The 124892-nt window shown below is 39.7% G+C and overlaps 1 protein-coding gene across 1 annotated transcript; it reads right to left on the bottom strand.

Annotated features, from left to right (window-relative positions):
- Window positions 1-3435: 3435 nt before the first annotated feature.
- On the bottom strand, window positions 3436-121473 carry arhgap39 (Rho GTPase activating protein 39). Its single transcript, XM_084722436.1, has 11 exons — window positions 121357-121473; window positions 43384-43800; window positions 22317-23610; window positions 19291-19455; window positions 17151-17336; window positions 14071-14284; window positions 11379-11452; window positions 7888-8087; window positions 7099-7190; window positions 6772-6941; window positions 3436-5247 (listed from the first exon to the last, which is right to left on the bottom strand). The coding sequence occupies exons 1-11, from the start codon at window positions 121365-121367 to the stop codon at window positions 5053-5055; spliced, it is 3018 nt and encodes a 1005-aa protein (XP_084578562.1). The 5' UTR covers window positions 121368-121473; the 3' UTR covers window positions 3436-5052.
- Window positions 121474-124892: the final 3419 nt, after the last annotated feature.

Genomic DNA, 124892 nt, shown 5'->3' with positions numbered 1-124892 from the left:
CTCAACAAAATATATATGTCTAGTGTTTTAACATTTTAATGCAGAAATCTTACATATTATAGCTTCAATATTGAGCTATGACTAGTCAACTAATGGCTTGAACTAAGACAGCAAGTCAGCTATCTGGGGCAGCCCTATGGAGAACGTCATTAATGTTTACATCCTACACTGTCACAAATGCAAGTCTCTCATCCATGAATAGATGCATGGTGATACAGTTTGTTGGTGTAGTTTGGTAGAAAGAAAATAATTCTCACAACAAGGTTTGTGGTTTGTGGAGACATCGCTGTTGACTTTTTCAAATTTGAAAAATTACAGCGAATATCTCCAAAACTCTGCAACTGATGCATAAATAACACTACAGGTAAGAGGAAAAGATTGCATTTCCTTGAGGACTATAGTCTGGTGTAGGTGGGGAATGTAGTCACTTGCCGAAATCAGGAAACTTTTCATGTGAAGAAAATGTAGTATTGCCACACTGTCCAATTTGCTATTTAAAGAATATTTTTAATATATTACTGGTTTACTGGATTAATATCTTTGCAGCATGGATCAGTGATAGATAGTGATGGAGTTACTGTAGACTGATAGCTGACTTTTGCGAACCCTAATCTCAAAAATGCACAAAGTCATCTACAACTAGAAATGTCTGGTTTGCCTTTTCCTCCAGACAAGTCACTTCTTTATGGAGTATGAATCAGATCTACAGCTACAGATATCGGGGCTTAAAAACACTTTCTGATACTTGAATGGATGTTCGGAGATGAGTTTAAATTGCCACTTTTTGACCTCTATCAATGTGAGGAAAATTTACACTTTTAACAAGACTTTTAAAAAAGGAAATAAAATAAAACAACCACCCACCCTGTTACATTAACTTCCACAGCAAATTTCCACTGTTACATATGGTGCTTTGTCCTCTCTTGTTTCTCTATATACTTATTTTTACAGTCTGTACAGTGTCAATGTACATGTTCTCTATGTGGAGTGTGTATGTCAGAGTGAGTGAGCTGCACATCACACACACACAGCAACACTCAGCAGTCTGCACGAAGAAAAAAAACAAAACAAAGATGAACGGTGAGACTGAGTGTTATTTGGACCTTTAAGGTGGAAGTCATTGTGTTTCCAGGATGGTCCGTGTGTGTGTGTTTGTGAGTCTCCATGATTCACAATCATCCTTTCAGTTGTGTCACAAAAAACCCGAATGAATCATACTGGTACAGCGAGATTTACACAGTCATACATCAACACGTGTGTGCCCTACCATACTGAAAACTATACCCGATCGCACATCCACGCACTCATACACACACATACACGCATGTGCCGTAACAAAAACACACACACCGGAGCCTACAATACAATATCTCGAGAAGGCATTAAGGAAATCTCCTCAAATAAATATCAATAAATTAAATCATATAAAAAGAACGGGTTAAAAACAGAAGTTCTGTTAAATACAGCAAAAATCTCAAATGAACACAATAAACAACAGTACTGGCTCAGAGACAGAGACCGAATGATGCAAGAGACGGGTACATTTTGTAAACAATGACAGACAGACAGACAGACAGACAAGCACGCGGGTAGACACATTCACAAATCATTAGTGAGCAGAAAGGCCTGTTGGGGCTCAGTGGTGGGTGAGGTGGAGGGGGTGAGGGGATGGGGCTGGAGGGGGAGGTACTGAGGGAGAGCTGGCACTTCTCAAATCTCTCCCAGTAAGTACGAGCATGCTGTGCTGTGTTTGGACGTGACGGATGGGGCCTTGTTGGCAGTGCTGCTATCATCCAGACTACTGTATGTGTTGATGATGTGTTCAGGTGGCCTGCGGTCAACGGCTGACGTGACTGGACGGCACCAAACACTGAGGCAGGTGGACAGACAGGACCAGATTTCATTAAAGACTGCTGTAAAATGAGTTTGCGTGTTGCAGGCGATTATCTGTCACAGAGCCGAGGTGAGAGTCACTGGCTGATGTCCTTTGTTGGCACAGGTTCATTACCTTGAGAGGCAGCTGGACTTCAAGTTATCTGTTTGAGAAAACTGGTGCAGCCAGTCAGCATCCTAGGAGGGACTACTGGCAGCTACGGGTGTGGTTTTATGTGTGTCGACAGCGAGAAGAGACTTGTCTCAAACAAACAATGACAGCTCCTGAAGAGGTTAGTGTAGATACTGTGATAGCATCAGTTATATCAGAACTGGGGAGTATTTCTTCATTGCAAGAAGAGCAAAGGCTTTTCTCCATGGAAAAGATGTTTATGCTCTTTTCCTGACCAGCTTCGGCAAGTTTGATTTACTAACTGGTTCTGCTGGTAGTAACCCAACACACCAGAGGGTTCGTTACACAGAACTAAAGGATTCTTCAGCTGCCTGGCAGGGTTACTCTCAGACTACGTCTTGGTCTGATTGGTTGAAGTTAGCCCACATGAGATGTGATGGACAGATGGTTCATCCAGTCACCTGTCAAGCGCCTGCCCTTTTCCAAACAATCTCCAAGGACGACTTCCCAGATGGTTCTATGTAACAAACCATCTGGTGTGTCAGGCTAACAGGTTCAGCCAGTGAGCAGAAGCTAAACTGACATGACTGTCCACCACGAATCAAGCGATCAGAACATGGACACCAAAATCCACCTGTGCTTTATATTACTGACTGCAGGGTTTGTCTGCTACAGTCTGACTTGGTATGACCAGTAGCTTATGGTGGCTAACATCAGCTAATATTACCAAACTTAAGATTTCTCTGCAGATCAGGTGAGTCCTGGTCTGCAGAGAAATGCTATCAGTGTCCAAGGAGGACAGTGACAGGATGGTCATTTTTTCTTCTGTGTCAGGTTGTTGGAACTGAAGTGAGCTGAAGTGAACTGCTGGGGTGATTTGGACTAAGAGCTGGTGTTGTTTGTGGGGCTTAGTTAGTGTCAGGGTTAATGATGGATCCAGCACGTCACCGCGTCATGTTTCAAGTCCGCCAAAAAAAAAATTCTGAACACAGAAATCCTGAACAACAGTTTAACGGTCAAACTCCACAATTCAGCAGTACATAGTTCTGAGTCTTTTCAGTTTTCAGCAATTATGTTAACATGTGTAAGGTGTTTAGAAAAAAAACTTTTTTTTTCTTTACACAGACTTTGGATTGGTTTTGCAGTTTGGGTTTGTTTAAAGTCTTATTTTTAGTCAGTTTTGGCAGCAAAAGCTTGAAGAGTGTCCTCAGTCCCTATTGAGTGAAAGTAATCTAACAAGTTAATTTTCTCAGTAGTTAACACTGTAATGTAATGAATTACTTTTTAATGGCAGTAATCTTGTAATGTAACTAGATACTTATAAAGGCTCCCCAACACTCTTAACAAGGAAAATGGATACAAAGCTGTGTGACCTGGAAAATGTGCATACAATGTCTACTTTAAGGTCTTTTTTGAGCAAAATTAAATTAAACGAATTTTCATATGACTTTTTGATAGAACAACAGTCATCATACAGTCTGCCACAAAGCAGGATAAGTGACAACCTACTTTTATAATAAAATGTGTTCAGTATGTTGTGGAGCCATGAAGTTAAAACACAACTAGATGCGATTTAGTGTCCAAGTTCTGCTCTCTGTTTACTGGATTTGTGAGAATCCATCTTGCCACGCTTCAAGTTATTCGTTTGTGTCCGCACCAAAAGTGGTGCAGGAACTACTACCAAGTGTGGTTTTAGGTGTGACGACAGTGAGAAGTGTCCATGGAAGCAACTTGTCTCAAACAAAAAATGATAGCATCAGTTATATCAGAACTGGAGAGTATTTCTTCTTCATTGAAAGAAGAGCAAAAAATGGCTTTTCTCCATGGAAAGGATGTTTTCGCTCTTCTCCCGCCTGGCTTCAGCAAGAGTTTGATCTGACTGGTAGAAGTTAGCCCGTGTTAAGACGTGATAGACAGATGGTTCATGCGATCACCTGCCAGGTATTTTTTGAAAGTGCTTGCCCTTTTCCAAACACAGACTTCCCAAATGGTTCTGTGTAACAAACCCTCCGGTGTGTCAGGCTACCTCACTGTGGCCAAGTGGCCAAAAAAGCAATCGCCTGATCATCACTGTCTTCGTGAACAGCTCCACGTGTTTAAAGTCAGGCAGCTGGCAGGAAACATCCGACTGACCCAATGAAAACAGAGTGTTTGTCTGATGGTTTAGATCGCAGTGAGGGAGGATCACAGAGTAAACAGCCTCTATGTTGAGTCGTGGCAGTGTAAAACAATGTCGGACACAGCTTCACCTGTCCACCTGCCTTCGGCGGCAGAAATCTAGCACGATCGGTCTGATAAAGTACTAATGCAGTGGTGCAGTTAAGCTTGGTGAAGATCTGGTTCTGAACCCTACAGTATGTGTACATTGCGAAGCTGGTGTGTGTGTATGAATGTGTTTGTCATGTATATTTGAATTCAATTCTTGCTTTGAGTTCGATGGTATTGTACACTGCAGAGGGTGGAATCTTGGGGCTTAGTACTGTATGTAAGTGTGTGTGCTGATGTGTGTGTAGTGTGTGTGTGTGTGTGTATCTGTGTGTGTGTTAAGCAGGGGAAACCAAGAGAAAAAGTTCATATAAAGATTTAAAGTGAACCTCTGAGGTCCTGGAGCCTACCAGTGAAACTAACCAATGAGATGAGATCCCTGCTAATATCTTCAGACTGTATGTGTATACTGTGTTAATGTATGTGAAGGCACATACAGTACTGTTGTCATATGAAAACCTTGGAACTTGGTGTTTTTTTGTCATGTAAATGCCGGTTAAAGAACTACGTCTAGAGAATTATTAAAAACAGCTGGTTCAACTCAAAATGTTCAGTGGACTCAACTCAAAACAAGGCAGTTTGTTAGTTTCCAGAAAAGTAAACATGTTGGAGAGGCAAAATATTCACCCAGCAGCAACCGTGTGTGTGTATGATGTTCCTGTGCTGGGGGAGTGTGTAGGGGGGGGGCTGTCATGGAGGGGGTTAAAGGGAGCAGAGGGGAGGCTGGGGGTAGTGTATGGAAGTGTGTGTGTGTAGGTGTGTGTGTGTGAGTGGTGGGGGCGCTATAGGATTCCATCCATGAAGCTGGTGTCCAGCCGCTGGATGAGCACCCGGATGAAGGACATCTCCTTGCGGGTGTTCTCAAAGATCACCCTGGGGTCGTCGGACTGGCAGCGCAGACAGTTGGGAGCCATCACCATGGCCAGGTTGTTCACATCCATCTTGGTGATGGCCACATTGGCAGGCTGGGCGAATACCTGCACACAAAACACGTTTTTCCTTTCACTTTTGCAGTTTGGGTGCATTTAGCCTTTCAAAGCCTTAAACAGTTTCAATTAAACATATTTATGCATGAAGAGAGGTGTGTTTGTTTGACTGACAGGAGTCTAATCCTGTCATAGTCCCCCATAGTCACTGATGCCCGGTCGTCCCTCCTCAGCTCCAATGTCCTCCCTTTTTAAAGGTGGGATGAGTTGGAGAAGAGACAGTTGATCACACAACAGCCAAACAAATACACCACTCCTTTCAGAGTTCATTCAGAAGGTCTGCCCTTCAAATTCGTGAACGCACATTGCCAAGGAAACAAAAGTAACAACTGAGCAATATGGTGGAATCCAGTGCATCTGCAGCCCAAAGTTACCAGTAGCCTCAATCAGGGAAAGTAATATTTTATCATTGTGAAAATACAAGTGTGGAGACGACCTGGGTGGAGCTGAGGCACAGAGCTGACAGACAGCTGCTGAGAACCTGGGAACTCTGGGGGAGAGAGCCGGGTACAGACATGATGCTGACTCCTTTACTGTCAGGAGGGGAGCTCAGAGTTTATGTTACAAACTTTTGGGATTAAAAAACCAATTTATCTTCACTCCTGCTTGTCAACCTGTCTGCAGCGCCGACCTACAGAGGAGTTGCGGACCTGTTTGTGAGCAAGAGCAGAGCTCAGAGGTTGTTTGTTTTTTCACTTTTGGGACTAAAGAGCAGATTAATCTTCACTCTTGCCTCTCAGGCGACGGTGTTCGGCTGTCTACAGTAAGCTAGTAAAGCTATTAGTCTCTCTGTCCATGTTGACTGCTGACCGGAGGAGTGATGTGTTTTTGTGGATGTACAGAGAGGAGTGTCGGAAAGAAGAGAGACAGGAGAAACAAAACAGAAAGAACCGGTGAGTGCTGTCAGAGGCTCACACACAAACGAACACAAACACACACACACACACACACAGCTGATGCCTACTGACCAATGCTCGCTAGCTGTTCGCATGTTGCTTATTAGCTTATGGCTGCCTGTTTGGGGTGAATAATCACGCTCTTGTGAGTAACGAGGCAAATATTCGCTTCACTTTTTGGCCCAAGACATTCTGATTATATGACATTTACAGAGCCAGACTTGTGTAGAAATACTGGGGGGTTTTCAGCACACGCAAAGAACAGGGAGCTGGAGGACTGCAAGGATTATTAGCTGGATATTAGATGAATTTGAGAAAAAGTGTACTAGATTAGAACAGCAAACCCCACCTTTAATAAAAGTGTCAAAAATCATGACTTCATGTTGATATTGCAACCTCAATGTTAGTGTCACTAACAGAGGTCACAATATAAAATATTACAGTGTAATAGTAAATAATGATATCAGTGTAGGGCTGTGACTTTGCTTCAGGATTTAATTTGCTTTAGGAGGTGTAGGTTGTGGTTGTGGTAACTTTTGTGTGTGTGTGTGTGTGTGTGTGTGTGTGTGTGTGTGTGTGTGTGTGTGTGTGTGTGTGTGTGTGTGTGTGTGTGTGTTACCTGGAGGAAGCGGATGAGGTAGCAGAGCACCAGTTTGTTGATGTGTGGCAGGCCGAGCACCACGTTGACAGCTGCCTCTGGGTTGTCGTAGTGACTGATACACTCCTCATAGAACTCATGAGGGATCAGTGGCTCCTCCAGCTCCCTGTACCAGAGCTTCAGCAGAGACGCTGGGGACACACAGAGACAGAGACAGAGGGACAGGCCTCAGACCTCCACGACAGCACATTTAAAAACCATGTGAACATCTGCTCTGCTGCTGATGCGTGTGTGCACCATCAAGAGAGTTACTGTGAGGACTCAGTGAGGGAGAGTGTGTGTGTTCACCTGGGATGTGTGGGTCCTCCAGTCCTGTGGGGATTTTCCATTGGTCCACTTGCAGCTTGAGGGCATTGACCTCATCTATGTCCCCTGGTACCCTGCAGGACAGAGGACACTGGCTAGTTACACGTCCCCTTATCTTTACAATCTCACTCTAACAATCTCCTTATTTATTTATACCTTGGTGTCGACATAGTTGCTGTATATAAACCTAAAATCCTTCAATCTTTATGGTGAGCTGTGCTCAGATCACATTCTTGTTATAATGAGAAACGTAGTGAATTTGTTTTGCAATTCAAGTAACCGGTGTGTAGTCTGTTACTGTTTTAATTTGACTGTATTTTCACCATTGTGAGCTCTACCACCACCTGCACCTGTCAGCTATGGAAGCCCAAGCCAGAGAAAGAAAAAGAAAAATACCCTCATGATCAGTCATAATTATGAGGGAAAAAAGCTGAAATTGTCTCATAATTTGAACTTTTCATCTCATAACTGACTTATGATGGGGATATTTTTTCTTTCACTGGCAGAAGTGGGCTTCGTTAGAAAAAAGACCAAAATCTCAAATTGACCAGTGGATGAAAAACATGTTTTTGCCTGTAGTGCCTTGCCTCAAGGTTTCAACAGCAAAAGAAGTTTTAATGGTGCCTTTAAAAGTCAGGAAACATTCTTCTTTCTTCCCCTTCCAGCTCTGAACACTCACATCTTATTTCCAGTGAAAGAGCAGCGTTATCTCCACACTCTGCGGCGCTCCGTGTTCTGCTCTGTTCTGTCCTGTTCCTGTCTCTCACTCACCTGAAGATGCCCTCTGTCTGGTCTCCATTCAGACCCAGCACCTCTTCAGAAAGGCGAGTCTGCACCCAGGGCAGCTGGCTGTCTGGATACCTCTCCTTCTGCAGCGCCATCACCTCCTCCAGGGAGGAGCCGAACATGGAGGGGCTGAAGATGGCGTTCCTGGCGTGCTTGATCTCCTCCAGACAGGGCTTCTGCAGGCCCTGGACGGGGAGACACGTTTCCATTATTTCAGAGGACATCACTTTGACTTACATTTACTTCTTAGGGAATACCCATAAGCACTACCTGTCTATTCCTTACCCTTAATCTAACCTTACTGTAACCTTAATCCAAGTCTTAACCCTAAAATTTAATGATTTATGTCCCCAAAAGGAAGGCGATTCCCACAAGTGTGACTGTGGTAACAAACAGGAGTAATACTTGTCCACACACACAGGAGTTCATGTTAGTACAGCAGTGCAGGTGAAGGACAGCTGGAGGACTTGAAGAATATGGGTCAGACATCAGTAGGAGGAGACGACAGCTAAATATTCTGCTGTCAGTGTGTAAACCATGGGTCCATCCACAGGACACACACTCATGAGTGTGCTGTTAGAGTTTCGCAGGTTAACACCTGACAGACACTGTGGAGGCCTAAAAGTGACAAATGATCCATGTCAGCGGCCTGCAGAGACTCTGGCACTACATGCTACACAGGCTCTGAGCCAAGCTGCTGCCTGCCAACACACTCTCTCTCTCACACACACACACACACAAAATACACTCATATGTGATATCTAATGCCAAAAGCACAGGCATTAATGTGTTGCTTAAACAGCCTCCACTCTTCTGGTTTCAGGCTGTCTGCCACATTTAGGGACCTGGCTGCCACAAGAGCCACAGTGGTGAGCAGAGTAGTCTGGGGCGTGGGCCTGGGTGGAGCCCCTGCAGGGACGCATCTTGGTGGTAGCAAGAAATATTCAAACAAGAACTTTGAAGGCTGACATCAAGCAGGGTTTCATGTGAACGGCAGTTGAAGATGTGTCAGTCAGTCCACCGTTTGGATGGTTGTCATCCTGGGTGCATCAAAAGGGAGTCAAGAGCAGATGCCTGAATTTGGAGTGCTGGAGACAGGCGCCGCAAGTCGTCCACTGCAGCAACACTAATTCACATTCGCTCGCTCTGGGATGGGTTCATCCCAAGAGACCTGCCCGCACCCTGGAATGCATCACAGTTCCAGTGGCGTCCAGTGAGCTCTCACTAACCTGTGAAGGAAAAGGTGTGAATTCTGCACCAGGTCATACTCATATCAGCAGCAGGTCTCCAAGGTGAGCAGCCTCATAAGAGATAAGAGGAGTCTGCAAATTAGATCCATAACTTCAAAAATATAAGCTGGGTTGGTCTTAACTTGCACAAAAAGTAATGCAGCCAGTCAGCATCCTAGAGGGCCTACTGGCAGCTACAGGCATGTCAATGGAAGCAAATTGTCTCCAACAAACAATGGCAGCTCCTGAAGAGGTAAGCATAAATACTGTGACAGCATCACTTATATCAGAACTGGAGAGTATTTCTTCATTGAAACAAGAACAAAGAACAACACTGAAGGCTTTTCTCCTTAGAAAAGATGTTTTCACTCTTCTACCAGTTCTTTTTGGGTAAGAGTTTGGTTTACCAACTGGCTCCACTGGTAGTAACCTAACAAGCCAGGTGGTTCGTAACACAAACCGAAGGATTCTTGCATGAGCTTTTGAATCTAGCTGCCTTGGTAGGTAACTCTCCTATTACATAATATGGTTCGTTAACCTGATTGGTTATAGTTTGATGTGATAGACGGATGGTTCATCCAATCACCTGCCAAGTGATTTTTGAAAGTGCCTTCCCTTTTCGAAACTGTTTCTAAGGATGACTTCCCAGACGGTTCTGTGTAACAAACCATCTGGCGTGTAGGTTAGGGTTGGTCAGGCTGGAGTGCAAAGCATGGCTGAGAAATGCCCACACTGTGCCTTCCCCTCTCCATCACTACACAACAAGCATTAGTGAGGTCCAGCACTGACTGTGGGTGATGAGACCTGGCTTACTTTCCAGATCTTTCAAAGGTGCTGAATGGGGTTGAGATCAGAGCTCTGTGCAGGCCAGTCAACCTCTAACCACACTAATCTGGGAAAACCTTTTCTTCAAGGAGCTTCACACTGTCATGTTGAAACGGCAAAGAGCTAAACACAAACTGCTGACACAAAGTTGGAGGAACAAAGTTGTCTAAAATACCAGCAATGAGTAGCTCAGCAGCTCTGACACTATGATAAACTAGAGCAGATACCTGACCCATAGGTGTCACTCTGTCTGCAGCAGTGTTTGCAGAGGGATTTCATATCATGTATTTCATGTTCAGCCACTATGGCAATCCTTGCAAATGTCTCTGACAGGTCTGAAAGCAAAATGTTGAAGAGACAACTGGGATAAAATCTGGGTTTGATTATAAATAATACTTTCAGTTTATATATGTTGAATAACAATTATCATCCTCACTACACACAGGAGACTGAGGACAGTCACACTCCCAAAAACTATAGAATAATGGAAGGAAAAATCTGATGACATTATGTATTTCTCAAACCAAACCAACAATGGGTGTATCTACTAGCAAGTACTGTGTGTGTGTGTGTGTGTGTGTGTGTGTGTGTGTGTGTGTGTGTGTGTGTGTGTGTGCGTGTGTGTATCCACAGTCTGATTCATCTTCCTTTGTCCCATCTAACTCCATTAAAAAACTATTAAAAACACATTAGTGAGCCACATTGTTGCATTAGGTGACATCAGTGCTGCAACTACTTTAATTATCAATGAACTTACAGATTACTTTCATGATTAAATCGATTAATCGTTTAGTCTATAAAGTGTCCAAAACCCAAAGACTCTTCATTTACTACATTTAGGAAGCTGGAATAAGCATGTTTGACATTTTTGCTCAAAGTTTAAACGAAAAAATTCAACTGTTACAGACTCATTTTCTTTCAGTCTACTAATCCACAGATCATTGCAGCTCCAGCTGACATGTTCTTTCATTATCATTAACACACAGTAGTTTATTTTGAATCAGTCCTACATACTCTCTCCTGCTGCAGAACATTTTAACTTAGACACCAAATATGGGTTCATCTGCAGCTGAAAATAGTCCCCATCAAATGCATTACTTGCTCCTGGTTGAGTAACATTTGGTAAAAACTACAGCGAGCAGCTTACTGAGCCTTTTTTAAGATCTTTTTTTTTTTTGGAACGTTTTTTTAAAGTAGGAACCAATGCGCTTTGAGCTGAAAACCACAGACAGTGTAGGAAAGTCAGAAAGTACTCAGACACACAAATTCATTTTTGGTTCTGCTGTTTTCATAAGATTTGTTGACAGTGAGAAGATTCAGAAAAACACCTGTCTCATACTTTAAGGAAATTGACTTTTGTTGTTTGCTCTGAGCAGAAAGGACAAGATGAAGGCAGACAGACACTAAGCTGCTGCTGCTTACCTTCTTGGCTCCAGTCAGAGCAGCTTTTGTCAGTTTCCTGTAGCAGTATTTAGCATAGCTGCTGATGGCCACTCCTGCAACAACAGAGAACAGAGGGTATTTTTACATTAAAACGTTTATTTTTTTTTCACAGGTACATGCATTTATTCAAGTAAAAATACAGATTCTTGTGTAAAAAAACAAAGACTAGAAGTACTGATTCAACTTGTTTACTGCACTAAAAGTGAAAAAATACAGCCTCTGACTCAAAGTATTAAAGTAAAAAAATTGTCTTTTCTACTAACAGTTTCTGTGCAAAGTTTTCTAAACCTCACCTTTTCTCTGTGATCAAGATTCCCTCTCTGTCTGTTTCAGCTTGTTATATCTCTTATCGTGTTTTTGTCTTGTGTATCATTTTCATCTTTTTATGTTCTTTATGCTGTTTTTGTCTTGTTACACCTTTTATGTCATTTTCATCTTGTAATGTATTTCATGTTGTTTTTGTCTTTGTACCTAGTTACTTGCCACCTCTGATTTAGTCAGTTTTGTACATATTCTGGTTCAGTTTCATTCAGACATGAATGTGCATATACTGCACGATAGACAGGACTTTCACAGAAATTGTTACCTAATATTTTTACTTTATCTGTCTATATTTACAGGAGCTGGCCCAGGCAGCGGTCACTAAACCTCACATTAACCAGTTATTATCCAGCTCTCCTGGTTCACTACAGCTTATGTTTGTATTTAAAACAAGCGAAGAACAGGACGACAAACTGAACTGGTTTGATTTTTGATTCATTGTGTGTCAGCACTGGTCAGCAGATGAGAGGAATCTGCTATTCACTCTGTCCACCTGTAGGGGGAAGCAGAGCACCAGTACAGAGTCATCCCGCCTGTAGAAACAGGAAAAGCTTCAAACTGCACTGTAAGGTCATTTACTTAAGACTGTCCGTGCTGATGTCTTTCACTGTGTCTCCTGCTCGGGGACAATCATGGCGGGTTGTTATTTTGTAGCTGTCGTCTTCTTTTCTGGCCTTCGGGTTTGTCAATACGCAGCTTTCCACAGTCACTGATATTCTACATGGGATTTTGGTTTGCAGTTTATTGATTTCCTGTTTAAAATAAGAGTAGTAACCGCTCTGAAGATGTCTGTCAGATTGTATATCTGGATCAGTTTCCCTCTGATCTGATATTTCATCCTGGAGTTCCCCAAAGACTGACCTCAGTGCAGCTCAGATCAATATCCTCCCATTATATTAAGAAAAAAAAAACAACTCAACCATCTCTTACCTCTCTAAACATCTTTAACCTACCTGAGGGAGCAACTGAAATGCTATAAAATAAGTATTTCAGTAAGTATTCAGTTGTTCTAATGAACATGTATTTCAATCATTGGACAGAGTTTCATTGAAATTAATGAATTAATAATGTCAAGTATACCACCCAGCTGTATTCAAAGAGCAACCTTTGTTGTATGAGTGAGTCAGGTGGAGTTAATGAGACGTACAGTCCAGGGGTTGTGTTCAAGAAGCATTCACAAATCATATCTTATGTTTTCTATACAGCCAGCTTGATTACATTTGTTGGAAAATGTGTAATGAACAAGGAGCTCAGAAAGGTGACATGTTCATAAGCATAAGTATTCTAATGCATCCTCTGTGTTTTCTGCAAACATGAATACTTTTACCTTAGTAATTAAGTAAAAAGTAATATGTAAGTTACTAAAGTAAGAGCAAGGAATGTTAGTACTTTTACTTTAGTACTTTATGTAGGACTTTAAATGGAGGATGGAGGATTTTTTTACATTTTTGCTGAGTCACCAGCTAACACGGACACTCATTACACTGGAACACCAGTGGGTCTCGTTTCACTACGTGTTGTTTTTATTTCCCTCATAACTAACAACAGTGATGGATGTTAAAATGGCAGAATAATATGGATGCAGTGGGAGTTGGCCTTAAAGGGATAGTTCACCCAAAAATAAAACTTTAGTCATTATCTTCTCACTTTCATGTCGATTGAAGGTCAGGGTTTGGTTTAGTTAGTCCACAAAACACTGGTGGAGTTTCACGGGAAACCAGTGTTGCAGATTCTCCCAAACAATGGAAGTGAATGGTGACCAGTTTTCAAATGTAAAAATGACACACACAAAACAACAAACAAACAAACAAATAAAACCCATAAAATCCCTCCATACAGCATGTCTGGTGTAATCTTAGTCTCCTAAAGCCTGACATGCTGTTCACTTGTGCATTCAGACAATGTCCACATGCACGTGAACGTGGCTCCAAGCTTAAGATCTACAGTGAAGATTTGGGCTAAAAACATGATGTAAATGACGTCTTTCAAGTCAGCTTGGCACATCCAGGCTTTAGGAGACTTGGATTAAACCAGACAAGCAATATGGAGGCATTTTATGCTTTTTTTTAAACTTGTTTTTTGTTTGAAAATTGGTCAACACTCACTTGAAGTGTTTGAGAGACTCTGTCATGCTGTTTTCCTGTGAAACTCCAGCAGTTTTTTGTGGACAAAAAAAACACTAAATCCGACCTTCAATCAGTATAATAAGTAGACAATGACTGAATTTTCATTTTTGGGTGAACTATCCTTTTAAAATAAAGTTCATAGTTCAATCTGGGCCGACACAGGACACACTGATCCTGTGTAAGTGTCAGTTAATTAAGAGTGTGTGTGTGTGCTGCTCCCTCACCTTTGGTGTCGTTGAGGGGGTCCATGTGGCGGTAGATGTAGCCCTCCAGGTAGGTGTGGAAGCGGGGTGTCGGGGGGAAGAAGGCCAGACAGATGGCCATCAGCTCCCAGCCTCGCTCCAGGCTGTCGTAGCGGAAGTTCTCTGTGGTCTGACGACACAGCTGGATGTAGAGCTCATCACGCAGACCCTGGTTACTCCACCCTCGCACCACCACCTGACAGAGACACAGACAGAGAGACAGAGAGACAGATGAGTACAGGATAACCTGGCTGATTTCCACAAAGAGACATTGCTGCTGAGTTTTTCTTTTTTTTCTCTCTTTTCAGTACTTTGAGCACCACAGGAGTAGTACCATTTAGTCCCATTATATTGGAGAGAAGGCAGACATCTCTGCAGCTGATATCTCCAAAAACTCAGCAACTCACACCAAAACTATCTAAATGGATAAAAAGCACTGCAAGTGAGAGGAAAAATAAGTATTTTTGACTTTGGTGTGAACTATCCCTTTAAGGCATCTCCTCCATATCTGAAGACTTGGTTTAATTTCAGTAACTGTCCTGTTAGTTTCACTAAGAGCTGCTGCAGCCACCAGCTACTCAACCTTTCTGTTGGTTCTACACCCCTAGAGATAAAAGGTGCTAACTAGAACAATATAGGGTTCTTCAGCTTTTCCCATAGGAGGATCCATTTTGAATCCTGGTGGAACCCTTTATAAAGATTCCACCTGGAACCCTTTCAGGGGGTTCTACCTAAAAACCAAACATAAAGGGTTATACCTAGAACCATCTGTGAAAGGTTCAAACCAGAAGCCCCTGTGAGAAGTTCTAAAGGAGAACCCTTCTCTGGTGTAATGGTTCCACCCAGAACACTCTCTAGGGTTCTATCCTGAACCTTTCCACATTATAAGGGGGCTAACAAGAACCAACACAGGGGGTTCTACTGATAATCCGATTACATTCCAAGGGTTTCATCTAGAACCTACCCAGGAGATTCTACTAAGAACCAATTTATATTCCAAGGGTTTTCCCCTTGGACCCACCCCAGTGGTTCTACAGAGAACCCCCTATATATTTATAAGTATTTATAAGTATTTCATCTAGAACCCTTAATGGGGTTCTACCAAGAAACCTTTATATTCCACAAATTTTATCTTGGACCCGCCCCAGTGGCTCTACAGAGAACCCTCTATATAATCAAGTATTTCATCTAGAAACTTTAATGGGGGTTCTTCTGAGAAAGAACCCAGGGGGTTTTACATTCAAAAGGTTTCACCTAGAACCCACCTAGGGGGTTCTATTAAGAGCCATTTATATTTCAAGCATTTCATCTAAAACCCACCTAGGGGTTTTTCTTTTGAATCCTTATCCTTATTACCAGGGGTTTCATCTAGAACCCACCCAGGTGGATCTAAAAATGCCTTTTTTTATAATGGCCTATAACCCTCCTGTCTCCTGAGGGTTCTACAAAGAACTAAATTATATTCCAACAGTACAAAGAACTGATAGTTCCTGATACGTCTACATTTAAAAATACCATTTGGAACCTGGAGAAACATTTGAATATTTGAGGAGGATTTTAACACTCATTACTTCAACAATCCTTGAAGTTCTTAACGGCACCCTTGGGCCAGGTAAGAACCACTGACAAATCTTCTCTTTAAAAAATGGTTCTTCTGAAGCAAATGGTTCCAGGTGGAACCCCAGCCCTTCAGGAAGAACCATTTTGCAATCTTTATTTGTAAAAGTATAATACTGCTGCTGTGCACTACAGGAACAACACGTGGATCAATATTCATGCATGGTTTTGCATTTATGGATACTGTGGGAGTGTCGTGGGCAGGATGTGAGGCCTGTCTATGGGCGCACATCCTCACGTTGATAGTGATTTATAAAAAGACATGTCTGTGAAAGTGTGCGTACACACTGTTCAGAGATTTCTTGCTGTACACCATCTCAGTCTTTTGTGTGCATAAAATAGTTTGGTAGAGATCCTACGCATGGTTTTATAAACGAGGCCCCTGGTGTTTTAAAAGCTTCTCCTCAAAGTCACACTGTGAACAAGGACACACAGCTGCACAGTGTGACGCCTCCTGCACACTCCAGCAGGCCTGCAGAGAGGAGGAGAGCCCACTGATCCTGCATCAGTTTGTCTTCTGCACACGCTGCACAACACTGTACAGACTCCAGACAAGTTATCTCCCAGCGAAGGTGGAACCTTATTACCTGTTAAAATATGTAGTCAGTAACACAATCCAAGTATCACAGTATGGAAGCAATGTAACTTGATTACTCTCTGTTACTTTTGGATTACCTTGTTTAGCCTAATAAAGTGTTTTTAGTGCTGCAACTGACAATTTTGATTCAGTTAATTAGTTGTTTGGTCCCTGAAATGTCAGAAAATGGTGAAAACTGTTGATCCAAGTCCAAGATGACGTCCTCAAATGTCTTGTTTTGTCCACAATTCAAAGACATTCACTTTACTGTCAGAGAGGAGTAAAGAAACCAGAAAATATTCACATTTAAGAAGCTTTATCTGAGAATTTGGACTTATATTTCTTAAAAAATGACTCAAAATGACCAATCAAATATCAAAATAGATGCTGATTAATTTACTAATCAATTAATGATAGATAAACTATTGCAGCTCTAAGTGTTTTATGTTTGTTGTTAAGGTTATTAGTGTGTACAGCTGTTCCTTCCTTTGTTGTGTACAATTTATTGATTGATTATTGTAAAGAATTCCCACCCAGTGAAACAGTTTTTCACTAGAGGTCATGATAATGAATTTGCAGCTGTGTGTGCACTGTGCATTGTAGTATATTGTTCTTTAAAACTGTAATCCTACTAATAATCCCCATTTTTACTAAATGAATCTGTAATCTGATTACAGTTCTATCTGTGACCGTCATGGAATACAGTTATCTTTTTTTGTATCCATATTACATAATTCTGTTACTCCTGAAGCCTGGTAAATGTCCAGAAAACATATACTAGGGTGAGACGTGATAGTTAATGAGAATAGTGGCGTGAGTGAGTGTGAGGAAGGGAGGTTCAGGTTAGACCCTGAGCCAGGACACAGACCTCCAGAGCCACGCAGAGGGGTTCGGCCTTGGAGCGGCGGTCTCCCATGTAGGTCTGGATGAGCTTGAAGATTTCCACTGCTTCCCTCTTCACAGTGCGGTCCGAGGTCACAATCATGGGCTTCTTGATGGGCTCGCTGCTCCAGGCCAGCATGTTGGCGATGGACACCTTTCTCCTGAACAGACCCTGAGAGGGCAGAGAGACACAGAGAGGACGCACAGAGACGGTTAGAGGAGCAGCAGAGAAACAGGAGAAGACATTGGAGCTGACACTTTATCTCCCTCCTAGCATTGCTTGTATTTTCACATGCTAATAAAGGAAATCCAAACTGAAATCACTGTTAGTGTTACGTACATACACCACACTTGTGTTGAGAATTGCTTGTCGAGCCTTTGAGCTCTACTTGTGTATTATATTTTGAGTGTCTAAACCTGATTAGTGATCAGCTGATTGATATTAAGAAGGGTTTTCCACTAACAGTGTTACCACATGTGAAACATCAACAGCAGTGAGTGACACAGTGTTTAACAGACTGTTCTCCTGTCTGTTATTACAGAGGAACATTGATTAATACACAGTGTGTGACATATGAGCTGAAACTCAACAGAGACAGTGCTCAGATAAATAAGCAGGGCTTGGAGGGTTACTATGAAAATGTATTCAGATACAGTTAGTAATTAAATGTAGTCAGTAACACAATCCAAGTATCTCAATAATTTGATTACTTTCTGTTACTTTTGGATTACTTCAATATAAAATATGGTTGAATTGTTTAGCTTAATGCAGTGTTTTTATGGCTGCAACCAGTGTCGGAAATTAGCTCCAGCCAGCAACCAAATGCTGGTGAAATATGCAAGTGACTGGTAGATCTCAGACACAAGATAATGATTTAATATTGAGTGGTTGGTGAATTAGAACATTTTCCTGTCAGTGGCTGGTGGATCAGTATCGCATTCTACAAGCTTAATTTCCTACTCTGGCTGCAACTAATGATTACTTTCAGCATTGATTAATTGGTTGACTGTTTTCTTGATTAATCGATTAGTTGTTTGGTCCATAAAATGTTAGAAAATGGTGAAAAATGGTGATCAAAGCTCTAGATGACGTCCTCAAATGTCTTGTTTTGTCCACAATTCAAAGATATTCAGTTTACTGTCAGAGAAGAGTAAAGAAACCAGAAAATATTCACATTTAAGAAGCTGAAATCAGCGAATGTGGACTTTAATTAATTAAAAAATGACTCAAAATTATTAATTAATTAATCCTGTCACAATCTTGTCACTTGCGTCCCTGTGCTCCACATGTTTAAAGCTATTTTTCAAGTGACAAGATTGTGACAGGATTAATTAATCGATTAATAATTTTGAGTCTTATTGAAAATTTTCTAACGTCATCTTCTTAAATGTGAATATTTTTAAACATTTTTAAAGTCTTTGCTGTAATGATTACTTTCAATATCAAGATTAATCAATAACAATCAATTTTCTCCATTAATTAGTTCATTCATGTACCATAAAATAGTGAAAAATGTTGATCAGTGTCCAAGTTGATGTCCTCAAATATCATTTATTATCAGAGAGGAGTAAAGAAACCAGATAATATTCACATTTAAGAAGCTGAAATCAGAGAATTCTGAGTTTAATAAAAAAAAATGACTCAAAATGATTAATCGATCTTCAAAATAGATGTAATTAATTTATTAGTTGATTAAAAAGGTACATTGTTTTATGTTTGTTGTTAGGCTTATTAGTTTGTTGATTGATTTAAAGAGCAAAAATGCTGAAATTTCTTTCTTTATTCTAAAATTGTAATCCTGCTAATAATCCCCATTTAACTAAATGTATCTGTAATCTGATTACATCTTTTTTATCTGTAACTGTAATGGAATACAGTTACATTTTTTTGTATCCAGATTACGTGATCCTGTTACATGTAATCTCAAACCTGTAAATGACCACGTCTTTCACTGCAGCACACATGACTCTGAGCTATTTGAAGATCAACAACATTTTGGAGACTGTTTTAAAAATAGTAAAGACAGAAATATCAACAGAAGGGACAGAAAAAGAGACAGGTACACCGTGGCGTGTGTGACGTCATGCAGATGTATTCAAAGTGAGACACACATCTTCTGCGGTACCTGTGTGTGTTTGTTGAAGTGCTTGGACGCCCAGTTCTCGATGTCGGTCTCTGAGGAGGGCTTTCTCAGGGTGAATTCTGGGAAAATGCCACAGCTGGCGCTCGGCATCATATTCCTGGCATTTCGACTGGCCTCAAACTGGGCGCAGGCTCCGAGGTCCTCCGACTGACAGGTGAAGACACGGAGAGAGGAGGACAGACGGAGACAGAGAGAAGGAACAGGAGATGTCATTCATGTCTGTGCTGCTGCTGCGGCAGGACGTTTAGACGACCCGAGAGCTGAAAGTTTCTCTGGCACTCAGAGGAGGCTGACTGGGATTAATACTGACGTGTTACAGTAATACGTCAATATCCACAAGGTTATTTCAGCAACAAAGAGTCCTTTTATTCCTTGGTACCTCCACTGAAATAATCTAAAGTAAGAGCTGTGGACCAACAAAAACATTACGTAAGAAAGGTTTTTCAAAGACGGACATGAACATCTGAGCTGCATCCTCCTGCTTTACAGCAGCTGCAAGATAAATACTGCATGGAAGAAAGTAAACATGAAGTATTATGTTAACTGTGGATACAAGAGCCTGCATTGTGTTACATGTTGGTGAAAGTCTTTTTCTGCAACTTGAGCTAAACCAAAGTGCATAGGGTCACTAGGATAAAAATAGCAAAAGTGGTGGAATGTAATAAAGTACTGTACTTACATACAAATCTGAGGTACTTGTACTTTACTTGAGTATTTCCATTTTTATCTGTGTTAATTTTGTGAATGAAAGTTTTGACGATAAGTACTCATTGATGTCCTTCGTGAATAAATTGTGATGACCATGTAAAATATGAAAAATACTGATGGTCAAATTAATTGAAAACGACAAAATGTCTGTTCTTTCTTCCCTGACGAACAAAGACAAGACGAAACAGTTGGTCCTGTTTGGGCTGAAACCTCAGCAATCCCAAATCACTAACACAGTAAGACTAGCAAAGTGCCTCATCTTCACAAGTGGCCTTTTAGGTGAAAAGAAAAGAAAAGTAAAAGAAAGAGACAACCTGTCTGTGGACACTTTTCTCTCATATTCAAACTGAAAGTAACACTGAGTGCATCATTCCCAATTAAGATACATGCCTTGGATTAACAAATTGACAAATAACATTATTTACGTTATTGTGCTGCATTCACTTTTGATATCATTAAGATTGCAAGAAAGGTTCATTCACATTTTACACAAGTAGTAACTACTGGGGCTTTTCCACTGACACTTTTGGCCGCACAAAGTCAAACTGTGCAGCACCAATTTGCTGCATTTCCAATACCACTTTTATCATGTAGAGCTGTGCTGAGTCACGCCTGAGATGGACCTGCTCTGGAGTGGGGCCAAGGAGAGCCCGTCCTGCTTCCAGGTGGGCTGAGGTGACGTCTCTTTGACTGTGACCAACCTGTGACAAGTTTAGTTTCCCTCCAGTGTCGCTGCTCAGGTATCTGCTGTATTTTACTGACAAGTTTGCTTTCAGTCATGCAGGAGTTGTGTCAAGTTACCACTGATGAAAACTGAAAGTTTCCTGGTTTTGCAGCGTTTGAATAACAAAATAATGCAGGAATTTATTGTGAAGAATTTACAGGAAGTTCAGAATTTGTTTGCCACTTTACAGCCTCCTGACTCAAGCTAAGCGGCTCCTCTTCAGTCAAAAGACACACCTTTAAGCAAGTAGCTCTGTTGTAATGGAAATACAAATCCCTGCCATGCTGGGTTGACGCGCAGAGTCAAACCGAGTCAAACCAAGCCTGCACGTGTATGGAAAACGGGCAGATTTTGGTATCCTCACTCCTTCTCTGTTGCTCATAAAGCTCCCCTCTACATATTTCTTCTATCCCTGTTCATTTCATCCACTTTTTCCACTACTAATTCTTTATCTTTGTCTTCTTTCAAATTCGGATTCTGCTGAGCAGATCGCTCCCTTCACACTCTCAGCTTTAAACTCAAGTGTTGCACTGCCGACTTTCAAAAGGAGAAAGCAAGAGAATGTTGGGAGTAGACTTGGGAGGACAGAGAGAGAGGCATCAGCCTATTTTCCTCTTGGCTAAGTCTTCCCAGCCCTCTTATCTCCTCAGGGCCTCTGAGGGCTCAGATCAAGACACATGTCATACCAACCAGAGCTTATTTCATGTCTGCCTCTTTACCTCACACCTAAACAAGTCGAGCATTCTTCTATTTGTACATACAGTACATATACTGTAGGTTAGTTGTGCTTCAGGTGAACTTGTCACATCGCACATTTCTGGTGCACAGACATGCTGCAACTGATTTAATCAGTGCCAGGACTCAAAGTTTAACATGACTGCATCTTCTTCAACTCTGATGAAGTCCTCAGAGCCCAAACAATAAATTGGTCAACACGGAAAGATACAGACCACTGACAAAACAATCTCACCTCAAGGTCTATTTAATAGTTGTTCTGGAGCTCGATATCAAGCTGTATCATATGACCTTCAGTCAGTAGATAGATGTTCCAGTTTCTATTTCCACTGAGCACTTTAAGTCTGAACAGCTACATTTCCACCATAACTGGACTGTTGCATTGGTTGATGCAGCTCATGTGATATTTCCTAAGCTGAGACAGCTGATGAGCTAAGTAGCCAGATAGCTGAAATCATTTCATAATCAAGTGATGGGTATAAATATCCCGAAATGATAACTCCAGTTCATCAAAGCTTAGATCTTATTTCGGTTGTTTTAATCACCACAACAAAGTTGAGGCAGAAACATGAGCAGTCGGACAATTACCCCCATTTACACCTGGTATTGAAATGTGATCTGTATCTGGACACATTATTCAGATCATTGCCTGGACTGTGTTTACACCTCCCTAAGATCTGAACTCAGTTCCAGATGTGTCTGGCAGATCTGATCGCAAAGTGTTTACACCTTGCGTTAACACATGCATTTTTCCTGATAGAAATGACAATCCAAGCTGTAATCAACTGAAGTGATCCTTTCTCCCTAAACATGTATGCAGACTCCCAGCATGCATCAGTACCTGTGAGGGGTGGAGGTAAGGCTCCGGGGAGGCCAGGTTGGTCTGGACAGAGAGGCTCTTCTCCAGCAGGGCCTGGGGGAAGCCCAGCCGATCGAAGGTGTTACGTTTCCAGTGGTGTCCGTCGCTCTGAGCCAGCGCCTCGTCCTCACTGAACGCCCTCACTACTGGACCCGGTAATGGCAGAGGTACTGCCCCATCACTCTCATAGCCGTCTTTAGAGCCGCCACCTTGGGCCGCCCCCCCTCCCTGCCCCGAGTCCCAACTGCTCCTCTGTTTCATCACCTGCTGGGCCTCCCAAGCCAGCCTGGCCTGAGCCAGCATGGCCTCGGACGCTGTGCCTGCCAGCTCCCCCTCCATCCCCCCGCAGCGGGCCAGCTCCTGGGGGAGGGACGGCTTGCGACTCTTGCGTTTGCGGTTCCCACCGGGAGAGAAAGCCCCGGGACCACCGGTAGAGGACGAGGACAGGGAATGGGTCTGGCTGGACGTCCAGGATATGGAATCCTCATAAAGCAACCTCTGGCCTCCCTCTCCACCCTCCCCACTGTAGTCCAGCAGCAGGCGGGGGTCCCTGATCAGAGACTGGCTGTGCTGCAGAGTGTAGGACCCCCCATACGAGCCGCCGTAGCCCCCTGTGGTGCCGTAGCGCAGCAGACGGTCAGCAGTCTTGAAGCGAGGGCTGGAAGACGACTGCTCCACGTACACCAGTTGCTTGACATACTCCTTCCCTACAGGACTGTACTCCAGACTCTGTGTCTTCTCTGGACACTTCTGCCGGGTCAGAACCAGCTGGCCGTACGGCGACTGGCCCTGCTTAGGGGAGTGGTAGAGGGGGGCTGAGGACTTACGAGCAGGTGACTTGCCAGTGCCATAGAAGGAGGAGGAGTCAGAGAGGTGCATGTCAGTGGGAGGCTCCTCGTATATGGGCGGGGGCTGGTACTCCGATGGCGGCTCCTCGTACAGCGGGGGTTCGTAGGCATAGCGGGGCGAAGGGGGCTGGGAGTCTGCTGAGGAGCGGCGGTGAGTACCAGTGCCACCCAACTCAGCCCGCTTCAGGAAGGGAGACTGACGGCGGTCGGCATAAAGGACGGGGGAACCATCGGGTTCTGAAGGCGGGTTTCCTCCAGAGGAGCGGCGGGTTCGCGAGGTGGTGCCCCCTCCAGAGGGAGGGCCAGGAGTGGGGGGGTCACAGGGGGAGTAACCATTCCCCTGGTGGGCCAAGAAGCTGGGCTCTCTGTCTGTCACCTTGATCAGCATCCGCTCCTTTGTACCAGTGTTCCACCTGAAGGGAGAAGTCCTGAGAGGAGGGGAGAGAGGAGACGATAAGGAAGAGGAGGAGGAGGGACAGGAGAGAAGAGAGCAGATTTAATTAAGGGTCAGGGGGCAGAGTGATAAAGAGCTGTCTGTCACATTCACACTTCAGGGCCTGGTAATACTGTGAAGTAGCTGTTTTTATTACAGCTCCGGGTGCTCTTCATATTTCTTACATGTTCGTGGTCCACCTCACATCCTTGGCGCCAACTGTACTAATCTTCTACATGGCCTCAACTTCCTGCCAGAGCACCACACTGTTCTATTCAAGTTATGTTCAATGAATAGTAATCTGGCATTTAGACTGCATTTAAAAACGCAATGGTCCGCAAACATTTTTTCTTTTTTGTTCTGTTCTGTTCCGCCTCCTCCTTCCCTACTGTGCTGTGAGCACAGGTGTAGATACTGGGAGTTGGGAGCAGTTTAGAGTGGAAGTTGTGGTGGATGAATGGGTAATGTTTAGACTAGACTAGGTATTTTCAGTTTTCAGCCACAATTTGGTTAGGTTTAGGCAACAAAACTACATGGTTAGGTTTAGGATCAGATCGTGGCTTGCATTCAAATAAAAGAAAGGGTTGATGTACACTGATCAACTTTTTTTTTTTTCAACTTTCTGACATTTCATGGACCAAGAAGAAGTTTAAATTTCTGATTCAAGTCTGATTCAAGTCACAAAGAAAAATCAAATTACATTACTTAAATACTGTTATACTTGGATTACATTACTGACTGCATATTTTAACAGTTAATTAGTAACTGTACCAGAATACATTTTTACAGTAACCCTCCCACCCCTGCAGTTTGCGATCATGGTACTGACCAGCCGATGAGAGTCCACTTAAAGTAATAAAGCCATCAGTTTAAAGGCTTATCAGATTGTCATAACACTGCACAGTGATTCAAAAAGGGGTTTCTGAAACCTACAATCTTAGAACCACACAGACTTTACACAGTGATTGGTCAGGTGTGAATGGATGAATGAAAGTAGGCAGGATTCAAACTTCTCGCTCAAGGTTTTGTTTTTCATTGTTAAGCTACTTCTATCTAACCTGATACACCATATGGTTTGTTACACAGATGCCTCTGGAAAGTTGTCCTTAGAAAACTGTTTGGAAAAGGGCAGGCACTTTCACAAAACACTTTGCACATGATTGGATGAACCACCCATCTATCACGGCTAACATGGGCTAACTTCAACCAACTGCTCTTCTTTCAATTTTCTTCAATTCTCCCTGTCGTCATACCATGCTCGTAGCTGCCATCCTAGGATGCCGATTGGCTGCACCACTGTTGGTGTGGACACAAACAGATAACATGAAGCCTGGCAAGATAGATTGTCATGTGATCTCTCTCATCCAGCTGCCTTGCAAGTAATCACATATTTTCAAGCATGAAAATGATAAACTGTCAGTGATGATTGTTACAATCTGCTTTGAATCATTCTTAGTTCAACAGAAGTGAAAGTACTGCAGGAGTCTTTAGTGACAATAATCCACCACAGCTAATATCCAGCAGACAGCAGCCTCGGGCACCAACAGACCTTTATTCATCAGTTCACATTCACTCAGTCATTCCTCTCAGAGATTCTTCTTGTTTATCAGACAACAAGAAGGAGGAGGGATGAAGAACAAGAGGTGAACTGGGCGAGAGGGACCGAAGTGTGACATTGCAGCATGGGCCACCCTCTGTTTCCAAATACTTCCACACATTGATCCCCAGGGCCAGTGCTGCTCAATAGTGGCAGTGTGAGTGTGTGTGTGTACTGTGCATGTTAATATGTATGTGTGTGTGAGAGAGAGGAAAACAAAGAGAGCAGGATGAAGCATTACAGGGCTACACTGGCATCTATCACAACATGCTCTGGACTCTAACCCACTTTCTTTCTCCGTCCTCCTCTCTGCTCCACAGCTTCTCTTCTCCATCATGCGTCCGTCCATCCTCCCTTCTTTTTCCTCTTTCCGTCTCCTCGTCCTAACTGCGCGCAAAACGTCGTTCTTTGTCTCCTCATTCTTTAATTATTCACGATCACTTGACCTTCAAATCAATTTACACATTCCCTGCCTTTTCCCATCTGTCTCCATCTGTCTCCGTCACTGCAGCGTCACCCTGCAGATCCTTCATCTCGTTTCTCTTCGACTAGAAACTGATTTCTTTTGCTCGGTCAGCTGCCTCTGATGGAAACATCTCACCAGGCACCAACGAATCCCACTGCACATCACACTGTGGTCACAAGTGTGGAAGTGTTGACTGTGGCTGTATTTAACATCAGCAGAGAGTACAACCAGTCATTTATTCTCACATCTTTCACTTCTATCTATTCTATTTCAGTTCTAAAGAGGTGCTGTTAGCTGCTTTTATTCATTCCCACAGTAGGCAGTATAAGTGGAATGATTGCCATAAATTACACTTTAGAATGTAGCTCTGTTTACATAAAAGAAGCTGAGGATTTCTCAATGCTTCAAATGCTTTCACTCCTTTGAAAAACCTTCATTCCATGTCACATTACTGTCACACTGTCAGTGTCACAGTATCATGAACAGGCTTGGGGAGTACTGGATTACATGTAACAGGATTATGTAATCTGGATGCAAAAAAGGTAACTGTATTCCACTACAGATTACAGATACATTTAGTAAAAATGTAGATTATTAGTAGGATTACAATCTTAAAATAAAGAACAATATCCTACCTACTGTACATAGCTGCCAATTCATTATCAAGGCCTCTAGTGAAAAAATGCTTCACTGATTTTTGATTTTGATACGTATATGTTATTAATCAACTATTAAATTAATCTGCATCTGTTATAATAATTGATTAATTGTTTTGCGTCATTTTTTAATTAAAAAAAAATTCAACTTCTTTAATGTGAATATTTTCTGGGTTCTTTACTCCTCTCTGACAGTAAATTGAATATTTTTGATTTGTGGACAAAACAAGACAGTTGAGGACATCATCTTGGACTTCTTAGATCAACATTTTTCACCATTTTCTGACAATTCATAGACCAAACTAATTGACCAATTGAGAAAATAATTGATTGATTAATCTCTGATGGAAATAATTGTTAGTTGGGCCCTAAAATACTATATTAGGCAAAACAATGTCACCATATTTTATACTGGGGTAATTCAAAAGTATTGGAAAGTAATTAAGTTACATAACTTTAATTACAGAGTTTTGGAGATATCAGCCATAGAAATGTCCATCTTCTCTCCAGTATAAGTGGACTAAATAGCACTGTGTTCAAAGCACAAAAAATACATTTGAAAAGAAATCAACCCTATCGGAACTACTTTCTGAAAGTACTTTCTCAAAACAAGGCCTGTGGGTTATCTTTCGTAACCGAGTCATGATTTTTGGAAAGAGACACTGGTTTTGAATTTTCCAATGTATTTTTTGGTACTTTGAGCACCACAAGCTCAGTGCCATTTAGTTACATTATACTGAAGACAAGCTAGACATTTCTATCACTGATATCTCCAAAACTCTCAACTCTCTCGCAACTCACACTCACAACTCACTAACTCTAACTATCTACATGGATAACCAGCACTACAGGCCAGAGGGGAAATCTGTATTTTTTATTTGAGGTGAACTGTGAAAAAGAAAATCTTGTCTTTACCCAGACTTAGCAAGGCAGAGAAAGGTGGGGTTAAGTGACTGACTGTGTTTGAGGATGGATCGTGGTGTTTTTATTTGTTCTCAGAGACACTGGACTCATTCCTGTCATTCACCTTTATCTGACAGATTTGCTGATGCAGCAGCTTCAGCCTGTGGTGACGTCTCGGATAATTCACCAAATAAGATGCAGGAACGGTAGGTTGAGAAATTGATGCCACCGCCTTACTCTCATAATGTGGACAAATGCTTGATTGATCAAACAAAAGATTATTTCTGACAGCAGAATTTTGGAAGAAGCTGCACAAAGTTATTTCCCTGATGTCAGGCAGAATTGTCAACTTGTTGCATTCCATTTCTGTCTGCATCTGAGAAGATGGAGTGGCATCACAGGTCTGACCCCCGGCAACAAAGTTCTATCTTTAGTCACAGGCGGTGGTTCAGGGGGTTCACTGAACCCCCTGGTGGAACATTGATTCTGGTCTAATTATGTGGAACGGCAGCCTGTGGTGATGCAGGACACACATGTTGTGGGTCGACTTACTAGATAAAACTACGGGTTCAGGCGGGCAGTTCAAGTGACAAAGCAGCAGTCTGAATAAGTTAACTTATGGAAACGTTACATGTAGACCATCTCCCACCCTCTTCCCCTCATCTGACACTCCCTCTCCCTCTCTCTCTCTCTCAAACACACACACATCCTGCTACAGTGGTGTGCACAGAAGCTAGCACACTTAGTACACTCTCAACTCAGGTGATTGGCGCTCAGAATGCATCTAAAAAGGTTAAATCCATGAATTCACCAAACCATTTCCTGTTTCCTGGGAGACAGAAAACAGAAAACTGGGAAAACATATTTTTAATATTCAGAAAATAGACAAATATATTAAGAAAATATGTCAGCTTAGTTGACAGCACTGTGTGTGCAGGTCGAGCACACAATGCTTTAATTAACTGATTAACAAGCACAAAATGCCATGAATTCGAACACTTCTGCAACTTTTGGCTCCACCATCTGAATTAGACACAACACAGTGTACGACCAATTTTGTGCGGGAACACTTCAAAATGTACCAGACTGAGGTTCAATGAGCAGTTTGCTGCAACATTTCAAATCTCAGACAAAACTCCAAATAAAAGCCCAAAGCCTCAAAAACAATGGATTCTTATTTTATCTGTGGCAGAACGCGGCTCTCACTGAAGAAAGACGGCCAAATCTTCTGAAGACTCCATCTGAAGTCTCACACCAAGTGAGTGAGAGTTTTTTCAAACTTTTGCTTTTTAACTTTGAGTGATCGCTGACTTTTTTTAAGCAGACTATATCTAACACAGCGGCGCGCCACACACCATGCCAGCCATCTGCTGGAGTCACACAGCAGCAGCGTTTGAATGCAAACAGAATGTGTGATCTGTCTCAGCTCAATGTCATGACTTTAATAACACCAAATGACTCACTTTATATTTTCATCTTTGCAGCTGCAGTAAAAGTCAAGGTGCTGAGCAGTTCTTATTACAGTCATTATAATGTTTATTAATGTTACAATGATGTTCTTCTGCTTCAGATAACACTCTAAAGCAGTCAGGTCTGGAACCTTCATTTCTCATGTTTAGGTATGGTGCTGCCTGAAACATGACCAATGTGTTTTGACTGATAATTTCCCAGGATTCCTGGGAAAATTAGCATATTTTCCCTGAATAGGCAATGTCTCATTTTTGGGAAAAATATTAGTTGCTATTTGGGATTGTGAACCCCCAACCTTCAAACTGTGCCTGTGTCTTTGGTACTGGCCCCTAATCAAGACTTTATCAGTTTAGCCTCAACATCAAGTCCAACTTGGCTTGAGACAATTCAAGAAACAATCAACACACATATTTTTCCATACAGTACAGTATTATAGTTTGATCTAATCAAATACTACATTATAATACTATACATCTGATACTTCCACACACTTGTGCATGAAGCCAGACACTGAGAATGTTTGGCTTTCACATGGCATTATGAAAAGCATTACCTGAACTTGTAAAGTACAGTGCAGAACAGTGCAGGTGATATAACAGAATTTTGTGTTGCTATGGGGACCAGACCTAGGTGCACCAGCCCTGCTTTGTTGTGCATAGAAACATAAGGATTACCTACCTGCTCGGTTCTCTGAGGACTGTCTCTCTTCTTTCAATTGAATTTAATATAAGAATCTGTCATTTTGTAGCAATCAAAGAATAAGTGTTCAAACAACCTTTAAATTATTCTGAAAAAAAAAAACAACAGTAATTGACTTGTTTTCTTTACTTGCTCTGATTGAACTAGACAAGTTATACACAGTGCTACAACAAATGCAGCTCCAGAATAACTGAGTTTGCTTTTCAGCCAGTTTGCGAGATCAAAAACAAATACAATGAAATATGGATGGACTGAAGACGCAGAGGGAGAAAAAACCCAAAGCTAAACAATCTCCCAACCCCTGTGGTTTGTTGTAACTCACATAACACATTGAATCTCACTGCGGTCACGACATAAGGAAGACAAGATAGCATTATCTGATATCCTGTAAGTCACTTGTGGTCGTCCTCATGTGTCCGTCTCTGCCTCAGGGAATTGTGGACACACGTCAAACTACATTCAAGATTCAAGACACATGCAGAGAAGTGAACAGATGTGTAGGATCATGAATATGTCCATATACAGGAGCCTAATGCAAAATACATCATGCATTGTGATCACCTCATTGGGCTTCCAATTGTTTTAAGGCTGCAACTAACAATTATTTTCCTTGTTGATTAATCTGACAATCCTTTTCTCAATTAATCAATTAATTAATCCTGTCACAGTCTAGTCAGTTGAAAAATAGGACCTATTTTTCAGTTCTTTCCTGAAATGATCATTTTCATCATCGATTGATCTGTTGAGTATCTTCTTGATTTATTTATTATTTGTTTGGTCCATAAAATGTCAAAGATATTCAGTTTACTGTCAGAGAGGAGTAAGAAACCAGAAAGTATTCACATTTAAGAAGCTGAAATCAGAGAAATTCTGATTTGTTTTCTTAAAAACGACCTCAACAACTGATTATCAAAATATTTGGTGAGTTGTGTTGCTGATCATTTTATTGTTTTACAAGCACAAATATGGTTTTTATGCATATATTTTCTGGGCTTTTTAGGATAGCTAAAGTGAGGAGCTACCAGGCCACCATATAAATATATGTGTTTTTTTTTTTTTTGACAAATCTCTGTCTTGGTTTTCATGACGAGCAAAAATACAATACATGCAATAAACATCAGATCAGAATTTACTTCCAAAAGAAAAAAAGAAAGAGAGAAAATGACATTCAATAATATATACCATAAAGATTATCTCAAGGCTGACATGTTTTTGACAAACACTCATCTGGAGCAGGTAACAGGTGCTTTCTGGCTGTATTCAACTACGATTCCCATCTGCCTCTGTCATCACTCATTTTAAAAGTGAATATAACCAATCATTTTTGTTTTCTTTGTCTGATGATGTTGTGATGGTAAAATATTAATTTGATTTGCAGCTGAGCAGCTTGGCAGTGACTGCCTGTCAACTGTATTTATGAATCGTAATCAAATTTCATACTCGTCTGACAACAGAAAAATATGGAAATGAGAATAACTAGGCTATATTGTGTATTTGGTAGAATTTAAACAAGGATGGTGATCAGAGAGGGCAGGAGAATCAACAGAGCATCTTCCTCCTTCACTTTTCTCCTCTCCCTCTTGCTAACAAACAAGAAAAATTAGTTTTGCTGTGTATATGTTAAGACAATTTCTGAAACAAATGAGATGCATGCTTAAAAATTAAGTTTGAAGGACCAGTGTGGAGGATTAAAGCATGGAGGAGAACCTACGGTGGCCATGAAAGGCCATATCTAGAGCCAGTGTTTGATTTGTCCATGCTGAGCTACTGTAGAAACATAGCGGTGCAACACAGAGGTCTCACTGCAGAGCCACTCCCTCCTTTGTTATTATGAGCTCATTCTAAGGTCATGAAAACAACAATTTTTATTTTCAAGTGATTACACAGTAATAAAAACATGCTTTCTGCCATATTCTGCCAACAGATCCCCCTAAATCTCACACCTTTCAGCATGTAATCCAAGTGGTTAGCATTAGGCTTGGCTTTGTTTTCAGGCTTTATAAAAATCCAGCCTGTGACAAAAGACTTTGGCCAATCACAAGTCAGTAAGTTGAGTTGATTGTTGAGTCTCATTCCCAAACGACAGGATTTGCCGACCTGGGAGTGAGACTCAATGATGGACTACCTTTTCCCAGAATCACGTACTGCACCTTTAAGTCAATTGCCAATAAATACAAGCCTTTATTTGTATTCACCAGTGAATTTCATGCTTCGGAGATGTAAGCTGTTCAGACAAAAATAGACCCAGCATGCAAAGATGGCAGAGCAGGGATAATCCACAGTCCTTGTTCTGTTCTGTGCATTCTAAAGCCCAGCTGAAGCTAAAAGCAGGCTTCAGCAGTCAGAAATACAGAGTGGCTGTCTTCCAGTTAGGCCCTTTTGTATGTAAAACACCATATGTCCATGTCAAAATTCAAATAGTGTTTGCAGACTTGCTAATAATAATCATAACAAAATTGTGAGGAGAAGAATGATGGCTCATAGGGCAGCTCTGGCCTGGATGATGTTGTACCAAGACAACACTGCATGTCGCAGCTAAGCTTTTGTAAATGAAGGTGGTCTGATTTCAAACTTGAAAGCACTGGTAGACACAGTGTGAAGGCTGTGGAGGGTAAAATGAAGGCTGTGCCACTGGACTGTGAGCCGTCACAATCAGCCTTCAAGGTCAGATAAACTGCTGCGGAAACTCACACTGATTTACTGACTTCGATTATGGATGAATGTAGGCAGGGCTGGAAGGGTTACTTTATAAATGTATTCTAATACAGTTACTAATTAACTGTTAAAAATATAGTCAGAAAATAAATCCAAGTATCACAATATTAAATTAATGTAAGTATTACTTTTCGTTACTTTTGGATTATGTCTGAACGTAGCAGTTGTTCTGTGTAGCTAAAGTTGGTGGTTAATCTGTGTAGTTATCATTAGAGGTTGGTTTGTGTAGCTAAAGTTGTGGTTGGCATGGCTAGGTAAAGCTTTTGTTTGGTGTGTGCAGCTATTGATTGGTCTGTGTAGCTAACATTAGCAGTTCGTCTGCATGGATAAAGTAAATGTTTGGTCTGTGTAGCTAATGTTATCCTTTGTCTGTTCATCTTAAGCTAACATTTGGTGTGTGTAGCTATTGTTAGTGGCTGGCCTGTGTGGTTAACATTAGCAGTTTGTATTACTAATGCTAGCGGTTGCTTTGTGTAGTTGATGTTAACATTTGTTCTGTGTAGGTAATGCTGTGTAGCTAACATCAGTGTCTGTTATGTGTATCTGACATAAGCAGTAAGTCTGTATAACTAAAGTTAGCAGTTTTTCTGTGTAGCTAACAATAGCAGTTGGTCTGTGTAGAAGAAGTTAGCGGTTGGTCTGTGTAGATAAAGTTAGCGGTTGGTCTGTGTAGAAGAAGTTAGCGGTTGGTCTGTGTAGCTAATGTTGGCAGTTGGATTTTCCTGTAAATGTTTTTTTTAGTTAGATGTTGAGACAAGATAATGGTGAAATTTCCACCTACTGAAATGTAAATGTATAATGAATTGGCAGTTGTCTTAATAACTAGCTATGGCGTCACTGACACCAGAGTGGTGTTGAGACTCATGTGTGTGCACACCACACACATATCATTCACTGAAATGTATTTTGAATTTCTAATCATACTAATAATCCCCATTTTTACTAAATGTGATTGAGATCTGATTACATCTTATATTTGTAACTAATGACGATTATAGTTTACAATTACAATTTTGTCTCCTAATTACATACACCAGCTACATGTAATCTGTTACTCCCTGAGCCTGAATGTAGGGTCCACAAATGGCTGGCAAATGGCTTATTTCATGCTGCAGTATATATAATTTCAATGACCGTAATGGTCATTTCTATTAAGCTAGACCACATCAGCTGGAAAACAGAATTAAAACATTGAAAATACTTACTGGCATTATATAATGTTCTGATACTAGTGCTACTCCTACAATGTCACTGCCCTTCTTTTACCATGTCATAGTCTGTAGCTTGCCAGAGAATATGAAAAGGGTTTGTACATGTGGTGAAGACCACTGCTAATTTGTGTGTGTGTGTGTGTGTGTGTGTGTGTGTGTGTGTGTGTGTGTGTGTGTGTGTGTGTGTGTGAATGAGAGAGTTGGTAGACATATTCGCATTTAACTAGATCCAATAAAGGATGTGTTGCGAGAGCAGATCTCTGAGCCATCTGGACTGACAGTCTGCAGCTGTGCCACCAGGCCTCTCTTTCTCTTTCTCTCTCTCTCTCTCTCTCTCTCACACACACACACACACACACACACACACACACACACACACACACACACACACACACACACACACACACACACACACACACACACACATGGACACACACACACAGGAAGGATCAAAGATTTGAAGACAAAAGTAGCTTCAAGGCCAGTTCCTTCAGTTTCTTGGCCCGTCCATGAATAATTCTCTTTCCCAGTCAGGAGACACAGAGGAGGCAGGTACAGGCTTGCTGCAGGAGGGGGAGGTGACAAAGCCAATTTGTAATTTTTGTGCATTTGGACCCGGAACTGGATGTACGTTTTAGCCTCATTCAGTGGATTAAAGATTTACTAACCTGGTGGTAATTACACTGCCAGGAGGGGCTGAAGTCTCACCCTGACAGTCTAATTACCAGAGAGATGTTCAACTGACAGAAGCTTCAAATGTTTCAGGGATGGAACAATTTTAGTGAAGGATGGTTTCGAGTATGTGACGCTACTAGCTTTTCATATGGCTGGGATGTCAGCAAAAGCTGACAACAGCAGTGTTGTGCATGAATGTGCTATAAGAGCTGCATTCATTGAATGTGCTTAGATTTTTTTGTGAACGGTGAACTGGACGAATCAGTTTGAAATTAATGACATTCATCCTGAGAAACATAACGTCACATCATCAGCTGATTGAAAAAAAAGTGCAATCGCAGCACGGAGAGAGATAATATAAAATAACCAACCAACTTCAACCAATCAGATCAACACACCATATGACGTAGTAGGAGAGTTACGAGTAGGGCTGCACGATATTGGAAAAAACTGACATTGTGATTTTTTTTAACCCTGCGATATGTATTGCGACATGAAAAAATACAGTATTTTTTTTTTTCGGATCGTATCACGGTTTTGAGTCACAGATTGGATCATTTTTTGGATCAGCAAAAAAGAAATAAGTGGTGGGATTAGGGTTAAATTATTTTAAAAATGCAATTGTCTTTGATCTTTGTCTGTCTGCAATTATCACCATAGTTATGTAATGTAATAATAATGATAATAGTAATGATAATGGTAATATATTAAAAACTTCAAACTTATACAGTGCTGCACTATACATATATTAGATCATTATACACTGTACAGTATAATACACAACTACGCTCTGTAGTCTGGCTCAATGTCCCGCCTACAGCACAGCGCATCTGATTGGTTAGATGTCATGATCAATCAATCAGCAGACACACTGTGTCACAGACGGGGTGAGACAGAGCTGCACCGGTGAGCAGAGAGGAGCTGTGTAGAAGTTAAGACAGCTGATATCACCAAAGTTTCAATGAACATCACAGTTTTATGATCTGTTTCTTTGGTGATCGCATAGTTACATCAGTGAAAAAGCTGTGAAAGCTGATGTGACGGCTTTTAAATCAGTCGCTCTTCACAGAGATGTGCTGCACACAGCAGCATCTGTCCTGTCTGTTCACTGCAACTCTGCATTGAGATGTCAGGTATTATAACTTATACAAAAGTAACAGTGACAGTAAAACTATAATACTCACATGTGGTCCGATTCAGATCTGGCTTTGCATTCGTTGTACTGAGCTGTGTGGTGCCGACGTAAATGGTCAAACAAATTAGTTGTGTTACCTCTCGTTGTGGCAACAGGTGCAAGGCACTGTCGACACAGAACACGTGTTTGGTCAATTTCATCCTTCTTGTAGCCAAAATAATTCCAGATAACTGACGTTGCTTTTCTTTTTGGCACCAAGTCTTCGTTTTTGGCGATTTTCTCTTGTTCGTCGCTCATTTTTCAATGTTGTTACCAGCGACTCACTCCATATGCAGGGGTATGGTCTGCTTTTGCAAACTGATTAAGAACAATTGTGATTGGTGGATCGCTACGCGCAGTGTGTGTCTGGTACCCTTGAAATTAGATCAGAACACGTTTGCCTCCTACATCGCAGGACCTGCGATGTGACTATTGCGCATACGTACATTGTGATGACGATGCTCAAACGATATATCGTGCAGCTCTAGTTACGAGGCAGCTGGATTCACAAGATCATGCAAGAATCCATCAGGTCTGTGTAACAAACCATCTGACATTTCAGGTTACTACCAGCGGAGCCAGTTGGTAAATCAAACTCTTGCTGAAGCCAGTCAGGAGAAGGGTGAAAATTTCCATGGAGAAAAGCCTTCAGTGTCATTCTTTGCTCTTTTTTCAATGAAGAAATACTCTCCAGTTCTGATAGAACTGATGCTATCACACTATGCTAACCTCTTTAAATTTTGACACCAAATATAATTTTATCAGTTTCTTTGATAATGTAATAATCTAATAATCCGTATTGGTACTGGCCTGGAAAATTAATCAGTTGATCCCTAGTTTTTAGTCTGACACTGGAGAAGAAAGTGTCAGGAAAAGGTTCTCTGGAAAGCTCCAGGTTGAGGCTGTCTATGAAGGTCAGCTTATATCCTTTAATGAATACAACACTCAGTGCAAATTAAGTCATATAATTAGGCTGTGTAAAAAACAGAAACAGCACCACTTAAACCAACATGAGGGAATCTGTGTGGACTTTGAACCGCACATCAACACACTCGTACAAACCTGCTTCTTTCAGCTCTGCACTACTGCAAAACTAAAATCCATGCTTTCCACGGATGACCTAGAACTATTCATCCACACCCTCTTCTCCTCACGTCTTGATTGCTGTAACGCTCAATTAGCTCTGTCCAGCCTACAACCTGTACAAAATTCTGCAGCCAGGCTGCTTACCACAACCAACCACAAGAAACATATCACACTGATCCTCGCTTCCCTCCACTGGCTTCCTGTTAAGTGTAGAATAGATTCTAAGATCCTACTCATCACTTACAAAGCCCTCCATAGCCTCATCCTGACATACATCTCTGATCTTCTGCTGCCCTACTCCACCTCTAGACAGCTCAGACCAACTGACCAGAGTCTCTTGTGCTTACCCTGCACTCTCCACAAATCTAAAGGAGATTGTGTTTTGGAATGTTGTTTTAAGAGGTGCTACATAAATTGAATTTTACTTACTCTCTCTACCACAGATCCCTGGGCAGCCAGCGATTTGAACACAGTCAGGTGAGCCATTGTGTGCCTGTATCTACTCTGTGTGTGTGCAGCTCTTCACAGTGTGTATTCATTATATAGCATGTTTCTGTGCTGATTGCCAAGTCAATTTTCTGTCTATATTTAGCACAGATGATGGAGGGCCTCTGATTTGGGACACTGCATGAGACAGAAGGACAAACATACAGACTGCAGATAACTGAGACACTTTTCATTTATTCTTTTTTTTCCATCCTGATCTCTGTTCTCCTCTCCATCCTCTCCCTCTTTCTCTCCGTGAGCCCCTCCATCACCCCCTCTTTTTAATAGGATCCTTGGTGTGTGTGAGGAAGTGGAGTTGTGTAGAGGTCAATGGCTCCCATCTGTCGGAGGAAGCTGTGTGGTCTATGACAAACTGCCCGTCCTGCTCTCCTTAACAGCACTCACTGCCTCCAGAGACCATCTCCAGCCTGACACTGAGCCTCCGCACTGAACAAACTGCTCACTGCTAAATGCACGACTAAATGCTGATGGTCAACCAGTACGACCAGCAGAGGAGTATCACGCCATTCAATTGTACTTTGAATATTTTTTATGAACAGATCACATATGAGTTAAAGGGGGTGGAGGTTCAGATATGCTGCTCTGGGCTGCCAATGGACACCTCATTATCATTAGGCAGTATTTTTATACTGGATTGTTATGATAACATAACTTCCTATGAATAATAACAAACCCTGTAAAGCCTGATACATCAAATAATTGCCTGAAAATTCTATTTTTAATTGAAGTGTCTGACAAAATCAATATCATATTTCATGCGCCAAGAAAATTCATTGATCACAACCTTTCCATTTCACATTGGGGTCAGCAGAAACAGCTTGGTCAATGTTAACTGAATTGGTCAATATAACATACAATTATGATTGGCCCAGAAATTGTTTTAGTGAAAATCAATTAAAAAGACAATTATTAGCAAGTGCTCAAGTGCTCTTAACTGTTTGCAACATACAAGTTATTATAATGAGGCAGGTTGCATATGTAAAAAATGCATTTATTCCACTCTAAATTTATCTTAAGTTTTTCAGTCTTAAAACAGTTTGACTGTATTTGTGATTGTGATGGAATAGTGCTGACTGGATCATGAAATAGCAAAGATTTCCTGTGAGTCACTACATGAAGGCAGCCATGATGGATTTTGCACTCAGACGCAGGCTGCTGCCTGCAGTGCGCTGGTCATCCACCAGAGGGCAGCAGGCATGTTTCAGATTGATACAACAGGTTTCTCAGGAAAGCACTGATCAAATTGATGTTGTAGAGGTCTCAGAAACTCACAAATCAAATATGATGCAAATGGCGTTACCGGGCGAAGCAAGTCCCCGCCTTCAGCTTCTGTGTGAGCAGGTGGGGGAGCAACTGCAACCATTCAAGCTGTGCTGGCTCAGTGTAATTGGTTTTCAATAGGACATCACGGCACAGCAAAAGGAGTTGATGATGTTTTGAAGATGTGATGCTTCGCACAAATACACCACAGTAAGAGTGTGTCACCTGCAGCTCTTCATCTAACAGCTCACTGCGGCTGTTTCTCTTTCCTCTCTGCAATCAAACCTATAAATAGCACCTAAAGTCCACATCTTGTAGTGTAGAGCCATTTCTATGAAAGACAAGTATCGCCAAACAAGCCTTGCTGACGTTCTTTCCTCCAGCTCCTTCATAATAAAAGCCTGCTGCTGGTTTAACTGATGGAAAGCTTTAATTTGAGACGACAGCAGGAAATGTTGGGTTTGCACCAGCAGTAACTTCACACTAGGGTTGGCCGATGTCCTCCAAATGTTGAGTCTAAAAGGGTCTTTGTCTCGACACCACATTCGAAACTTAGTTGTGTTTAATAAGAAACTAAGAAACACAACATGGAGATGTAGTGCAGTGACCGGCTTCTTTTTGTTTTCTCTCCCATATGTCAAAAACAGAACAACAGCTACAAGAACTCTGAGGGGACAAACTACCTCAAATACAGGAGGCTTTTAAATCATGATGTTACAGTGGTAGAGGGATCAGTGATTGATGACTGTTGTCGATCAGCCAAACCCTACTTAACACAGCTCTGACACAGCTAAAAGCAATCAGCAAAGAGTAAGAAATCACATAAAGCATAAAGAAAAGCATTAAAGAGTAAATTACTCATTAACGCTTCATTAATCATCAAGTCATCCCCGATTCATTCCTCACTTCTTCCTTAGTAACTACTCACATTTTTGTGAACTGTATCGTAATGTGTTGCTTTAATATCTTAACAAATTGGCTAAACTGCCCTTAAATTTAGTTTGGATATTCATAATCCCCACAGGGTTCCATTACCTCCACCAATGTTTCTTTTCATTAAATTTGGTGGAAGGGTGTTTCATCAGCCAAGGAAGAACCAATTATCCTAAAGAGCCCACCTGGGATCAGCTGAGAACAGAGAAGAGCCACGTGTAAATCTGTACTCTTGGTTTACAAATCTGTACCCATGGCTTTGAAATTCAATTGAAATTCAATACTTTTTGCGACTGTGTGTTCATGGAGCTCTCATGATTGAAGTGTTTTTTTTCAAAGTGCTTGCCCTTTCCCAAGCAGTTTCTTTCTATTTCATATAACACAGGATAACTTCAACCAATCAAATCAATGCTTCCACAGACACTTCTTTAAAACCGCGCCCCTTGCTGCCAGGTGTCCCTCCTAGGACGCTGACTGGCTGCACCACTGAGAGATGCAGACTTCACTCCAAAAAAAGTGTAACTTGCTGAATTCTGAACTGATTTTCATGACAGCTGGTCTGTAATAAACATGATAAATTTAGCATAACAGTGGTTACAGCTATTCAGTAACTTAGGGTGATCTAATCAGCTCTGTGCCAAAACATGAACCTCCTGAGAAGACACTAATTCCACAGGGACATACAGGCGCCGACCTTTGAATAACATCAGTTGTTATTGTTTTCCACCAATGTTTGTAATGGAAAATCTTTAATTTTGTCCAGGTGATGGAGCCATATCCGACACTCTCGGACTGCTGACCTGAGTTGACAACCTCTAAGGGTCAGTTATGGCTTGATTTCTTGAATTGTCACAGGTGGTTAAGAAAAAACTGGTTAAAATTGTTTGACATCCTGTGCATGTGAAGATGTGCATAACAGATGGCATCACCACTCCCTGTTGTGGTAGGATATAAAACTCTGGGGAAACTGTGCTTCTCGTCTCACTGCTGTGGAGACCTCTGATCTCTGTATGCTTTTAGACCATTTGCAAATGTCTAAACTTACAGACAAGACAACCTTGCTTATGACTCTTATTTAACTAAATTAACACCATAGTTTATAAAGTCAGAAGAACCCAGGATGCGCAGTTACAATACTATTCTACTGTTCTGCACATCTTACATAAAACTGAGACTATACAAAACTTTAATTTAAGTTTTTAAATTTTGAATCTCTGCACACATTTACATAAGAAAACTTATACTATACAAAAAACTGCTGGTTGCATCTGGCATCACTGCAGTAGGTGCTTCACCAGGTGTTGCCTGATGGAGATCTGCACTCTGGGAAACCTCTTCCTGTTGTTAATAAAATGGCAGTATCTGTCTACATGTTCTTCTCCTTGCTTGCAGACAAAGTGTGTAATTGTCTCTAAGAGCAGTGATTTGCTGTTCCTCTGAGTGCACACTGTGTGAATAACTGGCTAGAACACAGCTAGGGCACCCTCACTCTGTGTGCACTGTGTGTGTGTGTGTGTGTGTGTGTGTGTGTGTGTGTGTGTGTGTGTGTGTGTGTGTGTGTGTGTGTGTGTGTGTGCGTGCGCATGTGCGTCCTCTTGCTGAAGTAAAAAAGACATTTACAGGACACTGTGACCCCAGTCAGGCATATCCACCAATCACTGCAGACTGCAGCAGATTACAGCAAACCAACAACCACGACTGGTTAGACAGAGGGGGGGTGATAGGGCGAGAGAGAGAGAGAGAGAGTGCAAATAGAGGTGAGAGGCTCTGAAGGTGAGAGGATAGAAATTAATGGACAGTGACAGAAAGCGAAAGGAGGGGATAGGCTGATAAGACAGAAAGAGATGGAGAGGGGAGGACCTGACACGAGGACGGGGGAGACACGCTGTCTGATTCTGACCTTTACCAGCAGAACCACAGGTGGCATGGAAATTTGGGTTACATAAAGTGGGTTTATACCCATCCATTTATGTCATCGGAGCAAATCATCATGTGAGAAAATGTGAATGACCTTATTTGTCCCCTTCACTCTCACTCTTGTTCCTCCTCCTCCTGAGTGTCTAATGACACAATGTTGTTCTAAGGCAGAACCCTGTTCTGTTTAGTGCCTGTTTTGCCCCTCACCCCCTCTCTCCAGGCAGCACAGGTTGCTGTTTTGTTTTAACCATCACACAAGGCATAGTAGGTCACCCATACTTAAGGAACCAGAGGAGTTGTAATTTTCATGGGCTAAATACTGTAGAGAGAGATAGATGCATTTAAATTGGCATTAAAGACAAGTCCAAGTCCATTTAGTGTTAGGTTGTTATTTTTACCAGTTCATATCACAGAGGCTTAAATGCTCATAACAATTAAGAGTTTAATTAGTCATTTTTTGTCTCAAGTATCGGTAATGACTAATTACTTCAGGCTTCTAATTGGCAGCTCTGCAAGCAGTAACTTCTCAACCTGCAGGGGCTGAAATCAGAGATAAATTAAAGGGAATGTTCAGATTTTTTGAAGCGGGTTTGTTTGAGGTACTTAGTGGGGTGATTATTTTCATAGTTGATTAACAGGTCTTTTCTTGATTAATTGATTAAAAGTTCACATATAAAGTGTCAGAAAATGGTGAAAAACTGCATAAACTGCATTTGAAGTGAACAGTCACCAAACACTTGTACACTCAAACAAAGTTCCCCCTTGCTGTCGAAGTCTGTGGATTTTGCTCGGGCTTGTTTTACTTCGATGATCCGTCATTTTGGACTCTGTACTCTGTGTTTTGACGCAGTCTGGAGGCAGGATGATGGTAAAGCGTCCACAGGCTCTTTTTGTTGTTGCTCCATCACATTCAGACATAGTCTTTTGGTAAGGCTGATCAGGCAGAGTTCGTTTGCCATTCATCGTCCTCCACGAAACAGTCCCTCACGTAAACAAAAAGAGTAACCATGGAGATGACAGCACAGACTGACATCAAACAAAGGAGACAGCGGCGCACACTCTCAACCAAAAACACTGGTTTCCCTGTCTACACAACAACACTGAAAACAGAGTTTTTAAATTTCTTCACCTTGGCAGACATTTTCAAAAAGCTTAGTTTTTAGTGACCTAAAATGATGTTTGTGTGTGGACGACAGGCCCAAACATGTAGAAGAAGCTACATTTTTTTTAAATAGCCATGATTCTGTGGACAGGGTCAACATCAGTTGAAGTGTACACTAAAGTTTGAATATTTTCACAGCTTTACCTTGCTGTCAAACAGCCTTTACTGATGGGAAAGCAATGTTATATAAGCCAAACATTGTTCTCTGCAAAGCAACCAGTGTCCTTTAGCAAAAACAGTAATTTCACCTCACAGTCTAGTTGCTTTGCAGAGTGATATTTGACTCATGTAATGGTGGTTTTTCTGTCAGAAAAGGCTGTCTGACAGCAAGGTAAAGTGATGAAAATATTCTAAATATAGTGTACATTTTACAGCTGCACCTAACAATTATTTTTAAAATACTAAATATGTTGATTATTTTTTTGATTAACTTCGACTAACTTTTTTCTTTTTGTTCAATTAAATATAACAATTAATTTACCTAAAATACATATTAAAAACTTGATGATCACTGGCAGTGTATCTTAAGTGACTTCTACTAACACATATTCCACGTGTTGATGATCCTCATATATCATATACGTTTGGATGCTGACAGAACGTAAAGAGGACGATGCTGCAGCTGCAGGAGGAGGACAGGTTGCTCGCTGCTTCACTTCCAGCACTTGTGTGGAGCAGTTTGTCCTGCTGTGATAAGCCATGTCCAGTTTGTGGAGCTAAAGAGCCAAACTGTTGTCTCACTCCCACACTTTAGATGATCGCTGCAAGGCTCACTCTCTGCAGCTGGGTGAATTCATCCTCTGACCGGGCACAGCAGTTCATAACGATGCATCGACACACAACATGCAAATATTTTAAATATCTATCTATCTATCTATCTATCTATCTATCTATCTATCTATCTATATATACATATATATATATATATACATATATATATATATACATATATATATATATATATATATATATATATATATATATATATATATATATATATATATATGTATATGTATATATACATATATATACATACATATATATATATATATAATAATACATTTTCGTAACTAATGATGTCAATTTCATCAACAAATCGCCCCAGCCCTAGTATACTTAAACTGATATTGATTTTTTTAGGCGTCTAAAATCTGTTTTGCTGCTGACCTCGTCCACAGCTCTACATTTCTTAGCTTCCTACTCTGGTACTCCTGCTGCTTCTGCTTCTGAAGGAACATTTGATGGTGTAATAAAGTGACAGTGTTGCTTGTATGTGTGTGTGTTTGTCTGTCAGTGTAACTCCAAACTATTTATCTGTGACTCATCATCAGTCTCACCTGTCTGCCTCGTCTCTGTTGCCCTGTTTCTCTGATAGCTCCTGGTCAAGGGAGGAGGACGTGCTTCCCTCTCGGCTGACCCCGCTGTTACGTCCCGGGCTGTTGTCAGCCGACGCCCTCCCTCCTCCTCCTCCTCCAGGACGGGGGGTGGTGGCGTCGGTGTGCTGCTTCAGAGTCTGCAGCTTGGCCAGAGGGATGATGTCGCAGCCCTGGGGCCGGTGCCACACTGTGCGCTGGGTGGAGGCGTTGTAGTAGTAGAAGCGGGAGGTGTTGGGATCAAACAGCTCCCACCACTGGTTGTCCCCGGTCCGCTTGATGCACACACCCTGTGGAGGGTCCCACACGCACTCGCCGGTCAGCAGGTTGGCGTACATACGCTCCCGCGTGCGCGGCTCGATGATCTCCACCCACTCCAACCTGCAGGGGGAGAGGTCAGAATGACACCTTTAGGAAATTGACCATGAAATAAAGACTGTGAACTGTGACTGCTGGAGCTCCACCTCTGTGTGCACCAACACCTGACACCTCACTGCCTTCTCAAACTGACCAATCAGCTGCAAACAAGTGGAATGATAAGCTGAAAAAGAAGCAGGAGCAATGTTGACTGACATTTCAGCAACATGCCTTCTTCAGAGCTTCAGCGGAATTAATTATTAATAAATTAATTAATAAATTAACTGACATCTGGGTTAATGATCAATTAATTGTACTGAGTCATATTTTTTTACTAAAAAAAGTAAAAATTAATGGATTTATTAACAATTATTGACGGTCAATGATGGTCATTGACAGTTATTAACAGCTAATAATATCATTGTCATTTATTAAAAGCTATTAACATCAATGACAGTCACTGATGGCTATTAACATCATTGACAGTTACTAACAGTTATTAACATCACTGACAATCACTGACATTCATTGACACTTATTAACAATTAGTAATATTCTTGACAGTCATTAGCTGTCATAGTGTTATTATGGTTATCCCTATCCAAATAAGGGCAAAAGCCCAACAAAATAATATTAAAAAAATAAAGAAGAAGAAGAAAAGAGAGGCACATCTTATTTAATGCTTCTCCCTCAGGAATCTTATAAAAATAAAAATACTCTCAAAATACATATGAATCATGTGTTAAGTGTTTCAGAGCCAATACAACCCAGACTGTACTTTATCTGCAGTCAGCTTTCACATGATTATAATCATCATCATTTTTAAACAGTGAACCAGCTCCAGTGCTTACAGCATTAACGCCATACAGGAAATGCCCATAGTATTAAGTTTTTTCCTAATTTAAAATAAAATGAGACAGTGCTAATAGACAATTATGTGACCTCTTAACTATGGCCAGATTGTGGATGTATCATTTCACATAACTATTTTCAATTATTGCGCAAGTTTTTCAGCTTGAGACCAGGACCAGGACCCAAACTTACAAAAATCCATCATGAATTGTCATAACATCTACATTTATTTTCATTCTAAAAGCAGATCACAGCAGTAATCAGATTTGTTCAGTGTAATGTTCCTCACTGCCTCATAATGAACTCGTACTGTCCACCGAAACACTTAGGGGGCTTTTAATTTGAAACAGATGCAGGAAGCATTGGGTTTATGTTAACAGTGTAATTCAGTAACTTCAACAGGGCAAATTGAAGTGGATCAAAACAAAGCTGTGGAGTGAAGGTTCATGTTTCCTGTCATGCCCGGAAGGACTAGTTCCAAAATGCAAATGCTACTTCTTGTTAGCATTTGCACCAAGTTCTGAACATGCCAGCAGCCTAATTGTCATTTTTGTGCTGGTTTAAAGTGAGGTGGCTGTTACATTTCCTGACCCCAGCTGGGTTTTGCTGATTTTTTTTTGTTTGAACTCTTGTCCTCTGTGTCGAGGAAATACGGTATGCTTTTTACTCTGCCAACTGGCAGCTCAGTAAAAACGGGTCCTCGACCCATTTAAGGTTCCAACACTAAGTTTGGGAAATGCTACTTTATGTTGTGTGGAATTTGAAGGACCCAGGAGGGATCCAAAGGCATGAGTAACACTTGACAAGTCTGTGATGGTGACAGTTTCCAGGAAACGTCCCAAACACAATTCTGCAGAAAATAACATGTAGCTGTGGAGTTAAATGACCAGCTGATGAACAAGATAGCTATCATTTCTTTTCCATTTTATATGTTTCATAAGCTGTGTGATCAGCCCCTCCAGGATTTTGCAGGCTCTTGCTGTGATTGTCGCAGCCTAAAATGACTGATTTCACAGAAGCTTTTCTGAGAAATTGTGATGCATGTCGCAATGTTGTTAGGCATTTTTTTTGCAATGAAATTGCAGGAGTAAGTGAAGATTGCAAAACAAGCAGTTTTTTGTATAATTCATCAAAAACTCTAAACAGTAAGTATAAAATTATAAAATATAAAAGTAAACAACGATGACAAGCCTTTTGTTCTTTTCAGCACCTGTGACAAAATAATGAATGAATGAATGACTTTTTTGGAACCAAAAATGAAAACAACGTAGTAGAAAACAAACAGGCCAAAAGTAACAGTGTTCGAAAAGTAGTAGGTGGAAGTAAAACCTATACATCCCTACCTCTTCCTTATTTTTCTGCTTTTAACTCATATATTATAAAAATAAATACATAAATAAACAGAAGTGGTAAATAATAAACCCCTGAGTCAATTCACTGAGATGTACGTGTATATCGTTTGCACAGGGGACAGCTATGATTGGTAGAACTCGCAGGAAGCTACAATGGTTGGTTGAACTTGCAGAAAAGTTGCGGTGATTGTGATCACAACATTGCTACTTCTTGAAGAGTCTGTGTAATTCTGTGAGAAAATCTGTAATATGTTGCTGTGGAAAGAAAGCTTTGATTAAGGAGGAAAAAACACATTTGGTATTGCAATTTTTTTTTTTTTAATAATGATCAATCAATTAATTGATCATTAATGATACAAGCAATTGATTAAGGAAAGTGTCGACAATTTGCAACCCTAGAACAAACATATTCTGTTCAAGTAATTGAAGCAACAGAGGATAAAACTGCACAGCAGCTTGTTAATGGAATACAACATTACAAACCTGCAGAGGGAGTACACACAGCTACCACATATTATGAATAATAAGATGGAAACCCACTCACATGGCAGTCTGCTGCTGCACATGCCTGCACACTCTCTCTCTCTCACACACACACTGTCATATGTCTTTGGCTCTGATGCAGCTGTTTATATTCCAGAAGGAGGAAGGGAGGCTTTAATATGACTCACACACACCTACACAGCAAAACATAGACACATTGATTTGCCAAAACACATACACGCACACACACAACCACACACGTAGTTGATAAATTAACATTTTAACAGTATGTTGAAACCACAGCGTGTATGTTTGCTGGCTGTGCTTTAAGCCTTTGGAGCAGTGGTTGGTGGGTAAGAGGTCAATCAATAACTGTGGAGCAGCACAGAGTGGGTGGATACCTGCATGTCAGTTTAACAGAGTTTAATAGAGGAGGAGGCTGCAGCAGCAGTGCAGGATGAAGTGATGCTGACAGAGATTTCAGCAGCAATCATTTGGCAGAATTTTGGACAAATGTCCTAGAAGCAGCACACACTCAGATGATAAACAGGTTTGTTCTCAAAAAGTCCCCAAACCAGCAAAAAAATGTATCCTACTAATGAGTATAGGTGTCCAAAACCTGATATGTCTCATCCGTCTGTCCAGTGTTGTCCAAACACTACTGGTGAGCCACACTGTTGCACTACATGTTCCTTCATTATCATGAACACACACTGTTCCCACATACACCGTCCTTCCACCCCAAATACTCAGTAGGGCACCAAATGCACATTAAACCGCCACTGAAAGTAGTCCCAAACAAATGCAATGTTTCCTCCTTTTTCCTGATTAATTTTGCTAAAACTCTACGAACTAATAACTAATAGGGGTGGAGGAAATTTCCGATTCCGATGCACTGCGATTCGGACGTGGACGTGGACGAATCTGAATCGATTCACAAACGTCCAAATTTCGATTATTTAAATCTGTTAATTAAAGTAATACAGAAGGTTCTAAATAACGCGGAACTAAGAAGCGCGGTACACGTCACCTCTGGGAGACTTTGGGATGTGCACCTGGAGCAGACACGCCAACGCACGCACAGAAGAAAACAAACATGGCTGACCGCCAGCCACCTCGCTGTGAGATCTGAACAGCTCCTTCTAATTTAAAAGCAGACATGTGGAAACACTTCAGGTTCTACAACGTCGACGGTAGAAGCGAACTGGACAAGAGCCACGTTATATGTAAGCTGTGTCGTGCTAAAATAAAATACTTTGGCAACACAACAAACACGAGAAGCCATGTAACTCAATTCCACCCGACGGAGGAGTCGGGGAGACGGCAGGCTGTTGTTGCTGCGGCTAATATATATATATATATATATATAATATATATATTTAATGTATAATATATATATGTAGATATATATACATATATATATATATATATATATATATATATATATATATATATATATATATATATATATATATATATATATATATACATATATATATATATATATATGTATATATATAAAATGGAAATTGTTTGTTTCTTGTTTCTTATTACAAATGCACTGTTTTTAAAAATTGCAAGTGATGAATGCTTATTCAGTGAGACAAAAAGAAATGTGTGTTGTGCATCAATATACATAAATTAAAGATGCATCAATAATCGTTTTATAATTGAATCGTAGCCCCTGAATCGTAATTGAATCTGCAGGTGCCCAAAGATTCCCACCCCTAGTAACTAATGATTTTAGTTTTTTTCTTTTTAAATGAAACATTATACCTTTGAACTCTTAATATTTACATCATTAGCAAGAACCATGGGGTGGAGCTTCAGTCAGTGACTTCAGAAAGTATTGAGAGATGAACTAACATATTGTTGGTTTTGCTCTTTTCATGGGATTTATTTACCTCACGAGGCAGCTGGATTCGCAAGAATCCTTCTGTACATGTTTCAAGTTATCTATTTGTGTCCACACCAAAAGTGGTGCGGCCAATCAGTTTCCTAGGAGGGACTACTGGCAGTTACGGGTTACGACAGTGAGAATCATCCATGGAAGTGATAACCTGCAGAAATTCTCATCTCATCTACCAACCATATGGGTCGTTGATCTGATTGGTTGACGTTAGCCCATGTTAGACATGACAGACAGATGGTTCATCCAATCACCTGCCAAGTGTTTTTCGAAATTGCCTGCCCTTTTCCAAACAGTTTCTAAGCCGACTTCCAAGACGGTTCTGTGTAACAAACCATCTGGCGTGTCAGGTTAGGGATTTATTTCCAATAGGAAAAATATAAACTAAAGCCAGCCTCATGCTTTAATTCAGTGCTTTCACATGCTGGTGCAAAGTTAAGCTGCAACAACACTGCATTCAGTTGCTTCATTATCAGACAGATGAAGACAACTATTTTGCCATACATACATACAAATCCATTCTCTTCTTGACATTCACAAGTGTGTTTTGTACTTTGTGTGGGCTGCAGCAGAGCTCAGTTCTACCTTGACCTTTGACCTATACAGAACCATACACAACAAGCTGCTATGAGGTCATCAACATGCAGACAATGACAACAAAAATGGTCTGGTTTCAGACCTACACAGACCTGGGGGCTGGACTTTGACTAAAGCTTAGATGTAACAGATAGTCAGACTTCGGATAAAGATCGTCATAAATTCGTCAGTTGCATCAAAGATGTAAAATAAATAAAAAAATATGGTACAAGATGCAAAGAAATGAGTGCTCTCTATATGACGATTTTAGCAAACCACAAATTATGAGCCATGTTTTCCTCTTTTTTGTTGCTGGATGCTACTGATCAGTTGGTGGCACTGATTGTTACCATGGTAACATGGGTCTTATACCTGAGTCAGCCTGAGGGTAAGATGTCTAATTTTAGTTAGTCAGTCTTTATTTTTGTGAAATGGTCTTAAGTGCAATAGATATATATATTATATATCTGTGAGCAAAATTAAGACTAATCTGAAACTACAGACTAGTCTAAAATGTCTTTGTGAAACCAGTGTTAAGCTCACTGAGAGCCATGTCTTTGGATGGAGGAAAAAAAAAATTGTAGGCTGGAATGTAGAATGTAGAATGAGGTCATTGTCTTAAAACATAGCTAGCGACTTAGAGTAGTTAGAGAAAAACTGCCACAATGATGAAGTGTGGATGAGGTGGGTGCAGCTGTACAGGTTGTGCCCCTGCTCAACTGCCACACTGAGTCTGTTCAGATGAAGGAGAGGGCTGCGGTTTTTCAAGCAGAGCTGAACTCAGTGTGAACCGCACGCAGCCGTACTCCAGATACGAACGCAATCCGAGCTCTAATCTGAGAGATCGGCTTCTCAGAGATCCACTCGCACCGACAACCCATCCACTGTGAGCGCACACGACCCCCCAGCTGCTGAGCTGCTTATGTCAGAGACTGAGGTGTGTCTGAAGTCTGATGATCCACTCACACCTGAGCAGATCTGACAGCTTAGCTTAACGGCTCCATCCCCTCCTCTTCCTCTGGATGAAGGAGACCCGGCATCGACCACGGGCCTGACAGCTGATCTATCACACAGCGACTCTGTGCAACCACTGCCAGACAAATCCTTTCCAATACCCATAATGCACCTGCTCCTACAAGACTATCAATCAACTAAATACACAAGTCAGTACATTAGATGCTAAATTGCAGCTGATCTCTGTATAAGTTTATTTTAATACTTTCTTTCTGCAGTAGAATCAACTGGAACTACTTTTTTAATAGAACTACATGAAACTGCTGTGTGTGGATTATCTTGAGTAACTGGGTAACTGGGTCATGATTTTTGGAAAGAGACACTGCTTTTTAATTTTTCAAATGGTTTTTTGGTGCTTTGAGCACCACAAGCTGATTGCCATTTACACTCTTAAAAATAAGGGTTCCGAGAGGGTTCTTCTTGAAGGGCTGAGGTTCTACCCAGAGCCTTTTGTTTCAGAAGAACCCATTTTTAAAGAAAGGGATGTCAAGGGTCCTTTGTAAGACCATGGTCTCCATTAAGAACTCTTTTTATTCAAAGTTCTTCAAGGACTGTTGAAATCCTTGAAGAACTCCACAGTTCAAGGGTTCTTTGTACCATGATATAAAAGGGTTATCAGTAGAATACACTGAGCGGGTTCTAGCTAAAACCCTTGAAATCTGAAAGGGTTCACTGTAGAACTCCCTGGGTGGGTTCTAGATGATATCCTTGGAATGTAAAGGGGTTCTTGGTAAAACCCTCATGGTGGGTTCTTGATAAAACCCTTACAAAACCCTTAAAAGGTGGAATGGTTCTGAATATAACCCCCAGAGAGGGTTCTGAATGGAACCATTACATCATAGAAATAGTCTCTGTAGAACATTTCATAGGGGTTCATGGTGGAACCTTTCACAGAGGGTTCTAGGAATAATGCTGGTTTCTAGGTAGAAGTCTCTGAAAAGGTTCTACCAGGAACCAAAAAGGGTTCTCCTATGGGGACAAGCTGAAGACCCCTTTATGGTTCTAGTAGACACTTTTATTTCTAAGAGTGTAGTCTCATTATATTGGAGAGAGGGTAGACATCTCCAAAACCTTGTAACTCACACCAAAACTGTGTGGATGGATGAACAGCACTACATGCCAGAGGAAAAATATATATTTTTGATTTTGGGGTGAACTGTCCCTCTCAAGGATCATTATAGTTAATTTAAAGATTCTTTACATAAATTAAATTTGGGGCTAAACTTATGACAGTCATTTTTGTTATGGTTTTGTTGTCAGTTTCCGTGTGATTCCACACTTTTCTATCAGCCTGTAGAGTTTAGTGAATCAGCTCTTCACTTGGTGAGCATTGGGGCAGCCTCGGTTACTGCTAGCTACTGTGTGTGTGAGAGAGAAAGAGGAGAGAAAGAAATGGTACATCAGCTGTCAGGGTGAATGCTTGTCAAATGGAGCAGAACAGGCCAGTTAAATAGAGAGATCCAGAGCGGAGATAGTAGGATTAATTGGCCATAATTGGTTGATGTGTTGGTGTTCCAAATGACCCAGTTTAGCTGGCGACCCTCCTCCCTGAGCCAGCACAGACAGCCTCTGTACCACTGTTAGCATACACTCTGAAAGCTCCTCATGTGGCACTGGGATGATGACCGTGTGACCTCAGTGGTCATGTGATGCCTACTGTGGGGTTGAGATCTTTGCTGTCATCACAACAAAATTTATTTGTAGGGTCAATTTCATGTTGTTCCATTGTGCAATGAGATCAGAGCTGTGACACACGACAAGTCAGTCAACACAGGCTCCGACTGGTTAATAAGTCAGGAACACAGCCTCCAATTGGTTAACAAGTCAGGAACACAGCCTCTGATTGGTTAACAACTCAGGAACACAACCTCTGATTGGTGGGTAGGGCTGCACAATTAATCACAATAAAATTGCAATATGGCTAAAGGCAATATCAAAATTACAAAACCAGAACCAAACCTTAATTTTTTGAACAAGGAAAAATCTGAGAGAAAACAGCATCATAATGACGTACTGAAGTGCTGCAGAGATGTCCTGGTTAAAAATCTTGTTATCCAGATGAAAGAAAACATGTTTGTTTGGTTCAGACCTCAATAAATACCACATCATCACCATTTTAATAGGTTTCTGTTTCAGTAAACATGACAACTGTAATGCAAACTCATCACTAATCATTTTGCATATCATGGAATCTAATGTGCAGGACAAGACATCTGCCTCACGACATTCATTAATTTAAATGTTTTTTGACACATATTCTGCCTTTAAAAATTCTGAAAATTGCAGGAAGCCATATTGCAATTTCAATAAAATTGATTAATTGTGCAGCCCTACTCCAAAAACTTCTCTATAGCCTCTATAGAGTAAAAAGTACTTCTATTACTTTACATAGCACTACTCTGCTTTATCAACACTCAACTAAATGAATGCACAAACAGGACACAAAATCCTGTGTAAGACCTAGCAGGTTTAGCCCTTTCACTGAGATGAAACAGAGCTCTTGCAAACACCACACACCACCACTGCAAACTGTACCTCTGCCAAACTCTAATCTGATCTGATCTTGGAGCCTCCTGCTGTTTGAACATCTGCAGTGTGGTGCTCAGTGATGGTCTGAGGTTCCTCTAATAGAGTGTCCAGCCCGGGCACACACACGCTAACGTATTCTATGTGGATACTCAGCGCTGTGTGTGCTCACAGCCTCAGCCCTGATGACCCCTGTGAGAATCAAATCTCCAGCTGAACACTTTTCACAGCTAGTTGGTTCAGAGCGGTCAGATCAATCCCACAGAGAACACTTCCAAACCAAATCTGAAGCACTTTATCTAACCCAACGGCATTATGGGTTAATTATACAGTGAATTATGGGTTAATTAAGGGTAAAAGGGTACTAATTCTACCCATGAACAAAGTGCTTTCCCCATGCCCAATGTTAAAATGGCAAGAGAAGATGTTAAATCTAATTCAGGTTGCTTCGATTTAATTGAACTCAACTGGTACTCGTAAGAAGAAGAGACGTTAGAGATTAGCCTACAATAAGTTGGCCCCGCTGTGAGACGTCCAGTGCAATAAAGCAACATCCAGCACAGAGAAGAGAAGGCCTGACCCTGGCAGCGCTGATCGCTCCTCTACCCTTCTCTTAAAAAGGTCAGCCTGCACAGTTTGCAGGTCTTCTGCCAGGACATTTCTCACACCAACATCACTGCAACACCGTTGCTGGGAGACTGCTGAGCAGCCTGACAACACTTTTATAAGGTATGAATAGGATGAGGGTATTGGACAAGGACAGAAAGACGGATGAGGAGTGGAGGTGACTGGGAACAGAGGGATGCTCGGCTAAATTCTCAAATTATTTACCTCAACTACTGAGAAAACCTTTTATTTGAGTCAGGCCTTTATTTTGAAATTCTTGCTTTATAAGTTCATCTTATCTTATTTTATTGAGAATTTACCATCTGACATTTATTTGAGACCTGACCATCTAAATACATATTTTTTTATTAAGGCTAATTCATTCCATTCATTTTCATTTATTCATTCACATTTCAATTTTTTCATGTATTCCAAGAAAGGCTGATCGAAGTGAACAGCTGCCAGTTTAAACAAATAGTGTGATCACCTGACAACAGTAATATGTGACTTCAGGTGTTGCAGGATTTTGTGGGCTTTTGTTGGGATTGTTGCTGCCTAAAATGCCTGAGTTCATGGCAGCTTTTCTAATGAAATTGTACAGCATGTTGTGTTGTTTTTAGGCGTTTTTTTGTAATGAAATCATGACAGCGAGTAAAAATTGCAAAAAAAAAAAGTGTTTGTTTTTTTTCTTGTTTGTATAATTCCTTAAAATTCTAAAAAAAAAGTCTGTTATGAGTGTTCGCAGTAATCCTGCACAGAGCTTTGACACATGTCAATAACAGTGAGAAAAAAGTGTTTTTTTCCAGTACATGTGACAAAATATAATAAAAATAAATAAATGAATTAATAAAATATGGAGTCAGTTAATTGAGATGTACATGTGTGACACTGGCGCGCTCTGATGACTGGTCAAATTTTCTGCAAAGTTGTGGTGATTGGACAAAACAGCGAGGTCACACAAAATTCAGAGATTGGTTAAATTTGACGGAATTGTTGCAATCACAACATCGCAGCTTCCTGGAGGGACTGATATCCTCTGCTCCTCTCCTGTTCCTTCACACTACATCCTCACACCCACACCCACACACACACACACACACACACACACACACACACCCACCCACACACACACACACACACACACACACACACACCTGTGTTCCCTGCAGCTCAGTGGGGGTTTGCACAAAGCAGCCTTTGATAGTGCGGATATGAATCAGTTTAGCAGGATACACCAGCTGTTAGCATGATTAAATCCACAATGAACACACAGCAACACACACATTCACATCATGCAGCACACCTGCATGTATACACACACACACACACACACACACACACACACACACACACACACACACACACACAAAAATTATCATTCCAACATGATCACTGACATGCTTCTACACACTCAGTGTCACACTTAAACTACTTTCTTTGGCATGTAGCCAGTGAAATCTATTTTTAGCACAGGCACTCACTGTCTAATTTTAGCACACGTCAGTCTGTTTTAGCAGACACCCTCCTAATATCAATGAAACACAGGTAGGAGGTGCAGTAATGTTCAACTGATAAAGATTTTAGGTAGATTTTAAAGACTCATGTAAATAAATACATGTGATGCAGGCTTTTATTCCAGATTAGAGCTAATCTCACAGTAACATGCCTCCATGAACCAGTCAAGGTTCAGTTTACCTCCATGTCTGTCCAGACTCATATGTCTGTAGTGAAGAATCTGAAGGAATTTAATATGGAACTGACCACTATATTGACCTGTAACTATAAAGGAATTTAATAAAAGGTATCAAGTGTATTTTTAGATTTACTCCAGTGAATGCTGTCTTCACCTAGAGACTATTTTTACAGAGGACAGAGGACTGATAGAGGGCTGAACATTATGCCATTGTGAAGTTGACCTTTAGGACCCTATCTAGATACAGCATAGAGCGAATGGTGCAGTCGATGTAAGCGGCTTTGACATCTCACATCGGCGCAGTTATCATTTTCAAGATAGCAAATGTGACTGTCTGTGCGCCCATGGGTGGGAGGTCTAAAATCGAAGGTGTGGCCAAGCGCATTTGGTATCTTGTGCATGACTCATTGTAGTTGAAACCACTTGCACCACAGACCTGCTAAAACTTGGTCCAAGTGTAAAGTCTGCAATAGCTCCATCTGCACAAGATAACAAATGGCGCATCTGGCCAAGGCGCACACGCACACACACACACACAATCTCCACAATCACAAAACACCTTCACTTATGGATTAGTAAGAGCGCGAATTAGTCAAGTGTTCTTTGAACATATTTATCAACATATCTATCAGCATTAAAGTGTAAATATTGAAATAAACAGTGTGTGAGTCTAAAATTATTCTTATTAATAATGAATAAGGATTATTATTATGGTTACAGAGCCCAGTAGACCTTGAAGATGTTCCTGGGACAGGATCAGAGCTGTCAGATCATCTTTTACAGATCAGTCACATGAGAGCTGGAGCAGCTGTAGTGTTTGTGTCTGTGTGTTTATTGGGATCCTGGAAAACAAGGATTGAACAATTATGATCTATAACATACAAAATGAACAACACGTTATATCTGAGCATGTGACCAGCCCGACCAGGGAGAAAAAAAGGGGCCTGTGTTCTTCTGTCAGAGCCTGATGCTGATTGGATATGCCCGCTGGACAACTCGTGCATAAGGAGATCTGTCGCCTCGGTTGAAAATCTTTTTTCTTTGTTGCCTCCTGGCAATTCCACCATCATGCTGCCAACACTTGCTCCCCAGAGGCACTTGCTTCTTAAAGGTGATGAGAGCTGACTTTCTGTTTGGTTTACTGCATGTCATGCCAAAAACACGCCCATAAATCAATCAAGGCACTTGTTCACAGCTGATATGTGAAATGTATCCCACCACAGCCGTGGATGGATTATGTTTTTGGGTTGTAAATCTGTCCATCCCATTCTTGTGAATGCCACATCTCAAGAATGCCCAGATGAAAGGTCTGCAAATGCCCACTTGGATTCAAAGAGAGATTTTGTGCCAATAATCATCAATTAACTTCCATCAGATTTTGCAGGTAAAGTTTAACTAACATGACCTTTCAATCATGCTGACCTCTTTAATGTGTCACTCACTGTAGAGAGGAATGGTGAAAAAGATCATTTAAATTAAAGATAATACATAATGAAAGATAATACTAAATTAACTGTTTTCTCTCATGTTATTAACTGTATTATTCTTGATGCTGTTTATGTGAAATTCATGCCAATAAAGCCTGTTGAACTGAATTAATTTACTGTGTTTAAATTACTGGAGTCTTCTCTCTTCCAATTTCATTTGGACTTAAGTAAAAAATGTCAGCCGTTGCAGTATATGCCAGAGAAGACAGGTTAGAAAAATAAAATTGTGATCGTTTAAACAGCCTGTGCCATCTTATATAGCTGCCTGTGTAGGATTATGCTCTGCTCTTCATTCTGCACACTAATTGCACAAACTATTTGCTCTTGTGCATTTGGTCTGAAACTGATAAGAAAAAGTGGCTGCGTGGTGGGATGTACCATTCAAACAGCGGGGAGGATCCACACCAACACACTGTTGGAGCTGTCAGGACAACTGCACCACCTAATTCCATGTTTTCATGTTCGCTTCTGTTCAGAAATCCAAAAGTAGTAACAGCCTTTTGTCTTTGTCACACTAATAATTAACACCTTTTATCACAATACACACGACTAAATTACCTCCCGCTAAGTGAGGCCCATATGAGAAAATATCTTTCTCGCTTTGCTGCGACAGCTGCTGCACCACTTCAGCATTCTGTCTCGGGTGAAATGTTCACAGCTTGGTAAGACACGGTGTGAACGCGCCGCCTTTAAGAGACTGTCTCAATGGAGGGAGGGTGATTTTCTCCTCAACATCCAGGATGTACTTGAAGTTTTAAAAGAAACTGAGCCTCATTCACCAACTGATATGAAGAGGGCATTTATTCTTAAATCCCACTTACACACCTTTCACAAAGATTCTGGCATTCACCAATGTTTTCTTATGTGGGATTTGTTCTTAAATAAAAAGAGAATCTAAGAACTCTCAAGAGCACACTTGCATACATTTTAGTGCCAACGTACTTTTGCAGAATAATTGGCTGTTGTGTTTTCTTCTACTTCAGTTATGCAATATTATAGGATTTAAATTACAAAAATATTTTATAATTTCTAATACTTTTAATATTAATTTTCTATATTTTACAAAGCACTATTATCTTTTAAAATTAATAATAAACTTGACTTTACAGTGTGATTATTTAGAGCTTTACAAGTAATCTTAAGAAAGAAATGCATCAGTTAAAAAAATCAGATTTCAGTGCATAACTGAGGGATTCATCTGTAACTAAATGATAAAAATAGAACCACTGTAGTGACCCTTGTGGGATTTTAAATTATGCAGTTTGAATTATGAATACAAATTAAGAAGTTAGGTAACACTTCTTAACAACATGGACATGAAAAAGAGAACACTCATTAAATACAGCTTTTAAGTAAAATGTACGTCAGATTGTATGAATTCGTTTGGGAATTTTTGACCTTGCCCTGCAGTCTCATGGCTTTATTATATGGACACTTGTGGGGCATTTCTCTATGCTAATTAGGAACAAGTGGCACTCAACATTAACACAACGTTAACATAAGAAAACAGATACAAACTATTCTGCAGTTTAAGAGTACCTTCATGAATCTGACTTAGATGTTTCTCAAAAACAAATTTAAGAAAAAACTCAATATATTGCTGAATGAGGCTCAGTGAACACAAACCTCTTCTGTGTTTGGTCCTTGTTTTTCTCTCAGATTTTCCAACACATCAAACTAGTAACACAACAAAGTGTGAAAGCCTTATAGATTCAATGGTCAGTTCTCCTATTTCAGAAAAAATAAGAGAAGTCAACTCCAGATGCACCAAATGTTCTTAATCACCCGCATGAACTGATTGTTATTAGCATCAATAACACCCCCTAAACACTATGTGAGGGCAGGTGTTGTGCTGTGTGCACTGGGCCACATTCGATCTGAAAATGTGCACCACTTTGCTAAGGTTCACAGATTGAAAACGGTGCTCAACTGTGTTCAACAAGCTTTGAGATACGTTATCTTTTGTTTGGTGGTTGTTCCACAGGTGTTATCCAATCAGCAGCAGCTTGTATGTAAACACCACTGTATTAAAAAAGTGTTGTGGTGGTGTGCATTCATACACAACAATAAAAAAAGGCATTGGCGAATCCTATAAATTAATGCCCAGTGTCCTGTTTTGCCTCCTCTAGGTTAGTAATAACACATCTTAGACAACTTAGACTTAAAATAAAGCTCGCTGTTTGCTGAGGTGATGGTCACAGTTTGGTTAAGTTTAGCAAAATGTAAAGGTTTTGACTAAAATTACATCTTCCTTAAAGAGTAACTTCGGTATTTTTCAGCCTGGACTCTATTTTACCATGTTATTGTGGCTAATGAGGAAACTGGTCCAGTATTGATGGAGAGTGCTGCAGCTGGCAGCAGCATGAGAGGCTGCAAATCAGTCCTCATGTTCAACTGCACACCCTCAAAGTCCATCCAATAAAAGTGCTTGTTTTACCACTGACAGGCTCAGATTCTTACATGTACATCTGTGTGCTCCACATGTTTGGACTTTTTTTTTCCAAGCCTTTCCTGTAACTATTTTTTTCATTATTGATTAATCTGTGGATTATTTTCTTGATTAGCTGATTGGTTGTTTGATCCATAAAATGTCAGAAAATAGTGAAAAATGTTTCCCAAAGATGACGTCCTCAAATGTCTTGATTTGTCGCCAACTCAAAGGTATTTACTTTACTGTCAGAGAGGAGTAAGGTTACCAGAAAGTATTCACATTCTTCACCCATTCTTAAAAAAATGGCACGAAACAATCAATTGATCATCTGATTTCAACAGCTGATTAATTTAATAGTTGAGCAATAATTGTTTAATCATGTTTGTGCACATTTATAGAACTGCAATATTAGTCTGACTGGTTTAGCTGCAGACAAGCTGCAGTCTCGTTGGTCGAGTACACACACACACACACACACACATGCAGGTCTGGCAGAGATAAAATTGCAATCCTCATGTTGTCTTCTCCTATATAATAAAACTGTTTCAACTTTATTATCATCATCTCAAGGGAAATTTGATGCTGGCAGTAAACAAAAATATAGAGTTAACACAAAAGAAGTGAGCCCTGTATGTCGGTGTGATCCTTAATGATATGACTCCATATTAGATGACCTGTCTCTTTAAACAGCACACCGCCTGTTGTGCAGTGCCGCTCAACTGACGAGGCTCACCTCGCTGTTCCGCACTCACGCAGACAAGGCTCACCTCTAATTTAGATTCCACACAAAGAACAGCCCTACTGCAGAAGAAGAAATGAATAACCATTTATTATGCAAATGAAAAGGAATAATCAGCGGGGGAACACTTCTACCTTGTTCAGGGGGTAGAAGATAAGCAACACTAGGCCCTCTAAGGAAGTAACACACTCACTCACACACACACACACACACACACATTATCCTGCATGTGTGAGTGTGTACATGCATGTGTGGCTTATTAATATTCCTTCCTGTGGCCATCATGTGAGGGAATAGAGATAAGAACAAAGGATGGCTGAGCCGCATTCCACTCTGTTTATAGAAGCCCTCTCTCCTCAGAGACAGGCTGTTTGTAATTTAGCCATTTAGCTCGCTCCATCTGAGAGAAGGTGGAGTTCAGTCAACATGTGCTGAACCTGAGAGCTTCCAGTTAAACGCCACGCTCTACCTCAGCAGACTTCTGTCTGATCCTGTTAGCGATGATCCTGGCAGACAGTGGACTCTGCACATGACGGATGAGAGTGGATCTGCCTCCTGGCAAACCCATATCACTCATATCACATGTCAGAGTCGAGTCTGCAGGAACAGTCAGGAGCCGCCTGAGGTGGTCTGAGGACCCTGAGAGGTGGATTTCTTATTGGTTGCTTGTGATATTGCATAGCTCTCCATCAGCATAATGTGTGAACTGGCCAAAAGGTAATAGATAAGACAAACTTACATTCACACCACTGGACAAGTTATGGGGCTTTTCCACTGGCACTCTTCATGCGCAGAGCTGTGCCAAATCGCACCCAAAATGGAGCTACTGGGGCCAAAGTGAGCCCAACTCGCCTCCAAGTGGGCTGCAGTGGCGTTTCACCAAACGCAGCCAACTCCTGATTGCCTTCCTTCCTCTTCCTCAAACAAGCCTGTATTGCAAGACTCTACTCGTGTGTGCAGGAGAGCAGAAAGAAAGACATTTCTGAAAGTGTCTGTGTCTGCGTTTAGCTCTCAGTTCTTTAGAAGCTAATCTCTGTGGATTGAAGTTAAGTTTCTCTCCTGTGTCGCTGTTCAGGTTGCTGCTGTATTTTACTGTCTTGTTCATTTTCAGTCACACAAGAGTCTTGTCAAGTTACCACTGATGAAAACCAAAAGTTTCCTGGTTTTGCTGCTTCATAAGAAAAGCTTTTGAATAATACAATAACACAGGCCTTTTATTGTGAAGAAATTATAGGCAGTTCAGTCTTTATTCGCCATTTGAAAGCTGCTCGACTCAAGCCAAGTTTCTCGGCACACCTTCAAGTGAGTAGCCCTGTTGTAATGGAAATGCAAACACCTGCTGTGTTGGACTAACATGTTGCTGCAAACAAAACCAGCACGTGTGTATAGAAAAGTGGCATTACAGTCAAAACGTCACTTCAAGATGCATGCTTTTGGACTGTGGGGGGGAAATTGGACAACCTGAAGAAACCCCACCCACAGGAAGAACATACAAACTCCTCAATGAAACACTCCCAACGAGATTCAGACCCATGACCCTCCTGCTGCGAGCCATGGTGTCACCTGCCTGCAGTCCAAACTAAGAACTGAAAAACACCAGACTAGGGCTGTGACCACGGCATTACCGCAATACCACAGTCACGTGATCCCTGCCGTGCAGTTGAGCTCATTACCATCATCACTACGCATTTTAGAGTCAGTCTCATGTTGAGATCATCAATCTATTAATACATCTATGGATCAGCACTGTCACACACAAGTCACAAACACAGCCTCTAATTGGCCGACAAACTCAGCCCAGGGCATCTTGGGATTGCCTATGGCTAACAACATGCATGTTAACAACACCAATAACATTTGTGGAGCATCATTTTGAGAATGTTTCTCATTATTTTGAGATAGATAGTTAATATTTTGAAATGCTAATTCATTATTTTAAGATTCCAAGATATTATTTGGACAAAGGTTCTCATTATAATGACCTAAAGGATTTTTTTTTCCCTATCATATTGTCAGAAATGTGATGAGTGTATAACGTGGATCTATCTGTGTGTTTCTCTCTGTTAACAGGCTCCAGCCTGCTGTGTGGTTCAGACACCCTACTGATCCACCACAGAATTATAGAGAAACATGAGGCTTTGTGATCAAAGTAAGTTTTATACCACATCGACACTTCTGTCCGTAGTCACACTCTCTCTCTGTGCTGAGATCACACTTTGTTTTAATCACCTGACAATTTGAGTGCCATCATCGCTCTCAAGAGTGAACAACATTCACATTCATTAATCCACCAAGACTGCGCACATGAGCTGCGTGTTCAGTGAATGCTGCTCTTTTAGTGTGTTCGTGCACAACACTGCAAATCGATGTATGTTTTAGCATAATGAGGGTGGCACTGTGTATATATGGGTATGGGTGTGTGTGTGTGTGTGTGTGTGTGTGTGTGTGTTCTCATTCCATTTAATGAACTTGTGATAAAACCAAATGGCATCTAAAATGTCCATTTGTTGATTTGACGGCCCGCCTGTTAACTTTAATTGCATGTTTTCCCTGTTGTACTGCAAATAATGGAGCTCGTCTCCTGTCAGACAGTTCTCCACATGCGGGTGGCACACCTCTGTTTAAGAGCCTTCATGCATGTGTAATTAGCAGTGACAGACCCTATATGGATTAAATTTCCCCCTCAGTATAATCAATAAAGTTGCCTTCCAACTCAGCATCTTTTAACCTCCTTTATACTTTGACAAACTGGACTGCAGTTCCATCACAGCACTGACACTGCTCCTTTCAACTTCCTAAATATCTTCATCGACTTGGCTGCTTTAAATTTTAATGTTATTGCAGGACTGAGAGCTGCATTCTAACAGCAACAATTTACCAACAAAATCAACAAACTGTCATCTTAAAAATATAATATAGAATAGAGTATTAATGTCCAACCCTAATTTAGAAAAAACATTAACTGTATATAGAAATGGACGACATGACAGCGCCCCAAAAGTGAAGACAGAACATCTGGATCCTCACTGCTGGCTGGCTGTAGTATAGGTCATAAACCCCACCCGCTTTGTGTTAGAAAATAAGGATATGGGCTTAACCTAATAGTACACAATCAAATAAATAAAATAAATTTTCCACAAAGCTGTTTTTTGTCATTTTAGGTGGTGCTTATCACACTGATGTTTGTTCAAGTGTTCAGTTTTCTGATCAGTTTGGTTTTAATTGGTTATTTGATGCTGTAAAAGGGGGTTTCATGTCATGATTGACATTTAAGTTTGGGTGGGATCTCGAAACAGCATCTCCCCGATCACTACGGTGCAGATTCTGGCTCTAAATTATTTAAAGTCACCAGTACAACATGGTAGTGCTTGTACCCGGGATATTTTGGCCACATTTTTGTACAGTGAGACGAAGTACAGACACAGCAGCCATCTTTATTTACAGTTGGATAAAGATAAAAAATAAACCTGTCCAAGCATCAAGATCAGAGTAATATATCAGCCTTCTAAATATTTAACAAAATTTGGAGGAAGCCTGGGCTTAGGCAGCAGAAACTGTCCACAAACCAGGGGTGTTTGTAGACTTTTTTGATTTTGGGGCACTGACTTCTGCTGGGGTGGCATGAAGTACATGACATTAATGTACCATTTCTCTTACCGATCTTAATTAAAAATATTACGGTATGTTAGTTTTTTACATTCCTGTGTTTCAAACTTTTGTTTAAAAGATCACTAATCCTACCAATCACAACACCACAGAGTAAAATCATAAAAATATAATATGAATCTTTAATGCTTTATTTTTAAGTCTGCAGAAAGAAAATGTACCTCTATTGTACGTCTTTCCACAGTCTTTCAGACTGCTTAATTCATCCTCTACAATCTATCATGAATAATACTTTTATTTTTATTATTTATTAGTTAAGTAAATTGACCTTAAGTTTAAAAAAGTAGACCACATACAGTAGAAAACAATACTCATCAAACCAAGGTCCCACCTCTCAATGAGAATACTGGAGTGGCCAATCAGATCTCAGGGATGGTGATTAATAATTAATCCTGTCACAATCTTGTCAGTTGAAAAATAGGTCCATTAAATGGTGAAAAATGATGATCAGTGTTTCCCAAAGTCCAAGATGACGTCCTCAAATAGCTTGTTTTGTCCACAACTCAAAAATATTCAGTTTACTGTCAGAGAGGAGTAAAGAAAACAGAAAATATTCACATTTAAGAAGCTGGAATCAGAGAATTTTGACTTTAATTTGAAAAAAATATTCAAAACGATTAACTGAGTATCAAAATGTTGATTAATTTTACAGTAGATGAACAGCAATAACAAGTGTGCAGAGCAGTGTTCACAAACACCAACTGCTGTTTTCAAGCTGCTCATATCAAATGTTTGTTAACAGACATGTGTAACTGTTACTGTAACACAGTATTGAGACTTACAGTAAATCTGTCTCCCTGATAAGATTTCCTTAACTTTATCAGATTATCTGTTGAGTCTGCTGGAGGCTCCAGTTCCTCATCTCACCCACTGCCAGGACACATAACACCAGCAAACACTGTGGTCTTACACATACTGACACCTCAGGTAGAGACAGCACAGATATCACAGACTCGACAACAAAACTCTTCACATTCAAAGTGACTACAGACCTGATCATCCAACCAGCTCTGAGCACAGGTGGTCGTAACATATTTGCACTAAGACACATAAACCTTCACATCAGTGTTGTCAAAAATAGCAATATGTCAATAAATATCAATACAGAATATTTGAAATGCGTTCTTTTTCACAGCACTGGTATCAGGTGCACTTTCTCACATCTATGCACTGACACACACATCTGAAGTGTCTACATAGTCCTGTCTGCTCTCATATGTAATGGGATTATGTAATCTGCAGATAAAAAAAGACATATTCATTTTACAGCTTCATTTTGTAAAATGTAGATTATTAGTAGGATTACAATTTTAAAATAAAGAACAATATCCTACCATGCACAGTTCACACACAGCTTTCAATTCATTATCATGACCTCTAGTGAAAAAATGTATCACTGGGTGGAGATTTCAACATTTTTTGTCTTTAAATCAATCAATCAATTAATAACTTGTGAACAACAAAGGAAGAAACAGCAGGACAAACTAATAAACCTAACAACAAACATAAAAAACTTAGAGCTGTAATGATTAATCAATAATTGCTCATTTTGAGCCTTTTTTTTTAAATATAAAAATTCTCTGATTTCTGCTTCTTAAATGTGAATATTTTGTTTGTTTTTTACTCCTCTCTGACAGTAAACTGAATATTTTTGAGTTGTGGACAAAACACATCATTCTGAGATCTGACCAACATTTTTCACCATTTTCTGACATTTCATGGACCAAACTAATCAATTAATTGAGAAAATAATCGATGAAGTGATGATAAAAACAATCATTAGTTGCAGCCCTGAAAACACTACATTAGTCTAAACAATTTCACCATATTTTATACTGAGGTAATCCAAAAGTAATGGAAAATAATCAAGTTACATTACTTTAATATTGCAACACTCAGATTATGTTATTGACTACATTTTTAAACAGGTAATTAGTAACTGTATCAGATTACATTTTGAAAGTAACCCTCCCAACCTTTGTTTTATCTATCTTTAAATAAAACATAAAATAAATAATAATAAATAAAACAATAAAACAAGACATTTTATGGCCTCAATGTTGAGTCATTTTTTTCCTGGTGGTATCAAAAAAATCTATATTTTTCAAGTTATCATATCAAAATGACAAATTCCAGTACCGTGACATTACTTCACACATTCTAACTGATTCAACAATGAGTTGTTACACTAAATAGTCATTTCTGTTTAATTTTACGTTAATTTAATGCCTTGCAATCAAATCTCATTAGTTTTATTGTCATGATTAAATACAGTAACTGCCTGCTGGTGTAAAAGCAGATTAGCACTGAAATCCCCACAGCCCACAGCTTACAGGATGTGATTTCATGGAAATAAGTTGAGGGGGGTGTTTACAGGTGTGACAACAGACGGACAGACAGACAAGCAGAAAAAGCATGCACGCTGCACTCACTTTTTTTTTTCATGTTTCTCTAACTGCAAGTGTCACCCAGTTTAACTTTGTTGACCCAGTGCTCCTAATTTTCCTCTTCATGAAGAAAAAGCAGTTTACTGTATACAACATGTAGGAAAAACAAGCTCAGTCATCTGTACGTACTCAGAATGAGCTCCACAAACATGTCCGGTCAGTATTAAAGTGAAAGTGCTACTCTGTCTCCTGGGGCCTCTGCAGTGTTCAGTTTGGGCTCCTCTATGTCTCTTGGCCACGGGCCCAGCTCATTATGGGCCTGGAGAGTCTCTAACACACTGACAGCAGCCAACATTACCCATCCCATGAGCAGAGGGAGGCCTATCACAAATCTAGCAGTGTGTCCTGGGACTGGGGAGGGATTTTGTTAATAATTCTACTCTTAATATTTCTTATTAGTCCAGGAGTTAATCAATACTGCTTATTAGAGCTGCCACTAACAATTATTTTCATTGTTGCTTATAAAATGTAGCCTAAGATGCCCACACCCCAGAAGTTGACTGTCATTAAGTGGCAATGAAACCACTAAATATTCAGATTTAAGAAGCAGGAGTTTAATTTTTTTTTTTTGTCTTAAAAAATGACTTGGATTAATCAATTATCCAAACAGTTAAAGATTAATTTAATGATTGATTAATAATTGATTACTCAATTAACTGTTGCAGCTCTACTGCTCATCATTCCTTTTGATAACTGTGCAAGAAAAGGACAAGATTGGGTGGAAACCTAGTTTATGGCTGGACCGTGGATTAACATGTATGCCAAACGCCAAATTACATCAAGCATGTGAGTGGGAGTGTAGAAGTATAGAAAATATAGGAGGGACCCCGTCCAATATGTCCCTTGGATGAGAGAGAACTGGACTCCATTTTCATTAGGAGTGGGAGGAAGATTTATGTATATTTATGAAGAGTTATAGATTGTCAGATTAGAACATTATGTGTGAATTATTTTTTTTAGTTAAAAAAAAAAATAAATCTATATCATGATCATTTAAAAGGACAGTTCACCCCCAAATCAAAGATATGTATTTTCCCCCTGTCGTGTATTGCTGTTTATCCATTCAGAGTGTTTCGGTGTTGGTGTTGGGTTTTGGAGATATCCCCAGAGAGAGTCTGACTTCTCTCCAGTAGAATGGGACTAAATGGCACTTGACTTGTGATGCTCAAAGTGCCAAAACAATACATTTGAAACATTCAAAACTGATATCTCTTTAGCCCAGTTATGAGCAGTTTCATGGAGGAACTTATTTCTCTCTAGTAGTAGTTCATGTAGAACTACTGCAGAAAGAAAGTAGTTCCTACAGGAAACTGCTCACAATAAGGTCTGTGGATTATCTTCTTCAGACCTTGGATTTAAATGTTTCAAATGTATTGTTTTGGGACAAAAAGACAAAATCCATTCATTTTTACCTGAGTTGCACACAACCACGGTAAAAAAAAAAAAAAAACACTGAAGCACTCTGTTGTCTGGTGAAATGTATTCGTCAAGCAAAAGCAAACAAACAGACCTACACATATCGACTCTACATCTTCATCGTGGTCCAACAAACACATAATCGGTCTGAATTAAATGCAAAATCATGCAAAATGACATTCTAATGCATAACTCATAGGGGGTGCAATATTAATGCTGTAGGACATACATGTCCGAAAGATGGAGCAAATGTCAGTAAATTAACAAAGTGAAAATATAGCGAGTTCTGAAAGAAACCCAATAAATACCAATGAATGAATAACATTCAACAATTTGAAAAAAATACATAAAAAACAACTGAGCTTTGGAAGCACCTGAAAAATATGTATTTTTGATTTTGTGGTGATTAATGACTGAAAACTTTTCAAGGTCCCTTTGGCAGAGTCCCACAGAGCCCTGGGGTTCCTCAGACACCTATGTGAGAAACATTGCCTTCAAAAGAGTACTTTATTTCTTCAGAGGGTGTGGGTCCTCTTCCACATAGTCAGCCATATTTCTATGGGAGCTCAGAGCAGACAAACACTGGAGCTGACAACACATAGTTTGGAGCCACGCTTGGAAGGGAGAGAGTGAGACAAGGTGTTTGCAATCTGCAAGATCATCACTTGATGCTACTAAAATCCAACATATTTTGGCCTGATCTTTGACATATCTGCGTGGTTCCTTCATACACTGCTCTGGTTCTCTGCATGTTCCTGCAGTCTTCTTGTTGTGCCACAGAGGTTTGTCTTTTTTGCCCTTCTCCTCTTTCCCTCCATCGTTCTTTTCTGCTCCGCTAAGCAGCATTCAGCAGTCCAAGACTGTGTGATTTTAATCAAGATTAAATAGTGTAATCTGCGTGAGAGGATGTGTGTGTCACACAGTGAAGAAGAGAGAGGAGAAAAGGCTTATAGAAGTGTACAGGGAGATAGGATTAACCTGAACACCTGTCCCCTGCTGCTACTTTTGATACCCAATCACATCATATGTTAATAAAGGAACCACACTCAGTCGGGGTGTCGACTGATTGCTAAGCTGCCTCCATCTTCGCTGGAAAGCAGGTGTTGATTTTTCTGCTGCTATAATCAATGTTTTTATATAACAATGAATCAAACAAATCAAAATGTAATGTATGCCACAGCGATGCACACAGACCATGAGGGAAACTTTCTACACATCACACTGTCTCTATTAGCAATGAACCAATCTGACATCTCTGTCCTGACATAAAGTAGGCGATGCAAATCTAGTCTCCCTGACTCATTGATCCTTTGTGTGACTGAGGTTTGTGACAGAATCTATGGCTCCGACCCTAACTCTGAAATATCAGCAGCCTGACTGTGCTGTGTGCTGATGAATCCATGGAGCTGTCCGTGGTGCTGAAGGAACACACGCATTTGTGCAGTAACTGCACCTTTTTCTCTCAGTCCCGCCCTTCAGTCAGTTTCATTTTGAATTCATCATATTCTTTAAAACAGTGTTTCTCAAACTCTGCAGAACACCTCAGAAAATATTTAGAACTCCAAGTACCACTATCAAAATGCAATAGTGCAGGCCTTTCCTGTCTGGCAATTTGGAGCCTGCAGGTGCTGTGGACATCTACTGGCTCCAGTTTGGAGCCACAATTCCAATATTCAGTCTCTGCATTTTTAAATAATAGTTTTTGTGTCTTTATGTCTTAGATTTTATGGGAAGATATGACAGGAAAAGGGGAGACAGCGAGAAAGACTGACATGTAGGAAAGAGCGGTGGGTGGGAGTCGCACAACACAGCCGCTGCAGAGGACTCAGTACATGTGTCAAACACTCTACCAACTGAGCTACCAGGCCACCAGCCTCTACATTTACCTCTACTTATAATCTTACCAGTTTAACTCAGTAATCAAGACATGCACCTGCTACGTGCATGATTGTGACTATGTAACAGGTTGATATCGAAACAAAAATACAGGAAAGACAAAACTTATTTTAAATTACATTTTAATGATTTAATATTTTATGGGTTTTTTGGTTGTTTTTTTTTCCTGGGGGGGGGGGGGGACTGCATGTACTTTGACTATTATGATATTTTAATTTCTCTCCAGGGATTAATAAAGTTATCTGTCTCTCTATCTATCCATCAACCTACCCACCTACCAATCTGTTCATCTTTAAGTTGGGATGACCTGAAAATATAAATGTCATAAATGTTCACAAAAAAATTAGGCTGATCGTCTAGTAGTATTCAAGATTAGCAGCAGACAGCTAAAGGTCTGTTGATGATGCATACACACACACACACACAAGCGATCACATGATCCCTGCCACGTTACAGTTTCGATTTAATTCAATTCAGGGGTATGCAATCAATAACAGATAATATCATATGTCCATTAAACACAATCACTTACATTTATATCAACTCACAAAAAGCAACTAAATTATGATTCAACAATTTCATGACTGCTCCTCCAGACACGTAAAACACAGACACACCATGGGAATTTCAAAATGAAGGCGTATCTTGACAATACAGATGAATATTTGTTTTTTACTTTGCATCTTTATTAATGGATTTTTGAACACTGGATCAATATATATTGATATATTGATTCAATATATATTGATCCAGTCTGATGTATAGTCACACCCCTAATTTTTACCATACCTTAAGTGCAGACACATTTAACTTAGTGCTGTGGGATTACTTGTGTTGTGTACAAACAACTCTGAGCTGCTGTCAGAAACCACCCGCTGTCCTCTGTGTGCCCACATGACAGCTGAGAGCAAAGCTATCATCCAGCATAATTATACGTTTCTGTAGCTCTTCATCCAACCACTTCACCTGTGTGGCTCTGTCTTTTTTCCCTTTTTCTCACAAACCAAACGTGACCTGCTAAACTCTTGTCACACAGTTTCTCTGTAGTGTTTTGTTAAACTCCACTTGTTATTAATAGGATGTTCCAGCATTCATGTCCTCTGAGCTCCTCACCTTTGTCCAGCTTTGTTAAACATTTAATAAAATCAACTTTTTATATGTTCAAATGGCTTCCTGACTAAAAGTAACATTGGTAACATTAGCACAAAGCAAATGGCACTTTCAACACTGCCAGTTTCACAATAAAAGCCTTCACATTAAAATGCTTTTTTCTAATGCACATGCAGGAAGTGATCAGCAGGAAATGAATGGAGCAGAGGAGAAAATAATGAGGATTTACTGTGGATTAAGTGACTTTAACTTGTGGAAGCCCAGATGAACTCAGGGCTCTATAAGATGATGCACACTCTAAAAGACGCACTGTACCCGCAGGTCAATTAGAAGACAGCAGCTCTCCCAAGGCTGCGCACAGCGATGATGGACACAGCCATACAGGAGAGGAGCTGGGTGTGAAGTAGCTACAGCAGTGTGGCTCTAACATGTAGCTCCACTCACAGTCATACTGCCGGCCTCTACAACACCAGCAGCCACAATCGATGCTTTACACGGCAGACGGCTGACCGAGCATCTGCTGCCCTATCACATGTCCCCCGCTCCCGTTTCCCTCAGCCTCTCCCCATTCACCAGGATCTCAGTCAAGTTTGTTCCCCGTCCCCTTGTCAACACATACACACACGCACACAGGGTGAGAGGGGGTGCAGGGTGAATAGGCAGTCCCATTCTGCAGAGTGAGCAGGAGACCTCCATGTCCTCTGACCCACAGAGGCTCCTCCCTCACTACCTCCTCTGTCACACTTTAACAGGGTTGGGAGGGTTACTTTAAAAATGTATTCTGACCTGTTGTTCAAATGTAGTCAGTAACCTAATCCAAGTATCACAATATTAAAGTAATGTAACTTGATTGCTTTATAGAAAATCTATCTTAAGTGATTTCTACTAACAGAAGCATGTTCTACGTGTTGATAATCTTCATATATCGTTGATCAGTTTTTCCCAACGTCCAAGATGACGTCCTCAAATGTCTTGTTTTGTATTCAATCCAGAAATATTCAGTTTACTGTCAGAGAGGAGTAAAGAAACCAGAAAATATTCACATTTAAGAAGCTGGAATCAGAGAATTTATTTTTAATTTCTTCTTAAAAAATGACTCAAAACAATTCATTGATTATCAAAACAGATGCAGATTAATTTAATAGTCAATCAAAAATAGATGAATCATTGCAGCTCTAAGTGTTTTGTTTGTTGTTAGGTTCCTTCCTTCAAAAAATGTTGAAATTTCCATCCAGTGAAGCATTTTTTCACTAATGAATTGTCAGCTTTGTGTGCACTGTGCATGGTAGAATATCAATCTTTATTTTAAAACTGTAATCCTACTAATAATCCCCATTTTTACTAAACATATTTGTAATCTGATTACATCTTTCTATCCCTAACTGTAATGGAATACAATTACCTTTTTTTGTATCCACGTAATGTAATCCCATTACATGTAATCTGTTAGTCGCCAAAGCCTGCACTTGTGTGTGAATGAAACACTTCTCACGGTGTGCGTTTGTGAAAACAAAGGATCATTCACTTCATCACCTCCTCCTCTCACTATTAGCAGGTTGTGTGATGTGTTACTTGAAGCAACTCAGATGTGTTCTTTAGAGGATGTAGTTCACACATATACAGTAAAGTCTAACATAACAGTTGCAGGCTATCAGTGTGAATTTGCACTATAAACAACCATCACTGTGTGTTTTATAGCAAACATACAGGAAGCAATTAAAGGAATACTTCAACACTTTGGAAATATGCTTGTTGTATACTTGCTGAGAGTGATATATCTCATGTCTGTGTTAAATTCAGAGCTGGAGTCAGCATGTGGTCATCTTGTCACAAAACTGGAATTTCTCATTCTGATATAATATATTTAAATACCTCGATATTTGATACCATTTTCGATACCACCAGAAAAAAACTGGGGCTCAGCACTGAGGGCAGAAAATTTTAGAAATGTATCTATAGACAGGTTAAAATTTGACAACAAATAACCACATGAGATGAGTGTGACGAGAAGAAGACAGCACTGTGGGTAAGTACAAGGAAGCAGGACTATGTGTGTGTGTGTGTCAACTCACTGTCAAAGTGAAAAGACAGCCAGAAAGAGCACCTGGTACCAGAGTATCCATTGGAGTTGCAATGACTGATCAATTACTTATCGATTATAAACTGACTATTAAATCAATTGCTAACTATTTTGATGGTTAATTAACTGGTTTAAGCCTTTTTTTTTAAAAGGAAAAATGTTAAATGGAAGAACATGTTCAGTAAACTTAGTAGTTTTGAGTTGTGGACAAAACAAGACATTTGAGGACATCATCTTGGACTTTGGGAAACACTGATCAACATTTTTCAGCATTTTTTTTTTTATATTTTATAGGCCTACTAAAGAAAATGTTGGACAGATTAATCCATAATGAAAATAATCATTACAGGAAAGACTTGAAAATAGTTTTCTTTACCAACTGACAAGATTGTGATGGGATTAATTCAACAATTAATAGATAAAATAATTGACAGATTAATTGACAATGAAAATATTCATAGTTGTACATATTATACTCCTACTGCAGGAGATCTGGATTACACCAGACGAGCAGTATGGAGGCATTTTATGTCTTTTTTTCCTGTCATTTTTCTGTTGATTCAGCAACGCTGTTTTCCTGTGGACTAAAAAACTAAACATGACCTTCAATCAGCATGAAGGTGAGGAGATAATGAAAGAAAAGCAATGAACTCTCTCATTTTACAATCTGGAACCATCAAATGTTTAGCAATATCACTTAAAAAATGACTCAAACAAGTAATCCCTTATAGTTGCTGATTCTCGGGTTGGGCTGATGCCTGACAGTCATCGTCCACTGAGCCAACTACCGCTGTGATTTAAAAACTAGAGAGATTTTTAATTTAAAAGGTAGATTTTCCATTTGCTGTGTAATATCTTGTAACAAACATGCAATAAAAGCTTTGTGAGTAAAAACCCAAAAAGAGTAATTTATTAATGAATGTAGCACCTTCTAAATAATGAACAAGGAGTGTCAGCCAGAGAGTACAAAAATGAAGGGTGTTTATTATTCTAATATCATTATTCTATTCTTTATCATCACAGCTCCTTGTCATCTTATTAAAGGAAAAACAGCTTATTTAATTACACTATTTGCTGCCCAGTGAAGCGTGCTTTAATTTAGGTGTAAAATTATTTTTCAATCTTTTTGGGGGGGGGCTTTATTGCTAAAACACCAGAAATAAAACAATGATATCATTGTCCATCAGGGCATCTGAGAAGTCGTGCTTCGAAACTGTTTGGAAAAGGGCAGGCACTTTCAAAAAACAATTAACCTGTGTTCATCCAATCACCTGCCGACTTCAACCAATCAGATCAGTGGTCCCATGGACATTTCTTGCTGTCGTCACACTAAAACCATGCCCGCAGTTGCCGATAGTCCATCCTAGGATGCTGATTGGTTGCACCACTTTTGGTGCAGACACATACGGATAACTTGAAGTCTGGTAAGGTGGATTTTCTCGTGATTTTGCGAATCCAGCTGCCGCACAAGGTGACATTGTCATGTGCCAGTCAGAGACATCACCCAACCCTTGCCGATTCATTTTCTTTCGATCAACTAATCGATGATTTGGGTCACAATTTGATAAAGTAGTCAAAGTTGATCAGTGTCTGTTACTGGCAATCATTCCTGGGAACCATGAACAAGCAAAAACCAGTCAGCCAGAGAAAGCTGTCCATGAGGCACTGGGACAAAACAAACTGGCACTCTGTTTTCTCTTCTCTTCTACATCTTAATCACCTTCTGCCAACGTTCCCCTCTCTGCAGTCCCTCCGTCCTGCTCAACCCACCTGTCCACACTCCAGCTCATCAGCAGCCAGGAGCTCTCAGCACCGTCCTGCTGCCTGCTGTCCTGCGTCTCTCAGGGACAATTTTAGGTATTTTAGTCTTGGCAGCAGAGAGGCTGAAGGCAGATCAACATGATGGGCTCTGTTGTGGGATCAGACAACACACCAGGACAGGAGCCTCTACTACTATTGACCTACATCAGCTCCACTGTCTGCTGCGCGCTACAGTGACTGAGCTTCCACTGGCTTACCGCAGAACCACCTTCTGTTCTGTCTGCAGCATCAAACACAGACAAAGTACCAGCTTTTCACAATTATGATTGGCAAGAATTTTCACACACATGCCGACGAGTGTTGCCAGATTGAGTGGTTTTCCTGTAAATTGATTTTATGGTCCTTCTCTGTACATACAAAGCCTTTAATGGGTGAGGACCAAGCTACATTTCCAGCTCCATTGTTCAATACCTGCCTTCAAGAACACTGCAAACCTCTGCAGCTGATTTACTGGAGGTTCCTACAAACACTCAAGAGAAACTTGTGGTTATCCCCCAAAGCTCTGGAGCACACTACTTATAGATATCAAAGAAGTCAGCCCGCTAAATACTTTTAAAAGAAAGCTAAAAACTTATCTCTTCACTTTAGCCTTTAACTCGCCCTGACTTAAATGCTTTGCATTTTGCTTCACACTTGCGCACTGTTTGTAAAATATTGTATTTTCCTTAATTTTATGAATTCCATACATTCTATTTTTAGCTTTAGCTTTATTTTTTGTTAATATTATCTCACTGGATTGTATTTTCCATCTTATGTTATGCATTCTATTTGTATCCTTATTTTTTTTATTATTTTACTTTTACTAGTATTATGAAGTAGGGATGGATCATGATTTTTGAATATTCATTAAATTATAAAAAAAAAATATGGAATAGTTAATGTGACTATCGTTTTGTCTTTTAAAATCTATTTTCCCTTGTTTGCTTCCCTTATTTTACTGGTGCCTGGAAATATCGTGATACTTCCAGATCTCCTGTTATTACAGGTTCAGGTAGTATCACCATCTGCAGACACTGATGTATCTTATTTCAGGGTGACAGGCTGTTTGCTGAACATTTACTGCCTCCCAACTAATTGACACCATGTCAGAGAAGCAGCACAAATTGCTACATCAGCCTCCAGCCTCAGAGGACAGAAGAGATGAGTGGACAAAAAGTTTATTTTGATGACAACGTGTGGATTATACTTTGTCTGACTGCTTTCTTAATGAGCGCCTGGCAGTAACAGTTCAAGCTCCATGATGTTTAAAGATGCATTCTGTGTATTTTAATCTCACCTTGTCTTATTTTTACATGTAGGTTTTATTATGTTCATTCTATCTTTTCATGTGAAGCACTTGGTGCATGTAACTTTTATTGTAAAGAATTTTGGGCTGCATTTCTTAAATAAAAAGTGCTATGCAGCATTTATTATCATTATTGTCATTATTATTATACTAGTAGTAGTAGTAGTAGTAGTAGTAGTAGTAGTAGTGGGCTGTTATAGGTTGCATTGTGCTGGTTAAAACAGGCTTGGGCAGGTGGACAGAATTTAGGCAGGTTTACCCTCTTATGCATGTGTGTCAGGGCTTGTTGCAGTTGAATAATCGGATAAAAACTTGCGCCGTCCCTTTAATTTTTTCTTTATTTTTAAGGCAGAAATGAAAAAAAAGTTTCATAGTTGTGTTGTAGCCTCCCGTTTTCTTTCTAGCCCATGTGTGAATACTAACATTGTTTTTTTTTATTATTGTGTCATATTGAAAAATTGTTATGAACCACAAACGCATTGCTACTTGTTATACACTGATCTGTATTGTTTATCAAAAATATTTGGTCATTTTTTGGGTGGATTTTGATCATTTTGAGCTGGAAAACACCAAACCAATCTGGCAACATTGGATCCAACATCTTCAGTCATGACTGCAGCCTGATAATATGTAATCTCATACTAATAGTGAGACAGTTCTACTTGATAATATAGTTCATAATAGTGATATTACTGTGATTATATTACCATGCTAACTTAAGCAGCAGCAAGCGCTGTCTCTGCTTAGTTTGTGGTTAATATGGTGACTTTTTTCTACGAGCAGAGTGAAGTATAAAACAAGTCAGTTTCTGCCCCCCTGTGTTACTTCACTACACTACTGTGTGTTCACAAGGTTCATTATTAGAAGGTAGGTCTGCTCAATTTGTGTGTTTTCTTAACGTTCATTCCCTCTGTTCCCTGCAGGGTTTGACTGACAATCAACTAAATAAACTCCTCTCTAAAGCCAGTGTTCTACTGTCAGGTCATATCTTTTAGTTCCACCATCAATAAGACTCTTTTCTAATTTACTTTCATCATCTTGTCTTTACATTTTGTTGTTCTTGTATTGTTACATTGTTCTGAAGTCATCACTTTAGGTGTGAGACTCTGCATTACAAAAAGACACCATCCTCTAATCATTTCCTCATTTTGTGGTCAATTTTCAGCTCCAGTTGTTTCAGACATAAATCAATCAGGTGGATTCTAACTTGGAAACTTTCTGCTTAACTTGTATTAAAATGTTAATACTTTGCCTCGACTAAAACTAGACTGAAATGTTCAAGTTTGTCAACTGATTTAGCCGACTGAAATTACTATAATTAGCATGCAGGCTTGGGGAGTAACAGGATTACGTGATCTGGAAACAAAATATAGGTAACTGTATTCCATTAGAGTTACAGAAAAAATGAGGATTATTAGTAGAAACACAATTTTTAAATAAAGAAATTTTAATTTAAATCAATCAATAAATATCATGTAACAAAGGACAGCTGGACAAACTAATAAATCTAACAATAAACATAAAAGACTTATAGTTGCAACGATTGATCTACAATTACATTTATCTGAATTAAATTAATGTAAAAAAAAAATTCCAAATTCTCTGATTCCAGCTTCTTAAATGTGAATATTTTCTGGTTTCTTTACTCCTCTCTGAAAGTAAACTGAATATTCTTGAGTTGTGGACAAAAGATCAACAGTTTTCACCATTTTCTGACATTTTATGGATCAAACAACATATTGATTGATGGAGAAAATGATCGACAGATTGATCTATGATGAAAATAATCAAATCTTGAAAATTAGGTCCAAACATGGATCACTTCACGTTTTCAAAGGACAAGATTGTGACAGGAATAATCAACCAAATAATTGTTTTTAGTGTTTTTTTTATTATTATTATTATTATTAATTTTTATGGAAAAACAGTCAAAATTCTCTGATTTCAGCTTCTTAAATGTGAACATTTTCTGGTTTCTTTACTCCTCTCTGACAGCAAACTGAATATCTTTGAGTTGTGGACAAAACAAGACATTTGAGGACATCGTCGTGAAGTCTGATCAACATTTTCTGACCAAACAACTAATCGAATAATCGAGAAAACTGATTAATCGATGATGAAAATAATCATTAGCTGCAGCCCTAAAAACACTGTATTTGGCTCAACAGTTTCACCATATTTTATACTGAAAATTAACAGAAAGTAATCAAGTTACATTACTTTAATATTGTGATACTTGGATTACTGTACTAACTATATTTTTAACAGGTAATTAGTACTGTATTGGAACACATTTTTAGACTAACCCTCTGCAGGCAGTAAATAAGACTTCTGATCTCAGAAATAATATCTAAAAATAGTTGTAAATTAGCACCAGTGTGTCTGCTGTCTGTGCATTCATGCTGCCACCTTGATATTTTTCTGCCTCCCCTCTGTGTGAGTGTAATGTACGTGTGCGCTGCCCCCGGGTCTCAACAGATACACGCAGATGTTGGGTGCTGCTCGGTGATCAAGGCGAGACGAGAAACCAGCCTCCCGGGCTCAGTCAGACAGTCGGAGCATCTTACTGGCATCAACCACCATATGGAGACAGGAAGTAGATGAGATTTTGCTGCAGTGCACATACACACATGCATGCACACACACACACCTCAAACCCACCATCAGTATGCTTAATAGAGCTGCAGTGAATCAGGTGGGGAAGGAGGCAACAGGGATGAGGAGGGAGGGCTGTGAGTGATGAAGAGGACAGAGGAGAAGGATTGAGGGTGAGATGATTGAGCAGAGAGATGGTGGTGGAGACACAAGGTGAAGGGAGGGCAGGGGGTGGTGGAGGGGGTGGGGGCCAAGGGAGGCAACTGGTGTTTGCAGATGAATGAGGCAGCCGGCAGGATAATGGACAGAGAGGCAGGAGTGAAATGAAAGACAATGGTGAGGAAGGGCGTTCATTCACTGGCCGCAGGCATCTGCAGCCATGTGTGCAATTTGCATTTGTTTAGATGTGAGAGTGTGTGTGGATGTGTGTGGATTTATTTTCTGCCAGATCTGCTCCTGAGGAATCTTAGATAACAGCCTAACATGTCCCTTAAACATGGAGGCACATTTCTACTAGTCAAAGAAAAAATATAGCCATGGTAAATCAGAATTATGAGATTAAAAAAAAGTCACAAGTACGGGATAAAATGTCAAAATTATGATGTAATTATGACATTATCTCCTAATTTCAACTTTTTATGTTGTGATTATTTTTTCTCTTAATTTCAACTTCATATCATAATTGTGACTTCTTAATCTCATAATTTCTACACTTTATCTTATAATTATGACTTCTTATCTCATAACTTTTTATCCCATGACTTTTTTCTCTTAATTTTGACTTCATATCATAATTGTGATTTTTTAAATCTCATAATTTTGACTTTTTATCCCATAATTTTGGTGTTTCTATCCAATCATTATGGCTTTTTTGTCATAGCTTCGACTTTTCATCTCATAATTTCAACTTTTTATCTCATAATTATGACTTTTTAGCTCAATTTCAACTTTCTATCTAATAATTGAGTTTTTATCTCAATTATGTCTTTATTTCATAATTATGACTTCTTAGCTCATAAATTCGACTTTTTGTCTCATAATTATGACTTACCATGGGTTTTTTTTTCTGTCACTGGCTGAAATGTGCTTCCATACTTAAACATCAGGAACTGAGAGACAAAAATACTGCTTTCAGCTTTGAACACTGATGCAATGGAGACATCTGACCAGCAGTGGGTAATAAGACTGCATGTTGCTTCACAAAGGAGAAACTTCACAGTGTCTGAGTAAGTTTGTAAGGAAAACAAGTCAAGATTCTCTGATTCAAGCTTCTTAAATGGGAATATTTTCTGGTTTCCTTCTTGTTCCCGAGGACATCAACTTGGGCTTTGGGAGACACTTTTCACCACCGTCTGACAACTAATTAATTAAATAAGAAAATGAGTGACAGATTGATCGATAATGAAAATAATGGTAACAGGACAGACTTAAAGGACAGACAGACTTAAAATAGGTCCAAACATGGAGCACACAGATGTACGTATGCCTTTTATTCTCAAACCAATTAACTGATTTTCAAAATAGTTGGTAATTAATTTAATAATCGATTAGTTGTTGCTGCTCTAATCCTCCTACATGTTAATTCTGTGAAGTAGGCATGTTAATAGAGACCAAATTAACAAGGAGAAGCTTTTTGATGGAATTCAGCAGATGGAGCTTTAAAGAGGAAGGGGTCCAGACCTCTTCCACCCTCCTCAGGGGTTTTTATTCCCTCTTGGCTGAACACCAGTAGGACTCAGGCCTCTCCTTTCACTCAGTCCTTTGTTTCGCTTTATCTGCTCTCAATTGGCTTAATCGGTGTCCCTGTGAGGGCCAGTGGAGCTGATGCTGGAGGGTTACACCACAGTGGGAACAGAGGAGAGGACAGGACTCGGGTTTAAAAGGACACGGTCCACAGTGGGAAATGGAGGACATTTATGTAGGATCTGTTTTAGCCACTAGAAAGTTTTCAATGAGACCCCTCCCCCTCCATCTGCTCTGTCCTGACACCGCACACCAGAAATTCCTTGTTGTCACCACGCCACAAACACAAGAATCTCCTCGGTGAATTCCTTGAATTCCTCCTTCAATCCCAGCTGACATCCTGAGCCAGTTTTAGACCTCACATATATACAAAGAGAAGAAATTATAACCTGTCTACTCATTTCCATTAGTATAAGCTAGGGTTGTGCCATATCATACCGTTTATTGTAGCACTTGTATAAAGTACGAGGGGCATTCAAAAAGTTCTAAGACAAATGACATAAATTCAAACTGAGTCATAATAGTGTAACAAAATGACCTTGAATCATACCACTGATGACTTATAAACAAATTTGACAAGTTACAGCATTCTAACTTTGTTATTCAATGTTCCAGGTTACACATTACAAAACCAACTTTTTTGACCGTCCAAAATGAGCCAATTTGAAGTTCGAGCAAACATCAAATTTCTAACAAAACTTCAATGGAAACCTACAGAAATCATTGAAGCTTTGCAAAATGTTTATGGAGACTCTTCACCTTCTAGAGCCGTATTTCCAAAGTTGAAAGAACATTTGAAAGGAACAAGATTTCAGTCCATACTTGAAGCGAAGAGGGAGGTTGTGACCTGGTTGACTAGACAAGCTCCAGAATTCTATCAAGAAGGAATTTCTCGGTGGAAACATCGCTTGCAGAAGTGTATTGAGTTAGGTGGATCTTATGTTGAAAAATAATTTTGTATCTTTCATAAATAAAGTTTTTTTTCAATTTGTCTCAGAACTTTTTGAATTACCCTCGTAAATAATGTAATGTAAAAAAGTGTCATAATATTAAATGAACAACACAGGGTTACTACAACTTTTCCAAAGTCAAATTCAAGCACTTTTCAAGCATTTCCTAAGTGCATTTTCAAGCTTTTCCAGCACCGTACAGCTGTGGTATATGACATACACTTTATGCATGTGCTCAAAATGGTGAGGCCCTATTTTACTTCTTCATTGCATTAAATCCAGTGTTACTGTTCTATAAACAACTAAGAGTTTGTTTCATGACAGAATTCTACAGGGTGGAGACAAATTAAAGGAAAACACCACAAAGTTTCATGTTCAAAATGTTTCACCTGTTTGTAAGGACACTTGGCGTCCTCTACAACCTGGCTGAACCAATATAAAAAAAAAAATCACTTCAACAATGAGAAGACAAATAACTTCAATTTCACATTTGTTTTCATAGGTGTTTGCTTGTTTTCAAGCTAGCACTCTTTGAAACAGCAACCCCTCGACATGCTGCCTGTGTCTGTTGCCTTATTTTTGTGCAAAGGTGAAGGCATTTATGCTCTTTCTGATTTATTTTATGCTTTTATCAAGAAAGGGAACCATTCAATTAGAGAGCGATTTATTATTTAAAGTAATGTAACAGCAATTTCAAGGAGTTTCAAGCACTTTATCCAAAATCCAAGCACTTTTCAAACCTTGAAAACAACACAGAAAAATTCAAGTGTTTTCAAGGATTTCCAGCCCCTGTTAGAACCCTGACAATATTGCCACATCTGATTCACATGAGGTGACGATGATCATCACACTGTATGATCACTTTGTGTTAAGTCTAATTAATAGAATACATCACAACGTTGGAGGAAAAGAAGTTGTCTTCTTTAAAGTCTGGAAAAAGTGGAGTCAAATGGCTCAATCAGCTCTTGGTCAGTTTTGTCAGATTATGTTCACTGAAGTTGCAGTGCTTCCAGCTGTTTAGTACAGCTGTATTTACTTCACAATGCTGGAGATTATCTTTGTCTTACCATGGTCATATGACCATATGATATGATATGATCTCTACAAGTTTCAGAAAGTTTCTGTAGAAATATGGTTTATCTCTATATAAAATGTTTGGTAATGCGTTAATTAGAGTTGCAACAATTAGTTGATTCATTTCTTACCAAACTGGAAGAAAATTAAACACACAACCATTTTTCTTTTTTCTTTTTTTTTTTTTTCAAGTTCCAGGTTCTCAAATGTGAATATATTCTCAAATGTGAAATGTAAATATATTTTAAATTTAAGGTCTTCGGGTTTTGTTTGTCAGAAAAACAAAACCTAAATATCTGATTATCCTGCTTTGAATTTGGGAAGTTGTAATGGTCTTTTTTTTACTATGTTGTGTCTATTATTAATCAATCATTAAATTAATCACCAACTACTTGAATAATTGATTAATCGTTTTGAGTCTGATTTCAGCTTCTTAAATCTGAACATTTTCTGGTTTCTTCACTCTGATAGTAAAATGAATATTTCTGGGTTGTGGACAAAACAAAACATTTAAGGACGTCATCTCATCTTTTTTCACCATTTTCTGACATTTTAGGGACAAAACAACTAATTAATTTATCAAGAATATAATCAACAGGTTAATTGATAGTGAAAAGATTTTTTTACAATAAAGATAGATATGTTTGAACCTATTTTTCAACTGACAAGATTGTGACAGGATTAAATAATCAATTAATCAAGAAAATTCCCAATAGATAATTAAAACAATCATTAGTCACAGTCCTATATTAAATTAGTTGTCAACTATTTTGATAATGGTTCAATTAGTTTGAGTCTATTTTTTTTTTTTAGGAAAAAAACTCAAAATTTCTCTGATTTCAGATTCTTAAATGTGATTGTTTTCTGTGTTTTTATTCTTCTATGACAGTAAACTGAATATCTTGTGGATTGGGTGTAAAACAACACTTTCGAGGACGTCATCTCTGGTTTTTTGTTAAAAACCGATCAACATTTGTCAGCATTTTCTGACATTTTATGGACAACCAACCGATCAGTTAATTGAGAAAGTGATGGACAGGTGAATCGACTATGAAAGTAATTGTTATTTGAAGCCCTAAAACAGTTTATCAGTTAATTAATTAGTAAAGAAAAAAAACCAAAAGATTCATTGATAATGAAACTGTAAATTAAGATGTTCATTAATGTTTCCATCTTGAAATAAGAGGGAGTGAAAGGGTGGGCTCTGCCTCAGTGTTAATCAACTATTAATGGAATCTGTTAGCACCACAGTATTTGCTTGGAGCACGGTGTAACTGACTCGCAAGTCAGCAGTACTGCCACACTGCTGACAGTGACACCAACATGGCTATGATTAGCAGTTTGAGTGAGACGTTTTCAATATTACATGAAGAAAAAAAAAATCCTGCCACATCCTCAGCAGCTCCACTTCAAACACTGCTGAAACGTGCATTGGAGTACACACGGAAAGTGTGACAAGCATACGGGCACGTGTAGGAGTGTGCACGTACAGCGCCACACCCACATTTGCAGTGCAGCCTGTCAGCACTCCCTCCACAGCACCCCGGGGCTCCGAAGGTGTGATTCCCTTCCTTTTAGACCACCTGCTCCCTCACTCAACCAGCTGGTCAGCTGGAGGAAGTAGTGTGGCTGCAGCTAAAGGCACAGCACGCTGTTTGTCTCTTCAGAACAAGTATTGAGCGAAAATAGTTTATCTTCTATGATTTGTTCTGTGATGAGTCTCATTAACAACATTAACAATTCAAAACCATACTTTTTGAAAAAAAGGGATGGGAAGTAACTAAATACAAATACTTCATTAGTGTACTTTAGTAGATTTTTCAGGTGTCTGTACTTTACTTATTACTTTTTACTTCAACTCCCTACATTTGAACACAAATATATATATTATATATATACTTTCTATTCCTTACATTTTAAAATCAGGCTTGATACTTTAGTTTGAATGCAAAACAAAAAAATGCAAAAACACGCAACAAGATAAAAATGACATCACACAAAAACGAATAAAAGACGTAACAAGAAAACAATGTGAAAGGTGTAACAAAATGAAAACGACGTAACAAGACAAAAACAGAATAAAGAAATAAAAGTGCCCTGTTTAACATTAAATTAAATGCAACATAAAAGCTAATGTGCTAATTTACAGTTTAAGAGCAGAGATTTTTTTTTAATCAAATCAAATATTAGTTCAAAGCTTTTATTTTCAGCTGTTGTTCTCATTTGCAGTTCACGGATGAATTTATGAAATGTGTAGATAAAAACAATGGCTTTAGTACGGTGACAAAATATTTCCACCTTCTATTTTTCACTTTATAGAACCTCCCTAGTCTGATCCATTGGACCTGACAAATTTACCACATCTCGTAAGTACCGTGCATTATTACTTTTTAACTTCCATAATAATCAGATGTGTCCTGGCATCACGATTTTCCTGGTCGTGAACTCACTTTCTAAAGTAACCAGCCATATCTGCAGAGCTGAACACATTATAGTGACGTGACGCAACATGCATTCATTTCATTTCTTTTCATTTACTTCATTCTATTTGAGAAATTGGATGTGCTTACGTTAGGACTTTTAGGACAATTTGCAGTATTAGAGGTAATGATCATTTTTACATCATTGTTCTTATTTTGATTGAAACGTGTTAAAATGACCACGGTGGAATTGATTTTTTGCAGTAAGTCTGTAGAATCTGATTTTTAGGGCAGGACATCTCTGTCTCACGACATTCACTAAATTAAAAGTTTACTGACACAGATTTTGCCTTTAACAAATATTGCAACTCCTGTGGTTTGAAAATTGCAGAAATCCATATTGTGATTTGAATAAAATTTCCAAATAATTATGCAGCCCTATCATAGGTGCAAAAGAAACCATATCTAATAGTTTGAACAGCCACGAAGAAGAGACTCTTCCTGGTTGGTAGTTTTAGCAGTGTCTTCCAACACTGTGCAGATTTCCATACAACGGTAACAACAAAACACTGGACAGACATTAACAGCAAAAACTTTCAAACTGGCTCGACTTCTGCTGTGACACACTGTGATGCAGCCGGCGAGGCTGGTAATAATTCTACTGCTTACCAGGCGATTGTTGTGATGAAAGATAAAACATTTGTCACTGTGACAACTTTCCAATCCCTCTCAAAATCCTGTCTACTGTGCACTACTTTGTTGTGTGATAAAAACTGCAATTTTTTAAACACACACAGTAATGTAATCAGAGCCTGCAGAGAGGACTGCTCGCACTCGTGCTGGCTAATCTCACACATCGTTGTGATCCCTTTAGAGTCAATAAGGACCATTTCTCACAAAACAACATTGTGTCTGGTGATGTCCACTATAATAGCAGTTGGAAATTGGAAATGTCAAAGCAGAGGACACGTCTCTTTAGCAGTGCTGCAGATTGGAGTCTCTACTGAGAAATGTGACAGGACACAGCATCTGTGTTACAGTTACACACACACACACACACACACACACACACACACACACACACACACACACACACACACACACACAGACTGAAGACATCTGCTATTAGGCTGCAGATTGCAGCGCCACAGAGACAGGGAGGCATGGGAACAGAGAGAGAATGCCAAAACGTGGAGGAGGGCACATGTTAGGATGTAAAACATGATCAGACAGTATGACGTAACGTCATAGCACCTTATCATCATATTGGTGAGGCTGCACTAACCACCACACCCCGCTGCCCCCCCCCCCCCCACACACACACACAGAGGCTAATAAACTCTGTGGATCTAATGAAACATTCATGGATGCTCTGTCCAGTTTCAAGCTGCCTCATGTTAAATGCATGGCCTGCTCTTTCACTTTCCACACGCACACACGCACACCCAGCCACTTATCTTAATATTAGCAATCATGGCTGATGTCTTATGTAAGTCAGCAGTGACTTATCAATGACCTGCCTGATTGTTGGGGGGTGGAATTAGCAGCTTGATTGACCATCATCATCCCCACCTGATTCTCTAATCCTCCTAAAATAAAGCTCCACTACCTGCTGCCTCCAAATCTCTAAACACACTCATCGGATCAGTGTTTCAAAACACGATGTTCTGCCCTGGTTGTCCAAAGTAGTCCCATTTAGTTCATTTTTACATATCAGCACCCATGTTCATCAAATCAAAAAAAATAAGCATTTTATCAATACTTAGTTGGAAGACAGACACTACAATCATAAACTCAAAGTGTCGGCAGGAGATTCCAGAAGAGAATTTGAAAAAACTCTTAATATTGTGTTATTGTTACTTACAGGAAACAAAGTCCACCCATCAATCCATCCATTGTCCGTAAACCGCTTATCCTTGACAAGTTGCGGGGGCTGGAGCCTATCCCAGGTGACACTGGGCAAGAGAAAGGGTTCACCCTGGACAAGTTGTCAGTTCACCTCAGGGCTGACACTAGAGACAAATAAACACTCACACCTACGGGCAATTTAAAGTCACCAATTAACCTATGTCTTTGGACTGTGGGAGGAAGCCAGAGAACCCGGTGAGAACCCACATGGACACAAGGAGAACATCCAAACTCCACACAGAAAGGTCCTGCCTCTTCCTGTTTTGTCAACTGGTGAACTAGCAACACATTTGCTACCAAACTGTTGACTAACAGGGACAAAATTGGACTCATGACAGTGAGAAATGCCTGCATTATTAAATTATTTAGGCCTAAAACCTGCTGTCTTCATATGTGAGGTCCTCTGAAGTCTCCATGATGAATGATATCCTGGCAGAAATTGGACTGTATGACCATTAATCGAACAACGTTTCCCTACGTTCCTTAAAAAACAATTTCTGGACTGAGTTTTGCCTTTGTGAACGCAAACCAGGCCTGCTGGGAAATTAAAACAATGTCTCATCCTTGCATTAGTTTGATTCGGGAACCGGGCCTTAAGGTGTGAACCCGCCCTAAGAGACCATAAAAAACACTTCAGAGAGGCAGAAAATGTCAACCTCACTATGATTTATTTTCAGCGTTTCATTTTGCAGAGAAGGGTCCTTCAGCCTGGGGAACAACAGTCCTGTGTGTTTTCTGTTAAATGACTTTCTCTTAATACTAAATTCATTTCCCCTGTTTGTTTGGCTCGCTAGATGCACTGCATTTTATTCAAAGTTATTAAACTGTTCCTGTTCATAGACGTTTGGAGTCAATAAACAAAGCATGATGAGCAATTTGGAACCCAACGCTGCTCTGACAGTATTCTGATGTGAAGAATATGAATATGAATTGCTCAGTCAGCTCTAACAGTCACTGGTGTGACACAAGGCCAGCAGCTGTCCTCTGAGCCACAGCCAGGCTGGAGGCTGACACCGGCAGCTTGGAGACATCTTGTATCTGTCTATGTGTTGCATGCTAGCACATGCTCGCCTTTCTGTCTGCTCAGAAGTCAAGTGAACTCTTCCCTCTCTTCTTCATCATATTATCTTGCTAAGTATTCCCCGAGGCTGCCAGCTGTGAAAATCCAATGAATTAAAACAAGCACAGTGGCTTTAGTCCCAGGAGGACAGACACCATGAGGACTGACGTCTCTGGGGTTCCGTGTTACTGTGAGGCAGTAATTACTTCAGGTCACACATGACAACATCATTATGTGGCCCACCACCTTCAGTGTCCTCCTGAGAGGACACACAGAAGAGACACAGTAAAGCCTAACTGGAAACACCTAAATCTGGTGGCCAGTGGTGGCGGACAAGTGCATATTTGGTGGCCCAAACGTAAACTTGAGTAGAAGAAAAATACAGAAAAGGCAACTTAACATATTCTTCCTTAACTGTGACACTTATGTTGTCCATTTTTCCCATGAATTCTTCCCATTTTTCCTGAAGGTATTGTCTCCAATGAAAAACAAGCAATGCACCACACTATTACTTAAGGCTATAATATGTGACATTTCTGCATTAAAATGTCTAAAAATGCTAGAAATAGCAATATGTCATATATTTTGTTGAGTTGTGTATTTACATTATTCTAAATGTTTCCAACAATGTTTGAACACAGAAATCCACAATTTGTTCAAGCTAATGGTGCATTGCTAGCTACTTGCTATAACTTCCACGAAAACCCAGGATACAGTGGATACATCAGAGAGTGAGGAAGGAAGTCAGCAAACCCGATGAACGGTAACATGAAGTCATGCCACTGAGTCATGTCAGATAGATTTCCATGGGCTATGGTGGTGGTTTAAAAAGTGAAGATAACAACTCCCACATTCCATGCTGCTTCACAACATCATTAAGCTACCTGTTATTACTGTTTTGCTTATTCATAGTCCGCCTACATAGCCAGTAACGATAACTGCAATACTGAAGTCCTGTGATGCCACAGGGTCATCACCACAATATTTTTTTTGAAGGGTCATGCTGAGATCAGCACATCAATCCACTAGTACTCCTATGGATCAGCACTGTTACACTAATTGGTCGACACACTCAACCTACGGGTGGCGAACAACAACAACAGCTGTTTTCAATATGGAAAAATGGATAAATAACCACAGATGACATTGGGTGTTGGATTTATCCTGGGTGACCACATCTAAAGTTTGCATTAGTTTAAAGTTAGCCTTTCCTGCTGACCTTACTTTGGGGCTAACCCCACCACTATTCCAGCAGTTGGAATACAACAGATGAAAGTTTTCTTGGTGTTGAGAAGCTGCAGCATTTATTAACTGACACACAGTGAGCTGTACATTTACTGCCACACTGACTTACTTACTGTTACTTACTGTTAAAATTAAGTTTGCTCTGCTATGAGCAGCAGCCTCACTTTCCTGCTGTTCCCTATCACTCACTGGCACACCGCACACACTTACATAATGCCCTATTCCTTAAAGGAGCTATGCTATGCTAATGAGAGTATGCTTCAATAAAGTCCAATAAAACATAATTATTACAGCAAAGTTTCTGGTAAACCACCATGCCACAGTAATATAGTGTCTTGCTTCTGCAGTAAGAAAAAATCCATACTGTCCTAGCCTAGTTAGTGCTTATACAGCCGCTTGTTATCAGGTCATCAAAGTTCTGCATTTGAGTCATATGTCACATCTGAGCCAGTTCCATTCACTGATGAAGACTATGAGATGCAGTTGAAAGCTACTGATCCTAAAGGTCAAGAATGAAGGTATATGCTCACACAACACCCTGGTGTTCAGCTGGACATAGTAACATGAGCACCTGTGGAATATGATGCAATCCAAAGGTAGACACATGATTGTAAATCAGCCTGATCACCAGACTGAACTGCTGCTTCATTCTCACCTCATTTATCAGTCTGACATCATGTTCGCGTTAACCAATTTCTGCTTGGAAGGGATGGATGGTATATTGCCACTAACTAATCAGAAGTGACATATTCATCACATCTGTGTCATTTTCAGTCGGCACAGAGGCTGTGGTAGCAGTTGCTAGGAGCAGTTAGCATCAAACTCGTTCATGTCCTTCATAAAGACGTCTCGACTATTGCCAGCTGTGTGGATCTCATCCAGGCTCATTAGGGCTGTGTGATATGACCAGTACATATAGCACATTTTTCTTTCAATGAATGAAAGGCCTATTTCCCATTACATTTTACATTTATAGTCTTTGCAGGTGTAAGCTTCGATAGCAGCCATTATCTCCTTCCATCTTTTGTGATTCTTTGCCATATGGTGTGCCATGGGGAAAAGCCTCCTGCGACGTCTAAGTCTGGGGTTTGTTTTGAGCGCTCAACTGTTTTTCTGGCTCTCATCTGAAGACTCTCTGCATACTGTTTGACAAGATTTTTGCGTGGGTGGTAAAAAAAAAAATGGTAGTGGTGTTTGAGACTGTGGGTACTGGGGTGCAGCATAATTTAGCAGCATTTTTTTTTGTTGTTGTTTGTATCAGACTGTTAATACCCAAACCACATCCATGGCACAGAAGAAGCCCTTCTCTTAGGTATGAGCTGCTGGCTGGTCAGTGCTTCTCCTGTTCAGAGCTGAACATTTCTCTGTGTGCTCCACATGCTTGGACCAGTTACCTGTTTTCATTTTATAAGAAAAAAATGTCCAAATTCTCTGATTCTAGCTTCTTAGATGTGAATATTTTCTAGTTCAATTTCTCCTTTCTGACAGTAAACTGAATATTTTTGAGTTGTGGACAAAACAAGACATTTGAGGACGTCATCTTGGACTTCGGGAAACACTGATCAACATTTATCACAATTTTAAGGCTCAAACAATAATCGGTTAGGGGAGAAGATGATATAAGAATAATTCATAGAGGAATAACAAACTGTAGGGAGTTGAAAAATAGGTCCAAACATGTTTGGAGCACAAGTTCAAGTGACAAGATTGTAATCAAGCAAAGCAGCCCTCGTATGAAACTATAATAGGCCTTTCTCATGTTCTGCAGCAGTTCTCCACCTCCCTCCACCTGATGGAGGATCAGATAAGGTTTCTTTGTATTGAGCACTTGCAGCGCCACTATTTTGTCTCGTTTCATCAGATCACCACCCCCACCCATACTGTTATGTAGTGCTCTGTGTGTGTTCGTGCACCAGTGGTGGTGGAGTCTCTGTGGAGCTTCCATGATCTGGTAGGCTGATCTGGACCTCTCAACACCCACACACTAAAAATAGATGCAGCAGCAGCAGCAGTGGCAGGAGCAGCAGTGTGTTCACATACTGAAGATAGACAGCAGCTTTGGGAAACAGCTTTTACCCCGTAGCATTACAAGTTGTGCATTGTGCTCGCTTGACCCAGTCCAGACCCGTCCATCATGATCTGCTGATGTCCAAACAAAAACACCCCTTTGCTTAGTTCATTATTTACCTTCCGAGGCAGCTGTATTTGCAAGATCATGAGATCAGGTCAGAATGCATCTTGCCAGGCTTCAAGTTTGTGTCCACACCAATAGTGGTGCAGCCAATCAGGCGTGGTTTTAGGTGTGATGACAGTAAGAAGTGTCCATGGAAGTGACTCTTCTTGAGCAAACAATGGCAGCTCCTGAAGAGGTTTGCGTAGATACTGTGATAGCATCAGTTATTTTGTTAGTTTGATCTGGTTGTTTGAGGTTAGCCCATGTTAGATGTGATAGACAGATGGTTCATCCAATCACCTGTTAAGTGTTTTCTGAAAGTGCCTGCCCTTTTCCAAACAGTTTCTAAGAACCACTTCCCAGGTGGCTCTGTGTAACAAACCATCTGGTATGTCAGGTTAGGTTCTTACAGCTATTTAAAATAAATCTGGCATATTACTATAACGGTGTCCTTAAATACTATAAGTTAAATGTTTAACACAGTTTTCTGCATAAACTATACAGGTGTACACAGCAGACTTCAACCCATGTAGGCTGTGCTCCATAAATTCAATTTTTATTTACATGCTAAAAATTGCTTTGCTTTAGCATTTACAAAGCTAAAAAAAATTACAAGTAATGATCTGTGGATAATTTGATTCTTAAAAGTGAAAGTAACTGCATGTAGCTTGTGGGACACCAGGCCTCTATAGAATAATGACAATAAAGCTAGATGTAAATACATACAGTCTAACATTTAAGTAATAATTGGACTGCTGTGGTAAAATGCTATTGTGATTAGGGCTAATATGATGGGCTGTTAAGATGACACTTTAATTATGCACACACAACAGAGTATATCTGCCATGTGTATGAAACGGATATCAAAGTGTTAACAATGAATGCTTAGTGTTGTACCTGTACAACTTCTGCTCTTGTGCAATTGCATCCCTTTTAGACACTTTGTAATTCAGTCTTTAAATGCTGTGTCTTCTTGGAGACATGGTAAAATTAATCCATGATAAATACAACCACCGATATCTTCTGTAGTTATTGATACATTTTTCCATGTTGAAAACAGCTGTTGTGGTTAGCATGTTGTTAATCGCCCATGGGCAATCCCAAGATGCCTTAGGTTGAGTCAGTCAACCAGTCAGAGGCTGTGTTCCTGACTTGTGTGTGACGGCGCTAACCCTTAGATGTATTAATGGATCGATGCACTGACCTCAACATGCGCTCAACCCTTCAAAATAAAATTTGCAGTGATGACGGTAATGAGCTCAACCTCATGGTAGGCATCATGTGACTGTGGTATGGCAGTAATGTGGTTATCATCACAGCCCTAAAGATTGGGTAGAATAATGTATTCCAGTCCAAGATGACGTCCTCAAATGTCTTGTTTTGTCCACAACTCAAAGATATTCAGTTTACTGTCAGAGAGGAGTAAAGAAACCAGGAAATATTCACATTTAAGAAGCTGAATTCAGAGAATTTGGACTTTTTATTCTTAAAAAAATTACCAAAAACTGATTAACTGATTATCAAAATGGTTGACAATTTACTTAATAAACATTTAACGAATAATTTTTGCAGTTCTACATTTAACTACAGAGAGACTTGATGTTCCCTGTAACTAGGTGAAAAAAACATGCATATAGCGGTATCAGCCTTTAGGCCAAAATTAGCTGGAAAATACTGGCATATCAGATATCAGTAAAACTTCAATGTTGTACATCCCTGAAATAAATTCAATTTCTCTCATGCTTTAGTCTTTGTCTGTCTCACACCAAGTAAGGTTTAAAGTTCGCAAACTTGCAAACCCATCTCAGCTAGTCTGTAATAAATGACCTGTTCCAGTATTTATTACGTACAAGACACGCATCCTATTTACAACATTGGTATAAAATTGTACTGATTTGAATTGCACTCTGTAGGTGAACCAAAGTAACAAATAAAACCAAATCCTGCATTATAGGGCTTTAAATAATATTATCTGATATAGCAGTCTGACATAATTACCATTCCATACAAATCTTTGATACAGTGTCTGCAATGGAAACCAAAAAAATCTCCAGCTCAGAACTTGTCACAACCATTCTTCAGCCATCCGCCTATGTATTCGTACAGACACACACACAGAAGAGTGTGTGAACAAGCAACAGAGAAAAAAAACAAGACTCTTGACTGTGTTTGTCTGCTCTGTGATTTGTATGTGTTTGACGCTGTGTGTGTGTGTGTGTGTGTCTGTAGGTGTGATGCAGTAGTTTATGCTGGAGGTTCTTCAATACAAAAGCGTGGGGAGATGGTCTCCTAGCAACCATGGCCTTCGCAATTCCATGACCCTTGGATGCTGCACATGTGTGGTGTCTGGAAACTGAATACCTGCCACAGAAGGTATTAACTCAAACTGTCAGTCACACACGCACAGACACACACAGGCATTTGTCATGCATGAATGAACATGTGAAATTAGCCTAATATCTGCACTGTTACAATCACAGTGTGTAAACACAGGTTCCAAGCTAAGACTGCATTCTGAGCCAGTGGTGAACAAAACACTGTTTTACTTCACTGCATTAACCAAGAAACAACAACGCTGGAACCAATCAAATCCAATATCAGTATTGGGCTCCTGGTGTAATTCACACATTGGATATTGGACTGATCCACATTCTAATCCAGATTCCACAGTCTGTTTTACATAATAATGTAAATTTTAAGCCCATAGCCAAAATCTTGCAGCACAAAATAATTAATTAGTAATTAAACAGTTTTACATACAGACATATAGTTGTCCCTATATTTTTGGGCAACTCAACATGTCTTTAAGATAGATATGAAAATCCATTTCTGCCAGTGAAAGAAAAAAAAATCCCCATGGTAAATCATGATTATGAGAAAAAACGTTAATATTATAAATAAAACATAACTACAAGATAAAAAAAAGTCATAATTATGAGATAAAAAGTCAACATTATGAGGTTGACTTTTTAATCTCTTAAGTAGGCCTGGGCAATATAGCTGAAAAACATGATAGTGATAGTCGATATCAATAATTATTGATTGTGTAAGTTGTGACTGATATGTTGTGTACTCCAAAGGGTGGAAGTGGCTGAGGGGATAAAATTAGTTTGTTGTATTATATTGCAACAATATTACAGGGATGACTATTGGTGCTTTCAAAAAATGAGAGATTATTATCACTAATGTGGATATTATGCTTAAGTGACACACAATACAATACAATATAAGATCATTATATTGCCCGGCCCTACTCATAATTATGACTTACCATGGGAATTTTTATTTCTTTCACTGGTGGAAACTGGCTTCTACAGAGGAGATATTTTAGTCCCAAAACACCAAAAAGAAAGACAGCACCTTAATATGAGGAAAGTGAACATTTCAAGGAGTGGCAGTTTTGCTGCATCGTCTGCAGTGTCATGTCAAAGACAGTATGCGTGGTAGCCAACAGCAAAAAAGAAAAGTCCACTGGAGGTGGCCTGGTAGCTCAGTTGGTAGAGCAGGCACCCCATGAAGTGAGGCTGTGAGTCCACTGCAGTGGCTGCAGTCCTTTGCCACGTGTCATCCCCCTACTCCTTCACTCCCTTTCCTGTCCTCACTTCAGCTGTTCTATCAATAAAGGCAGAAAAAAGTCCCCCCCAAAATAGGCACAGTAAATTTCCAACAGATAACACCAAGGCCAAAGGGATTACAGAGAAGTTGCTCAATTTCTGTCAAATCATCTGTCATAGAAAATGATGGATTTCACAGCCATCTGGAACACTTTGAGCCAAGGTATATTTTTCCATCCAGGAAATATATAGCAAAAATTGCTGTACCCAAACTATACAACCAAGTGCCATCGCAGTTCATGGCAAAAGATGTTAAATCCATGAGCTTTACAGCTGATAGCAAGAAGGATGAAGAAGGCGATGGAAGAGATGGCAGTTCACAGCTTGGAATGTTTTGTTCTTTCATGGCAGCTCTTTGTGCACAAGAGGCTTCTTTCACAACGCAGTGTTAGTGATGCCATAACAAATACAAGCAAGACTGTGGGGCATTTTAAACATTCGCAACTCGCGCAGTCTCACTCGTAAGACACTCAGACTGAACTGCAAGTGCCCACAATATTCCTCAGGTGGTCAAAGCATGACTTGAATTTTTTTTTTATTAGATGGCCACCAAAAGTAACCCACAAGTTCTTAGCAATGCCCTTTACCATTGTCAAAGATATTAATAAATATCTACACTGAATATTTGAAATGCTTTCAATACTCATTTTTCAGAGTATTGATGCTAGGGCTGCAACTAACAATTATTTTCTATTGTTGATTGTCTATTTTCTTCAATCCCATCATAATCTCATCAGTTGAAAAATAAGTCCAAAAATGTAGAGCACACAAGCTTACATCTTTCCAGTAATGATTACTTTCCTTACCAACTAATCTCTCCACCCTCTCTATCTATAGATTAATAGGTCTACAAAGTGTCAAAAAAAATGTCAATCAGTGTCCAAGATGACATCCCCAAATGTCTTGTTTTGTCCACAGTCCAAAGATTTTCAGTTTACTGTAGTAAAGAAACCAGAAAATATTCACATTTAAGAAGCTGAAATCAGAGCTTTTTTCCTTAAAAAATAACTTAAACTAATTAATCGATTAGCAAAATAGTTGCCAGTTAATTTAATAGCTGATTCATAATCAATTTATCAATCAGCTCTAACTGATAGTCATTCGTCTCATTTATATCATATAGCCATTGTCATGTTATAACCTCTTTAAATATAATAAGCTTTAATATATAAAATATAATAATCTTTTTATAATAAATTTATATTTATAATATATTATTTTATGCTTTTGGTGTTGAATTAATTTTTCCCTGGTGGTATCAAAATTGGTGTAGAATGAATATATCTTTCAAGGTATAGTATACAATGAGAAATTCCAGTATCATTGCAACACTATTACCTTTAATATTTAGAATTTAAGGACTAAGCAGTGGCTGGGTTTGTTCACAGAGGTGCTCAGGGCCAGCGATGAGAACATTTGCAGTGAGAGTTTAATTGCAAAGCCTTTCGTGACACCTGAACTCTCACATCAGCTACGCAGCAGATGCGGTCAGCTTGTTGAATTCAGAGGCTTTAACAGAGAAATATAACTGTGTGTTGTCTGTGAAACAGTGAAGCTGGATGTTATGGTGATGGATGATACGGCTGAAGGGCATCATATACAGTGAGAACAGAACTGGTCCAAGAATTGATTTTTGAGGTAAACCACATGTTGTCTGAGAACCTGAAAAGGTGAATTAATCAATTGATCTGACATATAGCAGTGAGAATGGAGGTTTGAGTTATTTGCAGCACACACAGCAAGCAACAGACACACAACAACCAGTGGATACAGACTGCACATATTAAGTGAGTTACTTTTCCTCCTCACAGTGATTGTGGGGGTTGATTTTGAGTGTCTTTGTACTGCTTGAATACTAAGCAGGACACTTGTCTCTGTGTGTTTGACCCCTGTGACCCCTCTGCCTACACCCTGTGAACCAATCAGAGGCATTAATGGGAGGAAAACGGGCCACCGCCTGGATGGAGCTAGATTAAGAGGCAGGAGGAAAGACCCCCCCGAGCGTCCTGGGGATATCACTTCAGCCATGAAGTACCAAACACTGCTGCTGTCATCTACCGCTTAAAGTGTGTCCTTCAGATTTAAGGGCACATGTATGAAAGAGCCACGGTGCTTGGAAGACATTTGGTTCGGCAGCCAGTTAAAAACATTCTACGTCACTGATGGATTTTAAAACCTATTTTTCTGTTGAAGACTTAATTAATGCCCATCATGAGTTTGAGGCACACGCGCCACTGCTCCCACAGTGAATCCACTGACACATATTCACATCACTCTCATAATTTCACATTATTGAAGAATGTTTTCTGCTTGTTTTATGAAACCAAAACACTGAGTGACAGGACATAAAATCTGGAGTACTGTTTAGTTGCTGTATGCAATAAAGTTGCCACAATACCAGAATTTTAAACTTTGATACTTTCAGTACCACAGCAAAAAGGAAAAAGAAACAAAAGAAATATGCTTTTTTTTCTCCTTCTTTTTAAATTACCAACCTGAACACAGCTCTGGTACAGAAAAACTCACTGAAGGTTGTCTAGTTTTGCTGCAAATTTCACTCGGGACAATAAAGACTGAACTGCACTGAAGTCTTGAATAAGCACTTAGATCTTTCTTTTTCCCAACAGCTTTGGCACATTCAGTACTCTATTCAATTTATATTATGTCATTTTAAACACGTGGTATTGAAAAAGTTTTGTCAACTTTAGTATGTAAAGTGTTCTGCTAGATAGTCATTTATTCCTCCATAAATCTGATCCATAACCTCTCTTTCCTCAGTTACACTGCAAGGGGAAAATATTTTTCTGATCTGATCTGACATGAACAATCGCACAGTGGTCCCAGGTTTAATCTGTTTTATTAGACAGATTATATTACAGCAGTAACATCAAAATCTCTCTTTCTCCCATGTTTTACCTGATCCTGCTTCAACCTTTCAGACCTGTGCCATTTTGAAACGCAGTCATATGGAAATGTAACTGACTGAATGAGATCATCATTTTGACTTTCCATGAAACTGACATTCAGACAAGAGACAGACATGTTGAACTGCCTGCAGATCAATGTAAAGATGTTCATATCTAAAAGGGGCTTACACACACACACACACACACACACACACACACACAGGAAGAAAGAAAACCTGGAGAGAGAAGGTCCTGGAGTAGGTCATTTTCACTATGTGGTAACTGTTGAAGAGCAAAGAGGCAGAAGTCATTGGACCAAATCCAGTCTTGCAACCTATCATCTATCGTCTGAAGATGATGATCACTAACAAAGAGTGCATCATTTTTCATAGCCTGCAGGCTGAATCCCCCACAACAGCTGCAGCTAACGTTAGCATACCTGCAGCTAGCGTCTTAACAGTGCAACTTAATCCTCCATGGACAACAAAACTGTAAGTGAGGCATCAACAACCTCATCAACATCTTCAGGTGATTAATTAGCTTGGTTGGCTTAGCATTTTTACAAGCGTTAGCCAACACTATGATGCTGTCACTGCAGCTGCATCTGAAACTCTTTAACAGTGTGTGAGATTTATTAGTATGACCGAAAACTTATTATCACATCAATATTCATGAATTGCGGGCTATTAGTGGGGAAATATTACAGTATGCCAGCACAAACACAACAGGCAGGAAATCCAGAGCTTCGGCCATGACATAAACAATGGCGCTGCCCCAGAGACAGACTGACAGGCTGTAGGTTTCAGAGGGAGCTATTTTATTTTGTGTAGTGTGTAAAATGCTCTAAATAAATAACATATTCGAAATAAATAATTATTATGGCTGCATCTATCAATTATTTTCATTGTCAATCAATCTGTTGATTGTTTACTCAATTAATTAATCCTGTCACAATTTTGTCACTTGAAAAATAGATCCAAAAATGTGTTCCAAACATGTAGACATATGTGTTTTCTCCACACGTTTGGAACTATTTGTCTTTCCTTTGATGACTATTTTTAATCATCAATCATTTTCTTGATAAATCGATTAGTTGTTTGGGAAACAGTGATTGCCTTTTTTTTGACATTTTATGGAACAAAGTCCAAGATGATGTCATCAGATAATTCTGATTTTCTCAAAAACAAATAAATCAATTGTAAAAATGGTTGGTGATTAATTTATAATTTGTAATTTTTTAATTTCATAAATGATTACTCGATTAATCATTACAGCTCTAATAACTATGTTAAAATGACCATATAAATATTACAGAGAGAGTACAATACAGAAATAAGGTACCTTTGGGGACTGGTACTGAATTCCAGGTACTGGCACTGGTACGGTATCGGTTCAAATGTGGAGGGACCCAACACTACTATTCAAATGAAAATCAAAACAATATGATGTAATTACTATTTGGAGGGGCGGGCATAATTTGTGGGAACATGTTCGCTGCTGCCATGTTCCTCTATGAAGCAACTTACTGTAGTAGTTCCTCAGGCCACCCACTCCCACGCACACACCATGAAAGACTGGAGGCGGAACAATATGATACACAGAGGTTGAGGGCTACATAAAAACTGGGGGGTGGGGGTGTTAACAGTGTACAATGCAAAGTGTCCCACTCCAGCTTCCTGTCTCGCTCTGCTGCCTTCACCCCCGCTGCCAGCCCACTCACCCTAACCACCACACGCCTGTGTGTGTGTGTGTGTGTGTGTGTGTGTGTGTGTGTGTGTGTGTGTGTGTGTGTGTGTGTGTGTGTGTGTGTGTGTGTGTATGAGATCCCCGCATAAAGCTGATTAGTTCTTCAACAGCAGCATGGCTAATTAAAATTGCCTCCTGCTTAACAACCCCACCCTCCCACCCACCCGCTCCAAAGTAAAGCTCAGAGGCTGCGGCTTCATCAGAAATCCTGCCAGACCGCAGGCTTTGGTGATTCATGATTAATTTATCCTGCCGAAAAACATACACACACCAAGACATCACAACACACTACCTCCCTGTACATAAATGGCTGTATTTATGATTTACATAAAAATTAATATTCAATCACATCATGTGTTTCTCTTACTGCATTTTGAATTATAATCGACAGTGAGGTACTTACTCATATTTAATTATTTTCCTTTTTCATTACAGCGTTATGCAAATTTTCAATTAAGCATGTAACAACATATAAAATATGAATGTATATAATATAAAAAGGTAAATGGAAAGCAATAAAATAAATATGAGCCTAAAATATAAATAAAAAATCTATATAAATAAAAATAAAAAGTGAATTGCGACAAAGACAAAATAAACAATAGAGCACAATATGAAAAGGCAAGATAAGATTTTCCAGAATTTGCTAGAATAATTTGTAGGGCTGCCTCTGACTATTAATTTAATTATTCAAATATAGATTTTTGGGAAAGGAAGTGAGCCGTCTGTTAAATGCAGACACAAAAGCAGTGATGACTGAATGTCCCTGAACAACCATCGAGGAAACTGAACATTTAGTTATTGATTTCAACATGGTATAACCTCACAAGTGTTGTTCAAATGACAGGAATAAATAACTTCCCAAAAACTAAGGACGATGACAGTTAATAGATGATCGATTAATCGGTTGTTAAGAATATGATTAATAAAGCAAAAGGTATCAATCTACTATGAAATAAAGATCTGAAGGCCTTTAGGTCTTTATATTACATATTTGTTAAGGCTGCAAAAATAATCAGTTTACTGTCAGAGAGGAGTAAAGAAACCAGAAAATATTCACATTTAAGAAGCTGGAATCAGAGAATTTACATTTTTTTCATTTAAAAAGAGACTCAAAGAGACTCATTAATCAACCACTAAAATAGTTAGAGATGAATTCAATAGCCAATTAGTAATTGATTAATCATTGCACTCCAGTGTTTAGGCTCTACTGAATTATCAGTAAACTAAGCTAATAAATAAAAAGGAGGTCAGCGGTGAGTAGAACCAGTCTGATCAGATCACAACAATGAAACTTGTGAGAAGCAGTATGTGGAGTGTTTCAGGTTGATGGCAAAAATACTTCGTACACACACACTCACAGACAGACACACACACACACACACACACACACACACACACACACACACACCACAATGCGACAGCACTGCTCAAAATACATGAAATTGTGTTCCACAAGCACACACACAGTTTCACCTCAATCGGGCACTAATGTGTAAAAGTTAAAGGTTAAATCAGTAATAATTTTGGTGTTCTTATAAAAACATAAAGATCATTGGGGGTTTGCAATTTCAGTCTCTTCTATTTCCTCAAAGAACTGCTGAGATTTACAGGTCTGAGATATCATGACTTGTACTGCATCCCACTCCACTGAAACTGGTTGATTTACTGGAATCAGAGCAGGTGACTGACTTTTAAAGGCTTTCAAATTTAAATACATCCTTGAAAAAAAATGTGCAAATACTTACATTCTAAGTGTTCAGCAGCTTAACTATTTAAGTGTGTGTCCATATGTGTGTCATGTGTGTGGAGTTATGGCTGCAGCGGAGGTCATTTTAAACCAGCCTTCGTCCCACGCATCATCACCCCACCAACACAACTGATCAATATCCATCTAACGACAACACAAGATCCCTGTGGTGCTTAAAAAAAAACAGTGAGCCTGATCAATGTGTAATCTCTGCCTCTAATACATCTCACTGAGGATCAGTCCACAACAGCCCACATTTTACTGCCTGATGTACATGTTAGACCACATTTACTTTAACCTCAGAGACCAGTAAACTTACACTGCTGTCACTGAAATGTCATCCTGTTAAATCCATAGTGTGGCTGTGCAGCTTTATGACAACTTCTTCTATCAATATGCACGTCTGACAGGAGGGCCTCAGGGAAGAGGTTCCCTCAGGGACAAGTAAGCCCTCTCAGCTCGTTCACCTCATAAATGGCACAATAAGACAGTAGGCTTGTGCTATATTATACTGTTCACCATGATACTAGTAGAAATGTGATTTAAAACATCTCATATCATGATAGTAACAATACTGCAACAGCAGTAACACACATGAGAGAGAACGTAACGTTTGCTGTTATTCTACTGTGGAGGAGTTGGTGAGACTCCAAACATGGGAATTAACAAAATACAAATAATTTGTGTACTAGATTTTTCAGGTATCTGTACTTTACTTGAGTATTTCTTTTCTGACAACTTTTTACTTTTACTCCCTACATTTTAACACAAATATCTGTACTTACTTTAGTTTAAATGCATTTGAGAGAAATTACTGATAATTCTGAATTTACATCATTGTGTGTTGTCTTCGAACATTAAGACTGATTTCAACCTAATTGCACAAAACAATAATAGATGAACAGACAGTTGCTTGGTCTAGCTGTCATTGCATATCACGCACAACAGATTTAACAAGAAAAATAACATAAAAACACAAAGATGATGCAACAAGATGTAACAAGACGAAAGTAGGGAAAAAATATAACAAGATCCAAATGACGTAACAGATATAACAAGACAAACGACATAACAAGACAAAAGTGACATAACATGCCGCAACAATTAAACAAATGACATGAAAGAAGTAACAAGACAAAAAAGGCATAAAAAGGGGAAAAGAAATGATACAAGACCTAACAGGACAAAAACTATGTAAAAACATATAAAGATGAAAACAATGTAAAAGACGGAAAAAGATGAAAACGATGTAACATGACAAAAGCAATGTAACATGCCACAACAAGAAAAAGACATAAACGACATGAAAGAAACAAGTAACGACAAAAAACAAGTAAAAGTTGGAAAAGACAGAAATGACGCAACAAGACTCTGTAAGATATAACAAGAGGAATACAACATAACAAGTCAAAAGTAACTTGACATGATGAATAAGACATGACAAAACAATGTAAAAGACTTAACAAGACAAAAATGATGCAGAAGACATAAAATGATAGAAAGAAGAAGACAAAAACTGTTTAAAAAAAGATGCCACAAGAAGAAAACAATGTAAAAGACCAAACAGACAGAGATGGAGACCATGGAGAAAAGATGAGCTTCAGTTAGCTTTGCACAGAAACAGCTGGTAGAAATGTCTCTCAGAGGACGACTTTTTACTTTTATACTTTGAGTACTTTTCAGAGCCTGTACTTTTTCACTTTTACTGCAGTGAAGAAGTTTAATCAGTACTTCTACATCTTTTTTTTTTTGGACATGATCTACTTGAGTAAAGACTGTGTAGACTTTTGCCACCTCAAGATGATTCACCTTTTTTAGAGTGTATTTTAGAGCGTCCCTAATATTTGCTTTTATGCAGAAAAAAAAAACAGCAGCAGTACTTTATATTTGTGTGTCAACAGGCCCCAAAGACTTTGAGGCTGAGACTAACTCTGGCATTCAGTGCTCATTAGAAAGTGTACTGATTCCATTTGGAGTATGAGGGATGGCATATTTGCAGTGCTTTTGTTTTTCCATCTGTGTGTGAGTGGATTGTGGTAAATGGGAGCAGACAGGCTGACAGGCAGAGCTTAGTATGAGCAGCAGCACTGACACAGGGCCGGGGCTGATAAAAGAGCATTAGGAAATGAAATGAACAAACATCCTGCCAGAACAACACTTTACCACAATGTCAACCAAAGTGCTGATTTTACTGATGTAAAAAAAAAAATGTCCGCAACACTAAAAACACCGCTGTTACATGGGAACAGGAGGCTGCTAATGGCCTGCCATAACCACTGTAACAGGAGTCTAAAATAAATAAAAAATAAAAGGATAAAAGTGCAGCGACAAAATACCGAGGGCCTGATCTGCTAAGACTTTGTGCCTGTTTTTCTGCACAGATGTGACACAGTCTGCCCTGAACACACAATCTGTATTTATCAAAGAGACACAGGAGCTGCAGTCATAGTCTGTGTGTCCTTTGCTGCGTCTCACTCCTCATGCTGTATACATTTAAGGGAGGATGACAAAAATAATAAGAGGGGACCTGTTAACAGAGGTTGGCTGATTATGTATTCGCTGAATTTACTAAGGTCATGCAATCTGTCAGTTTTGCAGAAAATGTGTCACCTCTGTAGCCCAGGCGTAAACACAGAGCAGACGAGTTTACAGAAGACATGACATGGACGCTGGGATGTTCTCGCTACAGAGTTAGGATAAATTTGGGGGAGGGAAAAACCGAGATGGACAGTTTCAAACGGGTCCCATGACCTCTCACCTCAAGTTATCTGAATGAAAACCTCTTCACAGACATGACTACTTTATGCTAATCCCAAGGACCATGCAACTTTATAAATCAGTGTTCCTACACCTTTTCTAAAGTCAGCATGTTTCTAAACGTGGCACCTGTCTGTAAGTAAACCTGGTATCTATTACAGCTGCAACAATCAATCAATTAATCAGTTATTGATGAATAATTTCTCACCAGCTATTTTGACAATTGACAAGTCAATTATGAAGAGTCAGTTTATAAGAAAAATGTAAAAATTCTCTGATTTCAGCTTCTTAAATGTGAATATTTTCTGGTTTCTTTACTCCTCTCTGACAGTAAACTGAATATCTTTGGAGTTGCGGACAAAACAAGACAGTTGAGGATGTCAACTTGTTCTTTGAGAAACACTGATCAACATTTTTCACAATTTCATGGGCCAAACAACTGATCAATTAATGGAGAAAATGACAATGAAATGAATCATGAAAGTAATCATTACAGGACCTATTTTTCAAATGACAATATTGTGACTGGATTGATAAATTGATGGTTTGAGTCTCTTTTTTTTTTTTCCAGGGGAAAAAATATGTCCAAATTCTCTGATTTCAGCTATTGGAAAAGTATTGCAACTAAAATTTCAAGCAGTTTCAAGCACTTCATCCAGAATCAAAGCATTTTCAACCTTGAAAACCAAACTTTAAAATTCAAGCATTTTCAAGGATTTTCAGCACCTGTAAGAACCCTGATAAATGGGTTTATTTGCCCATTGTATTTGAACAATCCTCAACAATTTCATTGTACTGAGACCAGTTTTTGAAATTTGACCTCTCTGTATAAAATGACCTTTAGTGACCTCTAGAATTATCGCTCACTCATGAAACTTTGCAACCACAAACTAAAGACCTGGAGCATTCAGAGGATGGATGGTTTTGACAATAAGGGGGTCTCTGAGCAATCCCCAGAACAAAAGTATTCGCTATCCTATTGCAGAAAATGTTTTGCAGAAATCTTAAGATTTAGAGTTTTTTAAATCGTAGCATGATTCCTCAAAGTCTCCTGTTCCCCCTAAAAAGACAAAAATGGCTCTATGATAGAGAAGGGTGGCGTGAAGGACGTTAAATATAGGCTTGTATACTAAAAACTGATTGTTAGATTAGTAGAAACACAAATTGGGGGGTGCTTCTGTAGCTCAGTTGGCGAAGCATACACCCCATGTACTGATCAGTCCTCTTTCAGCGGCCAGAGGTTCAGTTCCCATCTGTGGCCCTTTGCTGCATGTCATCAACTCTCTCTACCCCCTTTCCTGTCTCCACTTCAGCTGTCTATATTAAAATAACGGCATAAAAAGCCAAAAAAATATATTTAAAAAAAGAAACACAAATTGAGTCATTAGGCTAATATTAATACCAAATACCTGATTTGACACAGGGATTTGTGTCCATCAAATGTGAACATTTAACTATAAAAGGCCTAGAGGCTGCAACTAAATATTTCTTTCTTAAAGAGACAAGTCTAGGGCTGCAAATAACAATTATTTTCATCATCAATTAATCTATCGATCATTATCTCGATTAACTGATCAGCTGGTAGGTCTAAGAAATGTCAGAAAATTGTAAAAAAGAAATGCTGATCACTGTTGTGTTAAGTCCAAGATGGCGTCCTCATATGTCTTGTTCTGTCAACAAGCCAAAGATATTCTGTTGTCAGGAAGAGTAAGGAAAGCAGAAAATATTCACATTTAAGAAGCTGAAATCAGAGAATTTGGACATTTTTATTGAAAAAAAATGATGCAAAACAATTAATCAATTATCAAAATAGTAATCAATGAATCATTGCAGTTGTATTAACATCTATATAAACACTTTATCCACTTATCCTCCCCTCTGAACTGCTGGTCCTGCCTGATTTGTCTTATCCCTCCATCTCCTTTTTGTCTCCCATGAATCGTAGTAATATTTTGAATCCTTATCACTGGTTTTCTCCGGTGGAGTCAAACTGTAACTGTATTGTAATCAAGATCACTGAGTAATTATTTCTTTGCTGAATTCAATTATCTTAAATCCCACTATTGAACTGCTCCTGTGAGCTCTCCTTCACTCACAGTGTGAGTCCTGGAGGGCAGAACCAGGATCAGTCCAGGAGCAGACTGTGTAATGAGCTGCTGTCTTACTAAATCAGCTGCTGAACACACGGAGACTGCTGCCACAAACTCAATGACAGCCGCAGTGCACATTTGTGCCACGCCATTTTCTTAGTGAACCTGGCCCAAAGCCATGCTAGCAGCTCACTGAGGCTGTACTCAGGCACAGTTGTGTCTTTAGCTAAATGCTAACATCAGAATGCTAAATTTCATACAGAGGAGAGGGAGAGGCTGTCCACAACCTTGCAAAAACATAGTGATGTAATATCATCAATGACAAAAAGCATGCTGGATATACTGAGGAGAATTAGGGGATACATAACACAACAAACATTTTTGCATCTTTAAATTTTAGCAATTCACTTTTTTAAAAAGACTCTCCATCCACCTCTGTGATCCAGTAAAAGCTGATGTCTTCCTCACCACTCATCTTTCCTCATATTCTGAATCTCCCGGTAGTGTTGCATTTATACCGAAACTTCAACATTTCTTCAAAATTTTTTATTAAAACACAGTCAGGTGTTAGAATTTCTTGAAGCTCGGTATTTGTTATGAGGCTGTGTTGGTTGTTTTGTCCATAAAAAGTCAGGAAATACTGAAAAATGCTTTCCAAAACCCAAGATGATGTCCTCAAATGTCTTGTTTTGTCCACAGATCAAAAATATTCATTCGACTGTCAGAGGAGTAAAGAAAGCAGAAAAATATTCACATTTAATAAGCTGACATCAGACAATTTTGACTTTTTTTTTTAATTACTCAAAACTATCAAAATAGTTGATCTAATAGTTGATTAATAATCTATCAATTGTTGCAGCTCTCATGCTAAGCATTGCAACAATCATTCCACAGGATTCCTACACCTTTAATGAAGACAAATTCAAGCACTTTTCAAGCTTACAGCTGTGGTAAATGACATATTTATACACACACACGCTCAAAACGTTTAAAGTCAGATGTTGTTGTGCTGTAAACAACCAAAATGATGTATCAAGACAGTATTCTACAGAAGGGAGACAAATTATAGGAAAAGACAACAAAGTTTCATGTTTCAAAATGTGACACCTGTCTGGAAGTAGTCTTGGCCTCCTATTAGAGCTGCGACAATTAATCAAAAACTAAATTAATCACCAACTATTTTGATAATTGATTAATGAGTGTGAGTAACTTTTTAGGAAACAAAAACATCTAAATTGAAAAATCTGATTTCAGCTTCTTAAATGTGAATATTTTCTGCTTTCTTTACTCCTCTCTGACAGTAAACTGAAAACGTCTGGGTTGTGGACAAAACAAGACATTTGAGGACGTCGTCTTGGACTTTGGGAAACACTGATCATCATTTTTCAACATTTCTGTTCTGATTAATTCTGATTAATCTGTTCGATTAATCAAGATAATAATCAACAGATTAATCAATGATGTAAAGAATCATTAGTTGCAGCCCTAGATGTTAATATTGAGGTAAACTTATTTTTCCTTTTTAAAAAAATCCTGATTTGGTTCTGGTGGTATTGGATATTGCACTTGGACAGACAGATTACTTACTGTAAGTTTGGACCTTTTTTTCCAATTGACATGATTGTGGCAAATTCCATCAAATTTATTTGGGTCAAGTAAAAATAATAAAATAATTACAATTACTTTATCCAAAATCCAAGCACTTTTCAAACCTACACTACGTTAAAATTCAAACATTTTCAAGGATTCCCAGCACCCTGATTCCAGCAGACTGTGGATACGCAGCATTATTAGTGTCGTCTCCTTGAATATTTGGACCCAAACTGCCGTCATGGTTCCAACATACTGACAGGGACACTGAAGCAGATCTGTGGCGGCACAACTGAGACGCAGACTGCTCTCCATTTTACACACCAAATACTGCTCGTTGTCCTCCCTTCTTTTACGACTGGGCCCACACACACACAAACACACACACACACACACACACACAGTCTCTAGGGGCAGCCCTTCAGACAAACACATTTACACAATAATCCTATTAGGGAGAGAAAGTGCTCTCTCTCTCGCTCTCTTCATCCGTCAATACTCCCTGTATCTCGGCCGCCCCTCCCTCTCCCACTCTATCCACTGTCAATGCCAGTCAATATGCTGCTATCTCTGCTCACTTTCCTATTCTAATTCAAACAGGCTTCGCTGCAGCCACGAGCAATCAGTGTCCAACAATAGCAGCAGAGAGCTCGATAGCTCAACACTGTGTCAGGCTCATTTTGGGGCTCAGTGATGGAGGCGACATGCTGTTCTCACTGCGCTGCCGTTCGCTTGGCTCTGCTGCTGCTGTTCCACTGTACAGCCTGTCAATATTCCCTCACAGCTTTGTGTCTCTTTTCCTACTCATCCATCCTCCTTTCCATCCTCCGTCCACCCCACCCCCCTCCTCCCGGCCTTCTGCCAGCCCACAGCTAAAGATTAGGGCTGCACCACTTCAACAAATTATTCTGCACATGACGCAGATCAAATATGACATGCAACTGACATGTATGAAGTATCTTCAATACAGGCTCAAGTGATAGGGCTTCACCATACAGGGAAATCAACATTTACAGAAATACGTTTTAATGAAGAAATTGTATTGGACATTCAAGGTCATCCATCTTCAAAAAAATTAAATGAGGCAATTCAGTGATGTCATTAGTGGGGCAGGAGTTGCAGAAGAAGGAAGCAGAGATGGGATTTCTGCACCAAGTCACCTAATTCCAACATGCACAAAGGGGGGGTCTGAAGAGTTTAAAAGTCTATTTAAACATTTAAATCAAATGGAAAAAAAAAACTAAATGTTGCTGCAGTTTAGGCCTCTTAAGCTGGAGTTATGACTGCTGTTTTGTCCTAAGTGTCCTATTCAGCGCCATCAAGGCTAGCATTGGTACAAGAATCCAACTCACACCTTATGTCAGCCAGTGTAGGTTATTTAAGAGTATCTCAGCAATTCAGTCTAACATTTCGATAATGCTGGTGTGCTTAAAAGAAGGGTTAAAATCAAAGCAGCAGAGGCTGAGATATAACCTGACACGCCAGGTGGTTTGTTACACAGAACCATCTGGGAAGTTGACCTTTGGGACTGTTCAGAAAAGGGCACACACTTTCAAAAAAAAAAAACACTTGGCAGGTGATTGGATGAACCATCTGTCCATCACATTTAACAAGGGCTAACTTCAACCAGTTAGGTCAAACTGTTGGTGAAACCGGTTGGGAGAAGAGCAAAAACGTCAGTATTAGCTCTTCTGTCAATGAAGAAATACTCTCCAGTTCTGATATAACTTATGCTAACACAGAATAGCCAGAAACTGGGCTTTGACAATAACCGCATTACTGCAACACTGTGGTCATGTGATGCCTACAGCTGGCTTGAGCTCATTGCCATCGTCACTGCAGTCACACGCAAGTCAGAAACACAACCTCTGATTGGTTCACAAATCAAGAATGCAGCCTCTGATCGGTGGACAGACTCTATCCAGGGCATCTTGGGATTGCCTATGGGTGGCTAAGAACATACAGTTATCGTCATGGCCCTAATCAAAGCTGCCGCAACCATGGTTACATCACTGTGATGTCACCAGCATTATTTTCTCAGACTTGACCTTCCTCCAGTTCCTCCAGGGCCAGAGAAGACATTATACAACTGTTTTTACAGGCTGAGTAGAACTGATGGCAGGTTCACTGATGTCAAATCATTAACTCTCATGTTAACTCCAGCTGAACTACAATGTATTTTTTTTACTGAGCAATGACTGTGGATTCTGTCCCTCATCATTCTCTCTTCAAGCTATCCTTTAATCACTTTTACAGGTTTGGACAGTTACTGGGAGGCATCCTCTTCATTTGCCCCTTGACCAAACCCTGCCATCCTTAGTACTGTTGCTATGCCTGTCAAGCTTTCTATTCTATAACTGCACATATGCCGCTTACAGATAATGGTGGCAGATTTTACATCAAAATTGGAAGCAATTGCTGAAACACGAGGTATCTGACTCCACAGAGAAGTAAACAAAAGCAGCTTCTCATCTCTAGCTGACGACCATGAATTTTGTGGGTAAAAATGATGATTCTCACAAGCAGATTTCACAAGTGTCGCTGGCCAATGTAAGATAATGCTAATGCTTGAGTCAACCAAGAAATCCGTCCCCAGCTGACTTTTTAATTTCCATCTGACACATTTTAATACCGGAACCCTGTTAAAGTGTACTAAATATGCTAAGTTACTTAACAGCTGCATACATGATATAATGTTAAAGGCTAAAGCTAGCTCTTAGCAAACATTGGTCAGATGGTGAAATACAACATGTATATGTGTATGATGGAAGTAATACACTTATTAATGTGGGAAAAGGAAGCACAGGGACAAGATTGGTGCAGCAGACCTTGAGATGGTCATCCAGCCAAACCACCTGGACCGCAGCTGTCTCAGGAAGAAGGCCAGGATAAGACCCAGCTTAGACCTGAGAAAGATTCTGATTCTGCATCAGCCCACATCCTCCTCCTCAAACCCCCCACAGAACAAACACAGATGCAGCAGTATCTAACAAGTTTGACTGAAGGTAACGTTACTGCAGCTAGTAGGCTAGTATTAGTTGACTGGTTGTGCTAATGTTCACAGTGTACGTTAGAGAGTATAAAGACAAAGTTTAATCCATCCCCCACATATGTGCTCTTTACAGCCTTGTGCACACTGCTTCAACATACACAGAAATGCAAAGCTTGACAGGCCTTCAGGTTCCTAGTTGTGGTTGCAACATGATGGAAGTAATACACTTATTAATGTGGGAAAAGGAAGCACAGGGACAAGATTGGTGCAGCAGACCTTGAGATGGTCATCCAGCCAAACCACCTGGACCGCAGCTGTCTCAGGAAGAAGGCCAGGATAAGACCCAGCTTAGACCTGAGAAAGATTCTGATTCTGCATCAGCCCACATCCTCCTCCTCAAACCCCCCACAGAACAAACACAGATGCAGCAGTATCTAACAAGTTTGACTGAAGGTAACGTTACTGCAGCTAGTAGGCTAGTATTAGTTGACTGGTTGTGCTAATGTTCACAGTGTACGTTAGAGAGTATAAAGACAAAGTTTAATCCATCCCCCACATATGTGCTCTTTACAGCCTTGTGCACACTGCTTCAACATACACAGAAATGCAAAGCTTGACAGGCCTTCAGGTTCCTAGTTGTGGTTGCAACACCATGACTGGACCGTTGCCGTTTCCCGGAGGGGCTTAGCATAAGGTCAATTACTGCACTCAATCTATTTTAGCCTCAAATAACAAGAAACAGTTTATGTAACCAGACACACAGTGTGTGGAGATCCACTGTGCTCATAAACAGCAAGACTTTATGGTTGCATCAGGGTGGGTGACAAAAACCCTGTTCTCATCATTATTCTTAGAATGATAGTGTATTCTGATTGGGTCCCACTCATTATCATTGTTGCGTTGCACAGACTGCGTGTGACTACAGGAAGGTCAATAACAACAGGTCAATAATCCACCCCACAGATGCCCTTCACACCTCTGGGATACATAGCATTGACTCTTACTGAGTACAGGCCAAATGACACCTCTCAACAACAGCTTTACTGCACATGACTGATCAGGTCTGAGAGCTCAGACTGATCCCATTAAACCTCCAATATGCATTAACAATATCAATAACATGAAGTAGATGTAAGGATAATTCTAGTGTCTTGCTGTTCATGTTTCCGACTGACTGACTTTTTCTATTCAGAGTTTCATATATTTTTGACTTGCTAACATGAAAGCTGGCTAAGTCTCAACCTTTCCTGCAGGTTACTTTTAGGCCTTTGAGTCAATATATGTTAAAATTCTGAGGTCCCATTCAATGGTCATTTCTAAAAAGTTAAAAACTAGGAGATTAGGAAAAATCTCCCCTGTATAATGACGAACAGATGGATTAAATTTGGTTTTTGATGAGCCTGGCTCAGAGATTAGTGATTTTGCTATTTTGCATTGAGGGTTTAAAGAATTGTTCCAATGTCGTATAGTATAAAGGCTTCAATATGCTTCAAAACAGGTGCTTTTTGGATCATTCTGCTGAAAAATTCACCATTTATGTGAACAACTGAGTCCAAGACAGGGACTACCTTCAGGGAGAAACTGTTTGCACAGTTATGCCCATTTGTAGAATTAATTGGAGCAAGAACACAAAGACACACAAAAGACATGGTTCTTGGAGAGTGGGGTTGGGTTTTGATGATAGCATTTAATCAATCTTATTTATCAAATCCCAATTAATTTAAAATCTCTGATCAAATCTAATTATGTAGGCTTAGCTTTGAACAATTTTCAAGAAACTAATGTCATGAATGACTAAAACTCAAAGATTCACAAGGCAGAAACAGTAGCAGCATCAATCATGTTAAAAACCTGTAGCTACAGCCTGGCAGCAGGAGATATGAAATGAAAATGAAATATGTATCTGACACATTGAAACGACAGCTGTAGCCTACTGACTTAACACCTTATTTTTCACAAGGTTCCTGTTGCTGGAATCCTCATTCAGGGCTATAATACTGACATGTGAATAAAGGCTTGTCTGGGAATTCTACCGAGTTTCATATGACACGATCAGCTTTCCATTCTTCTCAGAAGAGCTATCATTTTGTTGGTCTCAAACTACAAAAACACACACTAACTTTGAGAGAGCACACTAACCAGACCACTAAATGTTTCAGTCTGGCTTATTTGGAGTATTGATACAGTTAATATAACCATTTTGATTTGCTATCCAGCTATTTTGCTGACCAGCAAACAAATCCAAAACGGAACCAAATATTGGAACCTAACCCTGTCGGAGATCAACGTTCTATCTTCCTTATTTCTCATTCTACAACACAGGGTTTTACCACGAAATGCAAGGTGCATTCCCTTTATGCTACTCACAAAACAAAAAAAACTACTATTTAAGGTGGAGTGTGGAGGATGAGTTGAGGAGTCACAAAGCTAGGCTTATTCTGACACAAAACCAGTATCAGAAACCACCTCTGATACTGCATAAAATGCAGCATCAAGTATCTGCAAATATACAAGTCTATGAACTGATCCAAAACCAAGTTATGTATTAGCCCAGAAACAGGAGCCTGCTTCTTCCCAGCAGCGTCCCCTTCACCAAATTTTATATGATCAGTGGAGGAGAGAAATGCCAGCTTTACTTTGGGATCAGATCGTATTGCAAAGACTGCATTATTGCATTACCAAGTTTGTCAAGATGGCCGCCGTGAAGGCTGAAGATCAACCAGCTAATCCCCAAATTTAGCATAACACTTCCCAGATATCACTGATGCTCGAAAGATGATGTTCTGATCAGTTTTGATCACCCGCTGCAGAGTCCTCCTGTCTTGGCCCATGCACAAACCATGGCCATTCATAATGTTTTCAGTCAGGATGAAGGGAGGCAGCAGGACGCAGCCAGGTTGAGGCTATGATTGCTTTTCACCACGTCTTCATGTGTGAACATTCAGAACCAGTAGTTAACACTTGGTCAAATGACGCATCATAAAAACATCTGAAGCATTCTGAGGCCTTCATTGGCCTACCCACTAAAGTCCTATATATTTCTGGGATGATGTGACATGTGTCTGCCTGATGCTCCTTCCTCCAACCACTCAGCTCACTGATTACATGGATGAAAAATTAATAGCTCAGACTGCAGCCTTGTACAAACTGCTGTCCTTTCATGTCACAACATCAATAGGAAGCGAACAGTTTGTTGATTCTTTCATGTGGGTAATGAGGGAGGGGGGGGGGGAACGGGACAAAGATGGAGCCCGGGAGAGCAAAACACAACAACCCTGAGGTGCATATCAACATTTTATTAAGCCAACAGCCTGGTGTGTTACTGCTCGCTAAATGCTTTTTTCAACAGCACACACATAAGGGTGCTCTATGCCTCTATAGACACACACATTCAAACAGATGTGCAGGAAATAAACTGGAGAGGAATGACTGAGCATTTCAAAATGACTGATGAACAGTGATACAGCAGTTATTCAGCAATCACTGCCTCTGAAAATGTGAAATCATTTGTTTGGAACATGTCATGGTGCAGTGCTTTGGATCTGTGGGGACACACGGGTAATACTGAGTCTGAATGTGTATCCATGATGCACTACAATACCCTCAGCTAGGGCTGTGACGATAACCGGATTACTGTGGTCACAAGATGCTTACTGTGGGGTAGGGCTCATTAGCATCACCACCGCAAATTTTATTTTGAAGGGTCAATCTCATATTGAGATCAGCAGATCAATCTATTAATACATCTATGGATCAGTGCTGTCACACAAGTCCAGTAGACAATCTCTGATTGGTTCACAAGTAAGGAAAACAACCACCGATTGGTCAACAGACTCAACCCAAGGCATCTTGGGATAGCCTGTGAGCCACTACCAACATACTGACAACAACAACAACAACAACTGTTTTCAACATGGAAAATGGATAAATGGATTTATCATGGACTAAATTTATTTTACCACATCTCCAAAAAGATACAGCACTTCAAGGCTGGATTGCAAAGCTTCTGAAAGGGATATGATCGCACAAGAGCCAAAGTTGTAATATACAACACTAGTGTTAGTATTAGCTTTACATTATCCTTTCTTGCTTAGCTTACTTTTGGGCTAACCCTGTCACTGTTTCAGCAGTTGGGAAACAACAGATGAGACTTTTCTTGGTATTGAGAAGCTGCAGTGTTTATTAACTGACACACTGTAACCTGAACTGTACATTTACTGCCACACTGACAGCTGACAACTATTGAGTCACTTATGTACTGCCCTATTCCTCAATGGAGCTGTGTTACACTAATAAAGTCCAATAAAATGTAATTATTAAACCAGTTTTATCCCACAATAATTTGTTGCTTTGTTAGCATGGTAAAAAAATAAATAAAAAATATCCATACCATTACAGCCTTAACTTGACCCACTGGTTTACTGGTTGGTCTCACCCTAAAAAGTCTGCTAGAACTCAAAAAAATGTCAGATATTGAGTATTAGTATTTATGCTTGAAACGCCCATCATGAAGGTGCCCACACATGATCTGTGGTAAAGCTGCCCTGTGCTGGCTGTGCCACTGTTTTCCTACGGGGAGTGCTGCACCCAACTACATGGAGGCACAATGCTTGGTGGCAATTTTGATGGCGGTGCTCAAAAGTTCAAATTATTTCAATTTTGACCTTGGCTGCCGCTGCCCTTTCAAAGCACAACAACTGAGATAACAGCTGTATTTGACAACGTAGCCAGAAAGGACACATGCAAGCAAGTGAGGGGGAGAGAATGATTAAAGGAAAGTATTTCAGAGTTCCCAAAACTCTGTAAAACGAAATTAAAACACACCAGAATCTCACCATTAAACATAATGTATGATCAGTGTTTCCTCTAGGGTTTTTTTCAGCAGCGGGGGGAGGTGTTCCGTTTCTCTTCTTAGAGAAATATTTCAATAAACTCATCTGAAAAATGCAGTCAGTTGTTACATAATGGTGTGTAGATATTAACATTAGCCTAATACTATCAATTACTTTACTCACGTTAGCGACACTGAGTTGGCACCGGGCCAGATTAACTTAAGTTACGTAACGTTAGCTGGTCATCAACATATTGTGAACGTCTGTTTAACTTGTAAAATCTATGTCAAGTTATCTCAAGCTAATAACTTACGTCTACCTCTTCTCCGGCCGGTAATTCGCTGCTTTATTGTTTATTTGTAATTCGGGAATTCGCGCCTCTGACTCTGCCCTGTCGCCTAGGTGCTTGACGTGCTTGACAACCGCGCCCCCCAAACAACGCTAGCGTCATGCAAATGAGCACGCGCAAGTATATTTCCATACTGAGCAAGATAGTTATCTGCAGTTTACCTTAGTGCTCGCAAGTACCCGACAGGAGTCTGTTTTGAAGGTGGAGAGATGCGGCGGTGGTGTATTTGCGTCAACAATAAAAAATTAAAAAAAAGAAAGAAATTTGAAGGAGTGGCGGCTAGGATTTAGGAGCGATAAAATACATATCAAAATACATTACGGTTCAATATATTGCGATGTACTGCAATACTGTAGATGATTTATTGTTTGTTTTTTTTAAATCTAATATTAGGTGAACTGTTAATGTATAAAGAACAAACCACCATATGAATAATACTTGAGTTTACAGAGTTTACTCTTCTATGCAGTCACAACAGGAGGTAGGTAGGTAGGTAAAAGCACTTCTATCTCGCGGTGAGGGGTTTAAACACAACAGAAAATTAACCACTGCCACCAATCTCTGCACTGCATTCCAACACTCGATATCTTCTTACACCTCTAATTGGTTTATCGCTTAAATGTGAACCGTACCCAAACCTAGTTGTAGGTCCCTAAAACAGCCCCTTACTTTCTAGTTAGACACATTTTTATCTTTTTCTGTGCTACCTTAAAGTCATATTGGTCACATCGTAGCCACCCCACTGCCTGACTCTGCCACTACCCAGTGATCAGAGGTCATTATCTAGATGATCCAGATACATAAGGCATGTTAATATGTGGTGGAGACGGGGTCATAATGTGAGCTGGCTTTGTAACCCAACACAATGTTTTTAAATAATAATAATGTAAAATCTCTGTAAGACATGCATGTATTGTAAATATTTCAGCAGGCTGCATTCACCATCACTACACACATACATATTATATACATACATATATACACATATACATATATATATATATATATATATATATATATATATATACATACATACATACATATGTTTATATAACTCCCCAGTATTGGTAATGGCTCATCAGTCACAGGAGGTTGAGTCAGTGATTCAGATACTACAGGACTGAGGGAAGAACAACAGTACTGTACAGCACTGACAGAAGCTACTGTAACTGATTTTTGTTGAGCCACTCCCACCCTGAGCACACAGCTCACAGTCATGTAGAGTACCTGTCCTCTTTATGTCCCCAAGCAGGAGACAACATGAGCATATGTGACAGATATGGCAGCGGCGTGCCGGCTCGAGCACGGCGGTATGAATATTTCAACCACGTGCTGATGGCACCACACATAAGCTCGGTGCCCCACCCTGCTGCTGGGATCAAATGTCAAGCTGGCTGCCAGACATGTAGACGCGTGCAGCGTGCTGCCGTCATGTGTGCGGCGATAGATGTGTGTCAACAACATTATTCAGGACGGTCACAAGCTCAGCACTGAGCATTAAAGCAATTAGGAGCAGTAAAATCAATGAAGAAATAATTAATAATTAATTGAAACATCAACTGCTGATGCACCTCACATTTCACTCCTCAGTGTTTCTTTTATTCCTGCAAATAAATGGACAAAATATTTCCATTCCAACCACAAAGAGTTAATCAGAAGTCCTATTAACAGCTTCTTTTAGGAGCTACTAATTAGTGGCCTTGTTCAACATCATGCTGGAAGATAATCACAGAAGCAGTGCACATCGGTTCTCCACTCACAGCAGCTCAACACACTGGAATGCAATGCAACCACAACACATGCTGAGAGACAGCAGCTGCAATCAGACATACATTTACCTACACAATCTATTTATGTACATATCTGTCCAACTTGAGTGCAAACATCAAATTTGCTGAAGGTTGTTGAAAGACATTCTGGAGAATTACAGTGCTGACATCCAGAAAAGAAAAACGAGTTACGACAGTTGAGGCATTCATACAGTAAGTTCAAATGTATAGATGTCAACAGTGTTTCTGTTGCTTCTTCCAAACCAAAGATGCAAGTCAGTGCACGGCAAAAGAAAATGTCTTTTCACTTATTTATAACAAAAATCCCACCACATTGACCTCACAGTATGGCTGCTATCATTTGGATATTTTAATACTGTCACCAATAGTTTTCTACCTTACTTTGAGAGATGTCAGTAAACGTGTTTTTCCACAGAAAACTTTGCTGTATAACAAAAGAGTGCAAAAGAACATTAAATATTGTCTCAGCTACTCTGGTCTCCTCAAAGTCATATACAGCTAATTTGCAACAGCAAATGCATCTGAGAGAAGCATAATGCCTGCCAGAATATGTTTTCTGTTTAAGCTGCTACGTGCAAATCTGGAGAAAGATAGCTGATTGTTGAGTCCTGCGTCCAAAAATTAAACTTTTGAGCTAAGCAGCTAAATGTCTGGTAGACGAAAAACTCTACCCACCAAACTCTTATTATATCAGCCAAAATATAAAATGTATCTATACAGTCTATTTGTGTTGCGTATCATACATACATAATAACTAGTGCTGGGTTCTGTTCACATTTGAACAGACACATTACAATCAAATCTCACAAAACAGCATACCTGCCAACACTTCAGGTTCTAGGTTTTTCCCATATTTCAAAGCCATTTCCAGGCTCCCTGCTGTTTTGTTGTTTCTCGCAGGAAGCTCTTGTAATTTGCATTGCCCTCTTTATGAATTTATTATGAATAAACATTATATATGGATACATAGGTTTGTATGCTGATGTAAACCAAGGTGGCGGCTCCTCTATGGAACACAAGCTACACACACAAACTGCACAATATATGCCATTTCAACCCGTCTGTCACCACAACCTGGCAACCCACAAGCTGATTCAATAGGCGTGTGCACAGCTGCTCTCTGCACAGCCACACTGGCTAACTTAACATAGCTGTTAGCTTAGCTGTTGTCAAAATGTCAGAGCAGGAAGGCGTTCCACCTAAAAAAAGAAAAAATATCTTAGTACTCCTCATATCCCATCCAAGCGCCTACACCACTGAAATAAACTCCCATATTTTGAAATGTTAATGTTGGCAGGTATGCAAAATAGCAAAAATTCCCCAACGAATGTTCTAAGAGGCCAAGGTGACGATTTTAAATGTCCGATCAACAGTCCAAACCCCAGAGAGAATCAGTTTGCAGTGACGTAAAACAGACACAACCCACACAACATATGCAATTTCAACCCATCTGTCACAACAACCTGGCAACCCACAACCCGATTCAAGGGGGTGTGTATGTGCAGCCGCTCTCTGCGCAGGCAGACGGCCCAGCTAACTTAGCTGTAAAATGTAAAAACTCCTCATATCCCACACTGGCACCCATGCCACTGAAAAAAAACTCATCTGAGTGCTCCACATGTTTGGACCAATTTATTAAATCTTTCCTGTAATGATTATTTTAATCATCACTTATCCAGTGAATCATTTTCTTGATTAATATATTAGTTGTTTGTTCCATGAAATGCCAAAGATTTAAAGACGTCCACAGACACCAGAAAGAAACCAGAAAATATTCACATTTAATTAACTTAAGAGGCTGACTTTCCTTGAAAAATTAATCAAACCAATTAACTGATTATCAAAGTAGTTGCCAATTAATTTAATAATTGATTATTCCATTGCAGCTCTATTGGCAGGTATGCAAAATAGTGAAAATATCCCAACAGAAGTTCTGAGAGGACAAAGGGATGTCTTCAAATGTCCAACCAACAGTCCAAACCCAAAAGTGAACCAGTTTACAGTGATGAAAAACACAGAAAAGCAGCACATGTCCACAGTAGTGATGCTGTAACCAGCGAATGTTAGACATTATTGATCGGTAAATTACTTTTCCTACCATTGATGTATTGATTAATTAAATAATTAATGAATTAATAATCCTTTCACCACTTTCTATTGGGTTAAGTCCATAACCTTGACCTTTAACCTGAGCCACTGTGCTGCATCACTGGTCAATAAAATAATGTAAATACACAATATCACACAACCACAACCACGACATCAGCGTGGTCACGGTCAGACTGACTGACCTCAAAATGCTGCTGTGGATTTCCTTCTCTCGTCTGAGCCTGAGTGCAGCCGATACATAACCTCATGGAGGAAATAACAGATACAGAGTGGGCGGACACAGGCTCTGCTGTGATGCTTTCCTCCTCCTTAATCGTGCAAAATACAAAAATAGTCCAAAATGTGTTGTCAAAATCACAAACAGGCCACTGCTTGTCTGAGTTGTCACAATGTCTTGACAAACAACATGTGTGCAACATCTGATCACACAGACAACATGCTATCTCATCAGTCACGAGTGAACCAAGCCTGATATGTGCCACAGGACTGACAAACATGCCAGGATTTGTATAATGATGTATAAGCCACAGGGCAGACCTGCAGGAGTGATTTACATGAGCCTGAATGACCCCTGCAACACAAATTTAACAGCCATCAATTATTAACTCAGCCTTATGAGCTGGCCTGCTGCTGGAGGGGTAAACTACCATTGTCTATATTCAACATGAGCCCCACACCCTCACTTTAAAGGCAATTAACTTGAGAACCAAAAAACATTTCTCCATCTTTATATGCTTTGTGCAGCTACTGTACATTGGGCAGGCTGGATTTAATTCTGGGGTTTACTCCTTACAGTCGAACTGTAGCAGGTTTAAATGTCAGGTGTATAAAGAAGCTATTTCCACTAGTTAAAGAAAAAAATTATTCCCATGGTAAATCATAATTAGTCTAGAGCTGCAACGATTAATCAATTTATTTATTATAAATCAACTATTAAATTATTGGCCCATTTTTGATAATTCATTCATTGTTTTTGAGTCCTTTATGAAATTAAAAAATGTCCAGATTCTTTGAGCTTCCCAAATGTGAATATTTTCTGGTTTCTTTACTTCTCTCTGACAGTAAACTGATCATCTTTGGGTATTGGCAAAACAAGACATTTGAGGACATCATCTTGGGCTTTAAGAAAACACTGATCAACATTTTTCACCATCTTCTGACTTTTTTTTTTGGACCAAACAACTAATCAATAAATTGAAAAAATAATACACAGATTAATCGATAATGAACATAATTGCTAGTTGCAGCTCTAAAAAAAATCCTAATAATGAGATTAAAAGAAAGATTGCATCCCATAATTATGACCTTCTATCTTAAAATTCTGACTTTTTTTTCTCAGGCTGTTGACTTTTTGTTTCAATTTAGACTTTTTATCTCTTATATGACTCTTTATCTCATGATTTAGACTTTTTCCTTGTAGTTAAGACTTTTTCTTTCATATGACTTAACATGGGGATATTATTTTCCTTTCTTGGCACAAATGAGCTTCCCCACGTTACAACATGGAAAATTGTTCAGCTTCAATATGCTCTGTAATACGAAGATGATCCACTAAACTCCTAATCCTTTTCAAGTTGCTCCACCACCTCTCTGGGAGGTTAAGACGAACAGTGAGGAGCAGCTCGGAAAAACTGATATTTTACGACACTAATGTCAGTCATTGGTAGATTATATGAATGCCGAATTTCCCACGTGAAACTACTGAATCAAAAATGGCCGTTAAGTTATGTGTTATGAAATATTTGAATTTGCCAATAAGTGAGCTCAAGTGAAATTGACAGATCTGTAAGGGAATTTGGTGTTGTTTCCTCTACAGCCACTCATTAGGACACAGATTGGATACCCAGGCTATTTCTGCATCTTGACAGCTACAGGGCTAAATAAGACGGTGTTAGAGAGGTAACAGGACGGTGCCACGCTTTTCCATTTCCAGTCAGTGCCTCTTCTCATCTCATGGGAGGTGCCTCCATCCATCATGAGGAGGATGAGGGATGCTGCGAGGGAGGATTTGGATAACCCGGCTGGCCAAGCATCAGCCCACACTGATGACGGCTCCATAGGTGGGTTTGCTGCTAGCATCCGGCTAGAGAGGCAGGTTAGCTGCATTCCAGCAAAGAGGGAGACGGCGATTTAGACCGACAGGTGCAACAGCATCATCATCATCATCATCCAGCCGTGCACAGCCTCCTCCTTCCACCGCTCCTCCACCTTGACAAATATCTAGAGGAAAACGCCCGAGCCAACAACCAAAAGCCCCAGCGAGAGGGCAGAAAACCAGCCCGGCTTCATATGCACGTTTTTCATGATGGAAATTGTTGAATAGTGTGAGCGAATAAGTGTCGAGCTAGCTAACAGCCGCTTCGGCAGCACAGCGACCGAACGCACCGCTGCTAGCCTCGGCGCTGGGCTGCTGCCTCCCTCCGCTCCGCTCCGCTCTCACATGAAGCCGAAGCATCGAATAAAACAATGAAATACAGTCTGTGTGTTGTTACACTCACCTCTCCGCCATTTTCCCGATTGCTCTTAAAATCCGTTTAGAATAAATCCCACAACGTCTCCCATGTTGCCGAAATTGCGGTCGCCGCAGTCAACGAGTCACTCCTTCCAGACCAGCGTCAAGGTATCAATAATAACCAACAACGTTTCCGGTGTCAATCTTCACAATAAAAGCTTCTAACCGGTCGTGGAATGTATAATAATAATTTTAAACTTAAGTAGGCCTACATTAAAAAAAGTAAGTGAGCTACGGTAGATATATACACTATATATACATACATACATATTTGTGTATACATACATACATACATACATATGTGTGTGTGTGTGTGTGTGTGTGTGTGTGTGTGATTTAACAAAACAAAAACTAAACCCAGTGATATATATAGTATAATATAATATATATATATAAAGAACTTTTTTTTGTTTGTTTTTATCGTTATTTATTTATATATTTTATTTTATTTTATTTTACTTTACTTTTTTTATTTTATTTATATTGCCTAAAATGGCATTCCATATACACACAGGACCTAATCGGTGCCATGAAAAAGCTAATTTTAAATTTAACACGTTTATATAGTTGTGAAAGACAAAAATGAATGAATCACCTCATGGGTCATAGCTATAAACAAACATAAAATTGCTATAAATTTAATGGAAATAATTTTAAGTTTCTGATTACCAGACCTAATGCACAATTTCTTGATTCACTGATATTCATGTTAGTCTCAAAAGCTGCCATAACAAACTGTCCACACTGAGTGTATTTTATTAACCACACTACATACATTGTAAATACATACATACATTGAACTTGTAACCTGAGTGCTGTAAGATCATTTTTTTCTCATAACAGCACCACAGTTGGTTAGGTCATACTGTCACATGAGTCAGTCAGTAGAGTTTACCACAAAATATTTGGAATCTTTCTCATAGATTTGCCAAAAATAGGCCAAATTACTCAAACTACAAACGTTCACGTCTACTGTTTTATTCTGAAGTAAATATTCAGTAACTTCCGGCATCCGTCTTGCTCATTTTAGTTACCTTGGCGCAAAACGGAACGAGCACTACTTGTTTCAAGTGGTGATGCATTCATGATAAATGAAAAGGACTGATGCTGTAAGTAATATGCCGATCAAAAGAGAATTCAGGCGATACATTTTCATTCCCCTGTGAGACAGACAGTCCCAGCATGCTCTGGGGCACCCTGGACAAGTCTCTAATGCATCACAGACACTCCCCATTCCCAGCCTACCTGAGGACTATTTGGAGACATCCACCCATGTGACTGTGGCAGGCGAACACAGGGAGAGCATGTGCAGTCACAACACAACTTCATGTCTGAACTCTGACTTCACCTGCATGCAAATATAAGTTGTAGCCTACAGGAAATTATATTTTCATTACATTTCGGAGAGATCCAAAACTTTTTTACCACCAAGTTATTCTGAGATATGTAAGTGCTGGAACATGAGCACTGACAGGCGCGGTTACACTCAGCTGTACCTCTCCTTTAAACCTGATGAAACAGACAAAATAAAAGTCCAGTTGATACTGCTGAGCCCAGCCTCTTTTCAACTCAGACAAACCATCATCCAGGAACTAGTTGTTTTTGATTTGGAAATGCAACATGCACATTATTGTCACATTCATACGATCTCACTGATTATTGTGAATATATGCTTTTTCTGAATTTGATGTCAGCAACACGTTCTAAAGAAGCTGGGACAAAACACTGGGAAAGTTGTGAAATGCTCACAAACAAACACATGTTTGGAACATTCCACAGGTAAACTGGTTACCTGGTAACAGGTGATAACATCCTCCAAAGGTTCAGTTGTTCACAAGCATGGCTGTGGTGAGGATTACCACTCTGTAAAAAAAAAAATGACATGGTTGTATGAAGGATATTATTGGGAACACTTTGTAAACTGTTGTCATTTACCAGTTTGTCGCTGCATCTATATATGCAAGTTAAAGGACCAGTGTGTCAGATTTAGTGGCATCCAGTGATGAGCTTGCTGATTATAAACACTGCATCTCACCCTCCCCTTCCAAACACATAGGAGAACATATGGTGTCTGCAAAACTCGCGAGAAACATGACAAGCCATATCTAGAGCCAGTGTTTGGTTTGTCTGTCCTCAGCTACTGCAGAGACAGGATGGTGCAACATGGCAGCCTCCAGGAGGAGCTGCGCCCTCCATAGACAAATACACACAGACGCCACATCAGCCTTTGGATCGTACGTCGATTTCCCTGATAGGTCAAGACTGACCTAGGAACAAATACATGTAAATAGGGGAGCTGTGCTTTTTCTGGATAGAAAGCACCATAATGTTTACTTCTCGGATTATTTCAATAAAAGCAGTTATATTCAGTATTCATTTTTATTTACATTAATTGCTCACAGGTCAGTCTTGCCTTAGAGAAAATGGTGACGATGTCAATCAGATGTCAATCTAATATTTCTTTTATAAGGATGATCAATATAAATATGTTCATCCTGCTCCATATACAAACTTAAAACATGTTAAGTGAATAGATAATATAATATTCAGTGAATAGATGTAATATTGTGTGAATGCTGTTTTAATAATAATATAAGGTGGTGTGTGAGGTGTAGTTGATGAAATCAAAACAGTACATGTTTTGATGAAAGCAGCAGCTTCACAGCTCCCCTCAGCACAGCAGGTTGTATCATCTTTCACTTCAGGCCCACAGTGTGGGCACCATGGTGTTTTCTGGACTCCTCTCATCATTCCTTTATTTTTAAACTCGGTGTCCGAGCAGCGAAGTCCAACATTTTCCTCCGTCAGACTCTCAGGCCCCTCTCATTCTGTTTGGATCTTGCAGGGTGCAGTACAAGTGTGTTGGACAGTGACAGTGTCTCTTGGCATTCTACTTCTGCACGTTTATGGAATATTGGTGACCTTATTTTAGCCGTTTTTGACATCAATAAACTGTGTGTGTTGCCAGTGTTGTGCATGAATGCGCTAAACAAGCGACGTTCATTGGATGTGCTCATACTTTTGGTGAACAGTGAACTGAATGAATCAGTTTGCAATTAATGAACACAAACAGAGAGATAACAGCACTCACATCGTCAGCTGATTAAAACAAAGTCTAATTGCAGCAGAGAGTGTGTGAATATGGACAGAAGTGTCGACGTGATATAAAAACTTGATTTGATCATGAAGCCTCATGTTTGTCTATAATTCTGTGGTTTATCAGTGAAGTGTCTGAACTACACAGCAGGCTGGAGCCTGTTAACAGTGAGAAACACACAGATAGATCCACGTTATACACTCATCTACAAACATCTGTATCTATGGAAACACATTTCTGACAATATGATGGAAAAAAGTAGATCCTGTATGTCATTATAATGAGAAACTTTGTCCAAGTAATGTCTTGGAAATTTAGTATCTCAAAATATTGACTAATATCTCAAAATAATGAGAAATCTTCTCAAAATGACTAATATACTAAGTAATTATTTTAAGATGGGGAGACCGAGGGCAATGGTAACT

The sequence above is a fragment of the Lutjanus erythropterus genome, chromosome 7 (genome assembly GCF_056507025.1).
Source record: "Lutjanus erythropterus isolate fLutEry1 chromosome 7, fLutEry1.hap2, whole genome shotgun sequence".
NCBI classification, from domain to species: domain Eukaryota; kingdom Metazoa; phylum Chordata; class Actinopteri; order Lutjaniformes; family Lutjanidae; genus Lutjanus; species Lutjanus erythropterus.
This window is presented reverse-complemented; position numbering and strand designations above follow the sequence as displayed.

Bases quoted from the DNA above. Each gene is read 5' to 3' on its own strand.
- arhgap39 (XM_084722436.1), bottom strand. The intron at 23,611-43,383 runs GTGAGACTGATG...CCCTCCTCTCAG, and splicing joins AACAGAGACGAGGCAGACAG to GACTTCTCCCTTCAGGTGGA. The intron at 5,248-6,771 runs GTAACACACACA...TTTTGTGTGCAG, and splicing joins ACCTCATCCGCTTCCTCCAG to GTATTCGCCCAGCCTGCCAA.